The sequence below is a fragment of the Girardinichthys multiradiatus genome, chromosome 17 (assembly GCF_021462225.1).
Source record: "Girardinichthys multiradiatus isolate DD_20200921_A chromosome 17, DD_fGirMul_XY1, whole genome shotgun sequence".
In the NCBI taxonomy this organism is placed as follows: Eukaryota; Metazoa; Chordata; class Actinopteri; order Cyprinodontiformes; family Goodeidae; genus Girardinichthys; species Girardinichthys multiradiatus.
In genome coordinates, this window is record NC_061809.1 from 4,908,608 (window position 1) to 5,052,786 (window position 144,179).

General features: G+C 40.8%; 3 protein-coding genes across 6 annotated transcripts in view; 1 reads left to right on the forward strand and 2 right to left on the reverse strand.

The window, feature by feature from the left end:
* Positions 1 to 13,970: 13,970 nt before the first annotated feature.
* LOC124883400 (extensin-like) lies at positions 13,971 to 14,840 on the reverse strand. Its single transcript, XM_047390528.1, has 2 exons — positions 14,548 to 14,840; positions 13,971 to 14,496 (listed from the first exon to the last, which is right to left on the reverse strand). The coding sequence occupies exons 1-2, from the start codon at positions 14,838 to 14,840 to the stop codon at positions 13,971 to 13,973; spliced, it is 819 nt and encodes a 272-aa protein (XP_047246484.1).
* A 6,307-nt stretch (positions 14,841 to 21,147) lies between these two features.
* Positions 21,148 to 81,666, forward strand: lmo3 (LIM domain only 3). Of its 3 annotated transcripts, none has more exons than XM_047390289.1 (4): positions 21,148 to 21,407; positions 25,855 to 26,068; positions 75,021 to 75,146; positions 80,307 to 81,666. In XM_047390289.1, the coding sequence occupies exons 2-4, from the start codon at positions 25,863 to 25,865 to the stop codon at positions 80,410 to 80,412; spliced, it is 438 nt and encodes a 145-aa protein (XP_047246245.1). In that variant the 5' UTR covers positions 21,148 to 21,407; positions 25,855 to 25,862; the 3' UTR covers positions 80,413 to 81,666. The 3 variants fall into 3 exon arrangements, with proteins under 3 accessions (XP_047246245.1, XP_047246244.1, XP_047246243.1); XM_047390288.1 differs by lacking the exon at positions 21,148 to 21,407 and adding an exon at positions 22,746 to 23,173 and having other exon boundaries at positions 75,212 to 81,666; XM_047390287.1 differs by lacking the exon at positions 21,148 to 21,407 and adding an exon at positions 22,764 to 23,173.
* A 56,898-nt stretch (positions 81,667 to 138,564) lies between these two features.
* dera (deoxyribose-phosphate aldolase (putative)) overlaps positions 138,565 to 144,179 on the reverse strand; it is an 11,081-nt gene continuing 5,466 nt past the window's right edge. For both annotated transcript variants that reach the window (XM_047390356.1, XM_047390355.1), the window contains 4 exons: positions 143,400 to 143,528; positions 140,322 to 140,434; positions 138,921 to 139,070; positions 138,565 to 138,820 (listed from right to left, as the gene is read on the reverse strand). In XM_047390356.1, the coding sequence (XP_047246312.1) occupies positions 138,764 to 138,820; positions 138,921 to 139,070; positions 140,322 to 140,434; positions 143,400 to 143,528 (449 nt within the window). In that variant the 3' untranslated portion in view covers positions 138,565 to 138,763. The remainder of the gene's footprint in view (positions 138,821 to 138,920; positions 139,071 to 140,321; positions 140,435 to 143,399; positions 143,529 to 144,179) is intronic.

Genomic DNA, 144,179 nt, shown 5'->3' on the forward strand with positions numbered 1-144,179 from the left:
GGACAACTGGAACAACAAAGAGAAGTACAAGGGGCTGTGGTAGGAGAAAGAGAAGGAGAAGAGGGAGAAGGATGAGTGTGATCAAGGCGAGAACGGCAGGGACCACGATGACCAGCACTGCGAGGAGACAGAGTAGGAGAAGGATGGGTATACGGACGAAGACGACCGGTACGACAAGGTGTAGCAGCAGCAGTAGCAGCAGTGGCAGCGGTGGCAGCGGCGGGAGTGGTGGCGGCAGTAGCAGGATGTGCAGGAGGAGGAGGAGAAGGAGAAGGGGACAGATGAGCAGGAGCACGACGAAGACAACCGGAACGACGAACTGATGTAGAAGGGGCTGTAGGAGAAGGAGAAGGACGAGTGCGAGGACGACCGGGAGGATGCTGACAACGAACAGGAGTGCTAGAAGAAGTTGTAGGAGGAGAAGGTGAAGGATGAGGACGAGTGCGACAGGGGATACGCCGACAAACAGGAGTACCAGGAGATGGAAGAGGAGAAGAAGGAGAGGGAAGAGGAGGAGGACGAGGTGGTGGAGAACGAGACCTCAGCCTGGTTATCTTGCACTAGAGCTAGTGCTCCTTGGTTCTCTTTAACCCCTTAGATCTCTTTCGCAATGTCGTCCTGCTTTCCTCTTTCACAGAAAGTGTGGGTGGGTTACGAGCATATACGGGTTCCGAGAGGTTCGAGGCCTTACAGGCTGTAGGATGCATGCACGCACGTACACAAGGCGGTGAGGGAATACGAAAAATAAAATGACAATAATAAGAGAGAAGAGGAGAGGAGGACAGGAGGTCCGTACATAAACACGAGAAATACACACCCCTGTCTGTCCGTATATACTAACCCGTCTAACCCCGACGACCGATCCGTCCGACCCCAACGGGGCCCATATAACCCCGGGTGTGACGAAGGCGCAGGAGGTGTTGTACATGAACACAAAACACACACACACACACACAAGCCAGGTTGTGAGAAGGGCAGAACAGCAGGGGTCCATATGACCCCATTCGTGGAAGGCGTGGGGTGTGAGATGGGTGTGCAGGAGGGAACAACAAACAAAAAACAACAAAAACTCAAGCGGGGCTGCACATGGGGTCTGAGTAGTCATTCCCATATATGGTATGAGTATGTCATGTCCAGACAGTGATCCACTCCAGACCACATTCCTTAACTTTCCACAAACTCTTTTTCACACTAAAAAAGCAATCACAGAAATCATCTTCACTATAGTAGAAAGTCAAACATAAACCTTGTTTAAAAAAAACAATGATAATTTTTATACATTTTTCCGACAATTCCCTCCTGTTTATTATTGATTACTTTAATAACACATCCATGTATACACTTCCAAAAAGCTTTATGCATACACCTCATTAAACATTAAACTATTGTTAAGTTCAGTGATTTCTCCTCCATAATCTCATCATAGTCTTGGTTCTTGTCCAGAAGCCGGTAATCCTGGGACATCATTGTATCAAAAATTCCTCCAACCATCCTGAATATCATTGCTCTGATACAGGGAATAACACACAGAGTAAAAAAGGCAAACAACAATAATGCAGCGATGACAGGGGTCATGATTTTCAAAAGCAGTTGCCACCACAGTACAGAAGTAAGCCATGAAGAAAGGCTTCCTCGGCCGGGATGGACATCCTGCTGCATACCCCTTTTAATTTCTTTTCATTGGCATATAGCATCGCTCACTGTGTGTCCATCTTCACCATTGGTTTTATCAGGGATGTAGGTGCAGCAGGTCTCGTTCAGGAGAGCACAAACTCCCTGACAGAGGCCGTCAGCAGGTCAAACACCATCCTGTTCTGCAACACCACGGTTTGAAGAGCCGTGACGTCTGTTGATAGTCCTGTAAGAGCTTTTATGGTTGTATTAATACTGAAATGCACACAACATTATGAGTGACATACCAGAGTTCAAAAGAGGACAAATTGTTGGTGCACGTCTTGCTGGCACATCTGTGACCAAGACAGCAAGTCTGTGATGTATCAAGAGCCACGGTATCCAGGGTAATGTCAGCATACCACCAAGAAGGACGAACCACATCCAACAGGATTAACTCGGATTGTATCCAAAAAACATAAAACCACGGCTGCCCAAATCACGGCAGAATTAAATGTGCACCTCAACTCTCCTGTTTCCACCAGAACTGTCCGTCGGGAGCTCCACAGGGTCAATATACACGGCTGGGCTGCTATAGCCAAACCTTTGGTCAATCATGCCAATGCCAAACGTCAGTTTCAATGGTGCAAGGAGCGCAAATCTTGGGCTGTGGACAATGTGAAACATGCATTGTTCTCTGATGAGTCCACCTTTATTGTTTTCCCCACATCCGGGAGAATTACGGTGTGGAGAAGCCCCAAAGAATCATACCACCCAGACTGTTGCATGCCCAGAGTGAAGCATGGGAGTGGATCAGTGATGGTTTGGGCTGCCATATCATGGCATTCCCTTGGCCCAATACTTGTGCTAGATGGGCGCGTCACTGCCAAGGACAACCGAACCATTCTTGAGGACCATGTGCATCCAATGGTTCAAACATTGTATCCTGAAGGCGGTGCCGTGTATCAGGATGACAATGCACCAATACACACAGCAGGACTGGTGAAAGATTGGTTTGATGAACATGAAAGGGAAGTTGAACATCTCCCATGGCCTGCACCGTCACCAGATCTAAATAATATTGAGCCACTTTGGGTTGTTTTGGAGGAGCGAGTCAGGAAACGATTTCCTCCACCAGTATCACGTAGTGACCTGGCCACTATCCTGCAAGAAGAATGGCTTAAAATCCCTCTGACCACTGTGCAGGACTTGTATATGTCATTCCCAAGACGAATTGACGCTGTATTGGCCGCAAAAGGAGGCCCTACACCATACTAATAAAGTATTGTGGTCTAAAACCAGGTGTTTCAGTTTCATTGCCCAACCCCTGTATATATATATATATATATATATATATATATATATATATATATATATATATATATATATATATATATATATATATATATATATATATATATATATATATATATATATATATATATATATACACAGCTCAAAAAAATAAAGGGAAGACTTAAACAACACAATATAACTCCAATTAAATCAAACTTCTGTGAAATTAAACTGTCCACTTAGGAAGCAACACTGATTGACAATCAATTTCACATGCTGTTGTGCAAATGGAATAGACAACAGGTGGAAATCTTTGGCGATTAGCAAGACTCACTCAATAAAGTAGTGGTTCTGCAGGTGGGGACCACAGACCACTTCTCAGTACCTATGCTTTCTGGCTGATGCTTTGGTCACTTTTGAAAGTTGGTGGTGCTTTCACACTCGTGGTAGCATGAGATGGACTCTACAACCCACACACGTGGCTCAGGTAGTGCAGCTCATCCAGGATGGCACATCAATGCGAGCTGTGGCAAGAAGGTTTGCTGTGTCTGTCAGCGTAGTGTCCACAGCCTGGAGGCGCTACCAGGAGACAGGCCAGTACACCAGGAGATGTGGAGGAGGCCGTAGGAGGGCAGCAACCCAGCAGCAGGAACGCTACCTCCGCCTTTGTGCAAGGAGGAACAGGAGGAGCACTGCCAGAGCCCTGCAAAATGACCTCCAGCAGGCCACAAATGTCCGTGTGTCTGCACAAACGGTTAGAAACCGACTCCATGAGGATGGTATGAGGGCCCGATGTCCACAAATGGGGGTTGTGCTCACAGCCCAACATCGTGCAGGACGCTTGGCATTGACTTTTTCAAAAGAGATTGCATATATGTTTCTCCCTGGTCTTAAAGAGTCATAAAAAGTCTTAAGATTTTGTTATCTATATAGGCTGTAAATATTTACATCATATCTCTTACATGCCATTTAGTTACAGTACAGACCAGAAGTTTGGACACACCTTCTCATTCAAAGAGTTTCCTTTATTTTCATGACTATGAATATTGTAGCTTCACCCTGAAGGCATCAAAACTATGAATTAACACATGTAGAATTATATACTGAACAAAAACGTGTGAAACAAATGAAAATATGTCTTATATTCTAGGTTCTTCAAAGTAGCCACCTTTTGCTTTCATTACTGCTCCGCACACTCTTGGCATTCATAGTCATGAAGATAAAGACAACTCTTTGAATGAGAAGGTGTGTTCAAACTTTTGGTCTGTACTGTATATATATATATATATATATATATATATATATATATATATATATATATATATATATATATATATATATATGTATATATATATATATATATATATATATACTGCTCAAAAAGATAAAGGGAACACTCAAATAACATCCTAGATTTGAACAAATGAAATATTCTCATTGAATATTTTGTTCTGTACAAAGTTGAATGTGCTGACAACGAAATCACACAAAAATCATCAATGTTTTTTGGCAGGACCACCTTAGTCTTAAAGAAGCATGAAAGCACAGAGACTGGTCAAACTGAATTTTTCTAGATGAATTTGGTTTGTTTTTTGTTTGATAAATTATAAACTGAAAAGTTATTTATTTATTGTGTTTTGCATAGTTTGTGCATGGAGTAGCTGTGTGCTTGGTTGTGTGTGGGGTCATAACCACCACTAAATGCCATAACCACACCAAAGAGTGATTTAATGTTTCAGAGGTCCTGTACTGGTTTGTACCGCATGGCCCATTTCTTTGGAGGGCCATGCAGCCCTCCAAAGAAATGCCACCCCACACCATTACTGACCCACTGCCAAATCGGTCATGCTGAAGGATGTTGCAGGCAGCAGATCTCTCTCCATGGTGTCTCCAGACTCTGTCACATCTGTCACATGTGCTCAGTGTGAACCTGCTTTCATCTGTGAAGAGCACAGGGCGCCAGTGGCAAATTTGCCAATCCTGGTGTTCTCTGGCAAATGCCAAGCGTCCTGCACGGTGTTGGGCTGTGAGCACAACCACCATTTGTGGACGTTGGGCCCTCATTCCATCCTCATGGAGTCGGTTTCTAACCGTTTGTGCAGACACATGCACATTTGTGGCCTGCTGGAGGTCATTTTGCAGGGCTCTGGCAGTGCTCCTCCCGTTCCTCCTTGCACAAAAGCGGAGGTAGCGGTCCTGCTGCTGGGTTGTTGCCCTCCTACGGCCTCCTCCACGTCTCCTGGTGTACTGGCCTGTCTCCTGGTAGTGCCTCCAGGCTCTGGACACTACGCTGACAGACACAGCAAACCTTGCCACAGCTCGAGTTGATGTGCCATCCTGGATGAGCTGCACTACCTGAGCCACTTGTGTGGGTTGTAGAGTCCGTCTCATGCTACCACGAGTGTGAAAGCACCACCAACATTCAAAAGTGACCAAAACATCAGCCAGAAAGCATAGGTATATATATAGTCATGGTTTACTTGATATCGGACGAGCAGGCAGCGTGATGGTAAGTGAAAAGGTTTTAATGACGAAAAAACAAAAACTCACTCACAGCAAGAGGCAGGAACAAAACAACGGACGGGCAGGCGAGACAGGCATGGCATGATCCAAAAACAAGACTTGAGAATCAAAACTTGACATGAATTCTAATTACCCCTCGGGGATCAATAAAGTATCTTTGAATTGAATTGAATTGATGAGCAGGAGAAGAAGACATGAGAATCAAAGCTAGACATGAGCATGAGAGTGAAAGATGTTTCTGCAAAGATAAATAGAGCAGGTGTGAATATATCGAGTGAAAACCAGGTGGAGCAAGGAGACAGATTAACTTGGACAGGTGAGCCGAATAAACTTAATTGACAGAACAAAACGTGGCAGCGGCAAAAACAGAGACTCTCATAAACAAACTAGAAAAACATGAAGCTAAAGCATAACCAGATCCGAAAACCAAACTTGAAAAAACATGAACAAGACGACAAAACTAAAGCATGACCAGGAAAAATAACAGAAGCATGATTCAAAATCTAAGAAGAATAATAACAAAAGAACGAGTCAAAACCTTAACTGTGAAAAACATAAGAAACCCGAAACCAAAAACCAAACAACCCTACATCATGACAGAACCCCCCCCTTAAGGGCGGATACCAGTCCACAACAGTCCAAACAAAAAGAAAACAACCCGACCAGGGCGGGCTGTGGGGGCCTTGGTAGGAGGGACAAAAACAAAAATAGAGTTCAGGCGGGCGACCAGGAGGTCGTCCCGAGCAGGCACAGAGTTCAGGCGGGCGACCAGGAGGTCATCCCGAGCAGGCACAGAGTTCAGGCGGCGACCAGGAGGTCATCCCGAGCAGGCACAGAGTTCAGGCGGGCGACCAGGAGGTCGTCCCGAGCAGGCACAGAGTTCAGGCGGGCGATCAGGACTGCACCAAAGATGTGGAGGCCGACTGAGCAGAGTAGAGGACTTCCCAGACACTCTGTGGAACTCCAGAGGAGTGGAGCCTGGCGAACCCTCAGAGGCTAAAGCAGAGCCTGGCGAACCCTCAGCTCTGGGTTCAAAAGCCAGAACGAGGACAAAACGTTCCTTAAACTCCTGCAGACTAGAAACAGGAGCTGAGGCGTCGACGGGATCCTCCGTGACATGAGCAGAGGCTGAGGCGTCGGCCGGACCCTCAGTGGTGTGAGCAGAGGCTGAGGTGTCGGCCGGACCCTCAGTGGCGTGAGCAGAGGCTGAGGCGTCGGCCGGACCCTCAGTGGCGTGAACAGAGGCTGAGGCGTCGCCGGGGCCCCCGATGACTTGAGCCTGGGCGTCCCTCTTATGACGTCTTCTGCGCCGTTTGGTGGTGGTTGAGGCTGACTTAGGGTCAGGCTGTGGTGGGTCAGGCTGTGGACCTGGTGTGGGCTGCTCTGCAGCAGCAGCTCCCTGGAGTCCTGGCGTGGGCGGCTCTGCAGCAGCAGCTCCCTGGAGTACTGGCGTGGGCTGCTCTGCAGCAGCAGCTCCCTGGAGTCCTGGCGTGGGCTGCTCTGCAGCAGCAGCAGCAGCTCCCTGGAGTCCTGGCGTGGACTGCTCTACAGCAGCGCCCTGGAGACTTGACGTGGGCTGCTCTGCAGCAGCGCACTGGAGACTTGACGTGGGCTGCTCTGCAGCAGCGCCCTGGAGGCTTGAAGTGGATGATGGAGGATGGCAGTAAAACAGCCTTACTGCCGTATAACTAATTGTCATATTTTGTGAGCACCATCTTCTAATTCTGCATATTCCTGATTACATCTTAGTGATGTGGTCCAGCCAGCCCTTTAAACTTGATGACTTGGACAGCGAAAAGAGGCATCACAAACATCTGCAGACCACCTGTGTGATGCTTCGCTCACCATCCAGAAAGACAAACCACAGGTCTCAGTTGCAGCGTCCCATCCATGTCTCTGACCTTGCGAGAGATCTAGCCACACCACCAGAGACTTTCTGTTCAGAAAGACATCTGTCTTTTTGTTCTGTTGAAGAGTTGTTCCAGGAACCGGTCACTCAGGTTGATCCTGCTGTCGCCATTGTAAATATTTGTACATAGTTTTATTTTATGCCTTTTGTCTTGTAATCTTGATCTGTTTGAATGTTGTTTTTTTCCACATTCTGTTTAAAATGCTAATTGTAATTTTCAAAATAAACTGTTTAGAAATTTAAATGAAGTTGATGTATTGTTAGGTCAAATGGAAATAAAATACATTGGTGACAAAAACAATTTAGAAATTCATTAGAACAGCTTAAAACTTTAAGAAACTATCTGAACAAAACATATTTATTTATTTCTTATATAGCACCTTATTTCGGTGCCATTCTTTCTAAGATGGAAAACAGTCTGTCCATTCTCTGTGCCCTCATGTCCTCCCTGATCAACTCCATCATCTCTGTCCCTCTTTCTTTTCTGACCCCTTCCTGCTGGCTCTCTGTCTTCCTTCTCCATCTGTTTGCCCACCGCTCCGCTTGGTCCTGGCGTGTCCTCAGGGATGGAGGCAATTAGGACAGGAGGTGTTGTGGAAGACCTCTGTCCCAACACCTCATCCATAAGGACAAACCAGGGCCAAGTAGCAGCAGTGGGCTTTTCAATGATTCTCTCTCCTGACCCTGGATACTTGCAATCCTAAAGTTAGAAGGAAGAAAAAAAGAGTTGACTAAACAGAGAAACCAATAAGACTTTTAGAAATATTTTTTATTTGTGTGTGACATGAGAAGTTCTGAACATACTTTATATTTCTTTTTCGTACTGTCCCACTTTTTTTGGGGCCTGCAAAGGGTTGACCTTCCCCTGTTGGCCCATCTTCTCCAGAATTGTCCTAAACAAACAAGCAAAAGGAAAGAGGGAAAACCAAAAGAAGTTTGTTAATCACTGGATGGATATTTATGAAAGTTAGAAAGATAGGAGTTTTTGAAACTGGACAGAAACTGACTGCAAAGAATGTTGTTATTGTACCTCCAAGCCACGGTGGCTGAGTTTTTAGCTCCAGGAAAAATGTGCTCATTCTCACCCCTGAGCTTAATAAACTGGCCCGTCTGCTCCTTTGTCCCTAAACAACAAAAAACACAAAAAAAAAAACCATCTTGCTTAATATCAATGTAAAAAAAGTCTTTTTTAATTTTACATTTGTCTTAATTTGCAGAACATATTAAAATATTTCTATGCAAATGCCTAAAACAAGCTCTTTCAAACTTTTCACTTCTTTACTGAGATTTGCTTGCATTTGAAAGTGTATTTCTCTTCAGCTGTACCTGGAATCACGAATTATAATGCTAGCTGAATTATAAATACACTTTTAAAAACATACATAGCACATTTCTTCATCAAAAATGAATATTTAAAAGCTTATTTATTCTCAATAACACTCTCCAGCGATACAGTAAGATTACATAAAATTGTCCATTTATTCAGGTTAACTTTAATATCACCTGTAATGTCAAATCGACTTACATGAACAAATGACACAATACATTAAAATAATACTAACATAAACTGTTAGAAATCACTTGGGTTTAACGTTCACTGTGATGACTGGCAGCATCTACACAGTTATATTCCACACTAAAAACATTGTAAAAGTTAATTTGTATCACAGAAAGTGTACTTTTTCACAGTTTACAAACAGCTTTTGCCACTGTGGTCCGCCATGGCTGCCCCTGTTTGAACAAACCGCTTCGACCCGCAATGAATCATGGGAAAAGATGGACCATGAAGGATACTCACAACTCATCCTTCAAATCGGGCAAAAGAAGGACACATTTGTTGGCCGCATTTCAGAGACCTTCCGCACCGCGCTGTGACGTAATCAGCCCATAAGTACGGACTTGGAAGGATCCAGCCCCTGAATTGGGACACACCCTCGGCCTGCACATGGATCCTCCTCCTTTCTGTTTATTGACCAATAGTAGAGAAGCTGGAGGGAAGAAGGCAGCCCTCCTCATTTGCATAATGAAGCAGAAATGCATACGGTAAAGGAAAAAGAGAGACGGGGAAATGTAAAAAGAACAAAGGCATGTGTAAGGAAAAGAAAAAAGAAAACATTTACATTTCTTGATGAAAACACATGTTTAAGGAAAAGGAAAAACAAAATATATATACATTTCTTGATGAAAACGCATGTGTAAGGAAAAGGAAAAACAAAACATTTACATTTCTTGATGAAAAACGCATGTGTAAGGAAAAGGAAAAACAAAACATTTACATTTCTTGATGAAAACGCATGTGTAAGGAAAAGGAAAAACAAAATATATATATTTTTCCTTTTATTTTTAATTTTGTCAGGATCGGTCCTCAATATATTAAAGGCATAAAATGCATGAATATTGAACATAAAATCAGTCTTTATGCAGATGATGTATTACTCTTTCTCCAGCATTCGCAAACCTCTGTCTCTCAGGTAATTGGATTGATAAATTCTTTCTCAAGAATTTCGGATTATTCTATAAATTGGTTGAAATCGACAGTTCTTCCACTTAACTGTTCTTTCCACAATTCCCTTAATATACAACTACAGTCAGGGAATATTACATACTTGGGTATTAATGTCTCTCCTAGATTGGCAGACTTAACAAAACTAAACCACATCCCGCTTTTAAAAAAAGTGGAAGATGATCTCGCTAGATGAAAATCTACCCATATCACTACTGGGCAGGGTTGCTTCAATAAAAATGATGGTCTTGCCAAAACTCAATTACTTAGTCTCAATGATCCCAAATAAACCGCCATCTGACTGGTTTAGACCTCTGGACTCCTCCATCACTAAATTTCTTTGCTTAAAAACGCTGCAAAACACCAAAGATAAAGGAGGACTAGATTTACCTAACTTTCATCATTACTTCTTAGCCAACATGCTACAATACATCTCAAAATGGTTTAAACACAGTCCTCTAGGTGAACCCTGGCTAGATGTAGAACAGACATTGTGTAATAATATTAAGATTTCAGATCTACCATTTATTTGCTCAAATATAAAATGACATGAATGCTTTAAAAGACTCAATATCAGCACCTCTCTGACAGCTTGGTGGGAATATCTAAAAATGACAGGGTCTTCACTAATCCCATGCGGACGCACAACCATCTGGAACTACCCTGACATCCTACAAAAAAATAATATGCTAAACTTTCCAAATTGGAGGAGTAAAGGATTGAATACCTGGAACGTATATTTGAAGAAATTCAGTTCATCCCATTTAACATATTAATTACACAATATGGGATGGACAGGAATACATTTTTAGAATATAAACAAATTATATCTACAATAAAAAATATATTTAGGCTGAAAAACGTTGGTTTACAAGCGGCTGAAATGAGCTTCCTCCGTAGGGTGGCCGGGCACTCCCTTAGAGATAGGGTGAGGAGCTCGGCCATCCGGGAGGGGCTCGGAGTAGAGCCGCTGCTCCTCCACATCGAGAGGAGCCAGTTGAGGTGGCTCGGGCATCTATACCGGATGCCTCCTGGACGCCTTCCTCGGGAGGTGTTCCAGGCACGTCCCACCGGGAGGAGGCCCAGGGGACGGCCCAGGACACGCTGGAGGGACTATGTCTCTCGGCTGGCCTGGGAACGCCTTGGGCTCCCCCTGGAGGAACTGGAGGAGGTGTCTGGAGAGAGGGACGTCTGGGCGTCTCTGCTGAGTCTGCTGCCCCCGCGACCCGGTCCTGGATAAGCGGAAGACGACGAACGAACGAACGTTGGGTTAAAAAAGCCATCAAGTATACTAGAGTTCCTAAAACTCAACCCCCCCAAATTAATGTCTAAAATATACAGGACACTGTCAAATATAGATGAATCAATTTCTCTTCCTATTGCGAAATGGGAGATGGACTTATCAGTTAACTTTGACCAAATATTCTGGTCTCAGATATGTTTCAGAACTTTTAAAATGACTAGTAACCCCAGTATACAATTAATACAATATAAAATCCTCCATTGAGTATACTACACAGGTCAACAGATGTTCAGGATGGGTTTTGCACCATCTAATACTTGCCTACACTGCACAGGCAATATACCTGACAATTACATCAATGCAATATGGTTGTGTACACCTGTTCAGAGGTTCTGGTAACAGATATGTGAAGACTTATCAAAGTGTCTGAGATGTAATACAGGTCCTTCTCAAAATATTAGCATATTCTGATAACGTTCATTATTTTCCATAATGTAATGAGGAAAATTTAACGTTCATATATTTTAGATTCATTGCACACTAACTGAAATATTTCAGGTCTTTTCTTGTCTTAATATGGATGATTTTGGCATACAGCTCATGAAAACCCAAAATTCCTATCTCACAAAATTAGCATATTTCATCCGACCAATAAAAGAAAAGTGTTTTTAGTACAAAAAACGTCAACCTTCAAATAATCATGTACAGTTATGCACTCAATACTTGGTCGGGAATCCTTTTGCAGAAATGACTGCTTCAATGCGGCGTGGCATGGAGGCAATCAGCCTGTGGCACTGCTGAGGTCTTATGGAGGCCCAGGATGCTTCGATAGCGGCCTTTAGCTCATCCAGAGTGTTGGGTCTTGAGTCTCTCAACGTTCTCTTCACAATATCCCACAGATTCTCTATGGGGTTCAGGTCAGGAGAGTTGGCAGGCCAATTGAGCACAGTGATACCATGGTCAGTAAACCATTTACCAGTGGTTTTGGCACTGTGAGCAGGTGCCAGGTTGTGCTGAAAAATGAAATCTTCATTTCCATAAAGCTTTTCAGCAGATGGAAGCATGAAGTGCTCCAAAATCTCCTGATAGCTAGCTGCATTGACCCTGCCCTTGATAAAACACAGTGGACCAACACCAGCAGCTGACACGGCACCCCAGACCATCACTGACTGTGGGTACTTGACACTGGACTTCTGGCATTTTCTTCTCCCCAGTCTTCCTCCAGACTCTGGCACTTTGATTTCCGAATGACATGCAGAATTTGCTTTCATCTAAAAAAAGTACTTTGGACCACTGAGCAACAGTCCAGTGCTGCTTCTCTGTAGGCCAGGTCAGGCGCTTCTGCCGCTGTTTCTGGTTCAAAAGTGGCTTGACCTGGGGAATGCGGCACCTGTAGCCCATTTCCTGCACACGCCTGTGCACAGTGGCTCTGGATGTTTCTACTCCAGACTCAGTCCACTGCTTCCGCAGGTCCCCCAAGGTCTGGAATCAGCCCTTCTCCACAATCTTCCTCAGGGTCCGGTCACCTCTTCTCGTTGTGCAGCGTTTTCTGCCACACTTTTTCCTTCCCACAGACTTCCCACTAAGGTGCCTTGACACAGCACTCTGGGAACAGCCTATTCGTTCAGAAATTTCTTTCTGTGTCTTACCCTCTTGCTTGAGGGTGTCAATAGTGGCCTTCTGGACAGCAGTCAGGTCGGCAGTCTTACCCATGATTGGGGTTTTGAGTGATGAACCAGCCTGGGAGTTTTAAAGGCCTCAGGAATCTTTTGCAGGTGTTTAGAGTTAACTCGTTGATTCAGATGATTAGGTTCATAGCTCGTTTAGAGACCCTTTTAATGATATGCTAATTTTGTGAGATAGGAATTTTGGGTTTTCATGAGCTGTATGCCAAAATCATCCGTATTAAGACAATAAAAGACCTGAAATATTTCAGTTAGTGTGCAATGAATCTAAAATATATGAATGTTAAATTTTCATCATTACATTATGGAAAATAATGAACTTTATCACAATATGCTAATATTCTTAGAAGGACCTGTATTTTACCTTCCCCCTCAGTTTGCTTGTTGGGCAACTTTGAGGATGTCACCATAGAGACAAATTCAGTTCACATGGTTTTTACTGCCTTATGTATCGTTAAGAAAACTAACCTCATGAATTAAAAAAATAAAAACCTTCTTAATATTAACCAGTATAGAAACCCTTTGTTGGATTATATAAGTCTTGAGACAGCCTCTGCCTCCACATCAGATCAATCTCTCTGGGCTCCTTTAATTGGCTCCATCAACTAGTGGGGGTGAGGCACCTTTGGCTTCATCCTGTGGGGCATGTGGTGGATGCGGGTGGGATGTCTGGGTTTGGGGCATTTGGGGTGTCCCTGGGCTGGGGTCGCTGGAGGTTCTGACGCCAGGGTGGGGCTTTGGTGGCTCTTGGGGGTGACATCTGGTGGCTGCATGCAATGCTTTTGGGGAGCCTGTGCCAGCAGACATAGGTTACTGGCCTGGTGGCCATGCTGCTCCTGGGTGGGTCTGGGGTGGGCTTGGGGGCTCTGGGTTCCTGGGGCATGTCGCCCCCGGGCTGGGGTCCTGGCTGGCCCTGGGGGGCTTGGGTCCTGGTGGGTATATCACCAGGGTTTTGGGCTTGTGCATGTTCTGGCACCCAGCCCTAAACTGGCGGGTAGGTACCATCTCATCGCAGGTGCTCTCTCCTTCAAGGAGTGGATTCTGCTGGCTGGATGGAGGGTCTGGGTGGGGTGAAGTCAACCTGGGTGTTTAATGTCTTACGTGTTATGGGAGTTGTTCAAAATTTGGGGTGGATGTAGGTTTTCTTCTGGGATGGAGGTGGGTGGGGATAGGCATCGTTTGGAACTGGGTGGTTCCGGTTCAGATTCTGGTTCCTTGTCTGTATTCCGGTTCCTGACCCCGGTCCCGGTTCTGTCTGAAGGATGGGGGGTCGGAGGGGTCTGCATGGTTTGGATGGCCGGGGTTGATCTTGGAGTGGACTGGTCTCGGCTTCTTGGTGGGTTTTGGTTTTGGCTCTGTGGGCTCTCTGCCTTTTGTAGGCTTCGGTGTGGGTTTTCTCGCGGTGCTACTTCTGGCTGGGGTATGGGTGTCGGGCATGTTCTTGGACCTGGATGCTGAGGGTCTTCTTTTCGAGGGGGAGGGCTTTATTTTTGGAGGGCTGGTGGTGGGGGCGCATTCGCAGGTTGTGGGCTTTGCTTTGGGTGCTCTTTGCTGCATTTTGTTCTCTGTTGTATGGCATGCTGTGGTATTTGGGCGGTTGTCCTGTGTGTGCCGGCTCTGGCCTCCGAGTGTGGGTGCTGTAGGGTGGGCATCGCTGGGCTCGGCGGTTGCATCGGGTTTCTCTGCCTTATACTGAGGTAGGGTTTGCCTGTCTGCTGGGTGGTTCCTGGTGGGTGGTGTGTGCTTGGGGTTGGTGGTCTTTTCACTGTCCCCCTACTGATGTGTGGTGTTGCTGTGGTGTTGGCTCAGGAGGAACTGTGGCTTGGCTTGGCTTGGCTTGGCTATGTCGTTTTTGCTCGGCTGGCCTGGATGTTGGTGGTTCTGTGTCTCGGGGAGGAAGTGCAGCCTCTTTGCTGCGCGTGCTGTGGCCTTTCTGTGGTGCCCTTCGGCATTCTGGGCTGGCGTCTTTCCCTTTGGCATGGTGGTCGGCTGGGTGGCCCTGATGATTTCGTCTATGGGGGTGCATGTGCCTATGCTTGCCCAGAGCTTGCATTTGGGTTTGCCTGACATGCTTGGAGTGGGGCCGTGTGTGGAGCTTGCACTGTGTGGGTGTGGCTTCATTGGCTTTTCGGGGATGGAACTCACCTACGGGGTGTGCCCCTGTGGGGAGGGGATTCGTGGCGTTTGGGTTCGGGGGCATGTGTTTGATATCTGTGTCCTGGTTGGGGGTGGGCCTGTGGGGAAATTCAGGTTGGGGTTCATTGGGGGTGGGGGGTTCATGAGGTTAGAATCAGAATTCATTGGGTGGTTGGGACTGTTTCATCCTGTGGCAGCTCTGGTTGGCAGGCTAGTTTGGACCATTTAGGCCCCTCTTTTGTACATGGCCCCCTCTCCGGATGAGGATTGGGGTTGTTAGCGACTGGGGTCGGGACGGGTGGTCAGGGTCTGGGCTTGGGTCAGTCTGGGCCAGCCCAGGTTCAGTGCTGGGGTGGTCTGCCTATCTCCACCCCCAGAGGGAAGGGGACCACCTCCTGGGTCCGGGAGCTGGTTGCCCCTATGACCCCAGCACCTAAACCTAGGAGTATAGAGTATTTATGGGGAGTGTGAATGAATGTACAATGTCCATTGTTATTTGTCATTACGTTGGGTGTGTGGATGTGAGTGTTATGTGTACACATGAGGATGGGTATGTGTGATTGTGACTGTGTGTGCCTCTTTTTTGTGTCAGTTTGGGTCTTGGACTGCTCCCTCTCCTGGATCAGTTTAGGCCCCCCCATCACATGTGGGGCCTATTTCCTCCCCGCCACATTACCTGCCGGTGGTTGGTGTCTCTGCCCGCCGGTGTCCTTGTGGTTCTTGGTATCGGGGCAGGGTCCTTTGGTGTGTGCTGGCTCTCTCCCGGTGGCTGCTTGCCGGGGCCTGGACCCCTGGGCTTTGTTGAGCCTCTGCCTGGGGAGTGAAATGTTCCCGGGTCTCGGGTTTCTGGGTTCATGGCTGGAAGCTCGGAGACGGCTGCCACCGGGGCCTGTGGGCTCGTCGCTGCAGCTCCCTGGGGCTTCTGTACTGTGGCTGCTGGCTGGTTCCCCTGGGATTCTCCCCTGCTCCTCTCTAGGGGGGTTATGGTAGTCCCGGTGGTGGTTCTCCTGGGCTTCCTGTGCTCTGGGGGGCCTTTGGATGTCTGTGGCTTGGATCTCCTTCGTATCTGTCCCGGGTCTGGGGGGGGGCAGGTCTGTGGCTCCTCACGCTCACTATTGCGTATTTTTATGCAGACACCTTGTAGACACAAGCGCGCTCACACTCAGACCCACAGGTGTTTACATTCAGGTGTTAACAGATACACAAATGTTCTATACTGAGCCGCATTTACCACTAAATACATCTTGCATTCATAAGTACCGTGCACTTTTCAGTAAAAAAGCTGGTAATATGAATGTTTCGGCAGGTGTAGAAGCAAGCAGGGTGTTATCTTGTATTCTCTTCATCCTTCTTTCTTTCCTCCATTCTATTCTCCTTCTCCCCCCTTTTCCTTTTTCCCGCCTTTCTCTCTTTCGTTCCTCCTTTTTTTCCTTTTCATTACTGTCTCCGTGTCCGTAACAATTGAAATATTCCCAAAGCAGTTTCTGATAAAGTTTCTTTTTATGAATATCAAGCAGAGCTTTAAAGCACTAGCTGTAATGCTCCACTTATGAAAGAAAATCTGTTGGGCTTTTTCTTATGGAAGTAAGTAAAATAGTCTGATTGGAATCAGACATTTTTTTGACATTGAATTTACAACACTGAATTTTTATCCTGTGCAATTATGTATGTGAATTTTTTTTTGTACTTAAAATTTGCCAGCAAAAATTCACCTGCAAGAATTCGCCTGCAAAAATTCACCTGCAGAAATTCACCTGCAGAGATTCGCCATCAAAAAATCACCTGCAGAAATTGACATGCAGAAATTCGCCTGCAGTGATGAGATTCAAATGGGTGTTCGATCGAGTGCTGATTGCTTTGGCTTGAGTCACCAGAAGGTCAACACATTTGCAGGTGAATTTCTGCAGGTGAATTTCTGCAGGTGAATTTTTGCTGGTGAATTCTTGCAGGTGAATTTTTGCTGACAAATTTTAAGTACAAAAAACATTCACATACATAATTGCACAGGATAAAAATTCAGTGTTATAAATTCAATGTCTAAAAAATGTCTGATTCTAATGAGACTATTTTACTTCCATATTTTCTTGACACTCAGACAACAATTCTGAGTGCCACTCTGCCCGACAGGACACAGTTAAAAAAAAAAAAAAAAGGAAACATCAGGTACCTGGGAATTAATATTTCTAACAAGTTGAATGAGCTGACACAATTAAATGATATCCCATTCCACAAATTAATAAAAATATATTCCATTTATCAGCCCTTTAATTAAGCAGCATAACCATTTTAAAAGCATCAATATCAGTACATCTCTGACAGTCTGGTGGGAATATCTCAAAATGAATATGTCTTCAATTCTTCCATGCAGATGGGCATACATCTGGAACAACCCAGACAGATTTGAGGGAAAAGATTTCATACAATTGATGTTTTAGAAGATTCATATGGCATTGAGAAAAATAAAAATAAAAATTTATTATTTTTTATCATTATAACATCAGTGACTAAAATCGCTTATCCAGTCCAAACATAAGATTAAACTAATAAACCTATAGGTTCCTCTTGTAATAACTTGCATATATATAGGACGGCGCCCCAGCAACCCCTATGGGCCGGCCGCCACAGGTTCACCTGTTTTTACTGTGTCTCCTAGGTTTGAGTCCCATCACTTGTTCCTGACTACAGCTGAAAGTTCCATGTTTTTAAGCCTTCAGAATCTCACACATGGTAATTCTCTGCAGTCTTTTTTACCACCTCCCTGCTGCTCTCTGATGCTTACCACCTAGCCTTCCTTTGACTCTCAAACTCCAAATCACTCGATTACGTTGGGCACATTCTCTGGAAGCAAACCACGTCCGAGCAAGCTTTCTGTCTACCACCAGGATCATTTTAACCCTTCCGAGCAGACCACCTTCACCCTATAAAATTATTATCTTTCTGTAATCTAGATAATTTATCCACCACTTTTTCAACCTAATAAGTCCTTTCTTCTTCCAGACGAAGTTGAGACCTTTTGATGCAGTCTGATTTTTTTTCCCCGATTCACCTTTCCTCTGTAAATCTTTTTATATTGTTTGCTGTTTTGCATTCTGGTTTGGTGCTACATGTGGGTAAGGAAAGTAAACAAGAATATGACAAATGTGGCCTGCTAACTGTAAAGCTGGATCAGGTATTAACTGAATAAATTTAATCATGCTGTTAGGACCCCAGCCATGAAGTAAACATAAAGTGAAACATGGATAAACATGGACTCTGAACGATACACAAAGTCCTTTATGAACCTCTGCATCTTTCAACATCACACTAACCTATTCCTAGCACAGCCCAGGATGAGGAGGAATCACAGCTGAAATCTCTGACCCAAGGGCATGTTTCCCCCTCCACTCGGTCTCATTCTGGCTGTGGACAGTGGCTAATGGAGGTACAAGAGCATGCGTCAGCTGAAGGTTTTGAAAAACGCGGGCGAGTGAGGCTTCTACTTTGAAGAATCCTTGGATCCAAAAGTGACTACAATCACGGCAATCGTATGCAACAAAGTTCAGCAATGATTTTGCTGTTTGAGTACCTAGCATTCATTCATAAAAAGGGTGTAATAAGACAAGGGTGGCTTGACTTTTCTTCTGAGGCCTCCAGAAGCAGCCCTAACTGAAGCGGGTTTTCCTTCTACAGCCTGGAGAGCAAGGAATCGGGACCGCAGCATTGCACACCTTCCTGAGTGCATGTATCCTCCCTGACCTGATCAGAGACGACATGTTTAGCCGCATGCTGTCATTCAACCGTTAGATGTCTAGGTGGTGTCCTGAAAATAATGTGGGCTACATTGATAATTGCCGAACATTTTAGGGAAAACCTGGTCTGATCCAGAGAGACGGCATCCATCCCACTGTGGATAGAGCAGCTCTTCCAAGGAATCTGGCCGAATATATTAGTTCTCCAAAAGTCTTACAACCCAGGGAAGCAGGGTCGTAGTTTTAACACTCCACTCTGCAGCTTCTGTACTGTTACCCACCCATTACCCACCCATTACCCTATTAATACAGTGGCCAAAATTAAATAGATTAAAAAATAATCTAAAAGGAGGAAACCCTGAAAATCTCACAAAATTAAATAAAACTCAGACAAAAAAGAAAAATAAAACAATTAAATGTGGCTTATTGACCATAAGATCTCTCTCTTCAAAGACTTTGTTAGTTAATGACTTAAGTTGTGACAATCAGATTAATTTATTTTGTCTCACAGTAACCTGGCTGCCACAAAAGGATTATGTTAATATAAATGAGTCAACTCCTACTAATTATTAAAATTTTCACATACCTCGAAATACTGGCTGAGGAGGAGGAGTAGTAACCATCTTTCAGTCTGATTTATTGACTAGTCCCAGACCAATCAATAGCTACAACTCTTTTGAATATTTAATCCTTAGTTTTCCTCATTCTTTTTGATAAAGCTTATAGTTAGAGTGGCTTAGGTTATCCTGAGTTATCTGTGTAGTTATGCTGCTATAGGCTTAGGCTGCTGAAGGACATATTGACCACTTTCACTCTCTCTGGTACATTCTCATTCTACTCTCCAATTCTGTGTTATTAGCTGTTATTTTAGCTTTTATCTTTATGTTCTCTCTATCTTTTTTCTCTTTGTTGAAGCTACACCTGGCCTGTGTCTAGCTGTGACACCTTCTTGGAGGGGCCATCGGCCAAGCTTCTGCTGGCAACAACTTAATGCTCACCTTCTACCAATGAAACACTTGACCCTGTCTTTCAGTGTTTCACCGTCTCTTTCCTAGACATAGCCACTGACTGTGTTTTACTGTGTCTAATTGTATGTGCTCTCTTTCATACTCTAAGCTTGAAAACTGGGTTAGAGTTCATCTGACTTTCCTTCCTATATGAAGCCACTAAAGGAGCTATATCCATTAACATTTACTTTTCTTTCCCATAGAAAGTACTCCTGCATCAGTGCATCTGTGTTCTTTTTGTGTCTCTGCTCTGTTCTCTCAAACCCCCAGTCGGTCGTGGCAGATGGCCGCTCACACTGAGCCTGGTTCTGCTGGAGGTTTCTTCCTGTTAAAAGGGAGTTTTCCTCTCCACTGTTGCTACATGCATGCTCAGTATGAGGGATTGCTGCAAAGTCAACGCCAGTGACTGTCCACTGTCTCTACATGCTCATCCAGGAGGAGTGAATGCTGCAACTCACTGACTCGATGCAACCTGCTGGGTTTCCTTATATAGAAAAAACTTTTCAACCAATTTGAATAATAAACTGAATCAGACTGGACTGTTTGATAGCTAGGATTAATTTGAATGCATGCATCTAACTTGAAATCTGTAGGATTCAATTGAACTGACTCTCTAAAGTGCATTGAGACAACATGTGTTATGAATTGGTGCAATTTAAATAAAACTGAACTGAATTAATTTGAATTGAAATTGAATTGAATTTAGTTGGGTTTTAAAAGCTAAGGATGTAGCTTTTAGCTCTCATTATCCCAACACCCCCACCATCCAACCCCAGCCTTATTTTCTGTTCAGATGTTTCATTTCCATCAGAGGCCTTACTTAAAATGAAAGATATGATTGTAAAAAAGTGTTCTCCCCTGACAAATCTAATCATTGCCGGTCCTATATGTAAAGTACTAACTTACTTTTTTCCATTGCTCTCTCTCTCCCTTTCTCCTTCAGTGCCACTCACTGTCTCTTTTTCTGTCCCAGTGGAGAGAAAAGGCAAAGAGAGGTGGAAGGCAAAGAAAAATGAATGAGTTCTGTTTGAGTGAGTGTTGCCTGTTGCCAAGACTGGCTACACTACAAAGGTTAGCACATCTGATTGTCAATAATATCTTGTGGGTGGGAGGGAAGGAGGGAGGAGACATGGAGGTGAAATGGTGAAGGGAGGGGGTAGTCGCTTTGAGAGAAAGAGATACTTTGATATTTCGGAATGTTAGAAGGGTGAATGTGGAGAACAGGAGGTTGGGGATCTAATTACCGGGCCATAATTGGGGGCTGGGGAATAGGTTGCCGTCCTCTCAACTCACTGCAGATCAATTATGTTAAGAGAACATCTGTAAGTAGTGCTTAATGAGGTCCATTAGAGCAACATGCGCTGCTTTCCCTAACAGTGCTTGTCAGCTTCTTGGATGAGCTGGAGTGTGCTGCCGACTGGGGACCTGGTAGATGGGCTTAAATAGAAGGGGAGGCTCCATATTGTACCGCTTCTCCTGTCAGAAAACCAAAGAGACACAGAGATACAGGGCAAGGAGAAGGAGAGGAAGTAGCAAAGGGAGAAAGACGACTGTGAGCAAAATCCAGGATCTGCACTGTTTTATAAGGCGCTTTGAAGTCTTCTTGGCTGATTTTCCAACTGTCTTCTAGATTTGGTTGCTAAGTTTTCTCTAGAAGATCAGGAATTAACTCAATTTGAGAAAGTGGCCTCGTGGACAGTTTGTTTCCAAGTTAGGAACATCCGCAGCTGCATCCCTAGGCATCTCTGGCTGTATCCCATTACAAGGTAGGAGTTTATGCCCTTTTGTCAGTGCAAGAACGCCTCCTGCAGAAAACTGCCGCACAGACAGCACACAGCTACTTCAGGTATTAACATAAAATCACACATGGCTTCTGCTGGAGCTGTCTTCACCTGCATTTCCCCAGAGTGAATTTGAGGTTTGACAGCCTATTAGGACACAGAGGAAAAGAGCTGGGGTCATGAATATTTAAGCCTATAAAACAAACCTACAATCTCCCTCTGAGTGGCTTGTAGGATGCTGGTGTTTCCAACTGATGTCGCCTTCTGTCTCCATCTTCCATTCACAAAGAGGATGACTTTGCTAATTGAAGGTGGAAAGGAAAAGGGAGAGGTGTGGGAGCCCACTCCCCCATGGACACACACACTTCAGCAAATTGCATGGTTACCAAGATAGGCAGTCTTAAAATAATTCAATCCATGACAAAATTACTGGCATGTAATTACTGGCAGGTAATACCCTGTCAGCTTTAATGCATCTCATCACTCATCACAGCACGCAGAGAGCATTTTATGACCCATCTTATTACCGCAGCAGTTTAGGCCAACTATTGACTTGTGTCTCCTCCTACTGCCATCCCCTCCTCCTCTGTACTGGAGTGTTAAAGAACAGCCGGCATTTATCCGAGAATTAGAGCAACATGGGTGTGCAAAAGGAAGCCAAAAGGCTATTGGGATGGGTGAGTGATGTAGCAGGGACTTTATAGTTAAACTTTGGCCACTTATGGACGAGGAACAGAAAAAACCAAGAATTACTCCATCCTCTAACAGCATGTATAGGAAATTGCAATTTAAAAATTAAGAAAAAGGGGGATTTCAACAAATAGGCCAGTTTGAACTAAGTAGTCCAGGATATATATATATATATATATATATATATATATATATATATATATATATATATATATCTTTATTTTAAGTATGATTACTCTCTCACATTTCCTTGCAAAAGAGGGCTCACAGTTTAGGCATCACGTAAACTGATGCGAGTGGTATTTTGTTGGAGTTTGAGGATTTCTGGGTAGTCTTGATTGTTTAAGAATGAAGCCTCATCACTTCCTGAAGTGATCGTTCTGATTCAGACATTGCGCGTTATTTCCTTTGGTGCGGGTTATAGAATATCCACCCCGGGCATGTTCAGTGGCGCAAAGCTTGGCAATTTTTCGGTAATGTGACTGTTAAAAAGTTGCTGTAAATTAAAATTTAAATGATGAGACCCAAAAAGTAGTCTGTGTGTAAATGAACACAAAGTATGGGTAGAGCATGTTAAATAATGAGTAATGGGCTTATAAAGAATGTTTCAGATCCTGCCTGGTGGAGCGTTGAAAGCGCCCATTGACGAAGCACCGTGCAGCAGGAGCCACTGTGATTAGGCTGCCAGCCGGATCAGATGGTCTCTGCATCGCAGGGGGTGGGGGGAAGCATCTCTTTGTCATCCTGTCATTTGCGGCCAGCTCCTCTCTGCGCTCAGGCTGCATCTGCGATCGGTGATAAACGTGCTCTCACACGCCATGTGAGTGTGGATAGCAGCGGGCACCTCGCTCCAGCTCCTCCGCCTGCGTTTTGTTGGCCGATGTTTCTCTCTGCTCTTCTCTCTTCTGTCGATCGTCGTGCTGGATTGTTCTGTGTCTAACAAAGCCTGGTCTCAGTCTGCTTGCAGACAGCTGCTCTCCGAACTCGGTGCCTTTGGTTGAATGGTGGTGCTTTGGGTGCTCCAGTGGCTCGGCAAATGCAGAAAAGGGAGCAAAGTTTCGGTAAGAGGCTTTCTTTGGCTATTCATTGAATGAACAATAGCGCAGACTGCGTTATGTGTGTTTGGTATTTTTCTGAGAACATTTCCTAGTATTTCTGGAAGGTGACGTGACCTGCCTCTGCTTCTACTCCAACCTTCCGCCTCGCATTCACAGATAACCTTATATCATCACAGAAATGGGAAGTGATTATATATTTGCATTCTTATACCTGATAAGCGCAAAAGAACGAAGAAAGAAATGTTTTGTGATTGTAACACAAATTCAGTCCGTTTAAAATAGCAGTGCTTTTGGGTTTATCTGACTGTGGGCTACCATAGCAACAGTAATTAAAGTGATGGTAAAATGTCAGCGTGTTTCCATCAGCTGGATGCATATCTACGCGCCACAACAGATGCCTGGACGCCCTGACGGAGTGGAGCCAGCGCCACAAGCCCAGGTTTCCGAGCTGCTCCATGTTCCGTTTCACTTTACTGAAAGTCAGGCTTTATATGACAAACTTCCCCTGCAATCATAAAAGCCAAGTGAACAAACCGGTTCCATGTCTCTCACTCTCTCATGATTACAAACTCCCTCTTCCTTTGCTTTGGGAATGAGTATCAGGGCTTAATAGTGCTAACGGTGGTGGACGGATCAGCGGTGCTTAGTGGACAGCAGCCGAAGCGCATTGCTGTCTAAATCTAGCCAATTAACAAACCATCAGCCAGCACTGGAACAAATGAGCTGAAAATCCTGTTGCACTTCACTTTGATCCTGTGCACATTTGTTTTATACAGAGCTGCAGCCTGCATTTCACACTTTGTATGTGGTCGGGAGCAACTTCTAATTGCCTAAAAAACCACCATGTTTTGCATGCTTTGGACATTTTTAGGACATTTCTAGTTAGTTGATGACATGATGATGATGATATGATTTCCAATATTCCACACAGAGAAGCAGTCTGATCAGTTACGACGTGAATCGGGTTCAGTTGGCATGATTCTTGGAGTCAGACCTGCCCGGCAGGGATAACTTCATTCACACACATCACAACCAGGGACCACATGAGGAACTTTCAGTCTCCTGCTGTGAAATTAGCATGAACCACTAGCTTCAAGATTAATAATAAAGAAATGTCAAAATCAAAGTGGAAATTTAAAAGTAAATTGGCTAACACTTCCAGACGCCGGTGTTTGATTAATTAAATGTGACCCAAACTAACCAACTTCATTTTAAAGAAGAGACAAGTATGTGAGTGTGTTGTGAATGGGGGACAAAGGGGAGTGAGGCTGTGGTGCTCCTCAGGGAATGGAAGTAGAATACTAATTTAAAGCCTCATTGTGAAGCGCCTCCTAGCACCCACAGGATCAACAAAGGCTCTCCACAGTGAGCTGAGGCTAAACAATACACGGCACTGCTCTGAACCACGCCCCTTTACACATACATATACACACACACATAAGGTCAACTTAAAATGGGCCAAAGTGGAAATGGTGGCTTTGTGTGTGTGTGTGTGTGTGTGTGTGTGTGTGTGTATGTATGTGTGTGTGCGTGCCTGTTGGTCTGAAAGGCAGTTCAAACAGAGCTTCGTGTTTGTTTGTAATGATCTTATGTTTCAGTGTTCAACATGCTCAATTCACTCCTGTTGATACAGTTTGTGTAAATTCTACATTTTCTAATGAAATCTTTATGTAATGCAGACACTAAGATCAATAGTTCGTCTTACACAATAATCACCAGGAAAGCAGCTGCAGCTATAGAGTTCACAAAAACACAGCGGTTCATATTGAAACTTTTTACAAATTAAATAAAAAATAGCAATCAGAAAACCAGCGAATCGCGATATTTATACAGTGTTAAAGTTACACAAAGAAGTCAGCCAGAATGCATATAATGATATGTGTGACTGTAAATTGGCTGGGTTGGGTCTAGTTTAAACAGATCAGTTTAGTCTCTTATTCCACCTTAGGAGAGCAGAAAATTTGACAACAGATTGACCTATTTTTGTCACTTTTTGGTGTGGTATGGAACAGTGTTTAAATGCATTTCCATTGTTTTATTCGGTTATGATATTTTATAACCAAATAAAAAAAATCATTTTAGTTGATCAAATATGACTGAAAAAATATAAGTAAAAATAAATATATTTATTTACTGATTTTACATAATAACCACACCTATATTTACCAGTTACATATTATTTATGATGAAATATATAATATCTCACTATAATATGTTATAACCAGCTCACCTAATGACACAAACAGTATAATTTAGTTAAAAGAAATATGCAAAGAAAATATAGCTTTTTAAAATGGTATTCAAATTCAATTTGGATAGTATGTTTATGTGTTATATGCATTACCAGTATAGCCTAGAAAGGCAGCATTTGTATCACTGTGTTTAGAGCAAAAATACATTATTTAAGCTTTAAGTTATGTTAGATTTTATAAACCGAAATTTTTCTTTTGTTGGTTTAACATGTTTCAAACACTGTTGCACATTTGAGCAACATGTCACACTCCTGACCATCCCTTCAGCTCTATTATCTTTAATACAGCTAAGTTTTTGTAGTATGTTTCTGAATAAATGTATCCAAAGAACAGAACAAATGAACAAAATTTTAAAAAGTAAAAGGTATAATGCAGTACCTTTTAAGGGTGCACCACTGCTTCAGTGTTTATTGAGTCTGCCTCTTCTTCCAGGTATACAAATGCTCACCGTCCAGCCGGACACAAAGCCAAAAGGCTGTGCTGGCTGTAACCGGAAGATCAAGGACCGCTACCTGCTGAAGGCTCTTGATAAATATTGGCATGAGGACTGCCTCAAGTGTGCCTGCTGTGACTGCAGGTTGGGTGAGGTGGGCTCCACGCTGTACACCAAAGCCAACCTCATCCTGTGCCGGAGAGACTACCTACGGTAAGAAAGACCTGACATCTTCTCACTACTCTGCACCTTACTGTTTTAAACAGCATGCCGAGATCTAATTCACTAAAATTACTTTACACTTATTTAGAGTTTTAGCTTTTAATGTTGCACAGTGAAGAACAAATTGTCCGAGCTACCGCACCCTGTTGGCGGTCAGACGTCTCGGAGCTCCTCCGGTCCTTGGTCCCCAGAAGAAATCACACACTTCATCTAACACTGACTCTTAAAGGAACGACTCTCAACCAGTTTCTAACTTTTAGCTCCTTTAATCTAAATTAAGGCAGAGGAATGATTACAGAGATCAGCGCTGAGGCTCCCGTCTCGGACCGTCGCCTTCTGTGTAAGGATGACGAAGAGCCTCCATAGAAGGTCACATCTAGTTTTTATATCTGGCACTCCGATGCAATGGATGTGCCCTCCCTCGGTGATTATCAGTAGACTATGTGTCACCATTGTGGTGTCTATCTGTTAGATAGTGTAGTAGCGGGTGTCCATACTTAATCTAAGTGTGCTGTGGCTTTCTAATCAAACCAGCTGCTCCACTATCAACCCCAGTGCCCCAGCCTCAGGACGTGCATGACAAACCTTGGGCCATTTATCCTTATAATGTGTGCCGATGAGCATTCTTATCCTATTCTAACAAAAGGGAAACAGAACTTATGCTTTATATCACTATGGTATAAATGGGAAAAACAGCTATGAGCATAATAATAAAGGTTATTCCTAACAAAATGTACTTAAGTTAGTCTTTCATGATGGTGTTGGCAGCACGGTTGCCTTGCAGCCAGAAGGTTCTGTGTCCAACTCCCGGCCAGGGGCGTTTCTTCATGGATTTTGCATGTTCTCCCCATGCATGTGTGGGTTCTCGCAGATTACTCCGGCTACCTTAAACAGTTAAAAAACTTGACTATTAGGTTAATTGGTCTGAATAGGCTTGTGCATTGTTGTTTGTCCTATGTGTCTCTGTTGCCCTGCGATGGACTGACATGTCAAGGGTGCACCACGCCTCTTACCTGTAGACTGCTGGAGATAGGCACCAGCTCCCCCGTGACCCTGTATGAAAGAAGCGGGTATAGAAAATGGATGCATGGATAGTCTTCCATGAAACTGCTGTGTTTTTCTTTGTTTGTTTACACTTTTTTTAGATTTTTGATTAGTAAAATTCATTTATGTTTAGTTGCTTTGTTTTAAAATTCTGATGTTGCTTTATTTATCTGTTTGTGTGTCGGTGTTTGTTTTTCTGTAGTAGTAATTTTTCCTTTGATCTAAATATTTTTTTCATTTTTGAAAAGGAATGTAATCATGGTAATAATCTAAATCTGATAATTAGGTAGAACCTATGGCTACAAAAAGCTTCAAATATGCCCCAAAATTTGTCAAATTTTCCAAGAAATGTGAACCAAAATAATTTTTGTTCATCATTCAAATCATAGGCCTCTTAACATTAAATGTCATTAACTATCGTAATTTGGAGTGGTGATTAATACACTATTTTCTATTACAAACCAGGAGAATAGAATCTAAATTTGGTGCAACAGTTAAAATAAGATTTTGTTCAAAATAAACAAATTATCTTTAGCTCAAAAATTATTTTATGTAGGAATTCTATTTCAAGATCTACTTGTTATTTTTCAGATTTAACAAATTGAATTTTTTTTAAATTTGAGGATATTGTTGCACTTATTCAAATAAAGTGCAATTATAAATGACATTTATATTGTCTGAGAACTTTGAACCTAACAAGGCTGTTTTTACATACTGTACTGGATCTGAGCATGGTTTATTGTCACTAAACCTTATTCCATTAAGGAGTGAACAGCTGTAAACTGAAATAATTTTTTTATACATAAAAAAGTAGCCAGTATTTCTGGATAGTTCCTGGTACTCAGCTGTATATTTACTGGTGGTCACACCCACATCTTTATACCTCCTCTTATCTTAAATCTTCATTCATCATACATGTAAGATTTACTAAAATTACAATGCAGACATCTTTTAATTACTAATGTGGAGGTTTTATGAGCTGATGCCAAAATAAAGTCAGCTACAGCTTGAAAATCTATAGTGCTTTCAAAGTGATCGCAGTTGAAACCCGCGATCACTTGGTTTATGTTTTAATTTCCAAGTTTCTAATAATAATAATAATTGATACTTTATTGCTCCCCAAGGGGAAATTAGACCCTCTGCATTTAACCCATCCCTTATAGGGAGCAGTGGGTTGCCGTTGTGCAGCGCCCAGGGAGCATTCTGGGGCTAAAGGTCTTGCTCAGGGACCCAGAGTGGCAATCTGTGGGATACAAACCCAGCCCCTTATGTACCCCTCCGGAACACAAACCTCCTGCTCTAACCACTAGGCCACCACTCCTACTTTTGCTTTCTGACAATAACAGTAGAAATGTGAACAAGAGCTGCTTTAACGTCATGTTGGTCATATAAAAAGATGATAAAGATTGTATTTGGGCAAAGAAAGCTAGAGAATACCAAAATAACGTACCACAGTCATAGTTCAAAGAAGCCACTCTCCATTTACATTCCGTTGGTTTATACGTTTGCATGTTTCTGGGATTTTAAGGGAAAACTTTCTTTTACTTTGACCATCTTTGTTTAATTAAAAATGACATGGTCAAATTTGTGGTGTGTGGTTTGGTACACATGATGTGTGAGTAAACAACCCTGCAACTGACTGTACTTTCTTTTTAACATAACTGTAGATGATGTTGTGGCTTCCCTGAACTTTTTCTGTTGTATTTTCCAGTTCATAAGAAAAGTGTGTGTGGGTTAGTTGGGTTAGTGTTAATAGAAAGTGTTACACCTCATATTATAACACTACACAACAGAAAAAGCTCTACAAGAAATAAGGCCAAAAGTCTGTTGTTCATTCATGCTCTATTTCAACTCTAAATTTGCAGTAATTCTGACTCCTTGGGTTTGGTCATTTGTGAGCATGCCTGGAAAAACAAAGATATTTGAAGTTTCTTTCAAATACTACAAAGTTGAAAATGTAATCTTATGTAAAGGGATGTTATAAATATTCTAAAAACTTAAATGAAGACTATGCCATAGATTTATACTCTGCCTTAGGCAACTTCGACATGTAACGTAGCCTAGTATGCTAACACTGGTGCTGAGTTCGGCTTAGAGTGGGGAAGAAGGGCAAACACCTCAAAATAGCACCTACATTTGGTGATACTGGTTGCTGATGCCCCTTTCCTATTAGTATCTATTTGGGTCAGGTCAGTTGAACACAGTTTGATTCATTTTCCATTACAGATCGTTAATAGCAAGGAGACCCCATGGTCCGAAGTGATGTGATTTAGAGACATAAAAACACAACAGCCTAGACTGCTGCTCCGTTTATGGCTGTTGTCAGACTCAGTCAAAGAAAAGAGCCAAGGAATTCTCTGGGCAGCGAGACCCGATGCACTGTGTATAACTACAGGAGAGAGATGGAAGCCATGTGGTATCAAATGGAAGGAAATGAACTTGAGAATGTATGAGAATAAACTGACGCTACCTAATGCTTGCTTGCTATAGTGGTCATGTACACAATAAGCCCAGCGTTAAAAGATATAACAGTTTAAGATATTAGTTAGTGAAATATGCTGTGACTAGTGATGCTGCCCCCCATCCAATCAGTGACTGACAGTCTTCTGACGTCGCATTTTCACTGTGACTGAATGGTTGGAACCACAAGCCAAGCAGGTACTAAAAACAGTAATGGTTCCTCATAACTGTTAGAAATTGAAGAGCTGAAAAAGTGATTCGACCTCGCGAACCGCTTTAGGTAGGGACTAGTGCAAAAGGAGCATTAGAGACCAAATGAGACAGCAGTTTCTCTCAGGCTACAGTCTGAACAAAGCATTTATCTACTTGTTATAGAAAAGCTTTGGCTTATTTATATTGATTATGAGGTGGAGAAGAAAGAATAATCAGTAGCACGTTTGACTTGAGAGAGTTTAGTATTTTAAACTGTTATGCCTAAACAACAACCACATCTGTGTTTACTTGAGCCTGAGTGGGGAGCAAAGTAACAGCCTACCACAATGCTTCAAAAACAAACAAAACAACTTCTGGCTTTAGAAAGATGGAATAATCAGCTCACAATGATCCACGCACAAACCTGATTCCTTCTGATCAGACTCACTGAGATATCTCTTCAGAGCTCTGCACTGAAGTTCAAATGAACTTAAATTTGAACTTGGGTGCCTTCCAAAGGAAAGCAATGTGCTGCTCTCTGCACATTGCTCAGCTTGGATTGGTACAGCCCCATTCTGCCGTTGTGCAACACATAAAAATAAACAGGTGTGGAAGCAACACACATTGCCTGTGAAATCAGCTGTAGTCTTTTCAGACTGTCTCTGTAGTCAGATACAAGCAGCATGTTTTGCTCAGCAGGTGTGTGTTTCATTTATTATAACTGTGGACCACCATGGTCTTCAGGTTTAAATGACTTCAGAAATCTAAAGGATGTGTTTCAACTGTATGTTTCCTAAATGCCTTTTCCCCAAAACTTGATTTTCGGGTAACTTTTTATCTACCTAGGCCTTTTATTATGTGTGTGGAGTAGCTCCTCTTCTTGCAGTGGTGCTACATTGATCTGGGAACACAGATCTCTGTCCCAAAATGCCATGAAGCATAGCAGAACCAGACCAAAACAACATTAATCTAGCTGTTATGGTTTAAAAGCCAAAAACTGCAACTCCAAACTGAATGAAAATCTGTAGCTAGAATAGTCTCCCAACCATTCTTCTTTCCCAAGAGAGAAAATAAGACCAACTCAACAGCAATTTGTAATGATCAATGGATCTATATTATCTCAAGATGAATGTAAAGTGAAACAAAATGCTGAGAATATTCCACCAGTATTAAATGTTTAGCTCCCGTCCACTACAAAACTTTTAGTTCAAATCAGTTCAGTTTATTTATGTATCACCAAATTACAACAGATGTCATCTCAAGTTCAGTTTATTATTCGTATATGTTTTTTTCTCCATTGAAACCCAGCCAACTGCATTGAGTGCCTGGCTTAGCAGTAATCCCTTCTTCTGAACAAGTGTGTATTTTAGGGTCCAAAATGCACTACCTTCCTACCATAGCCAGTTTCTGAAATTACTGGAAATAAAGGCTTGAAAACAATAATGTATATAATGTGTTTCACTTAGTGAACTGAGTTACTAATATACATAAAATTTGCAATAACATTTTATGAATATTGTCTGTATATAGAGATGCATCTTAAGACATTAGAATATCTCAGAAAAGCTAACTTATTTCAGTAATTTATTTCAGAAAGTGCAGGTTACATGTCACATAGTTTCATTCCACATAGTGTTATATTTTATTTTTTTATGTTTATTAATTATATGACTATGGCTTACAGCTAATGCAACCCAAAATTCAGTTTCTTAGAAAATAAGACTCACATAAGACAAATAATTAAAAAAACAATAAAAACAAAAATATGGGTGTGTTGTATAGTCTGTCAACGTACTGTACATTATCTTTGCTCAGTAATTTGTAGGATCTCCTTTCCATGAAATGTTGCAAAAATAAAAAATAAATATGGCAGCATCAAGTGTCGCACCTGGCTCTCCTGTACACTAAGGGTCAACACCATTACAAAACAGCAACGTGGCATGGCATGGATGTCTTTGGTTCTGTTGATATTAAGGTTGTGCTTACTTTGGACTTGGTAAAACACAAAGGACTACCAGCAGCAGATGACATGGCTCCCCAAGTTTTCACTGACTGTGAAAACATCACACTGGACCTCTGTGACTTGGATTATGTGCTTCTCCACTCTTCCGCCAGACTCTGGAACCATTATTTCATACTCCAGTTGCAGTCCACACCTTGTAAATCTTCCCCAGACTCTTGAATGGGCGTTGCTTCACAATCCTCTAAAGGCTCCCATTATGCCTGTGCACGTTTTTGTAAACTTTATCATTCCACTCAACTTTCCACAAGTGTGGACAGGACTATGTATGCAGTCATGGTTGATCATGACCATGGTTGATCATGACTTGACTGTTATCCAGCAGTCAGTGACTGTCTGCTAGATAACAGTCAAGTCCATAATCTTTCTGATGATTGTTTAGGCTTTAACATGGCCATAACATAACATTTATGTATTAAAAGCCTTTTTTATTGCTGTTATTTAATATGTTTTTGTATTTATTTTACGTTTTCATATTTTTATTGAAATGCACCTGTATTCCATATGGCAATGGGTCTTTCATCTTTGTCCACCTTCATTGCATATTTAGCTGACTCTCCTACACGTACAAATACCTGCACATGTTGGTATACTAGGAGCTACCACAGGTGTTTTTTATGTGCAGTATTAAGGGGGGCAAATATATTACATTTAGTTGATTTGCAGAGTGTGCTGGCAAAATAAATGAGATGGGCATTCATAATATACTTCAATCTTTACTCTATGCCAACCCCATGCTGATTAGCAGGGTGGCATATTATTAGGCATGACATAACCAAGGTTAATAGAATTCTTCAGGGCTCTGCAGCACTGAGTGATGTGATCGAGCTAGTAGCCAAATGGTACTGCTGCACAACAACATATGCACAAAATAGGAAAAAAACTAACAAAAGGGGAAACATTATGCTGCAACAATTCCTGTGTGTTTGAGTAAGTTGATCAAAGAAAAATTTTTATATGTCTCTATGCATGTCAGACCAAGCTATCCCTTTATAGACATGTAACTCCAAGCATAATTATAGGTTTTATCTCTTGGAACTTGATATGTGCTCCACTGTCCCTGAACATCATCAACAAAAGTTAAATCATTCCATCAGTAAATGATCCCTTTGAAGCACTCTTTCCACTAATGCTGCTGTTGATAGTGTGATTCCACTATTTATGCTGATGTGTAATTTACACAGCACAACCCGATAATGTTTGGAAACCCATGGGGGAGGGGGCGCAGTAGTCAGAACAACACTTTGAAGTTGAAAATTGCTAAGAAAATGGAGACAGCTGTACTCTGGCCTACTGAGTGTCACCACACAGTGGAATACTGTTCTTTATTCCAAGGCCAGGTCGAGACTTGACAAAGCTTTTGCTCAACAGCTTTGTCAAGCCTCAGTTGTAATGGAAAACTGTAAATTCCAGAAACCCATTTTAAAGACAGCATTTAAAAAGCACACTTTATCTCTGTCTATTCATTCACTCTTTAATCCGACTTCAATTTTCCTCTACACTGGTTTTACGAAAAACTGTGAATGTAAGCAAACTCCCCTACAACATAGCTAGATTTAATAACAGTTTGGAGAGCCTTCCAGCATACAGATGGCAACAAGGTTTACTGTATATTTATTGTTCTTTCAGAACCAACCTTGTAATCTGCAGTCATCTTGTATACCCTTGTTTATTAATGTAAATAAAAATGTATTTTCCTTCCTTTCATTTTACATCATGGTTGTGAAGTATTTAGGGTTCCAAGCAAGCGGAATGGGCAGTACAGGGCATGCAAAGCATGTTTGTTCACCTGCTCCAGCAGAGCAGGGAACCATATTGTTTTTTGTATTATTATTATTATTTTTATTATTATTATTATTACTCTCTGCTTAAACTCATACTGCAGCCCAAACTGCAAAATGTCTATCCACTTTATTAGGTATCTGGATTCAGTACTCATACTGCTAATTTTCTGAATTTTAAGGCAAACTGTTAATTGTTAAAGAATTTTTAAAGTTTGCATTTATCCCCCCTGTAGGAAAACTGACATGACAAAGTTGACATATCTGACACATTTGATACACATTCTAAAATTTCTTTGTTTTATGAACTTTGTCAGACTGTTGCACAAAAATATATTTTTGTGCAACCCATGAAATATAAGAGATAAGAAAAATCGAAAAGCTTCATCTTGGCTAATTTATCTTTTTCAGTGATTTAAAACAGGAATACAGTGACAGACGTATTTCTATGTAACAAAAAACAAATAAGAGAAAATAACTGACAGAAATTTCTTTTGCAGAGACACCTGTTTGTGCCAATTATAAGAATGCCAATTATAAACAATAATGGACATAATATGGAGTGAATTTTATTTTCAACAGTAACAATAAAACACAAACAGTGAAACAGATCTATAAGAAGCTACAGATCATATGCTAACTTCAACTAGTAACGTCAGAACACACCTGCTAATGTTATTTAGCTCAACTGTGGAGGAAACTGTTGGAAAGGTTAGAATAAACTCTCAGTCTGCAAATTCATTTAAACACAACCTAATTAAACATGTCTTTACCTTCTTCTGTTTGATTAGCTAATGCATTAGCTAGCGCAGTATGTTTTAGTTAATTTCTTAAATAGAACAATCAAAACTGAACAAATGGGTTTTTAACCTTGATTTAAAAGAACTCAGGGATTCAGCATTTTTGCAGTTTTCTGGAAGTTTGTTCCAGATTAGTAGAGCATAAGATCTGATTTCTGCTTCTCCGTGTTTGGTTCTGATTCTGGGGTTGCAGAGTAGACCACTGCTGCACTACGGTAGGGAGAATACGTATTGAACACATCCTCGTTTTTGCCAGTAAATATAATTCTAACGGGGCTTTTGACATTAAATTTACCCCTGTTGATGGGAAATATCCAAGTAATCCACACATACAAAGAAATAAAGTGGAATGGCACAGGGAATAAATATTAGAACATATGATGAAAAAATATGCCAAAAGCCAAAGAACCAGCTGAAATCTGCACCCTATCAGTGCAAATAATATCATCTGCTTACATCATAACTAATGTTTCTCATTACCTAGGTCAGTCAGTCAGTCATTTTCTGTAGTGCTTCTTCCATAGTGGGTCGTGGGGGAGCTGGTGCCTATCTCCAACAGTCTATGGGTGGGAGGCTGGGTACACCCTGGACAAGTCGCCAGTCCACTGCAGGTCAACACACAAACAACCATGCACACACCCATTCACACACCTAAGGGCAATTTAGAGAGACCAATTAACCTAACAGGCATGTCTTTGGACTGTGGGAAGAAGGAAGAAGCCGGAGAACCCGGTGAGAACCCATGCATGCACGGGGAGAACATGCAAACTCCAACCAGGACTGGAACCCAGGACCTTCTTGCTGCAAGGCAACAGTGCTACCAACTGCGCCCATTACCAAGGTATTGCGCAAAAAGTATATATTGATGGGTTAAACCAAAGAGGTCTCAAGATTGTTGGACCCTTATTGTTGCAAAACATTCTGACGGCACTGGTAACAGACATATTCCTGAACTTCTCATGTTCCAATGATCACCATTGGGGCTATAATCCAGAACTGGAGAGAACATATTTTATTTTTAACCAACCATGATCAGGTCATTTTAGTATGATTTCTAACTAAGGAGTCAGAGTTGCAGAAGAAGCATTTGACGGAACAGAAGTAGTTAAATAATAAAGCAGTGTTTTAAGGCCATTGTGAGGCTAAAGATTGTTCTACCTAGGGTGAGTCATTTGTATTCTCCCAGTTGTAGAGCTAAAAATTTAAAATAAAAAGCTACACAAAGAACATAAAGCCTGAAGCAGCTATAACCCCTGAACACTGCCCACTCACTTGATGACAATAGATGTGTTCTAAGGGGAACTGAAAGAAGCTGAATGTAGTTTGTTATGAGCTTTTCTTACAATTCTCTGCTTGCTAAAAGATTTAGGCCAGCTCTGCTATGTCTAATGTCTACCACAGCTTTTTATTCAATAATGAAGGGCACGAAGGCATGTCTTGCCAGGTTAATAGACAATAAGCCCAGAACTTACTTTTTACTTGGCTCCTATAGACCTAGGCTCTACAACAACACATTCTGTGTTTCACTTTTGTTTAAATTAGCAATTGATAATTCATAAACTCCCATTTGTGCTTTAAGATCCAGAAAAGGTTTAGTCTTTGTTAAAGCACACTAAATGGCACACTGTATTGTCACATATACAGTATTAGTGCTCTTTAAGTATACTAAAAATGCTATAAGTATATCAGTATCATGTATTTTGCCCCTGCAATAAAACAGTCTAATTATAAACATCAGTTATTTTGTGTTGTCAGTAACCCATCCATCCATATATAAGGTATACCTTCTTATACGTTCCTGGGGGGCACACCCTGGACAGACACCCGAGACCTGGGGTCTCATGTATGAAGCGTGCATACACACAAATATCTGTATTACAATGTTTCACGTGCAACTCCTTTAAGCCGCATACAATACCGGTCAAAAGTTTTAGATACACTTAATGGGTCTCTTCATTTTCATTCTTTGCCAAAGGCAACAAATCTATGAATGGACACACATGGAATTACATAGTAAACAAAAAGTGTGAAATAACTGTAAATAGGTTATACATTTTAGATTCTTCAAAATAGCCACCTTTGCTCTCTTGGCGTTCTCTCCATGAGCTTCATGAGGAGGCCACCTGAAATAGTTTTCCAGAGTCTGAAAGAATTTCCCAGAGGTTCATTGAGAGATGGACAAAGGTTAATATTTCAAAGATATTTTTTTGGCACTAGTGGCCCTTATTTTTTTTTGACAGTAGGCAGACAGGAAAGAGGGGCAGAGAGAGGGGGAGGCATTCAGCAAATGTCAACAGGTCCGGGACTCGAATCTGGGACAGCCTCTTCGAGGACTGTAGCCTCTGTACATGGTCGCATGCTTAACCCCTACACCATCAGCACCACGCCCCAAAGGTTAATATTTCAGTCATTACTTTAAGGAATCTAAAATATAAAACTTATTAAAAGTTATTTTGCAAATTTGTGTTCGCTAAATAATTCCATATGTGTTCATTCATTGTTTTGATGGCTTCAGTTAGAATCTACATACAATGTGAATGGTCATAAACATAAAGAAAAAACATTAAATGAGAAAGGTGTTCTAAAGATTCTGACTGGTAGTGTATGTACCTTTGAATTACCATTAATATAAATACTAATGTACATATGAGTGCTGGTGGTGTTCTAGGGCCGATTGTAGTGCGGAGTGAATGAGCTATGCTATAAAGACGGCTGCTGTGGCTTCTGCTTAGCATTGGTTCTTTTAGGGTGTATTCACACCAGGATAGTCCATTGGTCCACTTGTTTTGTCCGGACCAAAAGCGGATTTTTTTTTTTTTTTTGGCACGGTTCGCATTCACATTGTACCTTTTGCAAGTAAATTATAACTTGTAAACAAAGCCACGCGGGTGACAATCATTGCCTCCATTGGACAGAAATGACTGGGGCGGGACAGAGCACAGACCGGGAAATGGTGGAAAACAACTGTTGAAGTCCTGCAAGCAGCCCCTCTGTTCTGCATATTTGTGCCGTTCTTACACCTCTGCCATTGTGAGGCTCATTCAACACAGATTTTGCGACTTTCTATTTATAATTTTGGAACCCCGTTGGAGAATGCGTGTTGCGAGCCGGAGGAGACTGCACTGAGCTAAAACACAGAGATGACTAATGCTAAGCGGTTCAGGTAAGATTTCAGTATAACGTGCACTGCAATGGTGGCTTGAACATATATAAAAACTCATACAGAACACTGTCACAATGTTTAAGTACTAAATAATTACACAAAAAAAATTAAAAACAAGATCAAGAACTCTGGCATTGTTGGGTTAGGGGTTAAGATTTTTTAAATCAGTAATAAAATCACGAAGATAAATTTAATCAGACTGTTTCAGTTCTGTTCAGGATGATTCCAGGTTGAAGGTGCAGAGTAAGAGAAAGCTGTTTTTCCCAAATCTGTGCAGACCGAATACAGAGAGCAATGACAATCTGGGATCATAGACTGTAATTGGTGTGTTTAGGTGACATGTAAGAGGACAAATACAGAAGCAATAAACCAAGAATGGACTTATAGATAAAAATGCATCAATGAAAAACATGCAAAGACAGTGATAACCAACTAAGTAAAGAATACAAAGTGCAATGATGGGTAACATATCTGCATCCAGTTATGAATCTTAGAGCTCCATGATAAGCTGAATCTATTAAATGAAGAGAATTGTGTGAAGAATCCGTACATGAAATGTCACCATAGTCCAAAAACGCCAAAAAGGTGGTAGCAAAAACACCTGGCATTAAAAGAGAAACGTGACTTGTTTTGTGATTGGACCAGTCGGTCGTGGCAGATGGCTGCTCACACTGAGCCTGGTTCTGCTGGAGGTTTCTTCCTGTTAAAAGGGAGTTTTTCCTCTCCACTGTCGCTACATGCATGCTCAGTTTGAGGAATTGCTGCAAAGGCAACACTAGTGATTGTCCACTGTCTCTAAATGGTAAATGGACTGAACTTATATAGCATTTTCCAGTCACGCAGACCACTCAAAGCGCTTTACACTAGAGTCACATTCACCCAATCGCACTCACCAACACTCACACATTCATACACCAATACGCAGATCAGCAGGCAACTTGAGGTTAAGTGCCTTGCCCAGGGACACATCAACATATGGCAGGAGGAAGCTGGAATCAAACCACAACCTTCGGAATGCAAGACAACTACTCTTCCTACTGAGCCACAGTCGCCTCTACATGCTCATCCAGGAGGAGTGACTGCTACAAGTCCCTCACTCGATGTATTCTGCTGGGTTTCCTTAGATAGAAAACGTTTTATATAATTTGAATAAACAACTGAATCTGACTGCACTGTTCAATGGTTAGGATTAATTGGAATGTATGTACCTGACTTTTGTGAAGTGCCTTGAGGCAACATGTGTTGTGAATTGGCGTTATACAGGTCCTTCTCAAAATATTAGCATATTGTGATAAAGTTCATTATTTTCCATAATGTCATGGTGAAAATTTAACATTCCTATATTTTAGATTCATTGCACACTAACTGAAATATTTCAGGTCTTTTATTGTCTTAATACGGATGATTTTGGCATACAGCTCATGAAAACCCAAAATTTCTTTCTCACAAAATTAGCATATTTCATCCGACCAATAAAAGAAAAGTGTTTTTAATACAAAAAACGTCAACCTTCAAATAATCATGTACAGTTATGCACTCAATACTTGGTCGGGAATCCTTTGACAGAAATGACTGCTTCAATGCGGCGTGGCATGGAGGCAATCAGCCTGTGGCACTGCTGAGGTCTTATGGAGGCCCAGGATGCTTTAATAGCGGCCTTTAGCTCATCCAGAGTGTTGGGTCTTGAGTCTCTCAACGTTCTCTTCACAATATCCCACAGATTCTCTATGGGGTTCAGGTCAGGAGAGTTGGCAGGCCAATTGAGCACAGTGATACCATGGTCAGTAAACCATTTACCAGTGGTTTTGGCACTGTGAGCAGGTGCCAGGTCGTGCTGAAAAATGAAATCTTCATCTCCATAAAGCTTTTCAGCAGATGGAAGCATGAAGTGGTCCAAAATCTCCTGATAGCTAGCTGCATTGACCCTGCCCTTGATAAAACACAGTGGACCAACACCAGCAGCTGACACGGCACCCCGGACCATCACTGACTGTGGGTACTTGACACTGGACTTCTGGCATTTTGGCATTTCCTTCTCCCCAGTCTTCCTCCAGACTCTGGTACCTTGATTTCTGAATGACATGCAGAATTTGCTTTCATCCGAAAAAAGTACTTTGGACCACTGAGCAACAGTCCAGTGCTGCTTCTCTGTAGCCCAGGTCTGGGGAATGCGGCACCTGTAGCCCATTTCCTGCACACACCTGTGCACGGTGGCTCTGGATGTTTCTACTCCAGACTCAGTCCAATGCTTCCGCAGGTCCCCCAAGGTCTGGAATCGGCCCTTCTCCACAATCTTCCTCAGGGTCCGGTCACCTCTTCTCGTTGTGCAGCGTTTTCTGCCACACTTTTTCCTTCCCACAGACTTCCCACTGAGGTGCCTTGATACAGCACTCTGGGAACAGCCTATTCGTACAGAAATTTCTTTCTGTGTCTTACCCTCTTGCTTGAGGGTGTCAATAGTGGCCTTCTGGACAGCAGTCAGGTCGGCAGTCTTACCCATGATTGGGGTTTTGAGTGATGAACCAGGCTGGGAGTTTTAAAGGCCTCAGGAATCTTTTGCAGGTGTTTAGAGTTAACTCGTTGATTCAGATGATTAGGTTCATAGCTCGTTTAGAGACCCTTTTAATGATATGCTAATTTTGTGAGATAGGAATTTTGGGTTTTCATGAGCTGTATGCCAAAATCATCCGTATTAAGACAATAAAAGACCTGAAATATTTCAGTTAGTGTGCAATGAATCTAAAATATATGAATGTTAAATTTTCATCATGACATTATGGAAAATAATTAACTTTATCACAATATGCTAATATTTTGAGAAGGACCAGTATAAATAAACTGAAATAAATTATATCAAATGCAGACGGCAGAAACTCAAAAACAAGAGCAACAGTACAAGCATAACAATAAACAATGGTATCATCAGCATACAGATGGAGAGAACCCTGTGTATATTGACCCACCTCCCAACATTGACCCTTAAGGTACACCATTAATAATATTTGAAAGACCCGAAGAGGATCAATTGACATGAACATTGTTTTCAGTTTGACTAATTATGAAACCAACTCAGAGCATGGTCGGTCAAGCCAGTGTCACACAGTTTTTGGCACAAAATGTCGTGTTTAACATTGTGAAAGGCCTTAGAAATGTCAAGGGAAATGGGTTTTGGCATCTAAGGCCTCTATATTGTCATTTATAACCTTATTGGTTGCAGTGATTGTACTATGCTTCTTTCTAAAACCAGACTAATTTGAAAGTATATCATTTAAATACAAATAATTCTTCAGTTGGTCATTTATCAATTTTTCTGGAACTTTGGCTGAAATTTAAAGATTCAACATCTGCCTGTAGTTATTCAGAAGTGAAGAGTCACCACTTTTTAGAACATAAGCAGTTTTCCAGACATCACGAATACCATTTTGTTAAATTGAAAAATTAAATATATTATGTACTGGTTTTGCTACTATGTCTGCAGCTAGGTGTAAAAATAAGTGGGTACATATTCCAGGCCTTCTGATTATTTTTATTTTTTAGGATCAAGTGCCTTTAAAATCTTTCGAACATCCTTTTGAACATGTCAAACCTAGAAGGGATCAGCCTGCGTTTATGCCTGTATTTTATAGCATTAATAACAAAAGCTCTAATCAGGATATAAGACATTCTGAGTTTCAGAAAGCACACAGCTTAATAAAACTGCTCACAGTATCCTTTCTGCTCATAAAAACAACAGGTGCTAGATGCATTGTGTGTTCATGTTGTAGACTGTAATTTATGCCTGGTAGAAGATATTCTGATTGTGTTGATGTGTCATTCATCTGAAATATTGCAACGACTACTATCAATAATAATGGTAGCATTGATGCTGGACTTTAACTGATAACAGTGATTTTTATGCTGTTACATATGTATCACTTAACAATAGTGAAATGAGTGTTGTTCATACCTCCTCTGGACTTCTTTTGAAGGATTCTTTGTCATTTCCAGACCATGGTGCGACAACTTGGAATTCGTACATGATTCCTCACCCTGTCAGCAGCTGACATGCAGTGGCCTTGGCAGAGGTCTGCACTTTCTGAGTGCATTTAACCTGAAGCTGAATTATTACTTCCTCCAAGGAGGTTGTGTTTTTCTTTGTGTTTCTGTCCATTTGTCCATCTATCCATCTGTCTGTTTCCAAAATATCTCAAAACGCTATGAATTGATTTGGATAAAATATTCAGACAAGGTGTGTATTAGGACAATGAACAGATGATTAGATTTTGGTGGTGAGCATCATCTGGATCCAGGAGTTTTTTGAAGGAATCCTTATCATTGCCAGACCATGGTGTGTCAACGTGGGACTCATGATTCCTCACCCTGTCAGTAGCTGGTATGCAATGGCAAGAAGTCATGCAGTATAGCATCAGCAGGGGTGGACTGGCATAGTGGCAGATAAAAAACAAAACAAAAGCCCCTTTGCTTATACAAAGCCCCAGGCTTCTGAAAACCCAGGTCGTGTTTTTTATCCAAATTTACTTTATTTTCACAGATAAATGGTACAGCTCTGAAGATGGTCTTTTCAGCTTCCCAGGGATTTGTTAAAGGGGCTAAGTTGTGTGGAGCGAGGCTTGGCAACAGCAGCTTCAGTAAAGGCGCAGGTTACTGTACAAATTATTCGTTTTTATACCATTAATTTGTCACAAAAAGGAGTTTTAAGGTCTTTTTAATCGAGAAAATACAGCTCAATATATAATCTGTGCAGTCAGTTGTCCATTCAGTTGTTCAGTCAGAATGAGCCTACTTTGAAATGTTTTTTATGAGTTTTTGGAGCAGCGGAGTTCTGCTTACAGGCAGGCCTGAGTGCTAAGCTAAGCTAACTGGGCAGCTGGACTGGGACTTCCCCATTAACCACTGCCTGATCTCGGCCCTGCACTCTGGAATTTTCCGCTACCTGTTAACTGTTTGTGGCGTCTGAAAGTGAATATAAAGTGTTTAGTAGTAATGTGGTGAATAACCGCAAGGACCAGAAAATAAAATGGAATATTTTTCGCTGATAATTTGTGATCTTTTAAGTTATTGTTTTTATTAATTATTAACTATTTAACCACAGGTGGAAAAGGGGTTATAGCTCTCTAGGAAAGTGAAGCAACAAATAAAACAAAAACAGATTTGTACTAAAGATATATTAAAGCCAAATGTGCTCAATATACTGAAGAGTGATGAAAGAATAGAATAGAATAGAATAGAATAGAATAGAATAGAATAGAATAGAATAGAATAGAAATATCTTTTGTCAACCCACAGTGGGAAAATTTAGGTGTGTCAGAGGCAAAGCAAAAAAGGCAAATTGAGTCATACAGGTGCACACATCACTATAACGGTCAGAATCAAAAACAGAAATAAAAAGTTAGAATTGGCTGTACACGAAAGGAAATATTGTACTATTGCTAAATTGACATAATCACATTGAATTAAATTAGGTGTGCAACATAGATGGTGTAGCAGAAAAGAGTCAGTTGTTGCAGAGGTCACTCATAAAGTGAACATCGTAGGTGTACAAACAGTAGATTTCCAGTCTTTCTTCCCCTCTCTTTTATCAGGTTTAAGTTGTTAAGTTTGGAAGTTATTTTGTCAAAAGTTAAGAAACTACGTGGCTTTGTTATAGTTTACCTTATAGGATAAATATAAATATATATATACTGTTTATTGCTGAAAATTGTATTATAATATTGACTATAAAAATCGGCACATTAGCACTCTATGTGTGTATATATATTTATAGGCCTATATTTGAAATTTACATTTCAACCCAGCAGTATAAAGTTGGCTAGTCTTTCAGGAACTCCCGGACCACTTTTTCTGCCCCTGAGCATCAGTATAGAAACAAGATGACATGCATCAGTAACCCTTCTGCCTTGGCGGGGGTCTGCACTGGGCCTGATCTGCAAAAGGTTTGCATGTACAAAACCCCGTGCAAACTTGTTTGCATGTGCAACGCTGATCTACAAGCTACTGTTGTTTTGTAGGACTTTGAGATAATAATAAAAATGCAATTTATTCTTCTTCTTCTTATTATTATTATTATTATTATATTCCTAATTATTATTATTATGACCATTATTGTCACCTTTGCATGTGCATTTGTTTTGCACATGCAATTTAGCAATCCTTATTTAGAATCTTCAGATCAGACCCTATGAGTTAGACAAGATACCTTGGAGTCAAGGCTTAAGAATGGCAACATATATGTTAAATGTCAATTATACTTGACACAAATTGGCAAAAGGTTTGCACACTAATTAGAATCTGATTAGAAATGCTCTTCGTAATAAGTTATGCTGTTCTATGTTTTTTGTAAGAGCTACACTTCTATGTAGTGGTATCATAATTGTGATTTTACAGAAAAGCTATGGTGATATGATGTTTTTGTCATATCACCCACCTAGTTGCTAATTTAAACCCTAGTTTCAATTAAGGGAAACAAGCAATGAATAATTATTTTTTGTACTTTATTCAGCAGTGAACAAAGAACACTCAACATGTGGAGGTACTTTACAGAGAAGACAATGCCAGCAAATTTACGGATATCCATTTGCTCCACTGGTCCAACATTTCTATAGTTTACATACAAACCTAAACCAATAGAATACCAAGTAGCATTGTCTTTGAGAAAGGACAAACTCCAGTCAGTCCCAAGTACTGTCACAGTCTAATATTATATTGCTTGATTTTTACATGAAAGCTTTTAAATGTGTGACGTAAAATAACAACACAAATTACCAAGTGATGTGTAAAATTCCTGAAATAAAGGACATCATATGTTTATGTAGGTTTGCATTTTTAAATAGAAAAAGTGGTATTTCACTTTTTATGTTTAACAAACCATTGTAGGTCCTCTCAAAGGACGCATCCTTGCTGAATCCATGCAGAAGAGATTGTGTCTGGACTGTGTCGGTTCATGCGTTTCCCAAAGTTAATTTCATCTCTGCAGTTTGTTATTACAATAGAGCACTTGACATACATAAAAGGCCTCTCCTGCTTAAGCTTTTAGTGGAACTTGAAGAAGGAAAATGCGGTACTTAGGACTGTCAGCCTTGCCACTTCATATGTTTTTATTCTTTCAACCTTTACAAACACACCAAAATACTGCCCTTTTTCCTCTTTTCCTTTTTAATCTCTTAAGTTGTCCTTCTTTGATGCTGCTAATTAGGTGCTCCATCACTTAAGAGAGGCAGTAGATGACCACTTGATTATGATTATACTCAAGCTACCATGCACCACATCCCACAATAACACTTTCTCTTCCCCTGCCTAAACTAAATGTGGTGACATGAATGTTAGTGTGAACTTTTTCTTTGAGTTAGATGTTATTAGCTGATAGAGAAAGGTGTTATTCATGACAGCTCCATGAAATAATTAAAGCAACAAGACTGTCTTACAAAATATTGTCACAATTTTACTCAGTGAAGGCATTTTTTATGACCATGAAAAACTAAGAGGCTAAAGTTCAAGAATTCTTGAATTTATGCAAATGTTAAGGTTTAGCTTGTAAGTCTACAAGTTAAAATACATACATTAGAACTTGGAGCAGTGCACCAGTTTTTCACAACTCTGAATCCTACTGAATCATCTTGCTTTCCCTCTGCAAGAGCACTGAGCATAGAGAAAAGCTGTAAGCATTTCGTCAGGTTAGTTTAGACCTTACTCTGTCTGTTTTTGCTTTGAGCACATAAAAAAAAGTGTGTTCTAGTGGACCGAATATTTATGATTAGTGATTATTACACTTGCCATTGTTTGAGGAATAGTCACAAACGGTCTGATGAGGAAAACAATGCTATTGTTTAAACTACTGTCTTTCAAAATGACATCTGATCTGTGTAATTAACATACAGGACTTTCTAGGACTACACAGCAACATTTTCAGCATTTTTTGCTGGAGTTTCTTTTTACAAATGGAAGTCTCACTATTTTGAAAGTACAGCTTTTTATTTTTTAATTAACAAAACCAAATCGTATGTTTTAACTATACCCAATAAAATTGTATTGAATTTAAATGTGTCTTGAACTATCGGAACATATTTAATTGGATTAAAAAGGACTGAATGAAATTAGAGAAAATTGGGCCTGTTTATGATGCATGTTTTTGTATATTGGTGGTATATAAGTACTTATTATTTGGAATGTTTAATTATTGTCTTATTGATCATTATTTAAAGGAAACATAGCTAAAACAATTGCTTTGACATTTTTCTGTATTGGGTAAAATCCCATAGATCTAGAATAAAGCCTCCCTTCTCTCAACTCTGACATAACATCTCATATTTGGCTCCTTTTAGATTAGAGTTATTTAAATTTATTCCACCTTTCCTTTGAACAAAACGCCTGTCTTTGAACTGCGGTTCAAACTTAAGTTTGGACTTAAACAAATAGGCTGATCTTGTACATCACTTTTTTTTTTTTGTGATACAGACCACTCCCAGCAGTTTTACACTGCAAGTCATTTTAACTCAAAGTTAACATATTCATAAACTGATAGGCTACTTAAGGTTCAGTTTCCTGTCCAAGGACACTTTTACTTGTAATGGGGGGAAGCTGGAATTGAACTCACAACTTTCCCACTGAATCACAGCAGATCAACCTCAGATAAAACTCAGTGACCTGTATGTTTTTAAATAGGTGCCGTGGGGTAAACTACTGTGGGGCTAGACAGTTCTCTTGAATAACTTGGAAGTTTTCCTTAATTTCTATTCAACATTAAGTTCAAAACAGTTTACCATCTTCAATCAACTTTTCCAGGCTACTAATCCTTTCACACTGATCCAAAGCACCACACAACAGCATTATTTTGAGCACCGTTTTACATTAGTGCAGTCAGCTTAGGTAGCAGGCTATCTTCTTGAATAATTCCACTAAGCCTTTTCCCATATCTTTTACTTCTTTGGCCACTGTGCTGTGCTTTTTTTGTACTTAGTAACGTATGCATACCAAACCATCATGTGGGATTTTACATGTGGGATTTTACATGTGGGATCAGATGGGTGAAACTCCAAAGGCTCAACTGGTGCCTGAAATAACCAAAATATGCCTACAAAAAAATTGAACAGGGAAGCAGAACCATAAAAACAAAAAAGGCAGGATGGAAGAATTTTGGATTATTATAATTGTTATTGGTGAATAAATTATATTTCTAAAGTGCTTTTCTGGTGTTACTGAAAAATCAAAGCACTTCTTGAAGTCATGTTAACCCATTTAACTTATGGTTCACCTGTTTGCCAATTCGTTTGCCCATTTCCTAACTACATGCTGTAATTTCGTCCCTTCCCATGTCTGTTTGGTTTCTCATTTTGTACCAATGTACTTTGCATTTTTTATTTATTTATTTTTTGTTATTGTATGAGTATTTTAATTAATTATGGAGATAAATAGACATAAACATGCTCAATTATTTACTTTGGCTCTGATAATAGTAATCTTTATTTTATTTGTCATTGCAATTGTGCATTCCAGTGAAATTTGTCCTACGAATTTAACCCATCCCACAGGGAGCAGTGGGCATTTTGGGAGTATGGGTCTTGCTCAGAGACCCAGAGTGGCAGTTTGTGGGATTTAAACTGGGTACTTGCAGCCTACTCAGAACGCAAGAGATTGAAAACTATAGTGAACAGCAGATAATTAACTATTTTCAAATCCAGTGTAAAAAAAAAAACACCTTCTTGTGGGCTCATGAAGAGGATATTCAGGGTTGTCCGTAATGTTCTTTCTTTTATAAATAATCCTTCTTTGCACAAGTATCTGTCAGGATCTGTGCCATGTCTGTTTGTTTGGTGCTGTTTACTATGCTTAACCTCTAGATGGCGTGGAAACTGGAGGAGAGGTGACAGGTGTTTTCTATTGCCCTGATTACCTGCTGAGGAATATTTAAGGAGGAGGCTGCCAGCAACTCACTGCCAGAGTGTTGCCTTTAGTGGTACAGCTTTAGCCACATTACCTTTGTCTTGTTCTTGCCTTGACCTGGTAATCAGTGTCTGTTACCTTGCAGGATTACCTGAACCTGACTTTGCCTTCTGCATTGAACTCTGCCTGGATTACCCTCTTCTAGAAAGAAGCAATCCAGCTCCATGAACAAAGACTCAAGCCACTTGTTACTTCGTTTGATCACACTGGCTGGCAGCCTCCTGATTTCTTCGCTCCTTGGATCACCCTCCATGAACCCTGTCCACCCTCCTCCATCCACTGCCCCAACCTCAGAAACTCTTGGACCAGCTAACCATCTTGGCACACCAGTATTCACCATCCTCAGTCTCACGGGTAAACAACCCTTTGGTCTCCACCCCCTCTGGCGGATCTCCCCATCTATCCAGTCAGACAGAATTATTATTTAAGAATTCAGATCCTGAGTTACTCCTTGCTTACCGTTCTGTTTATTTTACAGTTGGTATCCCGGTTCCAGTTCCCTGCACATTTCCTTACATTGTAAATAAACTCATTACCGTTAAACTCAGTCTCCTGAATTGCTTTCTGCATGTGGGTCAAAACTGTTCGAAACATTATAGCAGAACACTCTGGCCATCCCGACCCAGCTGAAGCATTCAGGAGAACTCTTTCTGAACAACACCACCAAATCTAACCCACGCTCATCCCTCTGTTCTCTTTTTGAACAGCAGAAACAAACCAATCAGCAAGTCGAACAACTAGCCTCCATGTTTCAGCAGACCTTGAGCAATTTCATTGCCCCGGCCGTAGAGGATGCTTCACTCTCTCTGGTCTCAGCAACTTCCACACTCTCGTGATGTCACTTCCTCTAATCTTGAAAAATTCTCCGGGGAGAAAGGGGATTGTAAGGGTTTTCTCCTCCAATGTACTCTTGTTTTCAATCGCTCCCCACAATCTTTCCCACATGATTCTGTAAAGATTTCCTTTGTTCTGGGATTACTCACTGGAAAGGCCCTGCGATGGGCAGAGGTGCGTTTTTCTAATTGTTTGGACTTTGGTTGTACATTCCCTGAGTTTGAGGAGGGGTTTCGACAGGTCTTTTCCTGTGAAAATGACTTAACCGCCGATGCTCGGAAATTATGGTATATCAAACAAAGAAACCAGTCAGTTGCTGAGTTCTCCATTGATTTTCGCATCCTTGCAGCAGCCTCTGGATGGAATGACTGCGCTCTTAGAGCTGCCTTTTTCCAGTCCTTAAATGATCCATTAAAGGATGAGTTAGCATTGGTCGACGAGCCCAAGACCTTGAATGGGTTAATCAAGTTAGCCGTCAGACTAGATAACTGAATGAGAGAGAGAAAGAAATCCCGGTTAGAACAGAGCGCAGTTAGGTCCCATCTCTCTAGCCAAACCACTGAAACTATTCGCCCTACTTCAGTTTCACAGAGTTTAGGAATAGAACCCATGCAGATTGGGCGTACTCGTCTTTCCCCAGAGGAAAAAGAGACGCCGCCAATCTAACCAGTGTTTTTACTGTGGCTCACCAGAACATCTCCTTGCCAACTTCCCAATTCGTCCCTCGGGGCCAAAAGGCCAGTAAGTGAGGGGAGACTGACGGACCGATCTCTTACCCCCAGACTTAGTTTGCCAGCCACGTTAATTTCACACCGTCTTTTTCAGAATCTTTCCGCTCTTATTGACTCGGGTAGCGACCAGAACCTTATTGATCAGAGGTTGGTTAATGACGCTCAGATTGAGACTGAGCCACTCTCAACATCTCAGTTAGTTTCATCATTAGATGGGCAGAAATTACCACGAATCACTCATAGAACCAAACCTTTGACGCTAATTCTTTCCGGGAATCATAGGGAGGAGATATCTTTTTTTTTGTTTTCCATCTCATTAAATTCTATTGTTTTAGGTTTTCCTTGGCTCAAAAAACATAACCCTCATATTAACTGGGCAGAAAGCCAAGTAGAATCCTGGTCCACTAACTGTCTTTCTTCTTGTCTACAGTCAGCAGTAGCATCACTCCCCTCTGAGTCAAGTCCCGCAGAAAATGAGATTTGCGATCTCTCTAACGTCCCTCCAGAGTACCATGATCTCAGGTTAGTTTTTAGTAAATCCAAGGCCTTGTCATTGCCCCCGCATAGACCCTATGACTGTGCAATAGATTTGCTTCCCGGTGCCCCCTGCCTTCCAGTAGGCTCTATCACATCTCTGGACCAGAAAGAAAGGTTATGGAGGACTATATTAATGAGTCTCTGGTGACTGGGTTAATTCACCCTTCTTCACCTCCACTCAGAGCTGGGTTTTTCTTTGTGGAAAAGAAAGATGGTTCACTCCGCCCTTGTATCGACTATAGGGGGTTAAACCAAATTACAATTAAAAAACAAATACCCTCTCCCTCTCCTTTCCTCGGCCTTTGAACCTGTTCACAGTTCCACTATCTTTTCCAAGTTAGATCTCCGTAACGTCTACCATCTAGTTAGGATCCGCCAGGGGGATGAGTGGAAGACCGCCTTCAAGACCCCGTTAGGCAATTTTGAATACCTTGTCATGCCTTTTGGACTAAGTAACGCACCAGCAGTCTTTCAGTCCCTAATCAACGATGTTCTTAGGGATTTTTTGAATGTTTTTGTTTTTGTCAACCTTGATGATATCTTGATCTACTCCAAGGACATTAAAGAGCACACCCGTCACGTCCATCTAGTTCTTCAAAGACTGTTGGAGAATAGACTGTTTGTAAAAGCCGAGAAATGTGAGTTCCATAAAACATCTATCACATTCTTGGGATACATCCTGGAGGGTGGACAGGTTCACTCGGACCCTGAGAAGATCAAGGCAGTACTGGAGTGGCCTGTTCCAGACTCCCGCAAGCAGCTTCAGCGGTTCCTTGGATTTGCGAATGTTTATCGGCGATTCATTAAGAACTTCAGTTTGATAGCCACACCACTCACCGCCTTAACCTCCACTAACATTGTGTTCACCTAGACACCAGAGGCTGACAAGACGTTTCGGACATTAAAAGAGAGGTTTTCTCAGACTCCCTTACTGGTTCATCCTGATTCCTCCAGACAGTTTATTTTGGAGGTTGACGCCTCTGATACAACTGTTGGTGTAGTATTTTCTCAGCAGTCTCCCACGGATGGAAAGCTCCACCCATGTGCCTTCTTAACAAACACCGAGCGGAATTACGACGTGGAAGATAGAGAGCTGCTCGCCATTTAGTTAGCTCTCAAAGAGTGGAGACATTGGCTGGAGGGTGCAAAACAACCCATTTTAGTGTGGATCGATCACAGAAATCTGGCCTACTTGCAATCAGCCAAAAGACTGAACCCACGCCAATCACGTTGGTCACTGTTTTTCTCTCGTTTTGATCTCTCTATTTCGTACAGACCTGGCTCCAAGAACCACAAACCGGATGCTCTTTCCCGGCTTCATTCACCTGACTCTACTGTGAAAGAGGCAGAACCCATTGTACCGTCTCCCAGTTGGTATCCCAGTTCCAGTTCCCTGCACATTTCCTTACATTGTAAATAAACTCAATACCGTTAAACTCAGTCTCCTGAATTGCTTTCTGGATGTGGGAAGAACAGAGCAAGCCTTCTTTATCAGCTTGTTGTGCTTTTTTAAGTCAATGGCTCTGCTACCGCACAGATGGTGACAGAAGACTCTCCAAAACAGACTACAGAGTGAAAAGGAATGGTGAGAGTACGGTCCCTTGAGGTGCTTCTGTGCTGCTGACTACCTGGCCAGACACACAGCCCTTACGTCTCACAAACTGTGGTGTGTTGTCAAATAGTCATTGATCCAGGAGATTGTTGTGGCCTCCACCTGAGTCTTCTGGAGATCTGACAAAGCAAATCAGGCTGAATTGTGTTAATCAAGGAACATGATCCTCACAGTGCTGCTAGCATTGTCCAGATGTTAGTGAGTTGGCTGAAGCCAGTGTATGATGGCATCCATGGTTGAGGTGAAAGATAAAATATTGCCACACCTCCCACCTTCAAAGGAAGGAGAGATTTTTGTTTGACTGTGGGCAGAAGAGGAAGATGCTGAGTATGTTTTTGAACTAAACCTAATACACAATATGTTCATTTCATTCGCACTGTCCAGACTTCCATCTTTCTGAGCTTTCTTATGTATGAAGCCTTTGATATTTGTCATCCCCTTTTTAAATTGTGAAGTAAATAAGACAAGGTCAGTGAAAATAGGTGACCAGACAAAAATACAAACAAAAAGTGTGAAAATATTAAGTTAAAAAGTCCAGTGTATGGCGTGGCGCTGGCGTAGCGGTAGAGCGTACGACACATGTATAGAAAGGCTTCAGCCTTTGACGCAGCTGTCCCCTGATTCGATGTCCTGGGCACGGCAACCTGTTCTGCACATCTTCCCCCTTCTCTTCACCCCGTGTCGTTTCTGCCTACTTTCAAGAAATGAGAAAATAAAGGCCACTAGTACCGTGAAACAAATCTTCAAATCAAAAAGTCCAGTGTAGTCCATCATCTGTGCACAGTGCAGTATATGTGTTGATATACACTGCTCAAAAACATAAAGGGAACACTTAAACAACACAATATAACTCCAAGTAAATCAAACGTCTGTGAAATCAAACTGTCCACTTAGGAAGCAACACTGATTGACAATCAATTTCACATGCTATTGTGCAAATGGAATAGACAACAGGGGGAAATCTTTGGCGATTAGCAAGACACACTCAATAAAGGAGTGGTTCTGCAGGTGGGGACCACAGACCACTTCTCAGTACCTATGCTTTCTGGCAGATGTTTTAGTCACTTTTAAATGTTGGTGGTGCTTTCACACTCGCTGTAGCATGAGACGGACTCTACAACCCACACAAGTGGCTCAGGTTGTGCAGCTCATCCAGGATGGCACATCAATGGGAGCTGTGGCAAGAAGGTTTCCTGTGTCTGTCAGCGTAGTGTCCAGAGCCTGGAGGTGCGACCAGGAGACAGGCCAGTACACCAGGAGACGTGGAGGAGGCCGTAGGAGGGTAACAACCCAGCAGCAGGACCGCTACCTCCGCCTTTGTGGAAGGAGGAACAGGAGGAGCACTGCCAGAGCCCTGCAAAATAACCTCCAGCAGGCCACAAATGTACATGTGTCTGCACAAACAGTTAGAAACCGGCTGCATGAGGATGGTATGAGGGCCCAACGTCCACAAATGGGGGTTGTGCTCACAGCCCAACACCGTGCAGGATGCTTGGCATTTGCCAGAGAACACCAGGATTGGCAAATTCGCTACTGGCGCTCTGTGCTCTTCACAGATGAAAGCAGATTCACACTGAGCACATGTGACAGACGTGACAGAGTCTGGAAACACCATTGAGAGCGATCTGCTGCCTGCAACATCCTTCAGCATGACCGGTTTGGCAGTGGGTCAGTAATGGTGTGGGGTGGCATTTCTTTGGAGGGCTGCACGGCCCTGGGTTCCTCCTAATGCAGGACAATGCTAGACCTCATGTGGCTGGAGTGTATCAGCAGTTCCTGCAAGATGAAGACATCGAAGCTATGGACTGGCCCGCCCGTTCCCCAGACCTGAATCCGATTGAGCACATCTGGGACATCATGTCTCGCTTCATCCACCAACGTCACGTTGCACCACAGACTGTCCAGGAGTTGGCGGATGCTTTAGGGGAGGAGATCCCTCAGGAGACCATCTGCCGTCTTATCAGGAGCATGCCCAGGCGTTGTAGGGAGGTCATACAGGCACGTGAAGGCCACATGCAATACTGAGCCTCATTTTGACTTGTTTTAAGGACATTACATCAAAGTTGGATCAGTCTGTAGTGTGTTTTTCCACTTTAATTTTGTGCATGATTACAAATCCAGGCCTCCATTGGTTAATACATTTGATTTCCATTGATGATTTTTGTGTGATTTTGTTGTCATCACATTCAACTTTGTACAGAACAGTATTCAATGAGAATATGTCATTCATTCAGATCTAGGATGTGTTATTTGAGTGTTCCCTTTATTTTTTGAGCAGTGTATAATGTAAATACAATAATTTTAAAAAGTGGTAGAGAGTTTCTCAGTTACTGATATCCTGAATAAGTGAACAAGAGTGAAGGTCCAGGTGACATGAAAATACTAGTCTGTGCTACCCAAGGTGCATTTTATGTAAATGTCTGTATCACAAAACCCATTTTTAAGATTTTCATTTGAGTGATGTGTGATCTGTAAATGACTTTATACTGTATAAGTTGTAGGTTCATCTTAATGGAAAATATATTGTTGCAGGCTTTAATCCAGAAGTAAGAGTTGGAAGAGAAGGCCAGTTTTTTTCACATTGCTGGACTAGAATTGCTATTGTTAATAATTTTGAAATTTTCCTGATTAGAATTATATGGATCTTGTAAGAATAACATACAAACTGATTTTATGTACAATGTGTGCATCATAAATTCTTTTGATTAAATGTTTTTTCATGTTGCTAAAGCAAGTGGTTACATGAAAAGAGCAAAGAGAGTATAAAACTAGATGGTGTGATTCCAATACTACTTATTGTGGCCCTCTGTAAGGTTTACAGTGTTTTTATCCTCGTATTCGTACTCGTTGTCTTCTGCTTCATCCTGGACCGGGTCATGAGGGCATCAGACTCAGTAGAGACACCTAGACGTCCCTCTCCCCAGACACCTCCTATAGCTCGTCCGGGGGGAGCCCTCGGCGTTGCTACGCCAGCCAAGAGACATAGTCCCTTCAGCGTGTCTTGGGCCGTCCCCTAGGCCTCCCCCCGGAGGGACGTGCCTGGAACACCTCCCGAGGAAGACGTCCAGGAGGCATCCGGTATAGATACCCAAGGCACCTCTCCAACTGGCTCCTCTCAATGTGAAGGAGCAGCGGCTCTACTCCAAGCCCCTCCCGGATGGTCGAGCTCCTCATCCTATCTCTAAGGGAGTGCCCGGACACCCTACGGAGGAAGCTCATTTCAGTCGATTGTATCCAGGAATTTCCAAAGTTCATGGCCATAGGTGAGGGTAGGGACGTAGACCGACCGGTAAATCGAGAGCTTCGGTTTCCGGCTCAGCTCTCAGCGTCCCTTACTGCCAGTTTCCACCACCAGGTTTGGGGATTGCCGCTGCATCAGGCACCGCAGACCTTATGGCCATAGCTACGGGCAGCAGCATTGACAATAGATGCGGAGAACATGGTCCACTCAGACTCTATGTCTCCAACATCCCCTGGAATCTGGTCAAAGCTCTCCCGGAGGTGGGAGTACATCCCTGGCTGAGGGCTCTGCCAGACGTTCCCAGCAGACCCTCACCATGCGCTTGGGCCTGCCAAGTCTATCTGGCTATCTCCTCTTCCAGCGGATCCAACTCACCATCAGTGGACAGCTCAGCCCCTCTCTTCAGTGTCCAAAACATGCGGTTGAAGGTTTGACGACACAACAACAAAGTCGATCATCGACCTCCTGCCTAGGGTGTCCTGGTGCCAAGTGCACCGATGAACACCCTTATGTTTGAACATGGTGTTCATTGAGAACAGTCCATGACTAGCATAGAAGTCCAATAACGAAACACCACTCGGATTCAGATCGGGGAGGCCATTCCTCCCGATCCCGCCTCTCCAGGTGTCAATGTCGATTCCCTCGTGAGCGTTGAAGTCCCCCAACAGGGGCAACAAGCAAACCCACCCCAGCCCGCCGCCTCTCCCCGTGGGAGTGGAAGAGAGTCCTGGCCCTCTCAAGGAGATGGGTTCCAGAGCCCACGCTGTGCGTGGAGGTGGGCCCGACTATTTCTAGTCGATATCTCTCGACCTCCCGCACAAGCTTAGGTTCCTTCCCCCCCAGCGAGGTGACATCCCACGTCCCTAGAGCCAGACTAAACATCTGGAGATCGGGCTGCCGAGGTCTCCACCTTCATCCGCTGCCCAATCCTCTTTGCAACGGTCCCTCATGGTTCCCCCTGCAGGTCGTTCGGGCCTGGCCCGGCCAGGTCCCGCAAGGAGCAACGCAGCCACCAGGCGCTGTCCAATGAGTCCTCAATATTTGATTCCTGGCTACCTGGATGAAAACCTTCTATGTCCTTAGCAAGGAATTCAAGCTGTTTGAAACGGACACTATGCTCCCAAGGTGGACCATGTCCATCTGAGAAGTCATGCTGGTTAGGTTCATGAAATGGTGGAAGAAAACAAGTTTTCTCATAATTTAAATGAGAACTTTCTAATGAATGGACTCATGCAAGTGGTGGTGGGTCAGGTTGGATTGAGTCACCTGAGAGCCATGTGCGTCTCTCCTGGACCCTAGGGGTCGACACAGAGTCAGAAGGAAGAGGGGTGCCGATCAGGCCAGAAGGGTGCTCCTCCCACCGAATTGGACCACTTGTGCACGCTGAGTCCGGCACTTGGTCATCTTGGTGGTTGTTCACTGCAATGGGATTTGGTAGGACACCACTGGAGACCATCTGACTTCCAACACATTTGTTAAGGTCTGTGGAAGTAAGTTGAACACTTTGACTAAATTTAGTCAAATTTGCTTCAGCTTTCTTTGTCCTCTCCTCAGCTTTTGAGAGCTAAAGCTTTGCAGCATTCTCCCTTTAAAGAGCCATCTGGTGGTCAGTCCGTAACTGAAGATATCTTTTTGCTTCCAGTTGTGATTTCTGCTGATAGAACAAGGTAAGCTGACAAAGAACATCTGAAATCAGAGCCTCTCTAGTCGGATACTTAATGAAGCTTACCAACTTCTGAATCCTCTCATCACATGTGGCAAGGTCAAACTGATTTAAAGCATCCCACTTTCTGCATGTCCACGTCTGCTGAATTCATAATGGAGTTTGATTCCATCATTCTGGCAGACACTACAAAACAACAACAAAGTTATGAGAAATTGATAAAAGCAACAACATCCAACAAATGTATGTCCAGCTATATACTGGTCCTTCTCAAAATATTAGCATATTGTGATAAAGTTCATTATTTTCCATAATGTCATGATGAAAATTTAACATTAATATATTTTAGATTCATTGCACACTAACTGAAATATTTCAGGTCTTTTATTGTCTTAATACGGATGATTTTGGCATACAGCTCATGAAACCCCAAAATTCCTATCTCACAAAATTAGCATATCATTAAAAGGGTCTCTAAACGAGCTATGAACCTAATCATCTGAATCAACGAGTTAACTCTAAACACCTGCAAAAGATTCCTGAGGCCTTTAAAACTCCCAGCCTGGTTCATCACCCAAAACCCCAATCATGGGTAAGACTGCCGACCTGACTGCTGTCCAGAAGGCCACTATTGACACCCTCAAGCAAGAGGGTTGGGCATTTTAAAAAAGTGCTTTATGAGGTTCGTCTGGTTTGAGTGGAGGGTCTAACATATCAGCTTTTTTCAGTGGATAAAAGAGGAAGCTCTCTTTATTTCAATAAGGTATTTCATTTTGGTTTGTATATTATCTGGTGTATATACTCAAATGTAAAAGATGTCTTGGGGATTTTGAGCTGTTTCTAATGTTGAATTTCGAATAGCTGGAATAATGAATTTTTTTGTTTTATGTTTGAGCTTATGATTTGCCAGGTTTTGATAAAATGTATTACTGTATTGGAAGTTGTTGATTAAAGTTGCCGAATGATAAATGGTTTTTTATGGACAGTCTTTTAAAGTTCATGTTTTAAATTAAATTATTAAGTTCCTCTTTGCATTACAAGAGTTACTAACATGACTTATTTTCTTTTCTAAATTTGATTCTATTTGTTGTTTGTTGATGAATATGCTGTTTTTTTAACTCTTGATACTGCTTTTTCTGTTTTCCACAATAGTGGCAGTGAAGTGTTTGGAGAGTCATCCTTTTCCAGAAAGAAAACTCACTCTTTTTGAATGAATGTATCAAAGTCAGGATCTTTGAGAAGAGGTGTATTGAAGTACAATTATTTATATGGTTAGATGGCATAGAGTTAGAGAAATAGGAGCATGGTCACTGTGTATGATTGAGTTTATTGTAGTTTCAGTTACATATTGAGTATGTGTGATATTGGTAATAAATCAATTCTGGAAAAGGATTGATGGCTGAGGGAGAAATATGCGTACTGTCTAATTGTAGGATTCTTTATTCTCCAACTATTACCAAATGCGTAAGTTCATATATTAGTTTATTATTTTTTTCAATGCCAGATGCTGGAGTTGTTATTAGAATGTGAGCAGTCTGCTGTGTGGTTGATAATGGTATCAAATATTTACCTATTATAATGTTTGTTGAGTCATTTATAAAAGAGAAAAAAATATGAAAAAAGTATGAATCATAATCTTTGGATCCATAAATGTTTGCAAGGGTATATGTTGTATTATTAATACTCGTACTCGTCATCTTCCACTTAATCCGGGACCGGGTTACGGGGGCAGCAGACTCAGTAGAGACACCCCGACGTCCCTCTCCCCTGACACCTCATCCAGCTCCTCTGGGTGGAGCCCAAGGTGTTGCCAGGCCAGCTGAGAGACATAGTCCCTCCAACGTGTCCTTGGCCGCCCCCCTATATTAATATAATAATAATAATAATTACTTTAAATCTACCATGTGGATCTACTATAGATTTATTGTGAATTATCTTTTATGCATAATTGATGCACCTCTTTGTTTGGTATTGTATGTCGATTAGTAAATATGGTTATATTGATGACAATACATATGGAAATATGTGTTTCTTGTAAAAAAAGACATATTGTGAAGCAAACAATAAATAGGACAACATAACAGAAAACTTCAGCGTGCATAACTGCTCACCCCCCCTAAAGATTTGGATATTTTTTATAACCCCACCCTGACTTGTACTTCTCAACAACTTTGTCCCTGATTTGTTTGAAGAGCTCCTCTCTCTTTATCGTGTGTTTTGTCTTGCTGAATAATGTTGTAAGCTCAGGGGTCTTCTAGAAAGGTGTGTTTATACTGACAGGTTATGTGATATTTGGATTGCATACAGGTGGACTTCATTCAACTAATTATGGGACTTTTGAAGGTAATTGGTTGCACCAGAACTTTCTAGGAGCTTCATAGCAAAGGGGGTGGTTACATATGCACATGCCAATTTTCATTTTTGTTTTCTTTTTTGTTAATTGTTTTTTATATATAATTTTTCTCATTTCACTTTAACAACTTATACTTTTTTGTGCAGTTCCATCACATAAAATCCGATTAAAAAACATTTAAATGACAGGTTGGAATGTAACAAAATAGGTAAAAAGCCAAGGGGGTGAATACTTTTGCAAGGCACCATATGTCTGCTTACATATTTTCTAGGCTTCTAGGTTGTCAGATGTGTTTTCAGGAATGCTATAAAAAGATAAAATTGTCATGCATGCTTCTTGTTTGGATGTTCACTATAGTTTCTTTCATGGTTTTGTTTTGTTTAATGACTGAGGCCCTATGCACACAACAACGATCCATTGAAAATGGGATTGATTTTCCGTTTCTGTTAACACATCTACATGACGTTTCAATTATGAACTTCGTAATTTCCTAACCATGGCACTAGCAGGCAGTATATTCTCTCAAACTCAACATGCACACTCAAACACTCCCTGCTCAACAGGGTAAAAAATTATCAAATTTGTTTTCACAACCTTTGTCATATACAAAGAGACAGCAACACAAATAGCACTTTGCAATCCGCTATTGTTATTGTTGGTATCTTCTTTTATTGTGAGTTTTAATCTGGCCGCCATCTGTTATACTGTGCACATTCATTTCTAATTGCAGTCATACTCCACATGTACCAGGGCTTCCCCACACATTTTTCCCTTCTATATGAAAACAGAAACCGGGAGTCCTTTTCAAATTGTATATTATGAAAATATTTATTAACCAAATCACAACATTAGCACTTCAATTGAAACTTTAGTAATTGGATCAAGTCATTGAAAGAATCAATCAGTCAGTCTATCACTTTATTTATACAGCTCTTTCTGATCCAAATAAGGAAATCAAAGTGCTTTACAATGAACATACAAAGATTAAGAAAACACAATTAGTTACAATTAGTTAAAAAGATCACATAAAAATAAAAAAATCTAAGGAAAATGCCACCACATTAAGTAATAAAAAGATTGCAACCACAGAAAAGGCTCAGTCGCCCCAACATTTATATTTTGTCCTAGGAACTGCTAATAAATGTTGATAATATGACCCTAGACCTGGTTCGAGTATGAAAATTTAGGAGGAACATGGCTGTTAACAGCTTTAAACACAAATAATAAAAGTTTAAAATCTATTCTAAACAGACAGGAAGCCAGTGTAGGGAAGATAAAACAAGCATGATGTGTTCCCACCTGGAAGAGATTATTGTGTTAGTTAAAGACAACCTGCCGCGGTCTGAACAAGTTGGATGCAACTGAGGGACTGGGGAACACCAAAGTAGAGAGCATTGCAGTAGTCAATTTTAGAACTTATACAAGCATAGACCACTTTCTCCATGTCAGGGTATTTTAAGAAAGGCTTGAACTTTGCTAAAAGGTGTAGATGATAAAAAATACATTGAATAGATTGAACAACTGAAGCTATTTGTTTGTCAAATCCAAAATCATTGTCAAATATTACCTCTAGGTTTTCAACACAGTCGGTATAGTTGACTGTCAGAATGCCAAAGGCATTGGCGTTTTTATTGGCAAATGAAATCCATTCGATTTTTGTTTAATTTAAAAAGAAAAATTCTCACTTAAAAAAGTTCATTTAGTTCAGTTACTCTCACTTAGTGAAAGACATTTTATAGATCAATTTCACACAGACAGGTTTTAAAGCCTTTATTTAATATAATTATGAAGATTTTCCACATGTAGCTAATGAAAACATGCCTTTTACATTAAAATGTTTAATCAAAGCAAAAAAAAAAAAACCAAAAACAAAATTCAGAGATGTGGGCTTAATGAAAAGTATGTTTATACCTGCGTAAAGGCTATTTTCAAAAGGTACTTTCTATCTGTCAAACGGGCCTCATTTCAATGCATATTCTAATTGAATATGACATTAATGATTCTTAAATTAACAAGGCACAAACAAACAGAAATAAAATCTAACGGGAACTCTGAAAAGGTTGGAGAACTGATATTCAGGTTTTCCTTTGCTTATAAAGATTTAGATTTATCTAAAGGTCTCTCTGTCATAGTTGAGGGTTTTTGTGGACCAAAGCGCAGACAGGCGAGGAGACGGCATGGCGAGTTGAACGATAATTTATTTAAATCCAAACTGGCAAAGCAGAAGGCAGGCAGGCTTGTAGTAACAAGAGCATACAGGTGTCCAGGACTGTACGAAAAACATTTGTTCGAAAAACGAAGGGAACTTGACGTAGGGAAGGTGACGCAAGGAAGTTGACGCAAACAAACCAGCAAAAAACAAGGAAAACAAACCAACTAATATACAGAGGGAAATGAGTGTGGAACAAAAGCCAGGTAATCAATGGAACTAGGGACAGGTGTGACATGGCAAGCAGGGTGACTGAAGGACAGGTGAAACTAATACCAAAACTAACCACGGGAGCAGGGACTAATTAACAAACTCAGAGAAACAGATCTAAGAAAACCATAACAACCTAAGATATAAGAACCTGGCAAATAAGAATTAACAAAGGAAACCCTAACTAAAAAGTCAACGAACCCAAACAAACACTGACTGAAACTAACTGGGAAGGGAGCAGAGAAAGCGAAGACTAGAATAAATGCAAACCAAAACGTAAACAATAAGTTGAACTAAGTAAAGTGGCAAACAATAACTACAAGCTAAGCTATAGAAGGAACTAAAACAATAGAAACCAACACAGGGAACTAACTAGGGATAAGGCTGGGAAGAACAGGCGACTGTGGCTCAATAGGAAGAGTAGTTGACTTGCAATCAGAAGGTTGTGGGTTCAATTCCAGCTTTCTCCTGCCATATGTCAATGTGCCCAGGCATTTTTGTACTTTTCCCTGTAAATCTAGGTACATCCTCCCGAAACGTTCCTGACAACATAATGTCGTAAGATAAACTATTTTGATCCAGAGTCTAAAGGAAAAAGGCATTTATGCCAGCCCTCACTCCCTCAGTCACTTGGAAACAGTTCCAAAAACACCCAAGTCTCAAGGAGCTCATTTTATTAGCCACTTTCAGAGCAGCAAGCTCAGTTGTTAAGTGTGTGGTTCTGAGTCTTTCAGTAGTAAAACAAAAACCAGACTGCTAGCGTGAACACATTTTTTTCTAAATCTGTAAAGACTGGGAAGGTTGTGTAGTGTGTCCCCAGCTTTACCAAAACATGGTTGCACAATCATATTCCCAACTCCAACATTGCTTTGTCTGGCTTTTCAACCATACAAGCAGACTGAGATTTGAAGAGGAGTGGCAAAAGGAACAAGCTGAATTAGCAGAGCTTGTCAGTAACGTATGGTGTAATCCAGGACTCTACCACCTGGATATGATAGCTGTAGGCTTTCCTCCATATTATTTATCACTGGAGTTAACCAATGTTATTTTAGTAACAATAAACATTATGCCATCAGCTGTTGCTGACACTGCATATGACGTCACCAACAGTTGCTGAGCCGAAGACACAACACCCCAATGCATTTGCGGCAGTATCTGGGGATTTGGACCACACCTCACTCTCAGCTACACTTTTTAGCACTTGGTCAGCTGCTCTACCAGAGAAGATGAAAGGTCTGATTTGTTTAATCCAAATGTACAGAATGCATACATTTTCAGTGCAAGACCTCTTTGTGGCAATCATAATCTGGTTTTTCTCTGCACGGTGTATAAACCCGTTGTTCAGAGCCAACACGTATCGAGAAGAACTGTCAGAAGATGGTCATAAGACGCCGAAGAAACTCTTCAAGGTTGTTTTTAAACTATTGATGAATATACAAAAATAACTGTAATATGATCAGAGACATCAAGGAAGTGTACAGGAGGGAGCTGGAGAACGTGCTTCAGTAGAACAGTACAAGTGATGTGTGGTGAAGAAAGAAAAATATCACAGGCTTCAAGCAGAAGGAGAATCAGTAGATGAAAGGACAGAGACAATGAACCGAACACATTCTTCAATAGGTTTAGTTTAGGAACAACCTCAGCATCCTCCTCCAGCAAAACAGATGTCCCACCCTCCCTTGACCTGCACTCTGCATGCCACACATCAAATGTTTTATCGTTATTTCAGGTTGCTACTAAGGCTGATTTCAGAAGCTGAACTCCAAACAAATGCGGTGCACACTAAAAAATTAAATGCATATTTCAATAACTTTGTAATTTTATCACTGACTGGCACATTTTTACAATAGTTCAGCTCTGTCAAAGACTTAGTCATTTTTCCTTTTGACAACCTGGCCTGTTGAGTCATAAAATTTATGAAGAAAGGTGTGTGTGTATGTGTGTTTGCTCATCATATTTAGTATGGTTTTAGGCAACATCAGCTGATTAATCAACATTGCACTGATCCACTTACCGTACTCCATGCAGACTGACCCTTAGGAATGCAGCACCACACATATGAAACTGGCTTCGTGAATAAGTAGTTTGTTTCATTTCATAGAAGTAAATTTATTAAATGATGGTTTTGGTGTCCTGAGTATATGAAGGGGTTTAATGAAAACAACTCTGAAGTTTTCTTTTATTGAACACATTCCTCAATTTCTAAAAAGTCTTGATATTGCAAGTCAGTTATTCTTGGCAAGTTTGAAATGTGAAGAAATAAGCAGTCTCAGTTGTAATGAGTATTTGTATTTTTTCGGTAACACTAGGTAAAGTGTTTATAGTTTCTAAAGCAAATGTGTTCCTTGCCTACCCAAAAGTCTCAACTTCCTTACTCTCTCCTCAGCACAGGGGTGGCTCAGTCGGTTTCTTTCCATCATATTTGATATCATCTATCTTTCCAGATTATCCTTAGTGACTTTAATAGCTCTGTCATAATTGACATCAGAAGGGCAGAAATTGTTGCTTACATACACTGTTGAAGAATAAAATGTCTTCAAAGGCAATTGTACCTGTTAAGTTTTTTATTAAATTCAAGTCCAGTTTGAAGATTATTCAACCTTTTCCTACACACTCTTTTTGTATGTCCTGGAGGTCATTTCCATGCATATATTAATGGCTTACTTAACCTCTTCATCTCTCCTCATTCACTAGGATTTACAGATTAGGTTTGGGGCTTGAGTACGACAACATTTTTTATCTGCCACAGTGAGATTCCTTGGAACAGAAAAGAGAAAATGTTTTAGTATTTAGATAGAATTTTGAAGAACAGAGACATATATTTGAGCACATTAAACACTTGAATGAGGCTTGAATTTAAAATGTAGAAACAATGCATTATAGATGGGAAAAGTAAAACAAATTTAAGCAAATAAAGTAAGTTAAAGTAGTTAACAAAAACTTCAGTCACAGTGATAAATGAGCTCTGGTGACAAAAAGTCTTACTCCAAACTTTAAAATTCTGTACAGATGCAGCTAGATTGTATAATTTCTGCTTCAGTGCACTGGAATTAGCACTTAGTTTTTTCACAACAGCTTTGAGTGCTTTATATTAGTGAGCAATTCAATTCAGTGATTGTGTGAAACTTAATGGCCGTAAATGGAAGCACCTGAAATTCTCATGAGGGTTTAACTGCATCACTGTAATGTGACCTGTTATTCTGAGGACATGGTCTGTCATGCAACTTAAACTATAGGTGCATGTACAGTTAGTTTTTCAGGCAGTTTATTCTACAGAGTGGTTATGCTGAAAACCAAATTGTAAAGGATTTAAGTAGTGATTTATATCGAGATAACTCAACAGCTGCTCTGAAACAACTTTCTTCAACTCTTTCAACAGAGTTGGAGAAAGGCTAATAGGTCTGTATTTGCCTAATTCATTTGTAATTCCAGATTTTTGTTGATGGGGATTAAGATGCATTGTATTGATGCTGGAAGTCAGACAAGTGTGGGGAGAGTGGTTTGACATGGTAAAGGGCAACAGTAGTTTTAATAAGCAATTGTCACAACCATCGTATGCAGAATGCCATTTCTGAATGTCAAACACATCAAAACCTTGAAGTACATGGGCTACAGCAGCAAAAGACCCAACCAGGTGCCACTTACACCTAAGAACAGTAAACTGAGGTTACACTTCAAAAATGCTTACCAAAATTGGACAATAACAGATTAGAAAAATGTTGTAGATAAGTCTCAATTTCTGCTTCATTATTCAGATAGTAGTGTCAGAATTAGGAGTAAACGATACAATAAACAATAAAGCATCCTGCCTTGTGCCAATGGTTCAGGGTGGTGGGAGTGGTAGTGTTAGAGTGTGAGGGTGTTTTCTTGGCACACATTGGGTCTCTTTGTACCAGTTGAGCATCATTTAGCATCATTTAAATGGCCAAACTCTAACACTCAGTAGTTTAATCTAACCTCCCCAACAACCCTATACCATTCCAAACCCTTTGTGAAGTGCCTTGAGACTACATGTGTTGTGAATTGGCGCTATATAAATAAAACTGAATTGAATTTAATTTAATTTAATTTAAGCACCACAGCCTGTCTGAGTGTTATTGTTCACCATGCCCATCTCCTTATGACCACAGTTTTCTTATCTTCTGATGGCCAACAGCATAATCCACCCTTTCAAAAAGCAAATATAAATATGAGTTCACTGTACCACAGTGGCCTCCACAGCCACCAGATGTCAGTCCAACTGAACTCTTTTGGAACTTTTGGGAAGTGGTGGGATGGAAGATTCGCATGGCAGTTCTGAAGGCAAAACTGGGTTCAAAGTGGTATTGCAATGTGTACTTAATAAATTGAGTGTATTTTGTCGATCTTTGGATGAGTTGGTATAGGTGCAGGACACCTGCCATCTTTGCAGTGTGGCTATCAGCCTGACCCACTCTCAAAGATCAGAGCATCTACTGTATCAGAGTTAATTGACCTAGACTTTGAAGAGACTTTACTACATTATTTTGTTGTAGATTAAAGAATAAATTCAAATAAGTTTTATATATAAAACACCAAATGTCACCTGAAGGTCTAAAAGACTTTTAGTTTAAGGAGAGGTGTTTTTGACCTCAACGTCAAATATGAGGCTTCCAGCAGCAACAGTCCAAAGATGTCGGCCCAAAACAAAGAGCAAAGACTCTGCTTTTTTTAAATTTGTTTATATACCTCCGTAGTCACTTACTTCTTGTTGAAGATGGGCGTGCTTTTTATGACATGCTTTGCCTGAAACACTGTGCTGACTGCAGGACTACCACATATTTGGCTTTCGCTTCCATTCTACAGGCATGTGAGAGAATGATAACAGAAATCTTGCTGTGTGACACACACCGATGTGCAGTATCTGCCCCTCTCAGCTTCACAATCTTTGCCAAACATTGGCTTTGTCTTGTTTCAGAATTATCCAGTTTCAACCAACAAACACACAAAGCCACTGTGTGGCAAAAAAAACAAACAAAAAAACAGCTAGAGTTTAGCATAGTGACATGAGAGAGGTTTAATACATTAGCATCCTAACTATTTATACGTCAATCCAGTTTCTATGCTCAATTGATACTGCTCAGAATAGAGGGGGGCAGGTGTCTATCTCCAGTGATCAAAATGCAAGAAGGAGGTTATACACTGTAGAGGTTTTCAGTCCATCACATGGCAAACCCAGAGATACACTATATGGGACTTAACTGAAAGATCATAACAAAATGCTCCTCTTTCAATGTTTTCTGTGTTTTTTTAAAAAAGGATAAGATTTTGACACTTGTTAAAACGTTAAGGCTCCCACACAGTTGGGCATACTGTGAGTGGCGCAGACTCTATGCGGATTCCACGCATACTGTCCGCAGACAGTTGAGGTTTCATTGCCGAGCATTCCAATTTCCTACATTTCTGGTGACAAATTCCCACATTTCCCAAGCTTTCTGCCATGGTGTCATTGGACAAGTAGGTAGTTTGCCTTGTAGTTCTGGAAAAAGAAAAAGAAAAGAAGGATGTATTTAAGGCCATAAAACTAGACTAGGTTTGAAGAAGGGGAATACACCTGTCAGTGAGGAGCAGAGAGCGGCTTTTTCCCGCCAAGCAGTTTATTGTGTGACACCGCGTATGCGAGCTTGGGGTGGACATGTTTGGGGGAATATGTGGGAGCTAAATGTTAAGGAACCTGAAGTTGATAAACACTCACTTAGGGTCGCCAACAGGGGGCAGCATAGCAGCAGTTATACAGCCCATTTGTAAAGAGAGCAATATAATTGTCTTTCTGCTAAAAAGGTGGTAATAAGGAAAACTACAGCCAGGCTACTGCAATGATTTTTTCAAAGTCAGATCAGGAGTGATTAAGCAGATGTGAATGCTGTTGTCTGGACACATGAGGAGGTATATTATCCAAAAAAGAAGACTGAGCTAACGAAGCAACTGGCTTGAGATGAAATGTGTTTTACAGGTCTTTGGCAGAGGAAATAATTTTCTGTGGTACCATCATGTTTTTAGACTTCCTTATGATTTTAACTGATTATTTTTATACTGACAAATGCTAATGGAAACAGCATTGTTGAGTCATCCAGAGCTGTGGCATATTTACAGCTGGCTTCTAAACTCTGGGCAGTAAATTATTATTGTCCTTCGTTGTTATTATAACAAGACTGAATGAAGCTATTGTAAACAAAATTCCTGGATAATATAGTTGTGTCGTACCTAATGTTTCTTTTGAGGATAACAGGACAGTTTATTTAGATTTGCAAGAATGCATATTTGTCCACTCAAAATCAACACTGGAAGCAGAGAGGTGCTGTGGCATCAGTAAAATGTGAAAGATACTAATTGGTTCCTGAAGATCCACACTATTCTTTTCATGGTTCCAAAAAAAAACAATTTTTGTGAATGGTAATAAAAACAAAATCCCAACTTCTTTATGCATTTTATAATGCTATCTAGTGTTTTGTCCTCATGCAACGTCATTTCCATTTATAGTAATGATGACCATTTTTTACCATGTGGCCCAAAATGTGTTTGATGTAATATTTATAAAATGTACTCGCCCACCAGGCCGCTCTCGAGAACTTAGTTCTAAAACAAATTTATAAATTATATATAATTATAATTATATATAATTTCCTATTTAGAATGGTTTTCTTTATGTTTATGACTATTTACATTGTATGTAGATTCTCAAAGAAGGCATCAAAACAATGAATGAACACATGTGGAATTATGTAGCAAACAAAAAATTGCAAAATATCTTTAAATATGTTCTACATTTTAGAATCCTTAAAGTAGCTGCCCTTTGCTGTGATGACTGAAATATTAACCCTTGACCCTCTCTCAACGAGCCATTGTGATATTCTTTCAAGACTCTTTGGAAAACCTTTTCAGGTGTCCACCTCATGAAGTTTAAAGAGAGAACGCCAAGAGATCAAAGCAGTAATCAGAGCAAAGGGTGGCTATATTGAAGAATCTAAAATATAAAAATGTTTAGAGTTATTTCAAACTTTTTGTTTACTACATAATTCAACGTGTGTTCATTCATAGCTTTGCTGCCTTTGGTGAGAATCTACAATGTAATTAGTCATGTGAATAAAGAGACCCAGTAAGTGAGAAAGTGTATCTAAAACCTTTGACCGGTAGTGTATATGCAGAGACACAGGTGGATCTACATGCTCAGTTTGCTGGTGGCAGAGAGACAGAGAGATTTATTTTCATTTATTTTTCATATAAGGGAAAACTAATTGTGACTCAGACTGGGGCCACCAATAAAGGAAATGCCAGCCTCTCTAAACTTGCATTTCATGTCTAAACATGATACACAGTAATTCAAAGCAGTTAGGAGTAATTGGCCAATTATCTATACCTGTATGGACGCAAGTGTCCCAGATAAGAACACAATGATGTGATTTGGTAAGTTTAAAATTAAAATGAACAGTATTGCTTTTTCTCTGTTTCTGTTTTTTATCCTTTTGCTTCTAATTCCTTTCTATTGTAAGAATTATGATTATTGATTAATTAATATTTATCAACAATTATAATTTAAAATCATAATTTGAAAAAAAATGTATTTCTTAACCAAAACTAATTACTTACGAATAGAAAACAGAGATGTCCTATGGTGTTGTGATTATGGGCTCAAAGCTCTTTAATAATTACAATTAGCTATTCATCATTAATAATTGATAAATTATTAACCAAAACCACAAAATGTCACTGTTTATTCAACGCTTCAGTGAAGGTTGGGGAACTTTGACCTTGTTTTAACAGATAAATCACTCTTACACTAAATAAACCCAAACGTTTCTCTTAATTATATATATGAAGATTTATTGAAGCCAAATAATTCTGATATACCATTATTCTGGTCCAGAAACCTTCACCTAACTGACAAGCACTATTCTACACAAAGGGGATAAAAATGACTACCTAACAATGATAATAAAAGAAAAATATATGCGCATTTAGTGTCTATGAAGATCAAACCAGCAGTTTTATAGACAAAATGTGCAATTTGGGTTAAATGGAAAGAGAAGTCCTCCTGGTGTGCTGATGTCTCGATTGCAGCTATCAGCTGTTAAAACTGTGGGGCCACAACCAGCTGATTGCTCCAAATCTCAAACAAAGAGTCATAAAACTGTGAGGCGGGAACTCAGTGGAAAAACTCCAGCAATAAAGCTGGAACAAAGGAGTTGTCAGGCGAGGTCCAGACCGCAGTTGCTTTGAATGAAAACTTTTAAAAGTCCAACTTCTAACTCCTGGCTGATTTGGGATCAGCCGGACAAAAACATGAACACGCACGATTCAGCAGCGTTTGAACAGCAAATCAAAACACAGCTCAGCATAAAACACGTCAATCAGTATTGCATGCAACAAGTTGATACCTTAGATTAACTACTGGTGAATCTAAATCAACTTAACAATGCCTCATCCTGCCCAGACTTCTAAATGTACCTATCTGGTTTAATAAGAAAAGAATGAAATTACTTTGACGATTTATTCTCTTCTCTGGTTGACGATGGGTCAGATCTGAAGAAAAATGAGCGGAAAGTGTCATGCGTCTGTGATCACCTCAAGGAAAAAACTGTAAACTTCTCATCCATCCAGGAGTGGAAAATATAAAGAACCGTTAGTCGACTGAATCAACAAAAAGGAAACTCATCTCCTTGATCATAAAACCTCTGTGGGTTTTAACCTGCGCCTGGTGTCGGCGTGGTCTTCGATCGGCATATGAATCTTCTGACCTTCTTGTATCAGACAGATTTTCAGCTTTCAAGCTCTTCCGGGAATGGCCTTGTGGAGCAAAAGTTCGCCTGCGAGCTTTTGCCTCTCCAGATATGCGCCTCCGTTGCGTCGTCCCGTGAGACAAGCGGAAAATGGCAACGAAACTTTATTTCCTGTGGGTTTTACAATCCCAGGTGACGTCAGAGCTGCGATGTCTGTTGAGTTGCGCATGTTCAACTGTACGACCAAAATGGATGACTCCAACACTATTTTCTTGGTATACTGTGTCTGAGACATTTTGGAGCTGTCTTCTGTGGGCAGAGATAGTCAACATGGAAACGGGAGGACTTAAAAAATATATAACTGCAATTCCAAGTCACCAAACACATAATGTGCAATGGCTGTGTCTACCAAGTAAATGAGTTTAAGATCTCTCACTTCAACAGAACAAAAACTAAATTCTCTGTAGTGATCTGTTATTCCTTTGCTACTTTCCTTCACAGCTCATTCATAAAGGTGCCCACGACTTACATTGATTGCTCATGTTTGGTGCACAGTTATGGTGCAGTTATCATGACAAAAGATACTGTAGCTTTGGTAGTCCATGCATCACATTTAAGCAATCCTACCTGCTTATATTGATGGGATGGCTGGGTCAGTGAAATATCTTTGAGATGGGATGAAGTAGTAGATGATATTTCCATCTTAAATCCTTTGGAAGTTGCAGGGTTACACTTAATTTGTTATATGCAGCTTTCTAATTTTGGTTTCATTCTTGTTAAATAAATAATAAAAGTTTGTCTGTTGTGCGTCTTTTGTACAGGCTTAGATTTTTGGAATTTTGGAGCCTGGTAAAGTCCAAACTATTTTATTAGGCCCTAATCTATTAAACTCTGGAATTAAAGGAGGGATACTTTCGCTTCCCAATGACTGCACGAGTGTCTATTCTCAAGTTCCTAACTTAGGTCCACAGCAAATTTAAAGTAGCATTTTAATTTGAACCACAGTTTTCTTTTTACTAGAAGTATTATTGAGGTTTTGGAGTGGCCTAGCCAGAGTCTTGACTTCAATCTGATGGAGAATCTGTGGAGGGACCAAAAAATAGGGTAATGAGAATGAGGTTTTCCAACTTGAAAGACTTATTCTCATCACCAAAGATAAATAATTATACCAGCGGAAACATGCAGAAAGCTGCTCGGGAATTGTAAGAAATGTTTGATTGAAGTAATGCTTATAAAGATATTTCCATTAATCATAGAGAAAGGTACAAATTATTTTCAACATGTCATTTTTTTTATTCACTGTCAATAAAAGCTAATTCATTTTTTTAATTAACACTCCTTTTACATAGTTGTATGATCTTGTGAAAAATGCCTCTCATTTCCTTTGTGAAACAAACATTTTCCTTCCACTTCACAATTATGTTTTCATCTGTCATAAAGTCCTGAATAATACATTGACGTTTGTGGTGGTAACATGTCAAAATGTGAAAAAGTTGAAGGGTTGTGAATACTTTTGTAATATACTGTTCTTGACATGCAGATTTGAAAAGATCTCAATTTTCAATGTAGTTTTCTGCGCTAAATATGAACAACAACTGGCTAACCAGTAGTGGCCATAAAAGGATTTTCACTTGAAGGCAAGCCTACAAATGGACATTTAAGTAAGAACCTTCACTGCTGTGGTGGCTTTTGTATATATTATCATATGAGAACAGTGTCACTAAAACATGGATAGGAAAATTAATTGACATATTTCTCTATATCATAATGGATTTCATAATTCCTTGTTAGAATAGATCAGTGTTTAGGTGTAGATGAGAGCTGATAGAGCTGACAGGCATATAAGTGAGAGCACTCAAGGAGTTCAATCTTATCCCAGAGCAATTCCCAGGTCATGCCTGTGGTAATTGAAATCATTTTGGTCCTTGAGTTGTTTAATCATTGACAATCTCACATGAATGGTGGAGTGGGACTAATTACATCTACCCCCTATAAAATCCTCCCCTCTTCCCTCCCCAGCCTCTCCCAGCACTTCTACAATCTATAGCCCGTCCATTCAGAATTCTTTAATCAAATTTTATTGTAATTTTGGTCATATCTATTCTTTTTTATCTCTTCTTGACCTATTTTACAGGTATAATGTATTCTCCATGCTGCCTATTTTCAATGTTGAACACCAGCACTGTTCCAAGCATGGTTAATAACACAACAGTTCCATTAAAGATGCCTATGAGAGATGTAACAAATCATTCGTCTGTTGTTAACCCTGATTCGGTAATTATGCAAATTGCCATATATTTTCCCTTGGTGCTTTAAAGTGTGATCTGGGGGTTCTTCTCTGCATGCCAGAGAGATGGGAGAATGGTCATGCATTACTAAACTTGCCACATTCATCATGTTGACTGATGGCACAGGGAGTCAGTCCCCGGGTCCTGGTGGTTAATGTAGTGGGTAATTAACTGTCATTTGCCTAGTAATAGGACGATGATCAATGGTTTGTGAGGAAACAAATTCTAATGCAGAAACTGATGAATTCATGCCAAGGCTAGAGCAATTTATGTGGCAAGAAAGGCAGAAGATGAGGGCTGGGTGAAAATACTGAAGCACGAAGCCTCCAACAGAACTTTCTGCTACTCTTGATGGTATTTTAGGTTCCCTTGTTCTGCCTAAGCAACTTAATCTAAACAATATTCACTGATTGTTAGGATTAAGCTTTGTTAAAGATTGTTCAATAATCTTTTTATTTTTGTAATTATACAAAATCACAATGATGGAGATAAATTCTATTTTGAAATCATCATAATGAAGGTAAAAAAAAAGTGCAGATTGGGAACACTGTGACACAACATGTCAGACATGGAGATCTTCAGAAAAGTACAAGTTTGAAAATAGACATGCCAAAAAGGATCTAGGGGCAGCTGTGACTCAGTGGGAAGAGAAGTCATCTGTTATTCACTACATATACTAAACACTTTATATCCATTTGCAGCCGCCATAAACAGATAACAGGTAGCAGGAAATGACAGAGTGACTGGTGGAGACTGCGGTTCTCCGGCTCTAACCACCCGCAGATCCACCAGCCACTGGGGTCTGTGAGCAGAGCTCTGCTAAACCGAAAACTCAGAATGTACATTTCAAAGTAGACTTGTTCTTGATGAACTGACTGCACAAATCAAGTTTTGAGGTGCACTTACCTGCGTAAAGTCATTTTAAAACAAAAGTATTTGTTATTTGTATTTTCACCTTCTCCACTTACCGCTGCTGGTGGTGCAATGCATTGTGGGATACCTTGCTGGCCCAAGTCTGCGCAAGCAGTCAGTGGCATGTGTTTTCACCAACAAAAGGAGGTTCCAAAGCATGAACACTGGTTCAACTCGGGCAACGAAGAATACTTGGTTCTTTTGCGCGAACCACAACATCACCCATGGGCGGGTCGAAGCTGCAAATAGCTAAAAGTACAGTGGCGAAGAACACTCACCGGCCACTTTATAAGGTACACCTGTCCAACTGCTCGTTAATGTAAATTTCTAATCAGCCAATCACATGGCAGCAACTCAATGCATTTAGGCATGTAGATATGGTCAAGATGATCTGCTGCAGTTCAAACCGAGCATCGGAATTTAGAACAAAGGTGATTTAAGTGACTTTGAACGTGGCATTGTTGTTGGTGCCAGATGGGCTGGTCTGAGACTTTCAGAAACTGCTGATCTACTGGGATTTTCATGCACTACCATCTCTAGGGTTTATGGAGAATATATATATATATATATATATATATATATATATATATATAGATAGATATATCTGTATATATAGATAGATAGATAGATAGATAGATAGATAGATAGATAGATAGATAGATAGATAGATAGATAGATAGATAGATAGATAGATAGATAGATAGATAGATAGATAGATAGATAGATAGATAGATAGATAGATAGATAGATAGATAGATAGATAGATAGATAGATAGATAGATAGATAGATAGATAGATAGATAGATAGATAGATAGATAGATAGATAGATTTTAGATAGATAGATTTGAGAACTACAAATTGACCAGTTCAGTGATCAAAAAATGTGTGCCTTTTTCTTTTTTACTTTTTTATATTAAGGTATTTTAGGCTTTGAATTCTTTCATTTGTTTTAACGATGGACAGGTAGGACAAAATGTAATAAAAGGACGGGGTTGGAGTTGAACCTGAACTCGCTGTGATAAGAAATTTCAGCCTTTGTGTGCCAGTGTCTGCTCGACAACTTAAACTTTAACGTATTAAATTTTACCACCTCTTGTACCCGGAGATAATAACAGTTATGTTGAATATTAACTTAATACAAACAGAAACGTTTTTTTACCAATGAATTCTTTCTACCTGCTCACCACTCATCTATTGAATTTGTTTCGCCCTTCCACCATGTTTGAAGGTAAATCATATATCGTGTTAAAGTGTGTTGACAATGATAATTTTGTAGGAATTTCTGAAAGTAAAATGTCATTTTCTGCCTCTGGGTTACATACTCTCTGAAGATTAATAACCAACCCCGAATATCCCACACCCTGAGATCATTTATCAGATTCTGTTCTCTACAGGCTCTCAGAGTGGTATACAGTCTTGTCATTTTAACAGAGGCTGCAAAGTGCCTCAAGAACTTTGCCTAATAGCTTTTTTGCTTTATGACTTTATCTGTTTTTTTCTGCCCCTGGCTGCTGGGTCTAGGTTGCTGTTTAGTAACAGATCCGAATACTTAATGAATGCTCAGATTATACCTGGAGCAGTCAACAAAATTACAGGGAAGTCTTTGGACAGCAGTGAAAGCAGTGTTCCATCTTCTTCTGTGGTACAAGCTGTGGCCCACACACAGTTCAAACAACAAAAAAAACCAAGGAGGGTTTCATTTGTGGGGGCCATGTTTTGATAAGGGAATTCTGTTCAATTGTGGCCTAAAACATAGAAGACAACTTGAAATAATGAAAGATTTTGTTAATTATTTCTAATTAAAGATTTAATTACTTAGGTAGTGGTTCCTTTATTCTTTTTGAAGTGATTCCTTTATTCTTTCCTCTTTAACACTGACATTTTTAAAAATGTCTGTTTTTACTGCTTTTGCCATGTGAAGGAAATGTGAGCTGTGTGAAAACTGCTCTGAATGCTTAAGAAGAACTGCTTTGGCATCTTTGAACATAAGTAAGGTGTAATGGTATACAGTCTAGATCAGCTTCTAGTCACATTGGTTCCACTAACCAGGATCAATATACAGGTTATGTCAAGGTGTGTTGATCAAGAACTCAACAACCATTACAATTAATCATTTGATGAATTAAAAGTTTTGGGAAAATTTTTGGAAGCTTCCAAACTTTTCTAACTTTTCTCCCATTGTTTTGTATTAAATAATATCTTGTTTGTGTATGTGACTCAGGTTGTTTGGCGTAACAGGGAACTGTGCAGCCTGCAGCAAGCTGATTCCAGCCTTTGAGATGGTAATGAGGGCAAAAGAAAATGTCTATCACCTGGACTGCTTTGCATGCCAGCTCTGCAATCAAAGGTAAGTTGCTGTGTGCGAGTGCATTGCTTCTACCCTCCTTAAGCATAGGACTTGTTTTCTTGCAGATGGATCCTAGGACACAGGAAGAAACTAGATGCAGCAGAGGCATGGGGGGGGAGCGAGCACCCAAATGCACAGCAGACCAGATCAACTTGAATTCATTCTCTTTAATGAAATATAGTTAAATTCTGTTATTCTTTCAGTTCTTAAATATTGTTTTCTTTGCTGTGCTTAGAACTGCTAAAAGCAAGTGATTAACAGTACCTCAATGTTGCAAGGCGTCAAGCAGGCTGTTCTCAGTTGAAAGTGGCCACTGAGCTTAGAGTGTCATCAGCAGGTTGCAACAGAGATACAGAGAGACTGGAAGAGTCACGGAAAGGCATAGGCGTAGAAGTCTTTTGGCCACATCCCATAATGATGACTGCTTAATTGTAAACAGTGCTCTGTGGAACAGGATGATAAATGCCACTCAACTCCAGGTACATTTACGGGAGGTGAGAGGCATCCAAGTATCAAGTACCATTCTAAACTGTTTACATCAGCGTCGTCCGCGTGCTAGACAACCTGCAAGGGTACCTGACCACACCACCAGGCATGGCCTCATCATCTTGCATGGACCAGGGAGCATTTACACTGAATGAGGGACCAAATGGTCTCAGTGCTGTTCTCTGATTAAGTCAATTCACGCTAAGAAGAAATTATGGCCGCCAATGATATTGGTGACGTCAAGGAGAGCACTATGCATCAACCACTATTGTCACCAAAAGAGTCTTTGGTGGTGTATTTGTTACAGTGTGGGCAGGTGTGTCTAGTCAATACTGAACTGCCAAACACTTTGTGAATGGTACAGTGATATCATTAATCCAGTCATTGTGCCTCTGCATGAACAATATAGGCCTAATTTCATCTTCATGGACGAAAATGCTTCATCTCATCGAGGTTGCATCATTAGGGAACAGCTGCTGGAGATTGGGGTACCTCGAATGGAGTGGCCTGGTCTTTCTCCAGACTTGAATCTCATATAAAATGTATAGGATTAGTGCAGTCACTGTCTAGAGGCTCGTAATTCTGTACCCCAGAACCTCAATGACCTGAGGGCCACCCATTAAGAAGAGTGGGATGCCATGTCTCAGCAGAGAATAAATCAACTTGTGAATCAACTTGTGTATACACGTCGTTGTCAAGCTGTCATTGATGCTCAAGTGCACAACACGTTATTGAGACATTGGCATTTTTTGTTGTGGTTTACCAACCACTGTTGCTTTGGTTTCAATTAATTGTTTGAGATGAGAAAATCACCATTCCGTGCCTCTACTTAAGTGCCTTACTTGCATGATATTATACCAGTGTAGCGTGAACATTTTAAGTTTACCATAAATTTAACCCGAAAGACAAATATTTCTAACTTGCGAGAAGTGTATGTTTTATTTCTTATACAGAACAAAACATATTTTTTTCTTGTCTCCAGTTTGTCCATAACCTAAAAATGAATTACTCTTATTGTAAACATATAACATATAATTGATCTGTTGGGATGCAGTTAAACTCTGTTTACCTTTAAATTGTCCGGAATTTAAATATTCTCCACCTAAGTGAAAGTGCTTTCTTAGATCCAAAGACAGAGAGCTGGTTCAGGGGATACAGGACAGGGTGGAGGCACCGAGATATGAGATTCCATCCTGTAAGCAGTTAGCCACAGATCAGCCCTGGGGACAGCTAATCGATGAAGCTGTCATCCAGTCTCATCATCTAGTCCTATTTCCCCTTAAAGAGCTGGAGGCCACCGAAGAGCTGGAGGGTGAAGGTTAGTGTTGATGGTAGCAACGGAAACCAGGCTGGGTGACTGCAGAAAGGAAAGGTCAGTACTGAAGAAGGAAAAAAACTTTACACTGGACCACTCAAAGGAGATGCTGACACAAATTACTTGAGCAAAACCAAAATGGTTGTTTATGAATTAGGAATGTTAGGACTCTTAGAAAGAAGGCAAAGTAAGCCATGACTAGTAAACTATCACAAGCTGTGGTATGTGTACTATTGGCTTTGTCTGACAGAAGGACATTGATGCCGTTCAATCATTTTAAATGCAGCTGCTGTTTATGATATTTCTACTTGATGTGTATCAGAATCAGCTTTATTGCCAAGTTTGCACAGACAAACAAGGAATTTGACTCCTGTACACTTTGCTCTGAATGATAAAGAACATTTGTTTTAGTGTGTATGTGGTAGGATTGTCAAAATAATCGATATTTTGACATAATCGATACAAACAAATGAGTCAAAGATATTCATTTGATATTGAATTGATTCAATATATTTATCAATTAGATTTATATAATTCAATTTATATAAACTGACTATAAACTGAAATTTTAGTTTCCCCAAGTTGTTGTCCTTCTTTAGACAGCAGCACTGCAATAACAGACACTCAGCCGGCCCATTCCCTGCAGCAGCTCAGCTGAACATTCATGGCTGAGAATAAAACTGTGACCTGCTGCTGGAAGTTTGGAAGCTCTGCTAGCATGGAAAGAAGAGCTTGTGTGACTCTCTTTAGCCAAGAGGTCCTTTACCTATGAGGCAAGTGAAAAGGAGATGCTGAATCCCTCAGCAGACAGCCCCATCCGCTGCTAAATAGTGAAGCAACAAACTGTTAATGGGTCGGTTGCGAAGGAACATATCTGAGTATGGATCACATTTATGTTTATACTAAAAAGAAAAAAGACTAATCATTTATTTGTCCCTCTGTAGGAAAATGTATGTGTATCAGCAGCACAGTGACAGAAGAATGGAAGTTCACACTAAAGATTAGTAATAATAATAAATATAAAATAATTACATGAATGAATCTAAGGTCCATAGTTGCATTAAGGAAAGAAACTCTTATTCTAACTGTTAATTTGTCTAATGCAATGCAGGTGATGTAACACTTTTAATTTATATATTTTTATAAAGACCTGCTAAATTTCTATTTATTGGCTTTAAACTTCAATCAAGTTAAAAACTTTTAGTATCTTGAGACATAGGGGGAAGGACTTTAGTATATGCAGGCTCATTGAGGACCTGTCATTCTTGCCATTAATTGATGTGACTATGAATTCTGCTTTCTACAAGAAAATCCTGAAGAAGAACATCCAGCCATTACTTTGTGACCTTAGCACACTTGGGTTATGCAGCAGGACGACGATTCAAAGCCTACCAGCAAACCCACCTCTGAATGGCAAACTAAGTCAGGTCAAGAAGGTTATCGATTGACATAATAAAAGTCTGGACTTGAATCCAGTTGTGATACTTTCTTATTTTAAGTTGGTATTGTGTCATTGTGATGCTCTGCTTACTGCAAAGCATTTGTAATTTAATTTGTTAAAAGTGTTATATTAAATAAAGTTACTTGCTTACTTCAATTTAAGAAATGTAGTTATATTTTTAAGAGACACTTTGCAAATTGCTGAGAATTGCATCCCAACCTGCACACCGCAGGTTGGTTATGTCAAATCATAATTGGTCCTTATGGGATATATCAAATCAGCGTTGAATCTGCTCTCCAATCCTGATTAATGGTTATTAGGCTAAGTATACTATGCTACTCTTGTGTGCACATAACAGTCAGGGAGACTTCACCTCCCACCCAACCATGCCCTGCCTCTGCAGTTCTTATACATCTTTAACTCAACAACAAAACAACATTGTAGAACATATTTATGTAGAAACTGTAGAAACATCTGGAAACTGTAGTGGATATTAGTAATGACTTATAATACTGCATAACAGTTAATCAATTGGTCTTGTTTCTTTATTAATTAATTAAACATTACATTTATCAATCTAGTGCGATTCTTTTTACCGTTCCATTATTGGAATAATCATTTTTAGATATATTGTAAAGGACCAGGATTTTAATTTATTTCTCTGTACTATATTCATTTCCAAGTAAAGATAAGAATGTGTTGCCAAAAGACTGTGAGAAAATCATCATGACCTACAAATTATGTGAATTATTAATCAAACTAATATTTGTTTACAGTATTTTCTGAAATATTAGAAGTAAAAATAATAAAAAGATGGACAACAAAAAACCATCAACTTCTAACTATAAGATTAAAAGAAGTTTGAAATAGAATGTTCAGCAGTCTTTTTATTTAAAGGATTAAGCACTGATTATCAGATTTTAATCAGATTTGTGTGAAACCTTGAATGAAAAGATTTTTATCTGATTTCTACTTTATCTAAGAGGAGGGGGCAAAGAGACGGTTTAACCTTCTCTCTTCCTTATTCAGTTCCAAATCAGCAGAATAACATAGAAATGTCCCATCTTGTGTTCAGGAAATTTATGCTCGGATGGAATGCATCTTTTGGATCACAGCCAATGCAATAACTGTTAAACGAAAGGTTGTTTGCCTAGTTATGTGATCTGGGTTTCTTAAGTCTGTGATAAGAAAACCCAGAGTTTTAGGAGTTTCACTGAAAAATCAGACAGATGTCATTAAGGTATCCACTTTCAAAGGCTTTCTCACTACCAGAAACGTCCCGTAACTTTCTGTCATGTTCTAGGTTTTTACTGCAATAAAGAGGAGATATGGCTCCTAATATGTTGTGTTACATGTGTTGACAGAGATGTCTAACCTTTGTTTGATAAGCCTCAGCTAAACAGTTAATGTTGGATGGAACTATTTTCACACAAAATGTCAAGAAAATTCTCCCAAGGTTGTTTTACTCAGCAAAATATGGGAATGTTCAACTATGAAAATTAAATCATTCTAAGACTGGAATTCATAATCATTCAAGGACATCATGTTACTGTAAAAGCATGACACAAAAATAAAATAATGAGAGAAAATGATTCAATCTCTAGTTTTTTTCTATAAAGAAGTGCACAGTGGATCTGTGTTCAGAGCAGAGAAATTCTCTGGTTTACTCCTTATTTCAAGGCTTTACTGTAGATGTGTGCCTCACTATAACAAAAAAATCCTTGCAAGCTGCAATTAGAGCTGACAGTCTGACTGAGCTGCAGCGAGAAAGAAGTAAAAAATGTCAGATAATGCTACCAGTTGTACAGAGCGATTACAATCAAGGTCACAATGGTCAGCTGCCCAGAGTAGAGGTAAGTCAGACTTCATCCTTTGGTGATCATCTAAGTACTCTCCTCTGTTTCTCTGTCTTTTGCAGGTTTTGTGTGGGAGACAAATTTTTCCTGAAGAACAACATGATTCTCTGCCAGACTGATTATGAGGAGGGCCTGATGAAGGAAGGCTATGCTCCACAAGTCCGCTGACCATCCTAATCACATCAGATGGAAGAGTAGAAATAAAATAAAGAGACTGCAGGAGAGCATGCAATCACACAAAATGCACTATTGCCTCCTATCCAGGTCCTATACCCAACATGTACATAAACTGGGATACGCTCTACTGTACAGAATGGCCATGAAGACAAAATGGCAAAGAAACTGGTGTAAATTAACATGTTTGCATATTTAATAATTTTTCTCTGACAGATGCTGGCTCTGTTTACCTGACAAACAATAAACTAACTGTGCCCTGAGCGTATTACCTAACCAAGTGCTGCTCCTGGTTCAAAGGTTGCTGGTTTCATTGTATTCAGCTATAGCAGATGGAACCCCACCTGACAACCTGGATCTGAATGACGCAAAGCTCATTTTATGTAATACTGAATCACACCTTGAAAAACCTGAAGACTTAACAAAAAAAGGATGACTGTCTCACATCTGTCTATGCATGTATGAGCATCTCACTTCAGCCAGAGAATTATTTGCGCTCATAACACTCTCCGGTTCATGTAGTCCTTTTAGAAGAAAAGGACTACATGAAATGACCTGAAGATCACCAGGCTTCTGTTTCATACTGCTGCACTGTCATGATACTGTTATCCTGTCCTGAGAAGTTTGAAGACAAGGTCTGACTAGTTGTGAAATATTGTTTTGGTAAGATAATGAAAATAAAAGAACATTAATTAGATAAAATGTAGCACTATCGTTAAAGGCATCTCAAAGAGGGTTAAGTTCATCATTCATTTAAATACGTTTTGTGATTTTCCACCTCCCACACAGAGAATTAACCCAGATTTAGTAACTGGCTGCTAAAGAAAGTGAAATATTTAACACTTTATCTGTCAGATATGTTTACCGAAGTGGATAAAGTCTAAAGTTGTACAAAAGAAGAGAGAATTTCACAAATTTCAGTTTGAATTAATCCTAAACCATTACCACTGCCTAATTTTGTTTATGGCTTCCGGGTGTAAAAGTTATTTACTGGATGATTACAAATTGGTTAAGAACTTTACTAATGGCTCAAATTTTTTCAAGTCAGGAGTAGCCAGCAGGTGACCAGAAAACTGTATTATTATTTTGTACCAGAGAAAAGACCTCTGGACAATCACAGGACTGAACTATTTGGCCAGCCTGGATATGGAAATGGACTCCAAGCAAACTACTTTGAAAGAAAGGCTGCATATGTTTTTTTATAGAGATGGTTTTTGTATTTATTAAAAACGTTTCTCTCACACTGAACCGACCTGGTGTACACCTTATGGAGACTGTGGTACACATTGTACAATTCTTAGGCTTCCTTGGGTGGGAATGGTTAATTGCTTTTTATATTTTATCTGATAAACCTTCTGTTCATCTGTTGCTCAAATGAGTGGCATTGTTTGTCATCAAAATATTCAAACCCAATCATTGATTTCTGATCTCTTATGGTTGAGACGTCTATAACATGTTTTAGGTGGTGTTTGTTCATTGTTCTCTGCAGGGGAACATTCATCTTAGGAATTAACAGTTTTCAAAAAGACAACCTTCTTCAAAGTAGTGAAGACCATTCCAGCTTACAGACCATTAAAAAATTTCACCCTTTTGTACTGAATTTAAACAAGCTGGCATGCCAAATTCAGCACACTTTTTACAGTATTTTGTTTGCAGTCTGTGGTTGTACATAAAACAGTGATTTATTGTGCTTGCTTTTTCACAATGCCTTTTAGGTGCCACCCAGACATGAAATGTTTATTTTGAGGACACCACTTGTAAATACTGGAACAGTGTTAAGGACAAATCTAATACACTTTTCACGTGTCACTAATAAGTTTTGTCTTTTAATTTTGATCATAAGTAAAGCTATAAAAACATCAACGTCAAAAACTTTGCATGTAGTGACAGTGGAGAGGAAAAACTCCCTTTCAACAGGAAGAAACCTCCAGCAGAACCAGACTCAGTGTGAGCGGCCATCTGCAATGACCGCTTGGGGGTTTAAAAGAAAAGAGCAGAGAAGGAAAAATAACAAAGAAGCACTGATCCAGGAGTACTTTCTATGGGAAGGAAAAGTAAATGTTAATGGATGTAGATCTTTTGGTCGATTCATCTAGAAAGAAAGAACAGATTAACTCTGAGCCAGTTTTTAAGTTTAGAGTGTGAGAGAGAAAACATACAGTTAGTCACAGTAAAAGCTCAGTCAGTAGCTATGTCTAGGAGAAAAATAGGGTTAAACACTGAAAGACAGGGCCAGGTGGATCATTGGTAGAAGATGAGCATTAAGTTGTTGCCAGCAGAAGCTTGGACGATGCCCCCCTCCAGAAAGGTGTTACAGGTAGACAAAGAGTCAGGCCAGGTGTAGCTTCTAGGAAGAGAAAAGAGAGAGAACATAAAGTTAAAAGCTGAAATAACATCAAATAATGCAAAATTGGAGAGTAGTGTGAGAATGTAGCGAAGAGGGTGAAAGTGGTCATTATGTCCTCCAGCAGCCTAAGACTATAGCAGCATAACTACAGTGACAGCTCAGGATAACCTAAGCCACTTTAACTATAAGCTTTATCAAAAAGGAAAGTTTTAAGCCTAGCCTTAAAAGTAGACAGGGTGACTAAAACTGGGAGCTGGTTCCACAGGAGAGGAGCCTGATAACTAAAGGATCTGCCTCCCATTCTACTTCTAGAGACTCTAGGAACCACCAGTAAACCTGCAGTCTGAGAATGAAGTGCTCTGTTAGGAACATATGGAACAATCAGATCTCTGATGTATGATGGGGCTAGATCATTAAGGGCTTATATGTGAGAAGGAGAATTTTAAATTCTATTCTGGATTTAACAGGGAGCCAATGAAGGGAAGCTAAAATAGGAGAAATATGATCTTTCTTTTTAATTTTTATCAGAACTCTTGCTGCAGCATTTTGAATCAGCTAAAGGCTTTTAACTGCATTTTGTGGACATCCTGATAGTAAAGAATGACTGTAGTCCAGCCTTGAAGTAACAAATGCATGGACTAGTTTTTCAGCATCACTCCTGGATAGGATATTTCTAATTTTGGCAATGTTCCAGAGGTGAAAGAATGAAATCCTAGAAACCTGTTAAATATGGGATTTAAATGACATGTCCTGGTCAAAAATAACACCAAGGTTTTTTACTTTATTATCCGAGGTCAATTTAATGCCATCCAGGTTAAGTGATTGACTAAGCAGTTTCTTTTTTAAAGACGACAACTTCTGTCTTGCCTGAATTTAGAAGCAGAAAATTTGAAGTCATCCAAGTTTTTATGTCTTCAAGACATGCTTGTAGTCGGTCTAATTGGTTGGGCTCATCGGGATTCATGGATAAGTAAAGCTGAGTATCATCAGCGTAACAGTGAAAATTTATTCCATGCTGCCTGATAATTCTAACTTTTGGAAGCATATATATAGTAAAGAGAATTGGCCCAAGTACTGAACCCTGTGGTACTCCACAATCAACCCTGGAGTTTAAAGATGATTTATCATTTACATGAACAATCTGGAATCACACATTTGATTAGCAACTATTTTCTCAATAATTTTAGATAAGAATGGAAGATTGGATATAGGGCTGTAATTTTTCAAGTCACCTCAATCAAGCGAAGGTTTTCTAAGTAAAGGTTTAATTACAGCTACCTTAAAAGCCTGTGGTACATATCCATTTACTAAGGATAGGTTAATCATACCTAAAATAGGGCTGGTAATCAGAGGGCACATGTCCTTAAATAATTTGGCTGGGATTGGGTCTAACATACAAGTTGAAGATTTAGATGAAGATAATATTTCTGATAACTCAGGAAGCTCCACAGGATCAAAACAGTCCAAACACAGGTCAGGTTCTGCAGTTATTTCCAATGTTGTCTCACTTGCTGAGGATGAAGTAATTATCTTCGGGAGTATGTCAAAGATTAATGTTCTGTCTTCCTTCGAGGATAGATTTTTCATCTGCACCTAGAACTCTGGAGAAGCCACACCTACCTGTTCAGAGGTTCAACGTATTAGCTGGAGCCCTCTACAGCAATCTAAAGCATAAGAGTATTTTCCATAAAGACTTTATGATTCTATAAGTAGCTAACTTTTTAACTTAGTCAGAACAGAAACATTGTCTTATTTCAGAGCTCATTCTGGAGTTACTATTAGGAATTTCTCTTTTTCCTCGGTTAACAACTACTCGGTCACCATCTCTGCTGCAGTTAAAACGTTCAGAACAAATTATCTGTGAAAAGTTGATTCCAGTCACTGAAAAACTTGGCTGGTTGGCAGAAGTTTAAAATGCTGACCCATAACCCCTAATTTTAACCAGGTGTGTGATAGATTTATAAATTTCTGATTGTCTAATGCGAGAGAAAGAAGCAACTTAAAATGTACAGCCTCATTCAAAACCAGTTAATTCAGACATTGATTAAGTGTCAAAGTGTATTCAAATCCTCAAATGTTTATGTAGAGTTATATTTTCAAATTCTTGGTCATTACAGAATTAAACTTAGACAGAAAAATCCTTGGTTTGGCCTTCAATTTTTTCTTTTATAATTTACATGACTCAGTAGAAGAATTACATATTGAAGCCTGTGAAGCTGAATATGTTCTGTTTTTACTGTAGTCTAACTACTGTGTCATGATTTTTACAGCCGACTTAACCCACATGCAGAGACTCTCAGAGAACTTTGTAAAAGGAGTAAGTTTTTATTGAAAGATTGATCAGAAACAACAGGAGCGACGAGTCTAATCTTCCTTACTAAAACACAAAGAGAAAAGATAAATAGCTGAACCTCAGAAACATGAACCAACATATCTTACTGGAGATTCCGGAATAATTCGCCAAGGAGAGAATAAATGTCAGGAAAGGAGTTTAGCTTGCCATGCACAGACTAGATCAGGAAGTAGCCTTAGCCACTACGGAGGACTGGAACAGATCAGGTAGGATTCACACCACGGAGGCAAAAACACTCAAGCGCCGAGGTGTTGGCCACCTTCCTCTATATGCTTCCCAGCTGATGAGTAGATGCACAACACCTGTCGCCTCAGGTACACTCCTACTGGTGGCACCCAGTGTCGAAAAGGTGTAAGCAGCAGGCAGCAGAACTCCAAATCCTGACACTGTGAAATTATGTGATATCATATAACTAAAACTAGAAACAGTTAAAAATGTGGAATTTGCAATGAAAAGTGAATCAAGATACACACAGTCTAAAATGACACATTTGTTTATTTTTGGTTTTCCATTTTCTCTCATTAAATCAGGTTAAACTTATGATTGTTTAGGATTACCAGGAATCATAGAGGTCTTTGGGGGATTTTTTTCTTACTTTCTTTCTTTTATAAAGTTTACAGACACTAAGATTAGTATGCCCATGATGATGATGATGGCATACCTTTGTGCAAACATTTCAGTAAGAGGCACACATGTAAATGCATTTTAAAGGCAACACCTCAAACACATTGCTTCTGTTTCTGGCATCATTGGAGGATCAAAAGAAATCACCCAAGATTTCAGGAAAAGAATTGTGGACTTCTACAAGTTTGATTCATTCTCAGATATAATTACATTTTCAAAAGCCTGAAGGTGCCACGTCAATTATATGCAAATATAAACAATATTGGAATGTACATACTGTTCAGGACAGGCTCTCTGCTCCAGAGATTAACGTATTTTGGTGAGAAATATGTGTATCAACTCTAAAACAAAAGCAAATGTTGCCCTGTGGCACTGTGCCCTCTGAATTTTGATAGGTTTTTCTGTGGGGATTTCTCCTCCTTTTTACAGGGCAGGGGCTTGTGTGGGTGCCTGGCTGCCAGGGTGATTGGGTTCTGGGTAAGGGATTTCGGTCCTCTGTGTTTCTCTATACCTCTTTGGTCTGGCAATTGCTCCTCCTGTGCTTCTCTGCTATACCTTTGTTAAGGGTGTATAGCTATTCTTGAAAGAAGACCAATGTTCGTCTGGCTAAGGCTGATGCAGCCTTCAGGAGCCAAGGTTACCTTCCCTTTGCTGTTTTTAGATACTGAGTAATGCAAACTGTTTTCCCTTCCTCACCATTCCAAGAAATCTATACCTCCAGGTGACAAATTCGCACACACACACACTCTTTACACACACACAGACACACACACACCTGCACACAGATCCAACAGCCCACACACCCAAATAATACAAATGGTTGAGGGTCATGCTAACACAGGTTACTATTCCATCAATAAAGCCTGTCTACTTTGATGCAAGTGCAGTCTTGAATCAATAAAGTCAATCACGCAATTAGGACACCATCTTAAGATATCCTTCTTGTTGAGCAAAACTGGGCTAACTGTGTTTGTAACAAAGACATACATACAATACATCCCTTTCAATTTGGCATGCGCATGTTCCGAAAGTATACAGCAATGTTTCAAATTTAAACACATGCAGAATGTTTATATGCAAAACAAAGTGCATTGAACTATTGTCTGCTGTGCAACTTTCAAAAGCAACAAAAAAACCAATGGGGTGGACTCCTACCTATCACTAAAGCCTGCTATAATAAGGGAGTTAAGGTTCATTATTCAGCAACAGTGCTGATGGAGAAAGAAAAAAGGACCAAACCAAAAGATTGTCTGCATTTGTTAACACTGAATTACTCACCAGAAACAACTTCAAGCCAAATGTAAACACCACTGGTAGTGGTAGAGTAGTTGGTAGATGTTGCTAATAAAAGGCTTGGGTTTTCTTTAGATATAAAAACTTTTAAGCAAATTTAATAATTATCTGAATTTGACTGCACTGTTAATTAGGATGAATTAGAATGTATTATCCTGACTTGAAACCTTGCAGAGATTGAAGCTGCCCTTCGATGTCTTACTTCATCCAACCCATCTGACTGGAACCAACATCTCCCCTGGATAGAATACACCCACAACTCACAAGTATCCACAGCCACAGGTTATTCCCCTTTTGAGATGCTGGCGTCCTGACGCCTTGCTGGTTCACTCTGGGGAGATGGAGAAGAATTGTAGCACTGCAGACCGGTGCCAGGAAGAGGGATCGATAGCTTTGAGCCCTAGAATGGCGATAGTGGCTCCTCTGCCTCTCTGGCCAGACGTGAGCTCTTTTCCACTCCACGCTGGAACTACTCCCACACCGTTATCTCCGAAGAGCTTAAATACTAAGGTAGGTGGAGAATTAACCAATGAACTGAGAGAGGAACTAATCAGGGGAAACACGTAACAGCTGGTAACATGGGGCCTACATGGAGAGAATGATCAATTTACAAGACTGAGCAGGGAGTGCAGGGAGGTAACAGGAAACATCTAAATAACTAAAGCAAGTAATTAATTAGAATAACTAAAGTACATGGTGGAGCCAGATCTATCAGAAAACCATAACTGACACATATAACACCAGAGTCCAGGAAGTAACAAAACTAAACCGAAGGAATCTAAAGAACCTGGCTGAGCAGAAAGAACCGAAACATAAAACTTTGACACCTGAAATGTGCAGCACACTTGCTGGAGAGCGGAGACCGTTGACAGTATTGAGGCAGAAGCAAGCAGTGGAAAGATGCAGACTTGAAGGGCGGTGGGGGGTCATTGAAGAAAAAGACCACAAGACTGTATATAAGTGGCAATGAGTATGTGCGATGCTACTTGCTAAGCTAATGCTACAAGCTAACACTGTGACACAAATGATTTAGAGCAACGTACAAAGGTCAGTGTTAGAGTTAGAAAGCGGATAAACACAGACAAGTGTAAAATAAGACACAAGGTGAACCAAGTCAGCTTGACTTGCAAGGGTGAGACAGTCCTCTGCCAGAACAGCAACTTCCTTCTTACAAAGGGAAAGTCCTTGCACCAGCCTTTTATTTACGACTCACATTCCTACAAGCAAAAAAGCGGGAATTGGTTTCTGCCAATTCTCACAGAGATTTCAACCTAAAAATGTAGTCATTCCCATATATGTAATAAGCTTGTCATGTCCAGGTAGTAAACCACTCCAGGCTGCATTCCTTAACCTTCCACAAACACTTTTCACACTAAAAGAGCAATCATAGGAATTAGAAATCATCTTAACTATAATAGAACTTCAGACATAAACATGATTTAAACTAAACATTGATAACTTATATACATTTTTCCAACGGTCAGTAAATGTCCCAGATCCACAAAAGTGAAGTTGAAGCAACGAAATAAACCAGTAAACCGCCTTCCATCCCTCCACCATTTAGTTGTAAAGCTATTGGAGGCTAAAACATAGGTTATGGTGGAGCCATACAGAAGCTCAGCTAAAAAAGTAGAAACCCTGCTGCTGTAGCTGATGACGAAAAAAAATAACCTGATTCAAATTGACCACAAAGGTAGAAATTGTACAGGGCTGCTGCTGAAGGCATTTGGAACAGATCCTGTTTATGTCAGGTATAGTGAGACGGAGGACCCCAGAATGCAGCCGACTAGACATCTTAATTTGTAAGTAAAAGGTTTAATTTTCAGCAAAACAAACCTCACTCTCAGGAGGAGGCAGGAACAAAACAATGATGCCTAGCAAGGCAGGCATGGCATGACCAGAGGAACTGAAACCGAAATGACTGAAACCGAAATGTTTTCGCCAGGCATGAACACAATGTGGGTGTATATGTATGGCGAGACACAGCTGAAAAACAAAAGCTGACTGACATGGTGCAGGTAATTAAACCTAAGAAACATAGCAATAACAGAACATAATCCAGAAACCAATGTCAACAGAATACCTAAATTAGAAGAAACCAAAACATAGCACCACCTCTAAAAGAATAAACAGAAGCAGGTTCCAAAACTCAACTGTGAGAAACATAACAGGAAAAACCCGCAACCAAAAACCAAACACCCCCAAATCATAACAGTTCACACTGTAAAAATGTTTTGTATGTGCCAGATCCATGTTTGTTTTGAAACAATTTATTTTAGTTTAGAATGATTATTTGTCAATGCCACGTTCTGTTAGGATCTGAGTTGTGTTTGTGTTTTTGTGCTTTCTACATATGCTTTGTTTCAGACGGTGCTGGAGCTCTCAGGTGTGCTGGGTGACAGGTGCGACTTGTTCCACTGATATTAGGAGTACTTAAGCAGGAGGCTGCCAGCACTTTGATGTGAGAGTGTTTTGCCACCAGTGGTACAAGCTCAAGCCACACACTAAGCTTATGCTTCGTCCTTCGACCTTGCTTAACTTTGTCTTTGCTCCTCCGCAGATTCAGAAGATCTAAGTTTTGGATTTTGTCACTGTGTATTGACTACGGCTCTGGAAGCAAGCTCTGGAAGATTCTGCCTCCTGTCTTTGTTTGGATTCACATCAAACTGGCAGCTTCCTGCTCTCTCCATCTCCTGAACCAAGCCATAAGCGTACCCTGTCCACCCTCCAACATAAGCCACCGCACATCGAACTCATTCCTTTTGTTCCGAGCTCACACAGAACAGCACCAAGTGAACTCTCTACGGATATCCCTGCAGAAGACCTGGATCCTAAATCTCATTCCCCCTGGTGACCTGACCACCATTACCCAGTAAGCCGATCTCAGAATCATGTTAGTTCTTTGTTCTTAGTTTCGTTTTTCCTTCCGTTACCCGTACTCACCCATTCTTTTCACTTCTCTCCGTACAGTGAGATTTTCGTCCCTTTCGTTCCTGATTTCTTCATCAATAAAACAGTCTTTATTTTACTTCCTTCTCCTGAGTGTTCTCTGTATGTGGGTCAGTGCTATTTCGAACATAATGACACGTTCTGAGCATTGAATTGAATGTTTTTACCATTTAAAATGCATTTAAAATTCGCGATTTTTTATTTTTTATGATTAAGACGCTTGTTTATTGAGGTATGTTAATTTACTAAGAGTTTTTATTAATCGATTTATCGAAAAATTAATGGCTAAGTAATTATAATCGCAATTAATTGATTATTAAAAAATTCCATAGCTGAGGCCCTAAGGATATTAATAATTAAAATATGCAAGCTCCCTTAGAGGCTTTATCTAGGAGAGGAACACAAAAGAGCCCAAAGCTGACAGCTGCTGTTCCGGTTACTGGCCAGGCGTGGTAAGGTGTATTCGTCACTTCCTGTTTTTGCTGTTGATCTGATTTCTCTCTACTGTGATACCTCTTACTTGTTCTAATAAGCACGTTAAAACATACTTTCTGTTGCTGCTTTTAACGTTTGGGGAATCTCCGTGTTTAACACGTTTTTTTGGTTTTTTTTCTAGTAGTGGTAAGGGGTCGCTAGCTTAGCGTTAGCTTTAGCTCCACCAAGGCTACCCGTTCTGCTGTTTCTCTCTCTGAGTCTCCTGCTCTCTCTGTCAGATGTTCAGTTACTCCTCTGCCTCCTTGAGTGATAATGGCACATGTAATAAATGTAGCATTTTTGTAGCTTTGGAGGCAAGGGTGTCGGAATTGGAGGCCCGTTAGCCAGCGCGGAGGGTAGCACCCGTAGCAGTCCTTCAGCAGAGCCCGCGCAGCCAGGGCCTCAGGCCGGCTGGGTGACGGTACGTAGAAAGCATAGTCCTAGAGCCCAGCCCAAAAGTCACCACCAACCCATCTGCGTTTCTAACAAATTTTCCACAGTTAGGACGTGCGACACACCCGCTGAGAAGCCAACTCTGGTAATTGGTAGCTACATAGTCAGAAACGTGGCACTAGAGACACCAGCGACCATAGTCAAATGTCTGCCAGGGGCCAGAACGGGTGACATCAAATCCTACCTGAAACTGCTGGCTAACGATAAGCGTAAATACAGTAAGACTGTTATTCATGCTGGCGGTAATGACACATGGTTACGTCAATCGGACGTCACCAAAGTTAGTGTTGCTTCAGTGTGTAAATTTGCCAAAACAATGTTGGACACATTTTCTGGACCTTGTGCTGACATATGGCATTGAGTGTCTTGTTTCAAGAAAAAAATAATTAACTTGAATTAAGATAAATCTGCTTTATTGATAACTGCATATCAACAACATGCCCAACTCACAGTGCATTACAAAACATTCCATAAGCTGTCTTCTTTCCAAATCTCGTGAACGTTTGGTTTGACAGAAATGTTTTCAAAATAGCTACACTTACTCCAAAGCTACAAAAATGCTACATTTATTACACGTACCATTATCACTCAAGGAGGCAGAGGAGTAACTGAACATCTGACACAGAGAGCAGGAGAGAGGAGGAGACTCAGAGAGAGAAACAGCAGAATGGGTAGCCATGGTGGAGCTAAAGCTAAGCTAGCGACCCCTTACCACTACTAGAAAAACCGTGTAAGACACGGAGAGTCCCCAAACGTTAAAAGTAGCAACAGAAAGTGAGTGTTTTAACGTGCTTATGTATTAGAACAAGTAAGAGATATCACAGTAGAGAGAAATCAGATCAAACGAGAGAGCTCCACACACCAAACAATTCACCAACAGCGAAAACAGGAAGTGATGTTACCCAGAGCAACAGAGCATCCTCCTTCAGTGTTTCCAAGCATTGATTTCTTCTAAGCATTTACACAGCGCTTGAAGGGGTTCATAGTCACCTGGTGACATCATAACGTATAGCTGTGTGTCGTCTGCATAGTTATGATAACTTACGTTGTTGTTTATTAAAATCTGAGTTAGGGGGAGCATGTAGATATTGAATAGGAGGGGCCCTAAGATGGACCCTTGGGGAACACCACATGTGTTTGTGCTCTCTGATGTAAAGTTACCTACAGACACAAAAAAGTCCCTGTCCTTCAAGTAGAATTTAAACCAATTGATTGCTGTTCCAGAAAGGCCGACCTAGTTTTCCAGGAGCTCTAATAAAATGGAGTGATCAACAGTGTTGAATGCTGCACTAAGGTCCAATAATACCAGCACTGTGGTTCTTCCACAAGCTGCATTTATACGGATGTCATTGAACACCTTGACAAGGGCAGTCTCTGTACTGTGGTGAGCAAGGAAGCCTGACTGGAAGACATAAAAGAGGCTGGTCATTATTAGGAAGTTGTTTAGCTGCTGAAACACAGCTTTTCAATAATCTGCAAAATATATCTATTGAGGAGCAGCATGAAAAAAAAAACACAATGTAATTCTAATACCTTTCTATATGTGTTAAAATGTGGTGCATTGACAAAGTTACGTTCCACGTCTACAGCTATAAAGATTCTCAAAGCATTTGTTATGGCTTTGGTATGGTTTGGTTTGGTTTGGTATGGTATGGTCTGAATTGTTAGCAAAGGACTACTTGAATGCCACAAGCAGCTGGATTTGTACTTAAGTTTGTTTTTTTCTTTATACCAGTTACATTTAGTCGAGTTATACCAGTTCAAGGGGGAAATTAAGTTCAACATAGAGCCAGCTACTCACCTTATCTTTGTTCAACAATGCCGGTCTCAACTTTAATTAAACCACCTTTCTTTCTACAATATTGTGTATGTCTGAAAAACAATCAATCAACAAACAGCAGACTAATGATTGTGGGAGGTCCTTGAGTTCTGGTTTGTATGTATTATTCACGCTCTTTGGTTTTGCTTCATGAGTTTAGGTTTTAAAGTTGTATAAGAGAGTTCCACACTCTTCTTTTGCTTATTACATCTAATGACCAAAAACGGAAGGCAAAACAAGAAAAAAAAACCAAAACAAATAAAAAGTACACAGCTTTACAAATGTTACAACTCAAGGTACAATTATATTTGAGTATTTAGGTTCTAATACTTTGTAACACTTGGCATTTACATGCCTATTCCTCTCATTTTCACAACGGTACTGTTATCTGTTTACAAAGATTTAAACATGCTTGATTCGCTGTCAGAGTTCATACTTGAAATTAGAAAAAAAAGGAACTTATATTAAACTAATCTATTAAACTTATAGAGCTGACAGGAAAGTTGCAAATATTACCAAACTTCAGGAGAGTTAAATGTAGCGGTGTCAACACGCAGTATGCTGCTTGTAAAACGTGTTTAGTCGTAATCATGTACACCAGTGATTAAGGCACACTCGGTAGGCAGATTCTGGATAGAATCAGCCCTGAATCTCTTCATTCGTCAAACGAAAGTACCATCACATGTCAAGTCTCATCTGACCAACAAAATTGCTCGCATGTGCACTAAAGATCTAAGAGCCTTTGCCACAGTAGAGGGGAAAGGCTTTATAAAGGGAAGATATTAAATAAATACGTTGTGAAATAGAAAAATTTAATGTACCATTAAATGTGCCACTGAATAATTAAGTATAATTTTAAAGATGACATGATGTAATTAGTGGTACACTTAAAATTTTATGATAATTTTATTGTTTTAATTTTGTCCAGTTTGACCCTCCATTCTTGATGCCTGTATAGGAGGTCATGTCAGAATTTGAATCAGGTGTGCTGGAGCAGACGCACATCTAAAACTTGCAGGGAAGGGGTCCCTGAGGACCAGGGCTGTGAACCATTGAGAACAGTTTCTAAATTGTGAAGGTAATGCCTTTTTGCACTTTTGTTCACCAAGTACAGTTCTCTTGCTAGGTGCATTTTTCTTTCATTTCAGCAACTTGAAACATAAAAGTAATGTCATTGTTCAAAGGAAACAATCACTTAATAAATGAGTAAAATACAACTATGTACATTTTGTTTATTCAACTAAGATAGGCATGGTCTGTTTCCTTGTTTGATATTTTATTTCTTGATTATTATTCTTTTTACTTTAACTGGCCTTTACTACAGCTAAAAACAGGGACCTAACTGGTCTTTCAAAGAAATTACCAAAAGACTAAACGAATTAAACAAAAATGGGAGTGGCACAGGAGTGGGAGTCGTTCTAAATGGGAGTGGGATGGGAGTGGGAGTCAATTTACCAGGAGTGGGACGGGATTTTTTTTTTTATGCTGGCCTGGATTGGGATGGTACAAGACATTTTTCTGTGGGAGCGGGATGGGACAGGAGAGAAAATCCACTCCCGTGTCACCCTCTAGTCCTCACTTAAAGTTAGAAAGTGAAGCACATCACCCCAGTTCTGAAGTCATTACATTGGCTCCCCATATCTCAAAGAATAGACTTTAAAATACTTCTGTTATTCAGTAAATCAATAAATAAATTTCAGTCCATTCATTTTTTTTTTATCAATCATATTATTTCTAGAATTGCGCCGCTCAAGGTGGCAGCAGGTTGGAGTAGCTCTGTTACTTTTGATTCTGATTTATTCTTTTTTGGGAACTGTTCCTCTTGTGGTGGATACAGTTGATTTTTTTTGGACTACTGTCCACTCCGGTGTCAGATGCTGTGCAACTTGGAGGATTTTTCTTGATACTTTCTATTTTTGGACATTTGTTATGATGCATTGCCATGGCAACGGGGTTGTTTCTTACAACCGGGAGCAGCTGATTAATATCTCAAAAGCTCAAATAATACTTCAACTACAACCCCAAATCCCTGATGAGTTGAAAAGGAGACGCCGTGGATGCAGAGCAGGAGCTAAGAGAAGAGAGAGAAGGAGGAAGTTCAAACCATCTCTTCCGTCAATTATGATGGGCAATGTGAGATCGTTGGGAAACAAGTTGGATGAACTCCAAGCCCTACAAAGGACCCAACCAGAGTACCGGGCATGCAGTATCATGTGTTTTTCTGAGACATGGCTGCAGGATCATATCCCCGACTCCAGCGTCTCTCTGCCGGGCTTTTTAACCATACGAGCAGACAGAGCCTTAAAGAGGAGCGGCAAATGTAAAGGAGGTGGACTGGCAGTATTTGTGAACAACAGATGGTGTCATCCAGGACATGTTACTGTGAAGTGTCAACTCTGCAGTCCAGATATTGAACTGTTGGCAGTAAGTTTTCGTCCATATTATTTACCCAGAGAGTTCACCAGTGTTATTTTGGCAACAGTTTACGTTCCACCTTCTGCGGTTGCCGACACTGCATGTGATGCCATCAGCTCAGTTGTTGCTAAGCTACAGACACAAAACCCCAATGCTTTTGTGGCAATTTCTGGTGATTTTAACCATGCTTCACTCTCTGCTACACTTCCAACGTTTCAACAGTTTGTCAGCTGCTCTACCAGAGAAAACAAAACATTGGATTTGTTTTATGCAAATGTCAAGGACTCATACATCTCTACAGCAAGACCTCCGCTAGGCAAATCAAATCACAATCTTGTTTTTCTCTGCTCTAAATATAAGCCCCTTGTTCAGAGGCAACCTGTAATAAAGAGGACTGTGAGAAAATGGTCACAGGAAGCTGAAGAAGCACTGCAAGGTTGCTTTGAGGCTACAGACTGGGACGCACTGTGCCAGCCACATGGAGAGGACATCAATGCCATGACTGAGTGTGTAACCGACTATATAAACTTCTGTGTGGATAACATCATCCCCACCAGAACCGTGAGATGCTTCCCCAATAACAAACCTTGGATCACCAGTGACCTGAAGGACCTGCTTAACAAGAAAAAAAGCCTTCAGAGAGGGAGACAGAGAATTATTGAGGAGTTTACAGAAGCAACTTAAAGTCAAGATAAGAGACAGCAAGGAGGTGTACAAGAAGAAGCTGGAGAGCAAGCTCCAGCAAAACAATATCAGAGATGTGTGGACAGGGATGAAGAAGATCACAGGCTTCAAGCAGAAGGATGATCAGACCGATGGACGTCTGGACAGAGCCAATGAACTGAACGTATTCTTCAATGGGTTCAGTTCAGAAAGAAGCTCAGCATCCTCCTCTCCTGCTCACAGCCAAACAGACATCCCACCCTCCTTTGACCCACATGACCCACAGCTGTCCAGTAACACCTCACATTTTTTATCTTCCACCTCAGCCCTAGACCCTTCTACATGTTTGCCATCAACCATATCAGAAGATGCTGATGCTTCCCCCTTCCACCTGTGTGTCTCAAGAAGTCAGGTGAAGAGACAACTGGAGAGACTGAATAGGAATAAGGCTGCAGGTCCAGATCATGTCAGCCCTAGAGTCCTGAAGGCCTGTGCAGAGCAGCTCTGTGGGATTCTGCAGCACCTCTTCAACCTTAGCCTGGCTCAGAAGAAGGTTCCGGTGTTGTGGAAGACCTCCTGTCTTGTTCCGGTACCAAATAAAACTCACCCATCAGTCCTCAATGACTATAGACCTGTTGCCCTGACATCTCACATCATGAAGGTCCTAGAGAGACTCCTGTTGGCCCACCTGAGTAAGCAAACAGTAAACCATCAGGATCCCCTTCAGTTTGCTTATCGCTGTGGAGTTGGAGTTGAAGATGCCATCATACACCTGCTTCAACAAACCCACTGTCATCTGGACAAAGCCAGCAGCACTGTGAGGATCATGTTCTTTGATTTCTCCAGTGCATTTAATACAATCCAACCTGATTTACTTTGTCAGAAACTCCAGAAGACTCAGGTGGAGGCCTCAAAAATCTCCTGGATTAAAGACTACCTAACAAACAGACCACAGTTTGTTAGACTGAAGGGTTGTGTGTCTAACCAGGTAGTCAGCAGCACAGGAGCACCACAGGGGACTGTACTCTCACCATTCCTTTTCACTCTGTACACCTCAGACTTCCAGTACAAGACAGACTCCTGTCATCTGCAGAAATACTCGGATGATTCTGCAGTCGTGGGGTGGATCAGAGATGGACAAGAAGCTGAGTACAGGATGGTGGTGGACCGCTTTGTGGCATGGTGTGGAAACAATCATCTCATGTTGAACGTGACTAAAACAAAGGAGATGATTGTAGATTTTAAGAGAAACAGGAATAAGTCAAACACTATTTCTATCATGGGAGAAGAAGTGGAGGTGGTGGAGGAGTATAAATACCTCGGTGTTCACCTGGACAACAGACTAGAGTGGAGATGCAACTGTGAAGCCATCTACAAGAAGGGACAGAGCAGACTGTACTTCTTGAGGAGGCTTAGGTCATTTGGTGTTTGCAGCAAGATATATATATATCTTCTATAAGTCTGTTGTGGAAAGTGTGATCTCTTCTACCATCATTTCCTGGGGAAGCAGCATCAGAACCAGGGACTTAAAAAAGCTCAACAAGCTGATAAAAAAGGCTAGCTCTGTTCTGGGGACTCCTCTGGAACCTCTGGAGATCATTGTGGAAAGATGGATTCTTCATAAAATGAAGAACATTATGGAGAACTCTGAGCATCCTCTTCATGAGACCGTCCTACAGCAACAGAGTGTCTTCAGTCAGAGGCTTCTTCAGATCTGCTGTAAGACGGAGCGCTACAGGAGATCCTTCCTGCCCACAGCCATCAGCATCTACAACGGCTCTTTGAAGAAACCTACATAATATGAGCTATAACAACATTTAATTTCCCTTTGGGATTGATAAAGTATTTTTGAATTGAATTGAATTGAATTATCATTCATTTTTCATTTTTTATGTTTTTTATCATCTTATTGTTTTAATTATTTTTATTCTCTTTAATTATTTGAATCAGTTGTATCTCAATAGATTGAATCAGTAGACGGTGTCTTTTCTCCTGGAGGAAAAATGCAAAATTAGTCTGTAGAGATTGAATAACAGAAAAAGGAAGAGATGCCAAATGAAACCATTATTAAATGAAATATCAAATCTTGAATAATTTAATATGAGGCTGATGATAAAGAGTAAAGTTTATAATAGTAGTGGAAGTTTTGTGAAGAAGTAAAAACAGAACCAGGTGTTTTATTACCCCATCATGCATTCACTAGTCATGTCATATTGACTGTGCTAAACTGTGGCTTAATCCTGTGTTTACTTTAAATTTAATTGGATTGAAAGGAATTTTGCAGGTGTCTCTAAAGTGATCAGTGAGCAACCAAACCCATCCCCAATTCACGGCAAAGATATTTAAAAGTTATGTTAATGAAACCCCGGCTCCCTATTACAACAAGTACAAAAGACTTGCTCAGGTGCCTTGAGGAAAGGAAATGACAGCAATTTTTAAGTGTCCTTTTTTTTTTTCCTGGGAGGTTTAGAGAGAAGCGCTTATCTGTAAGCAGGACATATTTTAGATAGTCTGCCAGCATTACAGAGAATGACGACTGTTAGCACTAATGGGCAAAAAATAGGAAATGAAATCAACGGAGAATGACTGATGGAAAGATGCTCAGACAAAGGCAGGAAAAAATGCATTTATTTCAAATATTTGTTATTTGACAGTTAAGCTGACAAATCCTCTCTCCTATTCCCTTAATCAGAATCAGCTTTATTGCCAAGTTCGTATGTACAAACAAGGAATTTGACTCCGGTACACTTTGCTCTCTGGTTTTTTGTTTTGGTTTTTCGCATTAAAGAATATACACACAGCTCCCGAGACACCTCCGCAAAACCGCAGACGCCTTAATTCAATAAACAGTGACGTGTCTGAGGTCTGATCACCTGTTCAATAAACAGTGGATGTGGATTGTCTGAGACAATGGTCGACACTTTGGGCAGGGAAGGAAAACCGTCGCTTTAATTACTTTTGACTACAGTTGGTGTGAAGACTGTCTGAGACAATACGCAAGAAACAGCTGTGGATGTCTGGCTTAATTCAACAAACAGTGACATGTCTGAGGATTTTATAACCTTTATTTTTTATTTTTTCAGTTTCTTTTGACATTTAACATAGACATACTGGTTACAACCTCTGGCTCCCACGTGGAATGAGGAGAAAACTGTTTTCTCTAAATCATCAATAACTATTGCTCTAAGATGAAAAAAAGAAAAGCTTAAGGTAACTAAAATGATCATCCATTTTACCAAATGGAGTCTCTCATGATTCCAAACAAAGTCTTTTAGCTGTAGAATCCATTTCTAATTTGGAAACAGCATACTGAGCACTCATAACTATTTTTTCAGTTCATTTGTTACTCTGTTTTAGATCATCTCTACAAGTTGCTGGAGCAGATTAGATTACTCAAACATTTGAGCAGAGGAAGAAAGGTTCTGTATCTACTTTTTCTCTTCCTTGTTTTTTAGATGTAAAAACATCCATCTAAATAACCCGTGTTAAAACAAAATGAATTTACAATTCTGTCAGGTTCTCTCTTTTTATCAGAATTTTGTGTGACGTGCCTGCATTAACCTGAGTGACCTTTTAAAGTGGATAAACTACATGTTTTGTTTTTAGATGTAAAAAACATCTAAAAATATACAATTAGAAAGATTCGCTTCCTTGTAATGACAACATCCAGCTAATGACAACATCCGATTAATGATGATATCTGGTTACGTCACAGGAAGGCCCACCACCGGAAGTTCCGCCCTAGGATGTCCCAGCCACCGGAAGGCCCGCCCACCTGTCAAAATTTTCACACCTCGTTTGATTGAAAGATGTACATTTAGTCTCTCTTCCCTGGTTTAATTCAAAGCTGCGTACTTTAAAGCACAATGTTAGAAAATTGGAGAGAAAATGGCGCTTTACACACCTAGCGGATTCCTACTTAATCTGGAAAAATAGCCTACTGTTGTATAAAAAGACACTTCACCAAGCCAGAACAGCTTATTTCTCATCATGAATAGAAGAGAACAAGAATAATCCTAGGTTTCTCTTTTGTACAGTTGCTAAACTTACACACACTCATAGCTCTGTTGAGCCATCCATTCCCTTAGCTCTCAGCAGTCATGACTTTATGGGATTCTTCCAAAATAAAATTGATTCTATTAAAAAGAAAATCTTTGACATACTCCCAAAGATGATTACTTCATCCTCAGCAAGTGAGACAACATTGGAAGTAACTGTAGAACCTGATCTGTGTTTGGACTGCTTTGAATCTGTGGAGCTTCCTGAGTTATCAGAAATATTAGCTTGATCTAAACCTTCAACTTGTATTTTAGATCCAATCCCAACCAAATTATTTAAGGAAGTGTTCCCTCTGATTACCAGCCCCATTTTAGATATGATTAATTTATCCTTAGTAAATGGACATGTACCACAAGCTTTTAAGGTAGCTGTAATTAAACCTTTACTTAAGAAACCTTCGCTTGATCAAGATGAGTTAATAAATTACAGACCTATATCCAATCCTCCATTCTTATCTAAAATTCTTGAGAAAATAGTTGCTAATCAAATGTGTGAGCATTTACACAGCTATGATCTGTTTGAAGAGTTTCAGTCAGGTTTCAGAGCTCATCATAGCACTGAAACAGCTCTGCTGAAAGTCACTAATGATATTCTTATGGCCTCAGATAATGGACTTGTGTCTGTACTGGTTCTGATAGATCTCAGTGCTGCATTTGATACAGTCGATCACAATATTCTCTTAGAAAGGCTGGAATATTCTGTAGGGATCAGGGGAACAGCACTGGGATGGTTTAAATCTTATTTGTCTGACAGAATCCAGTTTGTTCATGTAAATGATAAATCATCTTCAAACTCCAGAGTACCACAGGGTTCAGTACTTGGGCAATGTTACGCTGCTGATACTCAGCTTTACTTATCCATAAATCCTGATGAGCCCTACCAGTTAGATAGCATGCCTTGAAGACATAAAAACTTGGATGACTTTACATTTTTTGCTTCTAAATTCAGACAAGACAGAAGTTGTCATCTTTGGACCGGAGTCTTTAAAAAGAAACTGCTTAGTCAATCACTTAACCTGGATGGCATTAAATTAACCTCCGGTAATAAAGTAAAAAACCTTGGTGTTATTTTTGACCAGGACATTTAATTTAATCCCGTATTAAACAGGTTTCTAGGATTTCCTTCTTTCACCTCTGGAACATTGCCAAAATTAGAAATATCCTATGCAGGAGTGACGCTGAAAAAATAGTCCATGCATTTGTTACTTCAAGGCTGGACTATTGTAATTCGTTACTATTAGGATGTCCACAAAATGCAGTTAAAAGCCTTCAGTTGATCCAAAATGCTGCAACAAGAGTTCTGATGAAAATTAAAAAGAGAGATCATATTTCTCCTACTTTAGCTTCCCTTCATTGGCTCCCTGTTAAATCCAGAATAGAATTTAAAATTCTCCTTCTCACATATAAAGCCCATAATGATCTAGCTCCATCATACATCAGACATCTGATTGCTCATACGTTCCTAACGGAGCACTTCATTCTCAAACTGCAGGTTTACTGGTGGTCCCTAGTCTCTAGAAGTAGAATGGGAGGCAGATCCTTTAGTTATCAGGCTCCTCTCCTGTGGAACCAGCTCCCAGTTTTAGTCCGTGAGGCAGACACCCTGTCTACTTTGAAGGCTAGGCTTAAAACTTTCCTTTTTGATAAAGCTTATAGTTAGAGTGGCTTAGGTTATCTTGAGCTATCTCTGTAGTTATGCTGCTATAGGCTTAGGCTGCTGGAGGACATAATGACCACTTTCACTCTCTTTGCTACATTCTCATACTACTCTCCAATTTTGCATTATTTGCTGTTATTTCAGCTTCTAACTTTATGTTTTCTCTTCCTAGAAGCTACACCTGGCCTGACTCTGTGTCTACCTGTGACACCTTTCTGGAGGGGGGTATCGTCCAAGCTTCTGCTGGCAACAACATGGCTCTATCTTTCAGTGTTTAACCCTATTTTTCTCCTAGACATAGCTACTGACTGAGCTTCTACTGTGACTAACTCTATGTTCTTTCTTTCAGACTCTCACCTTGAAAACTGGCTCAAATTTTATCTGTTCTTTCTTTTTAGATAAAACGACTAAAGGAGCTACATCTATTAACATTTACTTTTCTTTCCCATAGAAAGTACTCCTTGATCAGTGTTTCTGTGTTCTTTTTCTGTCTCTGCTCTGTTCTCTTAAACCCCCAGTCGGTCGTGGCAGATGGCCGCTCACACTGAGCCTGGTTCTGCTGGAGGTTTGTTCCTGTTAAAAGGGAGTTTTTCCTCTCCACTGTCGCTACATGCGTGCTCAGTATGAGGTATTGCTGCAAAGTCAACGCCAGTTACTGTCCACTGTCTCTACATGCTCATTCAGGAGGAGTGACTGCTACAAGACACTGACTTGATGCAGTCTGCTGGGTTTCCTTAGATAGAAAAACCTTTTATCAAATTTGAATAAATAACTGAATCTGACTGCACTGTTCAATGGTTAGGATTAATTGGAATGTATGTACCTGACTTTGTGAAGTGCCTTGAGAATTGGCGCTATATAAATAAACTGAATTGAATTGGAATGGAATGGGGTGAAGAGTGGAGTGTGATGACACGTCTGTTGTGTTTTAATGTCTTGTTTACACTGGAACACCATCTCTTTAATTATTCCAAAACTGAATCAATCCACAATTAACGTGAATCATCCTTCGGTTGATTTACATCTTTTAATACTATTTTACGTACATGTCAAACTATAAAACCTACTCGTGTTTTTCATATCTTAAAGTCATCTGTTGCTTTGTGATTGGTATCCCAATTTTTGATGACTGAGTGTTGGTATGAGCTCTGTGAGGTAGAGTAAGTCATTAATTTGTAATATGAAAATGCCTTGTTATTTACTTTATATTGCATCTTGATAACCATTGGAATATACAGTAAAAACTATAACACTAACAATTCACGACATTGCAGAAACTGAATAATGAATGCCTTACTCTACATAAAGGTGACTACCGAGTACTAAAAACAATAGGTGGGCACTGGAAATGGCTCAGTGAAGTTACTCCGAAGGCTTCTTATGCAGTCTTTTGTCACCATTGTGACTCGTCCCTGGGAAATTGGAAAAAAAAGATAATTTTTTATGCTCCTCAGAATTTCAAGGTCTCATTTCTTAGATCGTCTTGCGATTTTACAGCTCACTAGCTGGAGGAGGATGTCTCTCCGCCATCTATTAATATCTCAGACCCACCCAGGATGTTTGCTCATACTGCTGTCATGAGGTAATGATTAGGACCAAAACATGCAAACCTCAGATAAATAAAATAGCTAAATAAATAAATAAAAATAAATAAATAAAATAACTGTGGAGCAAGTTATCCAGTAATCAAAGTTCACACAGATCCAAGGATTATAGGGTAGGTTGAAATCAGTTAGGTCACTAGACTAACACACCTGATCATCTGACAAATAAAACAGAAATGAACATGCATGTGGTGATTAGTAACAGTTTCCACAGTTCCTTATCCTAGATTCTTGATTGATATCGCCCTCTCTTTTAATTTTTTATTTTATTATCAGCAATAGTTTGTCTCTCTGTTTACTTAATTTGATCATTTAATGTGTCTTTAATGGTTTTAGGTCTGTTCTTCTGTTTTTAACCTCTGTAAAGCACCTTGTTACACTTGGCTGTAGAAAAAGTACTTTCTAAATAGTTTGACTGACTGACTGACTGATTGATTGATTGATTGATTGATTGATTGATTGATTGATTGATTGATTGATCAGCACAAATCTGATTATAGTGTGTACCATGATTGAATCCTTTTATATGAACAGGAACTGGAAGAACATGACCAGAGAAATGATTTGGATATGTGAAAAAGGTCGGTGTTAAATAAGAAGCAGGAGGTCCACAAGAAAAGCGTTAATTTAGCACCTATTTATTAAAGCTCTTTTAAAACCTTTTTTTACTTCCTCTGCCAGTCTTTGCCACGGATTCCCTCTGAACACCGCTGCTAGGAAATCAACTCAGTAAGCATCTTGATCACAGTTTATTGTTTACCGGCAATATTTACAATAAAGGGGGAGTTCTTTCTTCCCCCTCTCTTGTCAGGAAGAGAGCAGTATGTGCTGAATGATGTTGTAAAGCAAACAGCCAGCCAGATTGAAATGTTTCCAGTCCTGTGGTATATCCACTCCAGGACAGGGATCCTCTGAATAATGGATATGCTCTACACCAAAGATTGAACGCTTTTCCCCTGATTGGTAGTAGATTGGTAGTAGATTGATTAGTAACCGAGACAATTTGACACTGGCAGCTCACAGCTGACAGTAACACTGACGACTCTTATATTTGCTGGTTGTTCGAAGATCCGAGAGAGCGCCATTGATGGCAGACTTGGTACTTCGCTCTCTTATACTTTGTGTGTTTTTGTGTATTTATTTTGCTCTCTGCCACCATTCTGTAGTCACTTTGAACAGAGAGGAACTTACCATATAGACCATAAAGAGAAGCTGGTTGCCTACATGTGCCAAGGGAATTGTAATTGTTATTAAGTTTATTAAATCAATACTGTATCCAACTTTAAAGTAGGCATGCCACATTGATGTAATAGTAACCTGTGTTTGTATGACCTTTGACCATTTGGATTATCCATGTGTGTGTTCTTGTACTTGCTGCTGAGTGAGAACCATTTTTTTGTATTTTTATCACAAAGAGAGGACATTTTCCTTGTCCTCACTTTCCAATTTAGTTCTTGGGACAGGGGTTAGGTTTAGTACTAGGGTAGGAACTGAGTTATGGTTAGGTATGAACTGGTAAGGATTAGGTTTAGTACTAGGGTAGGAACTGGATTATGGTTAAGTATGAACTGGTTAGGGTTAGGTTTAGGGTCAGGGTTAGGCCCTAGAAATAAAGGAAAATGAATGAAAGTCAGTGGAAGTAACTGAAAAGTCCTCATAAAGATATTACAACACATATACAGGTCCTTCTCAAAATATTAGCATATTGTGATAAAGTTCTTTATTTTCCATAATGTCATGATGAAAATTTAACATTCATATATTTTAGATTCATTGCACACTAACTGAAATATTTCAGGTCTTTTATTGTCTTAATACGGATGATTTTGGCATACAGCTCATAAAAACCCAAAATTCCTATCTCACAAAATTAGCATATCATTAAAAGGGTCTCTAAACGAGCTATGAACCTAATCATCTGAATCAACGAGTTAACTCTAAACACCTGCAAAAGATTTCTGAGGCCTTTAAAACTCCCAGCCTGGTTCATCACTCAAAACCCCAATCATGGGTAAGACTGCCGACCTGACTGCTGTCCAGAAGGCCACTATTGACACCCTCAAGCAAGAGGGTAAGACACAGAAAGACATTTCTGAACGAATAGGCTGTTCCCAGAGTGCTGTATCAAGGCACCTCAGTGGGAAGTCTGTGGGAAGGAAAAAGTGTGGCAGAAAACGCTGCAAAACGAGAAGAGGTGACCGGACCCTGAGGAGAAGGGCCGATTCCAGACCTTGGGGGACCTGCGGAAGCAGTGGACTGAGTCTGGAGTAGAAACATCCAGGGCCACCGTGCACAGGGGTGTGCAGGAAATGGGCTACAGGTGCCGCATTCCCCAGGTCAAGCCACTTTTGAACCAGAAACAGCGGCAGAAGCACCTTACCTGGGCTACATAGAAGCAGCACTAGACTGTTGCTCAGTGGTCCAAAGTACTTTTTCGGATGAAAGCAAATTCTGCATGTCATTCGGAAATCAAGGTGCCAGAGTCTGGAGGAAGACTGGGGAGAAGGAAATGCCAAAATGCCAGAAGTCCAGTGTCAAGTACCCACAGTCAGTGATGGTCTGGGGTGCCGTGTCAGCTGCTGGTGTTGGTCCACTGTGTTTTATCAAGGGCCGGGTCAATGCAGCTAGCTATCAGGAGATTTTGGAGCACTTCATGCTTCCATCTGCTGAAAAGCTTTATGGAGATGAAGATTTCATTTTTCAGCACGACCTGGCACCTGCTCACAGTGCCAAAACCACTGGTAAATGGTTTACTGACCATGGTATCACTGTGTACAATTGGCCTGCCAACTCTCTTGACCTGAACCCCATAGAGAATCTGTGGGATATTGTGAAGAGAACGTTGAGAGACTCAAGACCCAACACTCTGGATGAGCTAAAGGCCGCTATCGAAGCATCCTGGGCCTCCATAAGACCTCAGCAGTGCCACAGGCTGATTGCCTCCATGCCACGCCGCATTGAAGCAGTCATTTCTGCAAAAGGATTCCCGACCAAGTATTGAGTGCATAACTGTACATGATTATTTGAAGGTTGACGTTTTTTGTATTAAAAACACTTTTCTTTTATTGGTCGGATGAAATATGCTAATTTTGTGAGATAGGAATTTTGGGTTTTCATGAGCTGTATGCCACAATCATCCGTATTAAGACAATAAAAGACCTGAAATATTTCAGTTAGTGTGCAATGAATCTAAAATATATGAATGTTAAATTTTCATCATTACATTATGGAAAATAATGAACTTTATCACAATATGCTAATATTTTGAGAAGGACCTGTATGTGTTTGTGAGGATGGATGAGCATATGTGTAGAAATAAGTGATTTTCTGTTAAGCAGATGTATGTGAGTGGTTTTGTCACCCCTCTGCTAGTGCAGCTACAGACAAAAAAACATGTTGACCAATCACAAGTTTGAAGAGAAAAAAGAGAGAGAGGAGAGGGGTAAGTGAGGATTCCGAACGAGAAGGCCCCAGCAGCCCTAGGTAGATATACACAGGGCATCACCCCAGGGCAGCCATATGTCCCAAACAGATGTAGGTTGCCCGCGAAACACAGGAGCAGCAGCCCCCAGACCAGAGAGGCACAAGTTAAGATGTGGGGCACCAGGTCCCCTTGACCCAACCAGACTGCCTTCCCTAGCTGTTCAGGCCAAGCCCAGAACCCAGTGCCCCCAGTTCCCCTAGCGGCCCCACCAACCCCTGGCCAAAAGACCGCCCAGCACCAAGCAGGGAAGACCCCTCCAGATCCCCCAACACGCCAGGAAGGTGTCAGCTCAGCAGCCGGAAAGCAAAAGGACCAAGGTAGAGGCCATATTACCATTTCCACCTGCTGAGTTAGCCCCTGGGATATCAGGAGAACTGTGCATCCTCAGGAGACATAGGCCACCTGATGGGAGCCTTTCATTCACTGAGGGGTTTACATTTGTTCAGGCCGGCGATTACATTCCACCACAAGCCTGCACATTAAAAGCTGAAAAGCAGATCACTGGCCTGACAACAGATGTGGAGAAAAAACATCCCCCTGTGTTAGGGTTTTTAATACCTAACACCCTGACAGCCAAAAGTATCTGCACCGGCTCCCGGCCAAATACAGGAGAGCCCCAAGCCAAGACCTAAACTGATCTGAGCCGAGGTCTTTTTTTCACAACGGCCCGAAATCGGCGCGGATCTGGATTGCGGATTCTGGAATGGATCTGGGCCAGAGGTGGACCGCATGTGCTATAAAGCTACTTCATTTGGGCCAGGTGTGGCACAGATGCAGAATCCTTATTTAATTACCAGGCTTATTTTGCCCAGACCTGGCCAGGTATCTAGAGTCACAAAATGCGGCCCAGATCCAGTCCAGAATACAGATTTAAATATAGTATAGTATTTACTCGTACTCGTACTCGTCGTCTTCCGCTTTATCCAGGACCGGGTCGCGGGGGCAGCAGACTCAGCAGAGTCCCTCTCCCCAGACACCTTCTCCAGCTCCTCTGGGGGGAGCCCAAGGCGTTCCCAGGCCAGCCGAGAGACATAGTCCCTCCAGCGTGTCCTGGGACGTCCCCTGGGCCTCCTCCCGGTGAGACGTGCCTGGAACACCTCCCGAGGAAGGCATCCAGGAGGCATCCGGTATAGATGCCCGAGACACCTCAACTGGCTCCTCTCGATGTGGAGGAGTAGCGGTTCTACTCCGAGCCCCTCCCGGATGGCCGAGCTCCTCACCCTATCTCTAAGGGAGTGCCCGGCCACCCTACGGAGGAAGCTCATTTCCGCCGCTTGTATCCGGGATCTCGTTCTTTCGGTCATGACCCAAAGTTCATGGCCATAGGTGAGGGTAGGAACGTAGACCGACCGGTAAATCGAGAGCTTCGCTTTTCGGCTCAGCTCTCTCTTCACCCCAACGGACCGGCACAGCGCCCCCATTACTGTGGCAGCCGCACCGATCCATCTGTCAATCTCCCGCTCCATTCTTCCCTCACTCGTGAACAAGACCCCAAAATACTTAAACTCGTCCACTTGAGGCAGGAACTCCCCTCCAACCTGAAGAGGACAAGCCACCCTTTTCCGGTTGAGAATTATGGCCTCGGACTTGGAGGAGCTGATCTTCATCCCAGCCGCTTCACGTGCCTCGATTTTGTAGTCGTCATGAGGGGTTCTTGAACCGCTCTTTGTCTGACCAGTCACCTAGAGCCTGTTTGCCATGGGAGACCCTACCAGGGGCATTTAAGCCCCAGACAACATAGCCTCTAGGATCATTCGACATAGCCTCTAGGATCATTCACATAGTATTTAATATAATATAAATAGAGCACACATAAAATTGTTGCTTAAGAATTTTTATTTAAAAGTAAAACCAAACACAAATTCTACAATGGAAAAAAATCGAAAACTTGATGATAATGATAAACATCACATATGAACCAACATCAAAAACTGCTGTACCCCTTTTATGACTCAGTGTCTCAGTGTCCTCAGGGACGCGCAATAAAACAAATAACAGAAAAGGCGAAAACATTAACAGCTTAGCTTGAAATACATGATTTGCAACTACTTTCAGTCACAATGTACATTAGAATGGTAATTTTGACCCAAAACCATATAAAAAGACGGAACCAGAATGAAAAAAAGAACTTCAAAGTGGCTTCTATTCAAGGCCTTAAACCTGGGACCATTCTGCTCTCTCTTTCTGTCCATCTCCATGGTCAGAGGTCTAGTTGATGGTTTTTGTGAACTGCACCTGTATAAATATAAAATATAAAATATTGACTGACTGAATATTGGTAGAGGACTTTTTGAAGTAAATGACAGGAGGAAAGGCTTTAAATTTTTGTGCATTTGACATATATGCTGACTCAATACAAAATAGTGGCGAGAGAGTGTAACCAGTGTTGGGGTCATCCATTTAGGTCGGACAGACCGATTACTTTGACATGCTCAACAAGTGTCACTCTGACGTCACCTGGGATTATAAAACCCACAGAAACCAAACTTTTGTTGCCATTTCTAGCGTGTCTCACGGGACAATGCAACGGAGGCGCATATCTGCAGCGACAGAAACTCGCAGGCAAGTTACTTTTTTCCTCCACTGGCCACACCCGGAAGAGCTTGAAAGCTGGAAATCTGTCTGATACAAGAAGGTCAGAAGATTCATAACCGATTGAACACCTCACCGACACTCCGGCGCAGGTGAAAACCCACAGAGGTTTGTTGCCAAAGAGATAAATATTCCTCCTTATTGATGCAGTCGACTGCATCAGTTCCTCATATTTTCCCGTTGTGGGCAGATGAAAAGTTTATCATTTTTGAGTTGATCATGGACGTGTGACACTCTGCTCCTCCTCCCCATTTTTCTTCAAATCTACCCATCTTCACACCGGAGAAGAGAAGAAGTCAATGTCAAAGTAATATTGTTCTTTTTATATTATAGGTATATTTAGAAGTCTGGGCAGGGTGATGCATAGTTTAAGGTGATTTAGAATCACCAGTAGGTAATCCAAGGTATTAACCAGTTGCGTGCAATATTGATTGAAGTGTGTTATGCTGAGCTGTTTTGATTTGCTGTGCAAGTGTTGCTTGATCGTGGAGCGCGGATGCAATCAGCAAGGTGCGTGTGCTTTTGTCCGGCTGATCTCAAATCAGTCAGGAGTTTTTAATACAAAGCAGCTGTGGTCTGGGCCTCGTGGCCTGACCACTCCTTTGTCCCAGTTTTATGACTGGACTTTTTCCACTGAGTTCCCGCCTGAGTTTTATGACCCTTTGTTCGAGATTTGGGGCAATCAGCTGCTAGTGGCTAAGGACGTGGCTCTACTGTTCTACCAGCTGATCGCCGCAATCAAGACATCAGCACACCAGGAGGGCTTCACTTTCCAAGTAAACCCAAATTGCACATTTTGGCCATAAAACTGCTGGTTTGATCTTCAAAGACACTCAATACGCATATATTTTCTTTTATTATTATTAAATAGTCATTTTGCTCCATTCTGTAGAATAGTGCATATTTAGTTAGGTGAATGTTTTTGGACCAGAATAGTAACTATATCAGGGCTATATGGTTTCAACAAATTTTAACATATAAAGTGAAGCATTTGTGTTTATTTTGTGCAAGAATGATTTATCACTCACAATAAGGTCAAAGTTCCCCATTCGGTGAAGCATCTGATTAAACATTTAGTGTGATTTTTGTTATTAATTATAAATTATTAATGATAATTAAATAATTGTAATTATTAAGTGCTTTAACCCCATAATCACAACACCAGAAGACATCTCTGATTTCTATTCGTAAGCAATGATTTTTGGTTAAGAAAATTATTTTTCTGAATTATGATTTTTCATTAGAATTTTTGATAAATATTCATTAATCAATCACTTTCCTTACACCAGACAGCATGGTGGTAAGATGACTCTAGTGCTGAGAAATGTGAAGCAGACAAGCGAAACAATCGTTCAAATGGTGACACAAGCATGAAATTTAGTTCATGTATTATTTGATAGCACACTTTCAAAGCAATTATAGACTGAAAATAATTAAAACATATAGTGCTTCTCATTAACCTAGTTGGCAACAAACATTTTTATCTTAAAAATGTTCACATGCAAAGATTAAAAAAAGAGTTTAACTAAAATCAACCAAGTCAGCCATCTGAAAAAAAGACAGCCATCTTGGATTTTTAAGTGGCCTGCTGTATTTCTGAAAAGAGTGGAACTTGTACCGAATTTCATGTCTGTGTCACCATTTGAATGAAAGTTGCGAATATACACAAGAAGGCAAAAAACGCAGACTGATTTCGGTATAAAGAAGGGATGGCAATAAAACAAAACAAATAGCTTGGTTGTAAAGTCATACGCTACAGATGATTGAATGTATATTGTATATGACATTATACATGCATATATATGCATATATAAATATTGTATATGACTTTATATATATATATATATATATATATATATATATATATATATATATATATATATATATATATATATATATATATATATATATATATACATATATATATATACAGGGGTTGGACAATGAAACTGAAACACCTGGTTTTAGACCACAGTAACTTATTAGTATGGTGTAGGGCCTCCTTTTACAATACAGCGTCAATTCGTCTTGGGAATGACATATACAAGTCCTGCACAGTGGTCAGAGGGATTCTAAGCCATTCTTCTTGCAGGATAGTGGCCAGGTCACTACGTGATACTGGTGGAGGAAAACGTTTCCTGACTCGCTCCTCCAAAACACCCCAGAGTGGCTCAATAATATTTAGATCTGGTGACTGTGCAGGCCATGGGAGATGTTCAACTTCACTTTCATGTTCATCAAACCAATCTTTCCCCAGTCTTGCTCCACCCCCATGCTTCACTCTGGGCATGCAACAGTCTGGGTGGTGTGCTTTTTTGGGGCTTCTCCACACCATAACTCTCCCGGATGTGGGGAAAACAGTTAAGGTGTACTCATCAGAGAACAATACATGTTTCACATTGTCCACAGCCCAAGATTTGCGCTCCTTGCACCACTGAAACCGACGTTTGGCATTGGCATGAGTGACCAAAGGTTTGGCTATAGCAGCCCGCCGTGTATATTGACCTTCTGGTGGAAACAGGAGAGTTGAGGTGCACATTTAATTCTGCCGTGATTTGGGCAGCCGTGGTTTTATGTTTTTTGGATACAATCCGGGTTAACAACCGAACATCCCTTTCAGACAGCTTTCTCTTGCATCCACAGTTAATCCTGTTGGATGTGGTTCGTCCTTCTTGGTGGTATGCTGACATTACCCTGGATACCGTGGCTCTTGATACATCACAAAGACTTGCTGTCTTGCTCACAGATGCACCAGCAAGACGTGCACCAACAATTTGTCCTCTTTTGAACTCTGGTATGTCACCCATAATGTTGTGTGCATTTCAATATTTTGAGCAAAACTGCGCTCTTACCCTGCTAATTGAACCTTCACACTCTGCTCTTACTGGTGCAATGTGCAATCAATGAAGACTGGCTACCAGGCTGGTCCAATTTAGCCATGAAACCTCCCACACTAAAATGACAGGTGTTTCAGTTTCATTGTCCAACCCTTGTATGTCAAATGCACTGGAAAAAATCAAAGGAATCCCACAATACTGTCTGTTTTGACCAGATGACAGTGGGTGTTTTGAAAAAGGCGTATGATGGCATTTTCATCTCCATAGTGAAAACCATTTCAGGTGACTACCTCTTGAAGCTCATCAACAGAATGCCAAGAGTGTGCGGAGCAGTAATCAAAGCAAAAGGTGGCTACTTTGAAGAACCTAGAATATAAGACATATTTTCAGTTGTTTCACACTTTTTTGTTCAGTATATAATTCCACATGTGTTAATTCAGAGTATTGATGCCTTCAGTGTGAAGCTACAATATTCATAGTCATGAAAATAAAGAAAACTCTTTGAATGAGAAGGTGTGTCCAAACCTTTGGTCTGTACTATATATATACAGTGCCTTGCGAAAGTACTCGGCCCCCTTGAATTGGTCACCTCTTGCCACATTTCAGGCTTCAAACATAAAGATATATATTTTTTGTGAAGAATCAATAACAAGTGGGACACAATCGTGAAGTGGAATAAAATTTATTGGATGCATCAAACCTTTTTAACAATTAAAAAACTGAAAAGTGGAGCGTGCAATATTATTCGGCCCCTTACTTTCAGTGCAGCAAACTCAGTCCAGAGGTTCAGTGAGGATCTCTGAATGATCCAATGTTGTCCCAAATGACTGATGATGATAAGTAGAATCCACCTGTGTGGCACTGGGTCTGTGAAAAAGGTTGATCAGCCAGAACACAGACATTATATGGTTTAAGCTCAGTGGAACAGACAGGAGCAGAACTAATGTGTTGATGACAAGGATGGATAGGATCAGGAATGAGACAATCATTACATCAGAGGACAGATAGTCATTATATCCTGATACATACATGTAAGAAGACACTTCGCTACCATGGTGCTGAATCTTTTCTTATTATTCATCCTTTTCCAATTGATCATTTGGCAACATTGTCCAAACCATATGTCCCAAAATATTCCATGTGATGTGTTTTGTTGTTTGACCCCCAACAGAAACCAATCATAAAATGGGTGGGAGAAAAAAGCAGAAGTAGTTAACAAGATGAAAAGAAAATTAAAAGTTTTTTTTACAGTCAATAATATTTTTTCTGTATTACTTAACAATTTCAAAGAAATATGGATTGAATAAATCCGTATTTTCCTCAACTTCTATTCAATGTTCTTTGTTTCAAGAATGACACAGTTTCTTGCAGCATTGACAGACACATACAACCATGTAAACCCTAAAAAAATCAAATAAGTATTAACAACAAACAAGGAAAATAACTACTTACAAAGTGATTCAGCCTCAAACATCTACAGGGGTTGGACAATGAAAATGAAACACCTGGTTTTAGACCACAATAATTTTTTAGTATGGTGTAGGGCCTCCTTTTGCGGCCAATACAGCATCAATTCGTCTTGGGAATGACATATACAAGTCCTGCACAGTGGTCAGAGGGATTTAAGCCATTCTTCTTGCAGGATAGTGGCCAGGTCACTACGTGATACTGGTGGAGGAAAACGTTTCCTGACTCGCTCCTCCAAAACACCCCAAAGTGGCTCAATAATATTTAGATCTGGTGACTGTGCAGGCCATGGGAGATGTTCAACTTCACTTTCATGTTCATCAAACCAATCTTTCACCAGTGTTGCTGTGTGTATTGGTGCATTGTCATCCTGATACACGGCACCACCTTCAGGATACAATGTTTGAACCATTGGATGCACATGGTCCTCAAGAATGGTCTGGTAGTCCTTGGCAGTGACACGCCCATCTAGCACAAGTATTGGTCCAAGGGAATGCCATGATATGGCAGCCCAAACCATCACTGATCCACACCCATGCTTCACTCTGGGCATGCAACAGTCTGGGTGGTGCGCTTTTTTGGGGCTTCTCCACACCGTAACTCTCCCGGATGTGAGGAAAACAGTAAAGGTGGACTCATCAGAGAACAATACATGTTTCACATTGTCCACAGCCCAAGATTTGCGCTCCTTGCACCATTGAAACCGACGTTTGACATTGGCATGAGTGACCAAAGGTTTGGCTATATCAGCCCGGCCGTGTATATTGACCCTGTGGAGCTCCCAACGGACAGTTCTGGTGGAAACAGGAGAGTTGAGGTGCACATTTAATTCTGCCATGATTTGGGCAACCGTAGTTTTATGTTTTTTGGATACAAACTGGGCTAGCACCCGAACATCCCTTTCAGACAGATTCCTCTTGCGTCCACAGTTAATCCTGTTGGATGTGGTTCCTCCTTCTTGGTGGTATGCTGACATTACCCTGGATACCGTGGCTCTTGATACATCACAAAGACTTGCTGTCTTGCTCACAGATGCGCCAGCAAGACGTGCACCAACAATTTGTCCTCTTTTGAACTATGGTATGTCACCCATAAAGTTGTGTGCATTTCAATATTTTGAGCAAAACTGTGCTCTTACCCTGCTAATTGAACCTTCACACTCTGCTCTTACTGGTGCAATGTGCAATCAATGAAGACTGGCTACCAGGCTGGTCCAACTTAGCCATGAAACCTCCCACACTAAAATGACAGGTGTTTTAGTTTCATTGTCCAACCCCTGCAGGGCTTTACTGTATGTAATGTATTATTGGGACACATACAAATCCACCGTCCTGGGGAAAAGCCTGCATTTTTGTGTAACTGAGCACATTTTGGTATACATGCAAAGGGTCAACAGATGTGAGACACTGTAGATATTAAGAGAATCTGAGACTCTCTATAGACTACTTAGATCCCACCTTGAAATTCCACAATGTTGTAAATTCTACAGATATTTCCTGCAATGACAAAGCCATTATCTCCTGATGATGTTTTGGCAGTCCAGCAATCACTGATCAGTTGCCTGTATTCTCCCTCAACCCCTTTAGATGCCAGACCACCAAGAAGAGGTCCCAGAAAGTGAGGCATTTTTAAAGTGGTCAACGTCTAACGGACCATCTGTTGGGAATACTCAGACAACCGGCACAAAATCTGAGCAAGGGGTCATTTAGGCTCTCTCAAGTTTTTTAAGCTCTTGGAGATAGTTTTCAAAAAGAAATACTGAAATATTATCCAGGTTTCCGTACTATTTTGTATCCTGAGCAAGATGAACATTATACACAAGTGCATCGTTGCCATATATTTCGCCAAAATGAGTGACACAATTTGAGCAACATATCTGCATACTGACAATAGAATGAGGACAATTTCAGACTGGCCAAAATCATAAGGTTAAATACTCTAAATGAAATGAATGTGGGTCAGTGTGTAACAAAAGGTAAATAACCTTTACCTGCCCTGCAGTTGTCCAAAAAGAGCTGAAACAGGACTTGCACTTAGTTTAACACTATAGGGAGAGGAGAGCATATGCTTACTGCTGTTATAAATTAGAGCCCTGAGCTTAATCTAATATTGTTTCTATATAGGTTTTACCTTCGTTCATGCGGCATATGTTGCACTAGCTTTATTTCTGTAAAGATTACTGATAAAAAAAATAATGGAGTAAGAAGTCGAACTTTTAAGATTTGTTTTCCTTCCATATAATATACATGTTTATAAATTTGTCAAAGAAAAAAAAAAAAAAAAGGTTCAGGCTCCATTCCCTTCACAGATCTATGCCTCACGGTTGCTTGGCAACAAAGTTACGCTACCATTATTCCGGTCCCCAAGAAGTGTTCCGTCACAGAGTTAAATGCCTACAGGCCTATTGCTCTGACATCTATGGTCATGAAATTCTTTGAGAGACTGGTGTTTAAGCATTTGAAAGGCGTCACAGGCCTCCTGCTTGAGCCCCTGGAGTTTGCGTTCCAGACAATACAGGTCCTTCTCAAAATATTAGCATATTGTGATAAAGTTAATTATTTCCCATAATGTCATGATGAAAATTTAACATTCATATATTTTAGATTCATTGCACACTAACTGAAATATTTCAGGTCTTTTATTGTCTTAATACGGATGATTTTGGCATACAGCTCATGAAAACCCAAAATTCCTATCTCACAAAATTAGCATATCATTAAAAGGGTCTCTAAACGAGCTATGAACCTAATCATCTGAATCAACGAGTTAACTCTAAACACCTGCAAAAGATTCCTGAGGCCTTTAAAACTCCCAGCCTGGTTCATCACTCAAAACCCCAATCATGGGTAAGACTGCCAACCTGACTGCTGTCCAGAAGGCCACTATTGACACCCTCAAGCAAGAGGGTAAGACACAGAAAGAAATTTCTGAACGAATAGGCTGTTCCCAGAGTGCTGTATCAAGGCACCTCAGTTGGAAGTCTGTGGGAAGGAAAAAGTGTGGCAGAAAACGCTGCACAACGAGAAGAGGTGACCGGACCCTGAGGAAGATTGTGGAGAAGGGCCGATTCCAGACCTTGTGGGACCTGCGGAAGCAGTGGACTGAGTCTGGAGTAGAAACATCCAGAGCCACCGTGCACAGGCGTGTACAGGAAATGGGCTACAGGTGCCGCATTCCCCAGACCTGGGCTACAGAGAAGCAGCACTGGACTGTTGCTCAGTGGTCCAAAGTACTTTTTTCGGATGAAAGCAAATTCTGCATGTCATTTGGAAATCAAGGTGCCAGAGTCTGGAGGAAGACTGGGAAGAAGGAAATGCCAAAATGCCAGAAGTCCAGTGTCAAGTACCCACAGTCAGTGATGGTCTGGGGTGTTGTGTCAGCTGCTGGTGTTGGTCCACTGTGTTTTATCAAGGGCAGGGTCAATGCAGCTAGCTGTCAGGAGATTTTGGAGCACTTCATGCTTCCATCTGCTGAAAAGCTTTATGGAGATGAAGATTTAATTTTTCAACACGAACTGGCACCTGCTCACAGTGCCAAAACCACTGGTAAATGGTTTACTGACCATGGTATCACTGTGCTCAATTGGCCTGCCAACTCTCCTTACCTGAACCCCATAGAGAATCTGTGGGATATTGTGAAGAGAACGTTGAGAGACTCAAGACCCAACACTCTGGATGAGCTAAAGGCCGCTATCAAAGCATCCTGGGCCTCCATAAGACCTCAGCAGTGCCATAGGCTGATTGCCTCCATGCCACGCCGCATCGAAGCAGTCATTTCTGCAAAAGGATTCCCGACCAAGTATTGAGTGCATAACTGTACATGATTATTTGAAGGTTGACGTTTTTTTGTATTAAAAACACTTTTCTTTTATTGGTCGGATTAAATATGCTAATTTTGTGAGATAGGAATTTTGGGTTTTCATGAGCTGTATGCCAAAATCATCCGTATTAAGACAATAAAAGACCTGAAATATTTCAGTTAGTGTGCAATGAATCTAAAATATATGAATGTTAAATTTTCATCATGACATTATGGAAAATAATGAACTTTATCACAATATGCTAATATTTTGAGAAGGACCTGTATGTAGTCAACTTGTGACTACTCTTCATCCTACACCACCTCAGCCATCAAAGGCAAGTGCCAGGATCATGTTTGTGGACTTCAGCTCGGCCTGCAATACCATCAAGCCAGAGGTCCTCAGTCAGGAAGGAACACTGGATAACTACTCACAAATGTTTTTGAAAATCTGGCACCATCTGCCTGTCAGATGGCTGTATATAACTGCAGCTCCACAGGTGTGTGGCATGACGGTGATTGCGTAGCAGCAGACAGGTGAAAGAGATGAGTTGATTGCATGAGTGAGAGCAGAGCAGGCAGACGGGCCAGAATCATAACATTTGGGGGGGATAACAGTCTGTAAAACTCCTGAATTTCGCAGATGACAACATTGTCATTGGTCTGACCCATGACAATGACGAGTCTGCATACAGACAGGAGGTGGATTTATATACAGGTCCTTCTCAAAATATTAGCATATTGTGATAAAGTTCATTATTTTCCATAATGTCATGATGAAAATTTAACATTCATATATTTTAGATTCATTGCACACTAACTGAAATATTTCAGATCTTTTATTGTCTTAATACGGATGATTGTGGCATACAGCTCATGAAAACCCAAAATTCCTATCTCAAACAATTAGCATATTTCATCCGACCAATAAAAGAAAAGTGTTTTTAATACAAAAAACGTCAACCTTCAAATAATCATGTACAGTTATGCACTCAATACTTGGTCGGGAATCCTTTTGCAGAAATGACTGCTTCAATGCGGCGTGGCATGGAGGCAATCAGCCTGTGGCACTGCTGAGGTCTTATGGAGGCCCAGGATGCTTCGATAACGGCCTTTAGCTCATCCAGAGTGTTGGGTCTTGAGTCTCTCAACGTTCTCTTCACAATATCCCACAGATTCTCTATGGGGTTCAGGTCAGGAGAGTTGGCAGGCCAATTGAGCACAGTGATACCATGGTCAGTAAACCATTTACCAGTGGTTTTGGCACTGTGAGCAGGTGCCAGGTCGTGCTGAAAAATGAAATCTTCATCTCCATAAAGCTTTTCAGCAGATGGAAGCATGAAGTGCTCCAAAATCTCCTGATAGCTAGCTGCATTGACCCGGCCCTTGATAAAACACAATGGACCAACACCAGCAGCTGACACGGCACCCCAGACCATCACTGACTGTGGGTACTTGACACTGGACTTCTGGCATTTTGGCATTTCCTTCTCCCCAGTCTTCCTCCAGACTCTGGCACCTTGATTACCGAATGACGTGCAGAATTTGCTTTCATCCGAAAAAAGTACTTTGGACCACTGAGCAACAGTCTAGTGCTGCTTCTCTGTAGCCCAGGTCAGGCGCTTCTGGCACTGTTTCTGGTTCAAAAGTGGCTTGACCTGGGGAATGCGGCACCTGTAGCCCATTTCCTGCACACGCCTGTGCACGGTGGCTCTGGATGTTTCTACTCCAGACTCAGTCCACTGCTTCCGCAGGTCCCCCAAGGTCTGGAATTGGCCCTTCTCCACAATCTTCCTCAGGGTCCGGTCACCTCTTCTCGTTGTGCAGCGTTTTCTGCCACACTTTTTCCTTCCCACAGACTTCCCACTGAGGTGCCTTGATACAGCACTCTGGGAACAGCCTATTCGTTCAGAAATTTCTTTCTGTGTCTTACCCTCTTGCTTGAGGGTGTCAATAGTGGCCTTCTGGACAGCAGTCAGGTCGGCAGTCTTACCCATGATTGGGGTTTTGAGTGATGAACCAGGCTGGGAGTTTTAAAGGCCTCAGGAATCTTTTGCAGGTGTTTAGAGTTAACTCGTTGATTCAGATGATTAGGTTCATAGCTCGTTTAGAGACCCTTTTAATTATATGCTAATTTTGTGAGATAGGAATTTTGGGTTTTCATGAGCTGTATGCCAAAATCATCCATATTAAGACAATAAAAGACCTGAAATATTTCAGTTAGTGTGCAATGAATCTAAAATATATGAATGTTAAATTTTCATCATGACATTATGGAAAATAATTAACTTTATCACAATATGCTAATATTTTGAGAAGGACCTGTATACTGCTCAGAAAAAATCACAGGAGCATTTTTTAATCAGAGTATAATATCAAGTCAGTTAAACTTCTGGAATATGGACCTAGTAAGTTAAGTAGTAGAGGGGGTCATTAATCAGTGTCATCTGTTTTGATGTTAATGAAATTATTAAAAGATGCACCCTTAGTGCATCTTTTAATAATTTCAACAACAAAATAACTCCAAAAATAGGAATACTTTTGCAGATGAAGGCCACAGACATTTTTCCCTCTCAATTTTTTACAGTGTTTTAGTGGGTTTGCATTTGACCAGGGTCAGTGTCGCAACTGGTAGTATAAGCCAGTGTCTGGACCCTACAGAGGTTGCACAAGTAGTCCAACTACCAGGATGGCCCATCTAGGAGAGCTGGACGGGGCTGGAAGAGGTCCTTAACCCATCAGCAGGATCCATATCTGCTCTTTTGTACTTGGAGGAACAGAATGAACACTGCCAAAACCTTACAAAGTGACCTCCGTTGGACCACTGAAGTGAATGTCTCTCACCAAACCATTTCTAATAAACTTCATGAGGTGGCCTGAGAGCCCAGCATCCTCTAGTAGGCCCTGTGTTCAGTGCTCGGCACTGTGGATCTTGACTGGCATTTTCCAGAAAACACCTGAATTTTCAGGTTTGGCACTGTCACCCTGTTCTTTTCACAGATGAGAGCAGGTTTACTATGAGCTCATATGACAGTTCTAAAGCTGTGGTGAATGTTATGATGCCTGCAACATTGTTCAGCATGATCTATTTTGTGGTGCGTCAATCTTGGTCTGGGGTGGCATATCCACGGAAGGATGCACAAACCTGTTAGCACCCTGACTGTCATTAGGTATCAGGATGAAATCCTTAGACCAAGTGATAGACCCTTCGCTGGTGCAATGGTTCTTGGGCTATTGACAGGCCTCCCGATTGCCCTGATCTAAGTCCAATAGAACATCTCTAGGACATCATGTTTTGGTCCATCCAGCCCCACCAGGTTGCACCTCAGACTGTCCAGGACCTCAGTGATGCCCTGGTCAGGATGTGGGACAACATACCCCAGGACACCACCCGTCATCTCATAAGGAGCATGTCCCGACATCAAACACATGGGGTGACATACATACCACTGAGTACTATTTTGAGTTGCTTCAGTGACATTTTAGCAAATTGGACTAGCCTGCCACATCCATTTTTCAGGTTAAAATTCTCTGCGACTTTGGGTTGATAATTTTCATCAAATCATGTGGCATCCTTTTGTTCCTAATACATTACCCATTCCATATCAGTACACCCTGCGTTTTTTTTCCAATTGAGACTTGATGTGTTTACAAAGTGTTCCTTTTTCTAAATATGTGTATTCATATTTAAAATGTGTCCACCGAAATCCCTCACTATATTATTTTCCTACATGTTAATTTTTGCCTGTGAAGCAGACAACACAGGTCTGATCATTCAGATTAGATTTTAATGCCACGAACAGCAATGCTTAAATTGGTCCACTTGTATCTAAATTAATTCAAAAGCATATTGCAAGATCTAAACAAAGCCAAAGTCTCAAAATCATTCTTCACCTGTTTTTGTGTTTTCTTTATTATTTTGTTTGGAGAACTTAAAGTTCACTCTTCCAAGGATTTGAATAGTACAAAATAGTGTTTTTTGTTTTAAACCTAATTACAATCTTTAGTTTACAAAGACACTGACTGTCACAGCACATTTATGAGAGGGACTGTCCTTTCAACCCTTTCTTTAAAGTATTTGCAAATTGGTTTTATATCTTTCATTATTCTGGGTCCTGAAGACTAGATTTAATGCTCATACAAATTAATTTATGCAAATTATTAATACAAATTAATATTACAAACTTGGGAGAGATTGCAGATTCTTTATCTGTCATCAGACACAGCTGGTCCTTTCAGGATTACTTTTCTTTTACATTTTAATGTGCTGCTTTGAGCTTTACAATTCTCTCCAGGTAAAACATTTAATCATTCTGACACCTCAGAGTACTGAAACTATTGGAATAAAGTGTTTTTATCCTAAATTTATTAGGATAATCCATCTATGTAAGGAACTCCCACTCAGTGATATGAGTGCTGTGGTTGTTGGGTCACTCATCTTCAATATTTTAATGTCTGTTTCAAGGCTGTCATGTTAAATGAAAATAATAAATAATCTCTGAATTTAAAACTGCTGTACAGCAAGGCTTGAAGGGTCTTTCAAATTAGAAAAGAACATTTTAATCTTAACTAGAGAAAGAATGGAAGGCGTCTATGTTTCTTTGTTGAAATGCGAATAATAGGGGTGTTGGCATCTTATTTATTTCATATGTATTTCTTTATTTACAAAACAATAATGCTAACAAAAAGTTGCCATAAACTGCCACTATATTTATTGGTACCAGGAACTATTGGAGGAATTAAAACAACCTAAGAAAATAGCATCTGCTGGTGAGTTTCCTGAAGGTCTGTGTGGATTAGCTACAGTAAAGCCCAAATGGATTCATATCCATCAGATTCATTTTTATCAGATTTATACCAGATTTAAGATTTAAAATTATTTTCATTCAACCAAGAAGTTTGTTCCTGATAGTAAACGCAACGGACATCACCTAAACGATAATAACAATGTGAAATTAATATACATTGAAAGAAAATTATTTTTTGTTTTACTTACTATTTATATGTATTTTTATACATTTTATATTTATTTTTACTTACATTTGTATGTTGGAAATTATTTATACTCTTCTCAATAATCAATGGAAGAATCATTATTGGCATTGCAACAATCTAACCCTTTTATTACGTATTTGCTTTTTGCATGCTTCCACTAGTATATGGATGATTTATCTGTGGTGATGAGGTCGAAGTCTTTGAGGGTGGAATGCAATCACTCCAATCTATTGCTCACTCCATAGATTCTCTATTACATTCAAATCAGGACTCTGGCTGGGCCACTCTAAAAAGTTAATAAAAGGGCATTTGAAAGTTTTTACATTGTGAAAAAGTGTAGTAGTTTTGTCACTCAATTTGGAAAGTGAAACTCAAATGATATAGATTCATTACACATAGAGAGAAATATTTCAAGCCTTCATTTCCTGTACTTTTGTTTGTGGCTTAGAGATAATGAAAATGCAACATTTGTGTTTAGAAAATTAGAATATTAAAAACGATCAATTAATAAAGGTGATTTAAAACATACACGTCATAATTCTGAGAAGTAGTTAATCTATTTGTAAATGGTTGAGGTTCCTTTAGCATGACTTTGTGCATGATATGCTGCATTGATGCAGTATATCATGCACAATCATTCTGTGGTTCTGCAGAGGTGCAATGGAAGCCCAGGTTGCTTTGGTAACGGCCTTCAGGCCATCTGCATTGTTAGGTCTGGTATCTCTCATCTTCCTCTTGACAACACCCCACAGAGAATCTATCAAGTTTAGGTCAGGCCAGCTTGCTGGCAAATCAAGCACAGTTACTCCATGGTCATTAAACATTTTGTTACCTACTGTGGGCCGATACCAAGTCCTGCTGAAAAATGAAAGCAGCATCTCCATAAAGCTTGTCAGAAGAAGCAAACTTGAAGTCTTCTAAAATTTCCTAGTAGATCGTTGAGTTGACTGTGACTTCAGGAAGACCAATGGACCAACACCAACAGATGACATTGCACACCAAATCATCACTGACCAGTGCCCACTGACCATCACTGCCCAGTGTGAAGTTTCACACTGGGCTTCAAGCAATGTGGATTCTGAGCCTCTACACTCATCCTCCAGACTCTGGGACTTGATTTACAAATGAAAGGCTAAATTTATTTTCATCTGAAGAGAGGATTTTGAACCACTGTCAAGTTCTTTATCTCCTTAGCCCAGGTAAGGCGATTTTAGCCAATGTGTAGTATTGGTCTATGCATAGTGGCTCTTGATGCACAGACTCCAGCCATTAGTCCACTCCATGTGAAGCTCCCTCAATTTCTTTAATGGATTTTGATTGACAATCCTCTCAGCCTCCGGTTCCCCCTTTGCTAGTGCACCTTTTCCTACCACACTTTTTCCTTCAATTCAACTTTCTTTGAAAATGCTTGGATACAGCACACTGTAAACAACCTGCTTCTTTAGCAACAACCTTTTGTGGTTTACCCTTGTTGTGGAGGGTGCTGATGACCATCTTCTGGACATCTGTCCAGTCAGCAGTCCTCCATTATTGCATAGTCACTGACCCAGACTTAGAGACCATTTAGAAGCTCAGGAAACCTTTGCACATGTTTTGAGTTAGAGGGTGTGACATCGTGAGTTTCCAATATTTAGATTTTTCAAAGTATTCTAATTTTCTGAGACACTGAATTTTGGATTAACATTATCTGTAAGCCATAACTATAAAAATTGAAAGAAATAAAGGCTTGAAATATTTCTCTCTATGGGTAATATGTTATGATTCTGTCCCATCTGCCAGCTGTTTTCCTCCTCTGCTCTCCCTGTCAGCAATCAAACCCATCTGCTCCACCTGTTTGCTGCTGCTCCGCAGCACAGTCAGCTTCATGCGACTCACCTGTTCACCAGCAGTTTTATTCAGCTCTCTGGCAGGCAGATGGTGCCAGATTTTTAAAAGCCTTCGTGTGAGTAGATATCCAGCGGTCCTTCCTTGCCTCACCATGTTTATGATCACGTTTTTGCCTCACGGATTTCCCTGTCTTGTCTGGCCCTCGTCGGATATTTCTCGCTTCTGGATTACGACCCTGTTTCTGCCTTTCGACTTCTGCCTCCTGCCTCGCCCCTGGATGTGTCTGCCTGAGCCTGCTCCCATGTGTCTTATCCTCCTTCCGTGCCTCAACTCCCGATCCTCGCCTAGCCCTCTGATAAGTAGAATGTTTCTGCCTTCCTGGTTATCAACCCCGCTTCTGATCACGACCATCGTGTTTTGGATAATCCCTCAGTCGGCCACCTGACATCTGTTAGCGGTGCATTCCGCACAGTCATTCTAGGCCGGTTACTGCCAAACCATTACTCTGCTAAGGAACCGATATAACTTTAAGTAAATCAAACTTCTGTGAAATCAAAATGTCCACTTAAGAAGCAACACTGATTGGCAATCAATTTTACATGCTGTTGTGGAAATGGAATAGACAACAGGGGGAAATCTTTGGCGATTAGCAAGACACACTAAATAAAGGAGTGGTTCTGCAGGTGGGGACCACAGACCATTTCTCAGTACCTATGCTTTCTGGTTGATGTTTTGGTCACTTTTGAAAGTTGGTGGTGCTTTCACACTCGTGGTAGCATGTGACGGACTCTACAACCCACACAACTGGTTCAGGTAGTACAGCTCATCCAGGATGGCACATCAATGCGAGCTGTGGCAAGAAAGTTTGCTGTCTCTGTTAGCGTAGGGTCAAGAGCTTGGAGGCACTACCAGGAGACACGTCAGTACACCAAGAGACATGGAGGAGGCCGTAGGAGAGCAACAACCCAGCAGCAGGACCGCTACCTCCGTCTTTTTGCGAGGAACAGGAGGAGCACTGCCAAAGCCCTGCAAAATGACCCCCAGCAGGCCACAAATGTCCATGTGTCTGCACAAACTAATAGAAACCGACTCCATGAGGATGGTATGAGGGCCCAACGTCCACAAATGGGGGTTGTGCTCACAGCCCAACACCGTGCAGGACATTTGGCATTTGCCAGAGAACTCCAGGATTGGCAAATTTGCCACTGGCGCCCTGTCTTTCATTCTTCACAGATGAAAGCAGGTTCACACTGAGCACATGTAACAGATGTGACAGAGTCTGGAAACACCGTGGAGAGCAATCTGCTGCCTGCAACATCCTTCAGCATGACCGGTTTGGCAGTGGGTCAGTAATGGTGTGGGGTGGCATTTCTTTGGAGGGCCGCATGGCCCTCTATGTGCTCGCCAGAGGTAGCCTGACTGCCATTAGGTACTGAGATGAGATCCTCAGACCCCTTGTAAGACCATATGCTGGTGCGGTTGGCCCTGGGTTCCTCCTAATGCAGGACAATGCTAGACCTCATGTGGATGGAGTGTGTCAGCAGTTTCTGCAAGATGAAGACATTGAAGCTATGGACTGGCCCGCCCGTTCCCTGGACCTGAATCCAATTAAGCACATCTGGGACATCATGTCTCGCTCCATCCACCAACGTCACGTTGCACCACAGACTATCCAGGAGTTGGCGGATGCTTTAGTCCTGGTCTGGACGGAGATTCCTCAGGAGACCATCTGCCGTCTCATCAGGAGCATGCCCAGGCGTTGTAGGGAGGTCATACAGTTTTGTGTGTGACTCCAAATCCAGGCCTCCATTGGTTAATTGGTTAATGAATATGATTTCCATTGATGATTTTTGTGTGATTTTGTAGTCAGCACATTCAACTTTGTACAGAACAAATACTTTTTTGAGCAGTGTGTATATATATATATATATATATATATATATATAAACACTGCTCAAAAAAATAAAAGGAAGACTCAAATAACACATCCTAGATCTGAATGAATTAAATATTTTCAGTGAAAACTTTGTTCTGTACAAAGTTGAATGTGCTGAAAACAAAATCACACAAAAATCATCAATGGAAATCAAATTTATTAACGAATGGAGGCCTGGATTTGGAGTCACACACAAAATTAAAGTAGAAAAACACACTACAGGCTGATCAAACTTTGATGTAATGTCCATAAATCAAGTCAAAATGAGCTTTAACCAGATTCCAGGGGAGGTTGGAGATATAGAGTCCGAGTGGACCATGTTCTCCGCATCTATTGTCGACGCTGCTGCCCGTAGCTGTGGCCGGGTGGTGGCAATCCCCAAACCCGGTGGTGGACACCTGTAGTAAGGGATACTCTCAAGCTGAAGAAGGAGTCCTATCGGCTGTGGTTGGCTTGTGAGAATTCTGAGGCAGCTGACAGGTACCGTGAGGCCAAGCATGCCGCGGCCCGAGCTGTGGCAGAGGCAAAAACTCGGGCCCGGGAGGAGTTCGGTGAAGCCATGGAGGACTACCGCTTGGCCTCGAAGTGAGTCTGGCAAACCATTCGGCGCCTCAGGTGGGGGAAGCAGTGCTTCTCCGACACTGTTTACAGTGGGGCTGAGGAGCTGCTGACCTCGACTGGGGACATTATCGGGTGGTGGAAGGAGTACTTCGAGACCTGCCATTACGCATTCATGGTGGAAGCAAAGGCTAGGGGCTCGGGGTTGGACTCTTTCATCACCAGGCTGAAGTAACTGAGGTGGTTAAAAAGCTCCACGGTGGCAGGACTTCGGGGGTGGATGATATCCACCCTGAGTACCTCATGTCTCTGGATGTTGTGGGGCTGTCATGGTTGACATGCCTCTTCAACATTGCGTGGCGGTCGACGATGGTGCCTCTGGACTGGCAGACTGGGGTGGTGGTCTCCCTTTGTAAGAAGGGTGACCGGAGGGTATGTTCCAACTATATGGGGATGACACTCCTCAGCCTCCCTAGTAAGGCCTATGCCAGGGTACTGGAGAGGAGAGTCTGGCCGATAGTCGAACCTCAGCTTCAGGAGGAGCAGTGTGGTTTTCGTCCCAGCCGTGGAACACAGGACCAGCTCTACACCCTCTGCAGGGTACTCGAGGGTTCATTGGAGTTTGCCCATCCGGTCCACATGTGTTTTGTGAACCTGGAGAAGGCATTTGACTGTGTCCCTCGTGGTTCCCTGTAGGGGTGCTTCAGGAGTACAGAGTTGAGGGCCCTTTATTAGGAGCCATCCGGTCTCTTAACAAGCGGAGCAGGAGTTTGGTCCGCATTGCCAGCACTAAGTCGGACTTGTTCCCGGTGCATGTGGAACTCCGGCAGGGCTGCCCTTTGTCACTGTCCCTGTTCATTACTTTTATGGACAGGATTTCTTGGCTCAGCCAAGGGCCAGAGGGTGTCTGGTTTGGGGACCAGGGGATTTTGTCTCTTCTTCTTGCAGATGACATGGTCCTGTTGGCCCCCTCTAGCCAAGACCTACAGCATGCGCTGGGGCGGTTCGCAGGTGAGTGTGAAGTGGCTGGGATGAAGATCAGCTCCTCCAAATCCGAGGCCATGGTTCTCGACCCGAAAAGGGTGGCTTGTCCTCTTCAGGTTGGAGGGGAGTTCCTGCCTCAAGTGGAGGAGTTCAAGTATCTTGGGGTCTTGTTCATGAGTGAGGGGAGAATGGAGCGGGAGATCGACAGAGGGATCAGGGCGGCTGACGCAGTAATGGGGACGCTGTGGCAGTCCATTGTGGTGAAGAGAGCTCAGCTGAGAAGCAAAGCCCTCGATTTACCGGTCGGTCTACATTCCAACCCTCACCTATGGCCATGAACTTTGGGTCATGAACAAAAGAACGAGATCTTGGATAAAAGCGGCTAAAATGAGCTTCCTCTGTAGGGTGGCCGGGCACTCCCTTAGATATAGGGTAAGGAGCTCGGCCATCCCGGAGGAACTTTGAGCCGCTGCTCCTCCACATCGAGAAGAACCACTTGAGGTGGCTCGGGCATCTATACTGGATGCCTCCTGGACGCCTTCCTCGGGAGGTGTTCCAGGCACGTCCCACTGGGCGGAGGCCTGGGGGACGGCCCAGGACACGCTAGAGGGACTATGCCTCTCGGCTGGCCTGGGAACGCCTTGGGCTCCCCCCGGAGGAGCTGGAGGTGGTGTCTGGGGGGAGTGGGACGTCTGGGTGTCTCTACTGAGTCTGCTGCCCCCGTGACCCGGTCCCAGATGAAGCAGAAGACGACGACGACAATGCAATAAAAATAAACATGTTTGTAAAAGTTAAAGATTACTGTACCCACTGTCATCTTGTCAAAACAGACAGTATTGTGGGATTCCTTTGATTATTTCCAGTGCATTTGACATACAGGGGTTGGACAATGAAACTGAAACACCTGTCATTTTAGTGTGGGAGGTTTCAAGGCTAAATTGGACCAGCCTGGTAGCCAGTCTTCATTGATTGCACATTGCACCAGTAAGAGCAGAGTGTGAAGGTTCAATTAGCAGGGTAAGAGCACAGTTTTGCACAAAATATTGAAATGCACACAACATTATGGGTGACATACCAGAGTTCAAAAGAGGACAAATTGTTGGTGCACGTCTTGCTGGCGCATCTGTGACCAAGACAGCAAGTCTTTGTGCGGTGCCGTGTATCAAGAGCCACGGTATCCAGAGTAATGTCAGCATACCACCAAGGACGAACCACATCCAACAGGATTAACTGTGGACGCAAGAGGAAGCTGTCTGAAAGGGATGTTCGGGTGCTAACCCGGATTGTATCCAAAAAACATAAAACCACGGCTGCCCAAATCACGGCCGAATTAAATGTGCACCTCAACTCTCCTGTCTCCACCATAACTGTCCGTCGGGAGCTCCACAGGGTCAATATACACGGCCGGGCTGCTATAGCCAAACCTTTGGTCACTCATGCCAATGCCAAACGTCGGTTTCAATGGTGCTAGGAGCGCAAATCTTGGGCTGTGGACAATGCGAAACATGTATTGTTCTCTGATGAGTCCACCTTTACTGTTTTCCCCACATCCGAGAGAGTTACGGTGTGGAGAAGCCCCAGAAAATGTACCACCCAGACTGTTGCATGCCCAGAGTGAAGCATGGGGATGGATCAGTGATGGTTTGGGCTGCCATATAATGGCATTCCCTTGGCCCAATACTTGTGCTAGATGGGCCACTGCCAAGGACTACCGAACCATTCTTGAGGACCATTTGCATCATTGGAGAACCGCCTGATACAAGGCGGTGCCGTGTATCAAGATGACAATGCACCAATACACACAGCAAGACTGGTGAAAGATTGGTTTGATGAACATGAAAGTGAAGTTGAACATCTCCCATGGCCTGAACAGTCACCAGATCTAAATATTATTGAGCCACTTTGGGGTGTTTTGGAGGAGCGAGTCAGGAAACGTTTTCCTCCACCAGTATCACGTAGTGACCTGGCCACTATCCTGCAAGAAGAATGGCTTAAAATCCCTCTGACCACTGTGCAGGACTTGTATATGTCATTCCCAAGACGAATTGACGCTGTATTGGCCGCAAAAGGAGGCCCTACACCATACTAATAAATTATTGTGGTCTAAAACCAGGTGTTTCAGTTTCATTGTCCAACCCCTGTATATATATATATATATATATATATATATATATATATATATATATATATATATATATATATATATATGTATATACATATATATAAAGTCATATACAATATGTATATATGCATATATATGTATGTATAATGTCATATACAATATATATTCAATCATCTGTAGCGTATGACTTTACAACCAAGCTATTTGTTTTGGCCCTACACCATACTAATAAATTATTGTGGTCTAAAACCAGGTGTTTCAATTTCATTGTCCAACCCCTGTAATTCAGCCTGAATTACAATGCAAGGCAAAGTTCGGAGCATGGTGTCGCATGGTGCGAGAACAGTCATCTCATTTTGCCAAAGAATGGCTACTCACACTGAGCCTGGTTCTGCTGGAGGTTTCTTCCTGTTAAATGGGAGTTTTCGTTTCCACTGTTGCTCCATACTTGCTCGGTATGACGGATTGCTGCAATGTAAGCAATGGTCCACTGTCACAACATGCTCATCCAGGAAGAGTGACTGCTGCAAGTCACTGACTTGCAGCATGTCCTTGAGACAACGTGTTGTGCGAATTTGGTACTATATAAATAAAATTAATTGAATTTAATATAAAAAGCAGATGCAGTTAAGAAGTATAAATAGATCTGTGTTCACCTAAACAATCGACTGGACTAGAGATGCCACAGTAAAGCTGTCTAGAACACTTAGGTTGTCCAGTGTTTGCAGCAACATGTTCAAGCTTATCTGCAGTTATCTATTTGGGTAGCAGAATCAGAGCCAGTGTTTCCTAAATGCTTCCTAAAAAGAAGAACATAGTGCACAAAATGTTAAGACCATTGTTACCACTTTTATGTAAAACAGCAGACATGCACTTTTTTAGAGTTGTGTCAATATTACCTTTCTCCTCCTCCAGAGGGCACTCACACATCAGCTAGTCTGCAAAAAATTTATCCATGACTTGCCCTTATGCTTTTTAAACAAATACCTCCATGTTATGTATGTTATCTATCTTATTCATTTTGTGATTTTAATCTGGTTAAATGAATAGAATTAAATACAATATACTCTTCAGCTTCCACATCTTCCTCTGTATTCTCCAAACACAGGCCTGTGCAGTAGTGCCATACAATGACAAAAAACAAAATCTTCTTTGATGGTGTCTGACCTGATGGTATGGTATGGTATGGTATGGTATGATTGTAATAGAAGCAAAGAGTACAGAAGCAAAGACTGGCACTGAGTGCTGTAGAATATATGAAATGCACACAAAAAAGAAATCAAATCTCTTTGCGGTGTGGGCAGGTTTCAAGAATAATTTAGGAAAACACTGTTTAAGAATGAAGCAACAAAAAAAAAAAAAAAGTTTTTTCTGGTCATGGAATGCCGCTTTTTATGTAATTGCGGCATTCAGTGACTAGAACTTTTTTTTTTTTTGCTGTTCAGAAGGTGGTCTTAAAACGGCATAAAAAACTGCATTCTGGTGGGATTTTGCCACATTTTCTGACTTATAGAACATTTTTGCATATGTTGAGTGTCATTTCAAGCAATAACGTAACAAATGTTGTGTACCTCAGCGTAACATCTGTCATTTAGCAACCATGACAGCGTGAAACTGTTTTGGCTTGTCAAAGAAAGCTAGGCAGTCCAATTTTACAGCTGGTCACTTTACGGCCTTCACAGTTTTTGCAGTTTATGAGGGAACCGGCTGGCGTAGACTATGTCCTTTGAAGGATGCAGCCCCAAAGTTTGGACACAGCCCAATTGACCTGCCCTCATATCTGTTACAGAGCTACAGTTAAACCCCAGAGGACAGTTATGTGCGCTAAAAAAAACTATCAGTGAAAACGATGACTTCTTTTCATTTACTTAGTGAATTTTGTGATGGTATTTTATAGAGGAAGCGGTGCATAGTTTTAGCTAGCAGTAGTTTCCGATATCAGGTCTCAGAGCTTAATCATTTAAAACCTATATTCTGTTTACACACACTGACGTGAGCTGTTCCATATGTGGAGAACCCTGAGCATCCTCTTCATGAGACTGTCCTACAACAACAGAGTGTCTTCAGTCAGAGGCTTCTTCAGATCTGCTGTAAGACGGAGCGCTACAGGAGATCCTTCCTGCCCACAGCCATCAGCATCTACAACGGCTCTTTGAGGAAACCTTCATAATATGAGCTATAACAACATTTAATTTCCTTTTGGGATTAATAAAGTATTTTTGAATTGAATTGAATTGAATTGAATGTGTACATACCTGAATGTGTGCACCACAGGCAGAAAGCTTAATCTCACCCTTTAGATATGGAGAAATCAAATCAAGCAGAACATGTCTCCAGTGTAGTTACGCAGCCGCTTGGAGCGCTCCCCTAACCGTACTGTTGTTGTTTACTGATTGTTTGTATACACTGTACAGGGGTGGATATACAGGGGGGCAATGGGGGGCAACTGCCCCCCTGCTGTAGAGTCCCCCCCTCCGTGTTCTTAAAATACTTGTAATTACAAATCGCTTGTTTGTCCAAAAGCCTCTTACAGCCTTCAAATTAAACATTAATTTACCAAAAATATATAATTGTAGATATAATCTGAGGTCCCTGAAAAACTTCGTTATGGCCCTGCACAAACGCGTCTGCCTACCACTGACTGCTCTATATGATCAATATCACGGCAATCAGGCACAATTAAACCACATTATATCCGTTTGGTCAGATTCCGAAAATAATAAATTGGCTACCATGAGATAAGATTTCTAAATAGAACTGCTTGTGTGACCTGTGTGAATGTGATCATTTCTGGTTTCATATTTTTATAGAATCTTTGTGGTAATAAATGGGCTAATAAATGGGCTAATTTCATTGCAATTTGCACACTGCAAATTGCAATGAAAAGGAAATTTAAAAGTGGAGACATTTCCAGTTTCTTTGGCAAAAAAGTGAAGGATGAGAAGGATAAAGAGACTGTAAGATTTGAGGAAGGAAGAATGATAGAGAGACCAGGAGGGTCATAGGTGAAGGAGGCCGCTGAAAGTGAAACAGGTGAAGAAATGAGTGAAGATGAAAAACTTTTTTGTGTAAAATGAGAAAACTTTACAGTCTGAGAGAGAAAAAAAAAAAGCTGCAGACAAAACTGATAAAGGAGAGAAGGAAGCACAGAGTCAGGAAATCCAGCCTATTCAGCTGGACCTCCTGGTATTTATTTATTCTCAGTATAAATTCCAGTGCAGAGATATTAGATGTTTCAATGAATAACATATCTGCACAAGTCTAGGTATAGTCCAGACTTTATAGATGTGGTTAATTTATGTTATAATTTTATGTTATTATAAAAGCAAATCCTACAACGCAGAAACGCAGTAAAAAACTGCATTAGATTATTCTAACGGAAAACGGAAAACCCACCCATCTTGGCGGCACACCTTAATGTCGGCCGTCCACCAACGGGTTTGAAGATTGCAGCCGCGACAGGCACCACGGAACTTTCAGCCACAGGCGGCTGTATCGATAACAGAGGTGGAGAACATGGTCCACTTGGACTCAATGTCTCCAATCTCCCCCGGGATCTGGGAAAAGATCTCCTGGAGGTGGTAGTTAAGTACGTCCCTGAGTGAGGGCTTCACCAGACGTTCCAGCAGACCCTCATTATATGCTTGGGCCAGCCAAGTAGGTCCAGCTTCTTCCAGCTGATCCAACTCACCACCAGGTGATGATTGGTTGACAGCTCAGCCCCTCTCTTCACCCGAGTGTCTAGGACATGCAGTCAAAAGTCCAAAGACATGATTACAGCATTCATCATCGACCTCCAGCCTAGGATGTCTGTGTGCCAAGTGCACTGATGAACACCCTTATGCCTGAACATGGTGTTTGGACAATATGTAAGAATACTAAAACACCACTTGGGTTCAGATCAGGGAGGCCATTCATCCCAATCACACCCCTCCAGGTGTTGCTGTCATTTCCCAAGTTGGTGTTGAATCCATCCAGATCCAGGTCTATCCAGCACCGCCGACAGGGACACCAAGAAGGCCAGGTACTCCACACCGCTGCTAGGCTGAAACAACAGACAAAGACCTCTCACCGACCGACAGGCGCAGGGACGCAACACTGTCATCCATCGCGGTTATCACAAGCACAAGACGACTGAACTAGCAGGCAACAAGCAAACCCACCCCAGCCCACTGCCTCTCCCCATATGTCAATCCAGCAAAGAAGAGAGTCCAACTTCTCTAAAGGAGCTGGGTTCCGTAGCCCAAGCTGTGTGTGGAGGTGAGCCCGACTATTTCTAGCAGATATCCCAAACTCCTGCACAAGCTCTGTTTGGGCTCTCTTTCGGGCTTGACGTTTTTTTGGAGACAAGAAGGTAAGTGTCAGTCTTTTAATGCACACTCTTGGAAAGCTTCGAACAGGTGTCCACTTATAGGCTTTAGTGGCATTCCCACTAAGGGACCCACCGTGTGGTTTTCTAGTATGGAGGTTTGCTGGGTAGAGCTTCCCTTTTCCCCCTTCCTTCATTTGCTTGAGAGCATTCCGTGGTTTTGAGGGGTAGCCAGTGTGTTGGTTGCCTTTACCATGCCACTGGTTTCTAAATGCATAAAAACCCACCACTACACCTCACAAAGACTAGAAGTGAGTTTGTAAGCTTGTTGGGTAGGTAGTTACTGGGGACACTGTGTCTTTATGGCTATTGTTGGAGCTTTTAGTGTGTACATTAGTAAGTTGTCACTTTTGTCTCTATTTTGTAATTTGTAGCCATGGATGAAGTTGTTGAGTATTTTGTTGAGTCACCATGTGTAAATGGTTTGGAGATTTGTGCCAGAAAGCAGCTTATAATGATAGCAGAGCATAATAAAGTTGAGACACAGAAACTTAAAGAGCATGTTAAAACTAATTTGAAACTTAAAATTCTTTGAGATTGGTGTGTTAAAGCTTGATGTTGTGTCTTTGGACTCGTCTCCCCCTTTAATGGAGAGTACCACTGGTTTGTCTTTTGAGCACCAAAAAAAATAGCTTTTGTTTAAACTTACAGCTGAGCAGGAGCAGCAAAAATAATTTATTTTATTAAAGCTTACAGCTGAGCAGGAAAATGAAAAATGCACCAGGATTTGGAAAAGGCTAAGCTTGATGTGGTGAGACAAAAATTCAGCTTATGAGAGAAGGCAGGCTGAAAGGTGGTGTTGAGTGCCCCCTTCCTGTTCAAGCGTTTAGCAGAAACTGCTGATAATGTGGTGTACGATACTACAGTTAAGTCTGCTGTCCTTAAAGCCTCTGAACTCTTGCATGAGGCATAAAGGCAGCATTTTCATAGTTGGAAACGTGGAGTTAGATCTTATTTGGAGTTTATGCGGAATCTAGTCACCCATTTTGACAGCTGGTGCTCCTCGGCTGGCGTTAAAACCTTTGAAGACCTCCGGGAGTTAGTTATTTGGGAACAATTTAAAAACTGTGTCAGTGCATTGCAGCTGACATTGGTGATTGAAGTGTTGAGTCTGTGGAAAAGGCTGTTGCACTCGATGATGACTATTATTTCACCAATTTATCTGGTAGTAGTTTTGGTTCATCTGATCCACGTGCAGCCTTGGTTATAAGACCACCAGAATTTGGCACTAGAAGTGACCGGTTTCCACGGGAGGTTAACAAAATCTGCAATTACTGTCAAATGCTGGCATTGGAAAAGCTACTGCACTGAAATCTCGTCCTAAGCAGAATACTGGTACTAAGCCTGTTTTGTGTGCTGCATCTGTTGTGAAATGAGGGATGGCTGAGGTTACTGCTGGAGTTAAGCCTGAGTTGGAATCATATTTGCCTTTCATCACAGGTTTTGTGACCTTGATGGGCAGTGAAAAGCAGGTATGTGTGAAACTTTTGCATGACATTGGTGCCTTTGACTCATTTATTGTAGCCTCTATTCTACCATTTTCAAATGTAACCTTTGTTGGTTCCAACATTCCAGTGCTAGGTATGGGCATGAAGTTTTGAGTGTACCACAACATAAAACATCATCTTCCAGGGTGAGGTGTCTATTGGTGTTCGTCTAGTTTTACCTGTGCATGGTGTGGCAAAGATTTTGGGCAATGACATTGCAGTTAGCTGGGTGTGGGCCAATGTTCCTGCACCTGCAAAAGTGACGAATGTTTCCCTGGTGTGCAGTAAGCTGAATGAAAATGAAACACTTTCCTGATGTTTTCAGTGCATGTATAGTGACTTATTCAAAACAGTTAAAAAAATCAGTGTTTAGTGTTGACTCTAAATGTTATTTTTTTATACAATGATGTGTTGATGAGAAAATGAGAAAAAATAAGCATGTAATATGGACTCTTTCAGAACATCATATTTCATGCTATCCCCAGTAGAAAGAGATGATACAACCTCTTGAGCTTTACCCATTAGCGTGCATTGCACTAGCACACCCCATCATCTCCTTTGGCCATTCCAGTGCTGTTTCAATCCTTTCATTGAAGAGCAAGACTTCTTCACCACAAAGGGGATGGGTTTGCTTAAAAATGTTTCACTCCCAACAACCTGGTGTCTGTAAATGAAGAAAATGAGCCAGATCCCTGTTTCAAACCCTTTGTTACCCAATGTTTTGTTTCTTTAAAAGGGGATCCAAAGGATGACCAGCCAATAAAAATACTATGGGACAAAGATGGTTCCCAGTCTATCATTCGAGAAGGTATTTTGCCTTTGTCAATCATGTCGAGTTGTCAGTTCAGCGTAGTTGTCCAAGGTATTGGAATGACTTTTGTGACTACACCTTTGCACAAACTTCATATGAATTCAATACTTGTCAATGGCTTTTTTAGGGTTGCTGTTCTTCACATTTTGCCCATAAGAGCAGTTAATCTTTGTAACTACTCCCAAAGGCTTTTCCTCTGGTTCAGAATAAAGCCACGTTCCAACTGATGTTTTACCAGTGTTTAATCTTTTCTTTGCCACACAGCAAATCTTTTGCCAGCAAACACCATGAAAAACTACGTTGCATCACACAGTACAAACACAAGTGTTAGCTAACTTACTTTTACATCCACAACAAAAAACACAAAGTAAATTACATACACATACCGTGTGCACCTTCCGACCAAACATTCAGGAGATGTTATTGTCCATTCTTTCAATTTTTATCTTATCATGTACTACCTTGTCTTATCAATGCTGGTAGCCTCAGCAGGTGTACAAGAATCTTAATTGAGCATGAGCTCAGTGCATGGCGCTCACCTCTAGACGCAATACTCAACTCTACCAACAGGTGTCACTAATGCGAAAGCAAACTTAAATTACACTCTCAGTATTAACAATTGTATGACATTAAAGATGAACACATAAACACCCATTTTGTGCGACAGCTACAATCATATTCTCGGGAACAACTTGACTGGTGGAAAGGTGTTGCCTGTGCCTGAAGTTGTAGACACACCTGACACGGAATCTGACCTACAAATGTCTTCTCACGTTTTCCCTGCTTGTGTGGTAACGGCCCAAAGGAAAATTACATTGAATTGGCTGACTCTTTTCTAGCAATTGATCAGCCTTCTGAAACTGTGAGATTGGGTGTTAACCTTAATGATAAACCTGAAAAGGTGTCTTCTCTTCCAATTCTTAACTAAATAAATCTGCAAGGACTTTATCAAGTTACTGTGGTTGTCAGTTTACTGTTCTCCTTTCCATTTAAGGGGTCGTAACACAAGTGGGGGCTCGTCCGGGTTCTCTCTCAGTTGGATGGTTTTGTTGGTCTCATTAAAATCTCAGGTAATGTACTGCTAGTTCAAACATTTTGAAATTTATATTTGCTTCAAAATATATTTTTTGACTATTAGTAAATATTATTTGTAGTATTCTTTTCAAGTTTAATATGGTTCCTCCGTGGGTCCCTTTTTTGTGAGAAGGGGTGGGAGTTGTTACGGCCCCAGGCCTCATAGGCTGGGCTATGCGTGTTGTGGTATGGTCTGACCATTAGCTCCTCCTCTCTGCAGGTGCTGTGGATCCAGAGCACAGCAAATATAAGCTGTCTGTTTTCTCCTTCATGGAGAGAAAGGAAGAGGTCTCTCTCTCTGCTGGTCTTCTCCACGCTTCATGACGCATTTGTGTGGGCTGCTCTGCTGATGAGCCGCGTTTCGCCTCCATTATGCACATTTGAGTTAGTCCTTATCTTTACATAAATGTTAATTTTACCTGTGGCATGCTCTCACATTTTTTGTTATGGCCCTGAGCCAGTCATAACACTTTGCAAATACGTTGAGGCTGGATGCTCCGGTGTTTCAGTGGAGATGTGTGTTTTCAAGGGGATGTGTTGGAGGTGCTCATCCAGGATGACATTCAACATGTGCTACTGGCTGTACTTATTTCTGACAATCAGATATTTATCTAAGGTTGGTTTTATCAATAACGGAGCTCCTCTTTGAAACTTGTTTGCATGTTATGTAATTTCATTTCATTTCACTCTTCTATGCAGACTGATTGATGGACTCTTGGCTTTAAAATGTTACTTCCAGATGTGCTGTAATTTGTAAGTACAGCTTGTCTGCCAAAACCATTTTTTGAATCATATCGATATGCTTTACAGCAGCAGCTTTCAGTTATAAGTTATCTTGTGGACACATCATCCAGAACTGATGATGTCCAGGACATACTGTATGATGCATCTACAAATTTGTTTGATAACTTTACTCTGAAAGGCGTTGGTTAAAAGTTGCCTAAAACTTCCATATATTCACATCTCCTATATCCCCTGGATTTACTGCATAAAAGAGGGCGTTTCATTATGTATGGGTTGTTTTTATATATACAACTGCAGTGCCATTTTGCATATAGCTCCTTAAAATTATGGAAAGAATCATCAGAGCTCAGAGTTTAAATGAATGATTTATTACATTAGTAACTCTCATCACTACTTATCTGAAAAACACTTTAATCCTAACAGACATTTAAAATCAATTCAACATGCCTGATACTACTGTCATTGTTAACAAATTTGTTTGTACCTTTCCTTCAATGACTGAGTTGAATGGCATTTTAAATTGTCTGATGCCTTAAACAACAGTTCTGTCTTCAGGCCATGGGCAGCTCATTGTACGCTGCATACTGCCCAGTCACATAGTGGTAGATCTGTACAAGCAAGACAAAGGACAGGGACACGCAAGTATGCCAATGTAACATGTAAATATGTAATAAGCATGTAGAGAAACTTTGTGATTTAAATTCTCACCTGCCTCTCGATGTCAGCCAATAGGCTGCTAGCTCCCAAGCGGAACAGACGAGGGCAGAGCCAATCATTTCCAAGTTCTTCTTTGATCAGAGTTAGCCACACTAGGGATTCCTGTGCTGTCCGAATTCCTCCTGCTGGCTTAAAGCCCACCTACAGTAACAAATACAAATTTCAGTCAATACAATATTTCATGTAGGACCCCAGAATAAATGTTTACTACCAGATAAAAAAAACTTTTTTTAATAACTAGAATGTTAGACATGTTATATTTTTAAGGTTTTTAATCTGCATTAGCCTCTTTAACAAAACATTTAAAACCATTATGTAGATGCCTTTCATCCTTTTGGTGTATTTTGTGAAAGAACAAGGAAGGGCACTGGGAGTTGTAGTCAACTCTCAACTACTATGCCGATGACATGCCAAGCAAGGTAGTTATCTGGCTGACCTATGTTGGCTCCGAGAGCTCGATGTAATGACGACAGACCAACTGGCCAACACATTTAAAGGAACACATCAGGACCACAGAGGTATGAAGAACAACATATGTAATTACTAGCTTTGTGCTGAAGTACACAGAAACAGAACTGATCACTCAACGCATGGCCAAGGGAGGTTTCCTGAGGAGTAGATATACATAAACTAAGCTCATCAGGTGTCACATCCGATGTGTTCATCCTTTAAAAGCCAAAATGTCCGATAATCATTTTCTGCATAATGCTCTACATCAACCTTGCAGAATTCCACCCCATGTCTCCATCAGCTACACACAGCTGGCTGGATTTGAGTTTGTGGTTTATAATTGGCCAGAGGCAGCTCAGAAAGTTCTTCTCTGTCATGATTTGAGGTTTTTTGTTTTGGGTGTGCTTCTGATCATTTTTTTCCAAGAGTTGCTTTAGTTCTGTCCTTAGCCTTTATTTCTTAGGATTCTTGTTCTCTGTTCATTGTGCATTTTGGTTTATGTTCTGTAAGAACTTACTTTGGTTAGATGTTTTATTGCTTCTCTGTTCAGCCCATTTATGTTGTTGTTTCCACTCCCTGCCACAGTCAGCTTGCAATCAGCTTCATTCAGTCCACCTGTCCTTGCTTCAACTGTGCCATGCCACATATATACTCTTTTGTTCTGTTTACTCGTGGCTGGTTTGTTTTGTTTGGCTTGGTTCATTCCAAGACTGGTGTCCATGCCAGTTTACCTAGCCTTCAGCCTGCTGTGAGTTTTATTTTTGTTTGTATTAAAACTTTTTTTTATCTCACCATGCTTTTCATACCTGCCTGTCTGCATAGGGCCCCTACTCCAAGAACCACTTCTCTGTGAGTTTATAATGGAACCGATTTGTGAAAGAGGCTGTCAAGATATATATATAAAACCCTCTGTATACAAAAAAAGAACAAACAAGACTGTACCTTGTGACCGGTGCGCAAAAAGTAGTCACGGATAGCTCTCACCATCACTATGGCAACAGGATAAGTAGCATTGACTGCCTCCTTTCCTGTAGAAGTCTTGATGAAGTCTGAACCTGGTAGGATTAACAATCCCAATCAGCTGGAAGATGTGCGTTAAAGACAAGGTATTTGATATAAAATATTCTTTGTTAACCTTCTTAATTGTGGATGGATGGATGGATGGATGGATGGATGGATGGATGGATGGAATGTGTGTGTGTGTGATCAAAGGTAGTCAGTGGGCTGGATGTGGCCCGCAGGCTGTAAAATGACCACGTCTGCTTTAAACAATGACATTCAGCCCAGGATAAATAGGTGTGGAGATGGAAGGCCTGGCCAGAAATGAGCATATGCTCCTGGCTGACAAAGGATATCTGCATGTTCATGAATACAAAATATGTCCTCCTTCAGATTTTGTGTTTTATTGGCTTTCTTGGTAAAAATAGATGATAAAATGATACTCTAATAGACTTCTCAAAAACTGTGGGCTGCACACAAAATGTCCTTCGGTAGCTCTGATTTATAATGTTCATTTGGTCATTGCTAAGTAGAACAAGTAAAACATTTCCTAGGTCATTAAAGATGTGTTCTACAAATTCTTTTTTCAGTCAAGCCTTTTTTTTAGCCTTCATTCCCTTTTCTCAAACTGGCATATTCTTAAAGATCCATTATGGAGAATCTTAATTACCAGATAATGGCTAATGGGTATTAAATGTTAGGGGGTGGTATGAAAGGGCTATTTATTTGGGTGGGCAACGGATACTAGAAGAGAACAGACGAGTAAAATAGCAGACATCACAGATTAATAGGTTAAATTATCATTTAATTTCAGGAATCTCATGTGCAATTTATAGGAACACTGGGAGATTAAGCAGCGAGTGTGGTGACAAAAGCGATGCATTACGATAATGAGCTCTATTTAACAGAGCCCCTGACAATTTGGTGTTGTAATTGGCTCATCATGTGATGGCTAGTTAAGCAGATACTGTGTATGTTCAAATGTTTGTGTGGAAATGTTAACAGTGCCTTCTGAATTCATATTGCTTACATTTTTTCACATCTTGTCCAACCACACACCTTAACGTATTTTGAAGGTTTTTTTTGTTAAACAGCAGCACAAAGGAGCACATAATTGTCAAAGTTAGTTAAATAAACACTGGGCACTCATACACTCTCATAGCCTTGATTAAAATCCAGTGCCACCACTTGCCTTCAGAACTCTCCTAATTAGAAAACACAAAGCCCGGTTGTATGTAATTTAATGCATAAATAGGTCAAAGGTATAACTGAACAAAGAGCATTATGAAGCCCAAGGAACACCGCAGGATCGGGTTCTAAAACAATATCCTAAGCTTTAAACATTTCACAGAGCTCTGTTAAATCCATCATCTGAACATGAAAAGAGGATGGACCAACTGCAGACCTACCAAGACATGGACATCCACCTAAACTGAGGCTGGTCAAGGAGAGCATTGATTAAAGAAGCAGCTCAGGTGGGAGAATCTGGTTACAGAAGGAACTATTAATTATGGATTATACAAATCTGCCATCTATGAAAGACAGACAAGATTGTTGAAAGATGGGCATTAGAAGTATTTTTGGCAGTTTGACAACATCATCCTGTGGAAGTGTTTTTCTTTAGAAGGAGAGGAAAGCTGGTCGGTGTTGACAGGGAGACGGATAGGGCTACAGTTAATTCCCAAAATATTCACATCCCTTGCAGATTTAGAATTAAAGTTATTTTTAATCAACCAAGAAATTTCTTTCTGCTAGGAAAAAGATAGAGAAAATGTACAAGAAGCATCAATTTAAACAAAATAATTTCAGCTTGTAGATGTGCAAAGTTGGTAAAGACACTTACTAAAAGCCAGCTTTGAAAACCATATATAATTATTGCTTCCGCTTTACAATTATGCACTACTTTGTTGGTCTGTCTGACAAATTTCCAAAGAAATAACTTACAATTTGTGGCTGTAATGTCACAATATGTGCAAAAGTCTAAGAGCCATTAAGGGGTCCACATTTTAAAACCACATATGTGACGACAAATATGGCTACTGTGTAAATGTCTGGGCCATAATAAGCCGTTTTAAAGCTGCAGTAGATAACTTTTGTAAAAATGTATATTTTTATATATTGTTTTAAAACTGTCACTATGTCCTGTTAGTATAGTATGATAAGATGCTCTGTCAAGAAAATCAAGCTCCTCTTGCTCTTCATAGTGCTCCTACTGCTATTTACAAACAAACACCGCTCCCGGTCAGAAACAACCAATCAGAGCCAGGAGGAATGCCTTAGCAGTGTCAATCATGCTTGTGTACTCGCTGATCACACACCTCCCCACTTGAATCCCCACTGACTGGCCCCCTTTTCTTTTATTATGGCCTGTGTTTTCTTATTAGTAAAAGACATATTACAGCTCCTTGTCTGCATATGAAGATGTTTCAACATTGTGTTCTAAAACTGAAGAGGAAATGTCATTAATCATTAGAAAAAAACAAAAAAATCCTAAGTCCAATGATATGTTTTACCACCAATTCTGAATGACTCCAATTTAATCAAGAAGCATTTCTTTCCAGAACATATGATTTTATACATAAAAAATAAATTAATTGCTACATCATTATTAGGTTGTCCTTTTCTTATTTTAGACTATGGTATTTTGACCTTTACGGGTGCTGCACTTCTGTGCTTGAGAGTTCCGCCTTCTGTATTCCCCAAAATTGGTTCATAAATTAACATTAAGATAATAAAGTTTTGCGTGTCAGAACCGATCCTGTCTGCATTGAGAGGGGAACATAAACGATAATAGATTTTCTGTCTCACACCTAGTAAATATCATGAGGAATGACAATAAATAAATCTTGAATATATTTCACCTGATATATCAAATTGAATTTCATGGAAAATCATCACTGGGAATCTGGTGACCAAACTCCAGTCTTTTTGTGTGAAGAATGCTTTTGTGGTACCATTTTTAAAAGAACAGACCAACTGTCATCTTCACAAATGTAAAGAAATGTGTGTTGTGGGACTGACCAGCCATCATGGCAACCATGCTGGCTTTGTAGATGTTGGTGAAGTTTCCCAGGTCTCCAGTAGCCAGAATTGTCTTCATGTGGGTGTCACCACAGGCCTCTCGAAACTGGCGAATCTCACTGTACATGGCTGCAGAGAGAAAAAGGACAGACTATAAATAAGACAAAAAGATGGCGGTTTTATTCTTTAATCTTGTGTATTTACACAGTTCTGTGAACACTACACTAAAGAAGAGGTCATGAACATCAGACATATTACGCCGGCATTTTATTCCCCATTTGTATTGCTACAACTGCTGATTTTTCAGGCATTGAGGTCAAAAGCACCCATACCTTTAGACACAAACTAAAACACTGTAGGAGAGGAAGATGTGTTGAAGAGGTTGTTCGCATTTGCAGCCTCCAGACACCACCGCTCAGTATGTTCCTCTCCAATGTGTGTTAACTGTACGTCAAAGTTAATGAAGTCAAGCTACTGATAGAAAAAAAGGTACTTTTTTATCTCCCATTTTATGTCTTGAGAAGAGGCTGTGCGGATCTGCACCACAACATGCAGGCTTCCAACTCTTCTTGGCAGAATGCAGCACGAAGCTCTCCAGTAAATCTACAGATTTCTACATCAACAGTGACTGGTGCACACATTTAACAGTGGTCTTTCAATGTTGTCACCCAAATATGGATTTTTTTTTTAATCAGCTGTAATGCCTTCTAGATCCACAACCTAACATGCTGGAAGCACAATGGATGCTCACCAACCAGATCCTGTGTGTGGAGCAGATAA

What these genes read in the sequence shown, in the direction of transcription:
- LOC124883400 (XM_047390528.1), bottom strand. Translation starts at nt 14,840, where the DNA reads ATGTCAGGCAAACCCAAATGCAAGCTCTGGGCAAGCATAGGCACATGC. An exon ending in CACAGCAACACCACACATCA is followed by an intron (nt 14,497 to 14,547) that starts GTAGGGGGACAG and finishes ACCACCCACCAG; the next exon opens with GAACCACCCAGCAGACAGGC.
- lmo3 (XM_047390287.1), top strand. Translation starts at nt 23,149, where the DNA reads ATGCAGAAAAGGGAGCAAAGTTTCG. An exon ending in GAAAAGGGAGCAAAGTTTCG is followed by an intron (nt 23,174 to 25,854) that starts GTAAGAGGCTTT and finishes CTCTTCTTCCAG; the next exon opens with GTATACAAATGCTCACCGTC. An exon ending in TGCCAGCTCTGCAATCAAAG is followed by an intron (nt 75,147 to 80,306) that starts GTAAGTTGCTGT and finishes TGTCTTTTGCAG; the next exon opens with GTTTTGTGTGGGAGACAAAT.